The sequence below is a fragment of the Moschus berezovskii genome, chromosome 25 (assembly GCF_049115385.1).
Source record: "Moschus berezovskii isolate FMDL1 chromosome 25, NW_MosBer_1.0, whole genome shotgun sequence".
Classification (NCBI taxonomy): Eukaryota; Metazoa; Chordata; class Mammalia; order Artiodactyla; family Moschidae; genus Moschus; species Moschus berezovskii.
Genome location: NC_142484.1, coordinates 51092173 through 51236351, shown reverse-complemented (window position 1 = coordinate 51236351; position 144179 = coordinate 51092173). Strand labels below are relative to the sequence as shown.

The 144179-nt window shown below is 44.2% G+C and overlaps 1 protein-coding gene and 1 pseudogene across 1 annotated transcript; one reads left to right on the top strand and one right to left on the bottom strand.

The window, feature by feature from the left end:
* Window positions 1-34658: 34658 nt before the first annotated feature.
* LOC148773949 (melatonin receptor type 1B-like) lies at window positions 34659-89396 on the bottom strand. Its single transcript, XM_088832279.1, has 7 exons — window positions 89174-89396; window positions 74277-75162; window positions 73797-74223; window positions 71076-71156; window positions 69561-69756; window positions 47138-47212; window positions 34659-34876 (listed from the first exon to the last, which is right to left on the bottom strand). Exons 1-7 carry the CDS (start codon window positions 89394-89396, stop codon window positions 34659-34661), a joined length of 2106 nt encoding a protein of 701 aa, XP_088688405.1.
* A 6889-nt stretch (window positions 89397-96285) lies between these two features.
* LOC148773948 (elongation factor 1-alpha, oocyte form-like) lies at window positions 96286-139944 on the top strand (annotated as a pseudogene).
* Window positions 139945-144179: the final 4235 nt, after the last annotated feature.

Here is a 144179-nt window from a genome sequence, read left to right as displayed (position 1 = left end):
CTGTGCCTCATGGAGTCTGGAAGGTTGCTGGGCAGCTGCCCTTTCCACTTCATTCTCCCTGACCACATCGTTTCTTATCTGGGATTCTCTCTGCACTTCTGTTCTGGTCTCCTCTCAGCACACAGCTTTCTTTACTGTCCTGTAAATTCAGCCTTAATGTGGCTTGGTGCACCATGGTGCTGACCCCAGCTTGACAAGACAGTACAGTTCCAGTACAACTCCATTACTTCAGACCACCCTTCCTGTGCTGGTTAGTTTAGTTAGTTAACTAGTTAGTCAGAGCAAGCAGCTGTGTGATCAGGGTGGAGTCCCTTGGCATAAAGGGCCGGTCCTGTGGCCACTTTGGCTCATTCCTTTAGTATGGTCTGTGGGGATGAGGTGGTCGTGCATATTGGGGACACATTTACATTAAAAACTAATTTCTTATTTCCCTGAAATTAAAATTTAACTGGTTGACCTATATTTTTATTTTCTAAGTCTGGCAACCCTTTAGGGGGCACTCTGAGGGAGTCTACCATAGGGACTAAGGAAACAATACTTTTTCAAGAGCACTTTTTGTCTTTCAGTCAAGGGCAAATGTCAGCTTTGCTATATGAAACAAGTTTGAATCCTACAATCTTCTGAATGCAAGTTTCAAAATGGGCATAATTATCTTATTAAAGAAAAATCATTAGGTAAGATAATTACTTACATTGTTCCAAAATAAAATGTGAAATAGAGTGAAAAATAAAGCTAATATAGTGGGTGGCACATTTAACCGTACGAGTTCTAGGGGCCAGATTGAAGAACTCCCAGGTAAAGTAAGTTAGGCTCCTGACAAATGGTGGAGACTCAGTAAGTTTTGGTTCTTTTGCAGGTTTCACCTTTCTCCTGCTTTAACCTACCCTTTTATAGTGAACAATTCTCATTACTGTGTCATGAACACTCAGCATTTTTTTCTGGGAGTTGCTAATCATTAATTTGAGAAATACCAATTAATTGTAAAGTTCATTTGATAATGCATATGTGGACTAATGACAATCATTTTTTTAAAATATGGATAATAATTACAAATAAAATGTAAGAACTGTTAAGGTAAAGGGATGGTGAAGGTTTTCTTTCCTTATAATTTCATTTATAGTTAGTAAAATGTTTTATGTGCAGCAAATTTGAATTACAAAATACATTTCTGGGGGCATTGTATACAAGTGTACTCTATAAGTGTCCCCCCCAAAAAAAGCTCCATGTGCTCTGGTTGTTTAGTGACCTACTTGGGGAAAGGCTTGCAGTAGTTTCTGCCAGTCACAGGCAATTAGTTTGATGGATACAAATGAAGAAATTGGTAAGCAATGCCATTATTTACCAAAAAAATAATAATAAAAAAGATCTGGCAGCCCAAAGACCTGGAGCTGGAACAAGGGACATGAAGAGATGATTCCTGAGGCGGTTTATAAAAATCTGAGAAAACCCAAGGCTCAAGTTGAGGAACCTTGCCTTTCCATCTCTGGGATTGTTACGAGAAGGTCAGGGGTTTGACCAGATATGAGGAGCCTCTGGTTCCAGGGCCTCGAACAACAACAGAACTTGCTCCGTCTTCAGGTTGTGACAAGAATAAATGAGCTGATATAGGTAATGTTAAAAACAGGCAGGCATGTAGTAATCCCCGCATAAGCATCAGCTATTATTATGATACCTCTGTTTCTCATGTCAACCTCATTTTCTGGTGAGATTTTTTTTTTTTCTACATGACAGGAAACATAGGTACTCATTAGCTTTTAGATTTTATGGTATTATTTTCTTCGCTGGAAGGAGTTTGTCTCAATTTTCTAATTTCAGTTAAAAATTTCACAGCTGTGGGAACTTCCCTTGGGGTCCAGTGGTTAAGAATCCGCCCTGCAATGCTGGGGACATTGATTTGACTACTTGTTGGGGAACGAAGATCCCGCATGCAGAGGAGCAACTAAGCACAGGCGCTGCAACTACTGAAGTCTGTGGGCCACAACTAGACTTCATGTGCTGCAGGGACAGGGCCTGAACAATGCAACGAAGAGCCCGTGTGACACAATGAGGTTACCGCAGGCAGGAAGACCAGAGGCAGGCTCCCACAAAAAAATGCCATAGACGTAAGGGTAAATGAGAAGCAATGCAAGCCTTCAGGGTTGAACACCAGGTCCAAATCAACTGGATGAGAAAGATGCCTTAATCTATGGAGCTACATTAAGATGAGGAGGCCTTATAAATAGCTGAGAAAAGAAGAGAAGCAAAAGGCAAAGGAGAAAAGGAAAGATACAAGCATCTGAATGCAGAGTTCCAAAGAACAGCAAGGAGAGATAAGAAAGCCTTCCTCAGTGATCAAAGCAAAGAAATAGAGGAAAACAATAGAATGGGAAAGACTAGAGATCTCTTCAAGAAAATTAGAGATACCAAGGGAACATTTCATGCAAAGATGGGCTCGATAAAGGACAGAAGTGGTATGGGCCTAACAGAAGAAGATAGTTAGAAGAGGTGGTAAGAATACACAGAAAACTGTAACAAAAAGTCCTAATGACCCAGATAGCCAGACATCCTGGAATGTGAAGTCAAGTGGGCCTTAGGAAGCATCACTACGAACAAAGCTAGTGGAGGTGATGGAATTTCAGTTAAGGTATTTAAAATCCTAAAAGATGATGCTGTGATGCTGCACTCAATATGCCAGCAAATTTGGAAAACTCAGCAGTGGCCTCAGGACTGGGATTTTCATTCCAATCCCAAAGAAGGGCAATGACAAAGAATGTTCAAACTACCACACAATTGTGCTCATTTCACATGCTAGCAAGGTAGTGCTCAAAATCCTACATGTTAGGCTTCAACAGTACATGAACTGAGAGCTTCCAGATGTACAAGCTGGATTTAGAAAAGGCAGAGGAACCAGAGATCAAATTGCCAACATCCGTTCAATCATAGAAAAAGCAAGAGTATTCCAGTAAAACATCCACTTCTGATTCACTGACTACACTAAAGCCTTTGACTGTGTGGATCACAACAAACTGTGGAAAATTCTTCAAGAGATGGGAATACCAGACCACCTCACATGTCTCCTGAAAAACCTTTATGCAGATCAAGAAGCAACAGTTAGAACGGGCAGACTGATTCCAAATTGGGAAATGAGTACGTCAAGGGTGTATATTGTCACTCTGCTTATTTAACTTATATGCAGAGTACATCATGTGAAATACCAGGCTGGATGAAGCACAAGCTGGAATCAAGATTGCTGGGAGAGATATCAACAACCTCAGATATGCAGATGACACCACCCTTATGGCAGAAAGTGAAGAAGAACTAAAGAGCCTCTTGATGAAAGTGAAAGAGGAGAGTGAAAAAGCTGCCTTAAAACTCAACATCAAGAAAACCAAGACCATGGCATCTGGTCCCATCACTTCCTGGAAAATGGATCGGAAACAATGGAAACAGTGAAAGATTTTATTTTCTTGGGCTCCAAAATCACTGCAAATGGTGACTGCCGTCATGAAATTAAAAGACACTTGCTCCTTGGAAGAAAAAGCTATGACAAACCTAGACAGTATATTAAAAAGCAGAGACATCACTTTGCCAACAAAGGACCAGATAGTCAATGCTATGGGTTTTTTTTTTTTTTTTGGTAGTCATGTAAAGATGTGAGAGTTGTACCGTAAAGTAGGTTGAGTGCTGAAGAATTGATGCTTTTGAACTGTGGTGTTGGAGAAGACTTTTGAGAGTCCCTTGGACACCAAGGAAATCAAGCCAGTCCATCCTAAAGGGAATCAACCCTGAATATTCACTGGAATGACTGATGCTGAAGCTCCAATACTTTGGCATCCTGATGTGAAGAGCCGACTCATTTGAAAAGACCCTGATGCTGGGAAAGATTGGAGGTGAGAGGAGAAGGGGACGACAGAGGATGAGATAGTTGGATGGCATCACCTACTCAATGGACATGAATTTGAGCAAAGTCCTGGAGATAGTGAAGGACAGGGAAGCCTGGGTGCTGTAGTCGCAAAGAGTCAGACACGACTGAGTGACTGAAAAACTACAACATTAAGATGATCCTGATTATTAGCAAAAGCAAATAAAAGTTCTCTCTGGAGGAAGACAAAATAATCATTGACTTTTAAACATTACTCTGAGTAATTCTTTCATATACTATGTCTGGCATATAATCAATGATAAACAAGCATTTGAGGACATGAAACAATTAGAACAAACATCAGCATAAATAATAGAAAACAGAGACAGACAGGTGAAGGACAGGGAAGCCTGACCTGCGGTAGTCCATGGGGTCTCAAAGAGTTGGACACAGCTGAGTGTTGGAACAACAAGGCATAACTCCAGACACTTGAATTATTTGATACAGACTTTAAAACGAATGCTTATTATGTTTATAAAGATAAAGGGCAAGTTTGGAAATTTCAGCCAACTGTTGGAAACTATTAAAAAAGTGACACGTACATTTTCAAAGGATTTCTACATCAAGGAAGGGTGACATAACTAGCAGCAGACCAGCATCCCACTTAGAACAAAGAGAAAATTTGGATACAATTCAAAAGTCTTTTCTTTAAGGCAGTGGAGCGCAGCTGAAGCAATGGCCATTAGTGGGCCTAAGACTCAAAAGAGGGAAGGATCTTGGAGAGGTGAGTTGACTGCTGCAGCCACATTTTCCTAAAGGCATTTGTCAATTCTGAGTGTCGTAAGGAGGCTGAGAGTCTGGTGAAAAGCCTGATGCAAAGCTTGGGAAAGATGTTTCAGCAGAACAAGGAAATTAGCAAAACTTTTGGCAGAGATTTTGGGGGCAGGGGGTCAAGCACACAGCTGGTTTATTCCTCTGGACATTTCCTGAATACTAGGGATGAATGGGGTAGAATGTTAAAAATTTTAGTGAGAAAACTTTGAAAAGGGCAGTGGAGTTGCCTCAACAATCTTTTGAGGCAAGGTTAGAGCTTGAGGACCACTGGGGAAACAGATCCTGTAACTACATGACGTTCTTAGTTATAAACCCAGGATTGCCAAACGCAGATATTCCTAGTTGGATTAAATTGATAAAACAATAACGCCATCTATCAAGTTGTTGTTGAGTTGCTAAGTCATGTAAAACTCTTTTTGAGACCCCGTGGACTGTAGCCCACCAGGCCCCTCTGTCCATGAGATTTCCCAGGCAAGAATACTGGAGTGGGTTGCCATGCTCTTCTCCAGGGGATCTTCCCGACCCAGGGATTGAACCTGTGTCTCATGTCTCCTGCATTGGCAGGCGACTTCTTTATCACTAGTGCTACCTGTTAAGCCTGAAGTTTTCATTGTTTGTGTTCAGTCGCTGAGTCTTACTCTTTGCAGCCCCATGAACTGTGGCACACTGTGCTTTCCTGTCCTTCACTATCTCCTGGAGTTTGCTTAAACTCATGTTCATTGAGTCAGTGATGCCATCCAACCATCTCATCCTCTGTCGTCCCCTTTTCCTCCTGCCTTCAATCTTTTCAGCATCGGGGTCTTTTCCAATGATTCAGCTCTTCACATCAGGTGGCCAAAGTATTAGAGCTTCAACTTCAGCATCAGTCCTTCCAATGAATAGTCAGGGATTTTTTATTTCCTTTAGGATTGACTGCTTAAACACAGTTTTGCACGTAATGCCTGGCAATAAATAAAAGTTATTAGGCATGCCAAAGACAGAACCCTTTGACTAAAATCAAGAGAAAATAGTTATAGAAGACCCACAGGTGATCCAAATAAAAGAGCTAGCTGACAAGGATTTAACAAGAAACATGATTAATATGTTTTTTAAATAGAGGGGAAAATAAAATAAATGAAAAGGTGTAAACTTTCATTAGAGCTTTGGAATATAAAATAATTCAATTAAAATTCTAGAACTGAAAAAATATAAAAGAACTAAATAAAAATTTGAATGTTAACATACAATAGCAAAAATCAATAAATCAGAGTTTATGTTTAACAAAAGATTAGACACAGCTGAATAGAAAACTAAAGTACTGGAAGATAGGCTAGAAGAAATTATACAAAATGGAACATGGGGAAAGAAAAGGATGAAAAATACAAAAAAAGAGAAAGAGAGGAGGTAGTCAGAAGGTGTATTATGTGCTTAAATGGATTTCCAGAAGGAAAGGAGAGAAAGAACGGGCAGATGCCATGTGTGAACTGATAATGGCTGAGAATATCTCAATTCGTCAAACAGATGAATGATTTTTCAATTCGGAGATAATGAAAAAGTTCTGCAAACCCCAAGTATGATAAATAAAAATAAACCCACACTTAGATACCTCAAAATACAGCCAGTAAAATCAAAGATAAAAAATAAAAATTTTAAAATAGGTAGAAAAGATTACCTTCAGTTGAGTTCAGTCACTTAGTTGTATCTGACTCTTTGCGACCCCATGGACTGCAGCACCCCAGGCCTCCCTGTCCATCACCAACTCCTAGAGTTTACCCAAACTCATATCCATTACATCTCTGATGTCATCCAATTATCTCATCCCTTTCTCCTCCAACTTTCAATCTTTCCTAGCACCAGGGTCTTTTCAAATGAGTCAGTTCTTCACATCAAGTGGCCAAAGTATTGAAGTTTCAACTTCAGTCCTTCCAATGAGTATTCAGGACTGATTTCCTTTAGGATGAACTGGTTGGATCTCCTTGCAGTCCAAGAGACTCTCAAGAGTCTTCTGCAACACCACAGTTCAAAACCATCAATTCTTCGGTGTTCAGCTTTCTTTATAGTCCAACTCTCACAGCCGTACATGACTACTGGAGAAACCACAGCTTTGACTAGACTGACTTTTGTTGGCAAAGTAATGTCTCTGCTTTTTAATGTGCTGTCTAGTTTGAACTATTACACTGACAGCTGACTTCTCAATGAAGATTGAATATCAAACTATAGAATTTTGCAGAAAGAGAAGAGCTATCATCTAGAATCCTATAGCTAACAAAATGTTCCTTCAAGAGCAGAACTGACAGTGCAATTAAGGCATTTCAGATATGCAAAATTGAAAGAATTAATCACAAGCAGCCTCTGAAAGCAAAAAGAATATTATCCCTGCAGGAAGTTTACAAATATTGGAATAAATAATGAGCAATAGAAGAAGGCAAATGTATCAGTAAAATTAAATAAATATTTCTTCCTCAAGCTAATAATGATAATATATTGTGACATGTATCCATATGTCCGGAGAAGGGGAACACAGAAAGGGACAGAAGGAAAGAGAATGAATGAATGTTTATACATAAATATATAAAAATTGGGAGAGGATAAAGAGAGTTAAATTATTTGAAGCTCCTTTATTGCAGAAGCAGATAAAATAATATTTGTTTTTGACAATTCTAGAATTAATGTTAATAATATAGCTCCTAAGAGGCTAGTAAAGAATATGTTACTTCTACATGGGCGTAAGGAAACAAAAGAAAAGAAATGATCGTCAAAAAGAACCCAAAAAAAGGCAAAAAAAGAACAGAAAAGAGATACAGAAAAGGCAGCATAATAGGAAGTACATAAAATGCACATATTTACAAATATATAGCAGATAGGTATACATTCAAATATATCAAATATTTAATGTAAACATCCTCATTTCATAAACAGGCAAAATAATTCAGAAGTTAAAACAAACAAAATCCAAGCACAAGCTGCTTATAAGTGACATACCTTAAGTAAATTGGTATAGTTGACTGCAAAATGACAGAAAAAAATGCAGTTATAGCAGTATTAGAAAAGAGAGACTTTAAGGATGAAACCATTACCAAAGATAAGAGGTGCCTCATAATTATAGAAGTTTCAACTAACCAGGATATATAGCAATTTTAAGTTTGTCTGAATTAAATAACATAAACTCAAAATATATAAAGCAAACCCTGACAGAACTATAAGGAGAAATCAGCAAATTAATAATTATGATGAGAGATTTAACGTATCTCTCTCAGTAACAGCTAGAATAAAGACACTAAATCATGAAAGCTATAGAGAATTTGAATAACATGATAAATTTGATTTAATGAACGTATCTAGAACATGGCTTATCATTCTCATGATCAGACCTTCTCAGTTCAGTTCAGTTCAGTTCAGTCGCTCAGTTGTGTCCGACCCTTTGCGACCCCATGAATCACAGCATGCCAGGCCTCCCTGTCCATCACCAACTCCTGGAGTTCACTCAAACTCACCTCCATCAAGTCGGTGATGCCATCCAGCCATCTCATCCTCTGTCGTCCCCGTCTCCTCCCACCCCCAATTCCCTCCCAGCATCAGACTCTTTTCCAGTGAGTTAACTCGTCGCATGAGGTGGCCAAAGTATTGCAGTTTCAGTTTTAGCATCAGTCCTTCCAATGAACACCCAGGATTGATCTCCTTTAGAATGGACTGGTTGGATCTCCTTGCAGTCCAAGGGACTCTCAAGAGTCTTCTCCAGCACCACAGTTCAAAAGCATCAATTCTTCGGCACTCAGCTTTCTTCACAGTCCAACTCTCACATCCATACATGACCACGGGAAAAACCATAGCCTTGACTAGATGGACCTTGGTTGGCAAGGTAATGTCTTCATACTTCAGTATACTTCAGTATATTTGCCTTGAGAACCCCATGAACAGTATCAAAAGGCAAAATGATAGGATACTGAATGAGAAATTCCCCAGGTCGGTAGGTACCCAGTATGCTACTGGAGATCAGTGGAGAAATAACTCCAGAAAGAATGAAGGGATGGAGCCAAAGTGAAACAAATACCCAGTTGTGGATGTGACTGGTGATAGAAGCAAAGTCCGATGCTGTAAAGAGCAATATTGCATAGGAACCTGGAATGTTAGGTCCATGAATCAAGGCAAATTGGAAGTGGTCAAACAGGAGATGGCAAGAGTGAACGTAGACATTCCAGGAATCAGTGAACTAAAATGGACTGGAATGGGTGAATTTAACTCAGATGACCATTATATCTACTACTGTGGGCAGGAATCCCTTAGAAGAAATGGAGTAGCCATCATGGTCAACAAAAGAGTCCGAAATGCAGTACTTGGATTCAATCTTAAAAACGACAGAATGATTTCTGTTGGTTTCCAAGGCAAAACATTCAATATTACAGTAATCCAAGTCTATGCCCCAACCAGTAATGCTGAAGAAGCCAAAGTTGAACGGTTCTATGAAGACCTACAAGACCTTTTAGAACTAACACCCAGAAAAGATGTCCTTTTCATTATAGGGGACTAGAATGCAAAAGTAGGAAGTCAAGAAACACCTGGAGTAACAGGCAAATTTGGTCTTGGAGCACGGAATGAAGCAGGACAAAGGCTATTAGAGTTTTGCCAAGAGAACGCACTGGTCATAGCAAACACCCTCTTCCAACAACACAAGAGAAGACTACACATGGACATCACCAGATGGTCAACACCGAAATCAGATTGATTATATTCTTTACAGCCAAAGATGGAGAAGCTCTATACAGTTAGCAAAAACAAGACCAGGAGCTGACTGTGGCTCAGATCATGAACTGCTTATTACCAAATTCAGACTGAAATTGAAGAAAGTAGGGAAAACTACTAGACCATTCAGATATGACCTAAATCAGACCTTCTAGTGGGTCATAAATCAAGGTGCAAAACAAACTTCAAAAAGTGGAAATCATCCATTATATTTTCTGGTCCCAATGCAATTAAGCTAGGAATCAATAATAAAATATAAACAGAAAAACTTCTTATATCCTGAAGTGAGTAAATATATTTCTAAATTTTTAAGAAAATGTCAAGGGGTAAGTTAGAAATGTAGGACCTTGGATTATAGCTTAAAGCAATGTTTAGAGAGAAATATTTGTTCTTAAATGCATGTATTTGAAAAGAAGTAAAGCTGAAGATTAATGAGCTCAGGATTGATCTAAAAAAAGTTGGGAAAAAACTTCAAATCAAATCTAAAGAAAGCAGAAAAAAAATGACAAGAACAGAAATTAATGAAAGAGAACAAAAGTAGATTAGAGTAACAAAGCCAAAAAGGTTTACAACAGCCCAGGGGAAAGGAACTAAAATTTACCACATGCCTGCTATGTAATTTACAGTATGCTAGGGTCCTAAAAAATGCTATTTAACTCTTTTTAATAGCTTTATCGAGATAAAATTTACATACTATAAAGTTTATCTGTTTAAAGCCTACAGTTCAGAGGGTTTAGTGTATTCATAGGACTGCTGCTGCTGCTAAGTCGCTTCAGTTGTGTCCGACTCTGTGTGATCCCACAGCCTACCAGGCTCCTCTGTCCATGGATTTTCCAGGCAAGAGTGCTGGAGTGGGGTGCCATTGCCTTCTCCTATTCACAGGACATACAACCATAATTACTTAGAACATTTTGGTTCCCACATAATGAAACTGCACACTCCTAGGCAGTCACTCCCCATTTCTGTCTCTCCCCATCCAGGCCCTTGGCAACCACCATTCTACTTTCCCTCTGTAAGTTTGCTTCTTTCTGACATTTCATACAAATGAAATCTTACAATGTGCTGTTTTTCATGACTGACTCTTTCATGTAGCATAATGTTTTCACGATTCATTCATGTTGCAGTGTGGATTAGTACTTCATTCTTTTTAAGGGGTGAATAATATTCCCTTAAATGAATTACCACATTTTGTTTGTTCTTTCCTCAGTTGAATGGTACATGGTTTGTTTATGCTTTGGAGTTATTACAATAGTGCTGTGAACATTTATGTATAGGTTTTCTGTGGATGCATGTTTGATTTCTTGGGTTGTAAGAGTTCTTTATGTATCCTGGATAGAAGTTCCTTATGACATACATGGTTTGCGAGATTTTTCTCCATTCTGTGGGCTGTCTTCTCACTTTCTTGACAGTATTATTTTCAAAACAAAAGTTCCAAATTTTGATAGAATCTTAACAATTTTCTAGTTAGCAGCTACATTTAGATTTATGACCCTTTTTAAAGTTTATTTTTGTGTATAATTTAATGTTTACAATAGCTCTGTAAGATGAGTACCATTCTATTAATTTTATATGAAAAATAACTGTGATTCGCAGTCTGAATTATTTCCCCAAGATGAAACGAACATGCGTGGAAACTGGGACTCAAGACTCAAATTTCAAATTAAATCCAGATACAAAATTCACAATGCCGGAAAACCCAACTGGCATTTCTCGCATATGAAATCTCAGTTATTTTTAAAGTTGGCATTTTATTCAAAGGTATTCTCATTTCATGAAATGCTGTTTCATTAGGTGTTTAAATTGGGAAAAAAAAAACAATTTGGTAAACATCTTCTGGGGCTGAAGTTCATTAAAAGGACTTGTACTATAAGGTAAAAATACATGTAAGAAGATCAACTAGACTCCCCAGAGCGTGGTTAATGAGTCTCATAAATCACATCCCACTACATTCTATTTCTTAGTTAAATGCTACATAAACTATTAAAATGCAGCATCTCTACTGTATAGGTAACAATAGCACTGGTATCAAAGGACAGTAAAAAGGAGTCTCAAGCCAGCTGCCTCATAGCGTCAAAGAGCTGATGTTTCCTTTAGGTGATGAAGACTCAAAGGGTACAGAAATGAAAGATAATTACCAGGAGAAAAAAGGAAAATAAGCCAGGGAGGAGGGAGCCATCATTATTTTTGAAGGCAAATGATCTAAACAATGCTTGTTTACGAAACTGTCTGAAATGAGTCTAATAAGCTGCCTACTTAAGAGTACTTTTTGCTGGAAAGTTTCAAAGCCCATACAAAATAGATGGAAAGAGGAGAGAAACAGAGAGACAGAAAGAGAGAGACACGCACGAGTGATGAAAGTTTTCTTCTACATAGAAAATCTGACGATTAAACAACTTGCTCCCTGATTTGGAGGTGGCCTAGAACTCAACTTTCCTGTGGCTCTCCCAAGAGATAAGTTAAGTACTCGAAACTGCTTCACTGGGAGAAGAAATTGACCAGCACTGGAAGAAGCAGGCCAACTAAGATGTGCTGACATGACAAGTGTATTAGCAAGAACTTTAAGGAGAATTCTGATTTTGGCTTATTGTCTTAGTCTTCTAGCAATATACCATGGACTAGGTGGCTTAAACAACAGATATTTATTTCTCACAGCTCTGAAGGCTGTGCAGTCCAAGATTAAGGCCCCAGTGGCGCTGGTTCCTTGTGGGAGCTCCTTCCTGGTGTGCACACTGGGTGTCTTCTTGCTGTGTCCTTTCACATCCAGGAGAGAAATCATCTCTCTGCAGTCTCTTCTTCAAAGGGCACAATCTCGTTCATAAGGGCTCCTCCTTCTTGACCTATCACCTCCCCAAAGCCCCTCCTCAAAATAGGATCACACTGCAAATTAGGACTTCAACATATGAATTTGGGGGAGACACAAACATTGTCTACAGCACTTACTAATACATAAACTACATAGTATAAGAATGACAAATTACCAAGAATTTAATGAACTTCATGCACGCACCATACAGCACTGGCCAGAGCTGGCGTCTCACAAAACAAAGTTAGCAAAACAAGACCAGGAGCTGACAGTGGCTCAGATCATGAACTCCTTATTGCCAAATTCAGACTTAAATTGAAGAAAGTAGGGAAAACCACTAGACAATTCAGATATGACCTAAATCAAATCCCTTATGATTATACAGTGGAAGTAAGAAATAGATTTAAGGGACTAGATCTGATAGATAGAGTGCCTGATGAACTCTGGATGGAGGTTCGTGACATTGTACAGGAGACAGGGACCAAGACCATCCCCATGGAAAAGAAATGCAAAAAAGCAAAATGGCTGTCTGAGGAGGCCTTACAAATAGCTGTGAAAAGAAGAGAAGTGAAAAGCAAAGGAGAAAAGGAAAGATATAAGCATCTGAATGCAGAGTTCCAAAGAATAGCAAGGAGAGATAAGAAAGCCTTCCTCAGCAATCAGTGCAAAGAAACAGAGGAAAACAACAGAATAGGAAAAACAAGAGATGTCTTCAGGAAAATTAGAGATACCAAGGGAACATTTCATGCAAAGATGGGCTCAATAAAGGACAGAAATGGTATGGACCTAACAGAAGCAGAAGATATTAAGAAGAGGTGGCAAGAATACACAGAAGAACTGTACAAAAAAGATCTTCACAACCAAGATAATCACGATGGTGTGATCACTCACCTGGAACCAGACATCTTGGAATGTGAAGTCAAGGGGGCATTAGAAAGCATCACTACGAACAAAGCTAGTGGAAGTGATGGAATTCCAGTGGAGCAATTTCAAATTCTGAAAGATGATGCTGTGAAAGTGCTGCACTCAATATGCCAGAAAATTTGGAAAACTCAGCAGTGGCCACAGGACTGGAAAGGATCAGTCTTCATTCCAATCCCAAAGAAAGGCAATGCCAAAGAATGCTCAAACTACCGCACAATTGCACTCATCTCACACACTAGTAAAGTCATGCTCAACATTCTCCAAGCCAGGCTTCAGCAATATGTGAACCGTGAACTTCCAGATATTCAAGCGGGTTTTAGAAAAGGCAGAGGCACCGGAGATCAAATTGCCAACATCTGCTGGATCACGGAGAAAGCAAGAGAGTTCCAGAAAAAAACATCTATTTCTGCTTCATTGACTATGCCAAAGCCTTTGACTGTGTGGATCACAATAAACTGTGGAAAATTCTGAAAGAGATGGGAATACCAGACCACCTGACCTGCCTCTTGAGAAACCTGTATGCAGGTCAGGAAGAAACAGTTAGAACTGGACATGGAACAACAGACTGGTTCCAAATAGGGAAAGGAGTACATCAAGGCTGTATATTGTCACCCTGCTTATTTAACTTCTATGCAGAGTACATCATGAGGAACGCTGGGCTGGAAGAAGCACAAGCTGGAATCAAGATTGCTGGGAGAAATATCAATAACCTCAGATATGCAGATGACACCATCCTTATGGCAGAAAGCGAAGAGGAACTCAAAAGCCTCTTGATGAAAGTGAAAGAGGAGAGTGAAAAGGTTGGCTTGAAGCTCAACATTCAGAAAACAAAGATCATGGCATCTGGTCCCATCACTTCATGGGAAATAGATGGGAAAACAGTGGAAACAGTGTCAGACTATTTTTTTGGGCTCCAAAATCACTGCGGATGCTGATTGCAGCCACGAAATTAAAAGACACTTACTCCTTGGAAGGAAAGTTATGACCAACCTAGATAGTATATTAAAAAGCAGAGACATTTCTTTGCCAACAAAGGTCCGTCTAGTCAAGGCTATGGTTTTTCCAGTGGATATGTATGGATGTGAGAGTTGGACTGTGAAGAAAGCTGTTTGCTGAAGAATTGATGCTTTTGAACTGTGGTGTTGGAGAAGACTCTTGAGAGTCCCTTGGACTGCAAGGAGATCCAAACAGTCCATTCTAAAGGAGATCAATCCTGGGTGTTCATTGGAAGGACTGATGCTAAAGCTGAAACTCCAATACTTTGGCCACCTCATCTGACGAGTTGACTCACTGGAAAAGACTCTGATGCTGAGAAGAATTAGGGGTGGGAGGAAACAGGGACGACAGAGAATGAGATGGCTGGATGGCATTACTGACTTGATGGACATGAGTTTGAGTGAACTCCGGGAGTTGGTGATGGACAGGGAGGCCTGGTGTGTTATGATTTGTGGGGTCACAAAGAGTCGGACATGACTGAGTGACTGAACTGAACTAAACTGACAGCACTGGCAGTCAGGAACGGTTTTGTTGTTGTTGCTGTTTTAGTAATATGCACCCTGATCTTCAAATAAAATCTTCTAATCATTCTCAGAACTCCCAGCATGAGAGGTAAATAAATACATATCAAGTCTCATCTTAGTGGAGAAAATAGCCCAAAACTTCAAATGGTTCTGTCTCCTACACTCCCATCCAAGATCTCTTTAGAAAAACATTGTGAAAGCAATGGCAGCCGCAGTCTAATAAACTTTCCTTATTTTTTTACAATATTCAAAATATTTGAAATGGTGGAATTAATAGATGGCAGGCATTTTGCTTTTAAGACTTTAAGGCCTGGCTTTACAAAAACAAAGCAGAGAACTAGCAATTGTACATCAGCTACTCAAATTTTCTAAAAAGCAACTAAACTATTATGTGTTGAGTTGTGTCCCAGCAAAAATATGCTGAAGTCCTAACCTTCAGTACCTTAGAATGTAACTTTGTTGGGAAGTAGAGCTTTGAATAGGTTGTTGTTCAGTCACTAAGTCATGTCCTACTCTGTGACCCCATGGACTGCAGCATGCCAGGCTGCCCTGTCCTTAACCATCTCCCAGAGTTTGCTCAAACTCATGTCCATTGAGTCAGTGATGTCACCCAACCATCTCATCCTCTGCTGCCCACTTCTCCTGCTTTCAATATTTCCCAGAATCAAGGCCTTTTCCAATGAGTCAGCTCTTCACAACAGATGGCCAAAGTATTAGAGCTTCAGCATCAGTCCTTCCAATGAATATTTAGGGTTGATTTCCTTCAGACTTGTTTGATCTCCTTGCAGTCCAAGGGACTCTCAAGAGTCCCCTAACACTACAATTTGAAAGCATCAATTATTCAGTGCTCAGACTTCTTTATGGTCCAGCTCTTATCCGTACATGACTACTAGAAAAACCGTAGCTTTGACTATACAGATATTTGTTGGCAATCAAACTAAAATGAAATTTTTAAGGTCAGCACTAATCCAATAAGACTGGGTCCTTATAAAAAAGAAAAGGAAATTTGGTCACAGAGACATATATGAGTAGAAGAAAGACAACGTGAAGACACAGGAAGAGCACCATCTGTGAGGCAGGGACAGCTGAGGCTACCAGGAAATGGGAGAAGCACACAAGGCACACCCTGCCCTCAGGGCCCACTGGAGGAACCGACAAGCTCAAATCCTGATTTCAGGCTTCTAACCCCCAGATCTGTGAGGCATAAATGTCTGCTAGTCAAGCCACCTAGTGCCTGGCACTTTGCTATGGCACTCTAGGAGACTAATGCACAAACAAAGCTTGAAATCTCAGAATCTGGGCAACACTGGCTAAGCAGACTCGAAAGAAAAATAAGATCCTCCTTTTCCCAGAGAAGGCAGGCAATCCACATCAGTGAAGTCCCTCCCATGTACCCGGCACTGGAAAGGGTATGGTTTTAACTCATCTTCACCTCTAAATTCTCATAGCAGCACTAAGACATTGGTTATAGGAAACATATGCAGTACACTCTGACATATCTTAATGATATTTTTCTGCATCTATTTCCTCAGGCAAGGGGAACAAAAGCAAAAACAAACAAGTGGGACTTAAAAGCTTTTGCAAAGAGAAGGAAACGATGAACAAAGTGAAAAAAACCTATTGAATGGGAGAAAATATTTGCAAATGACATATTTGTTATTGGGTTAAAGTCCAAGATATATAAACAGCTCATACAACTCAATATAAAAAAAAATCCAATAAAAAATGAGTCGAGGAACTTGAATAGACATTTTTTCCAAAGAAGGCAAACAGATGGACAATAGGCACAAGAAAAGATGCTCAGCATCACTAATCATCAGGGAAGGCAAATTCAAACCACGATGAGATATCACCCCACACCTGTCAGAATGGCTAGACAACAAATAAGAAATGTTGGTAAGGATGTGGAGAAAAGTAAATCCTCGTCACTGTTAGTAGGAATGTAAATTGGCACAGCTGCTATGGAAAACAGTGTGGCGGTTCCTCAAAAAACTAAAACTAGGACTAGCATCAGTTCAGTTCAGTTCAGTTCAGTCGCTCAGTCGTGTCTGACTCTCCGCGACCCCATGAATCACAGCACGCCAGGCCTCCCTGTCCATCACCAACTCCCGGAGCTCACTTAAACTCATGTCCATAGAGTTGGTGATGCCATCCAGGCATCTCATTCTCTGTTGTCCCCTTCTCCTCCTGCCCCCAATCCCTCCCAGCATCAGAGTCTTTTCCAGTGAGTCAAGTCTTCGCATGAGGTGACTAGCATATTATCCAGCAATTCCACTCCTGGGTATATATACAAAATAAATAAATAAATAAAACAACCAAAAGCACCAATTCAGAAAGAATATGGATCTAAGTGTTCACAGAAGCATAATTTACAATAGCCAAGATATGAAAGCAATCCAAGTTCCCATCAACACAGATGGATAGATAAAGATGTGGTATATATATGTGTGTGTGTATATATACATATATATATATGAATAACAGTTTGCTATTTACAACAGCATGAATGAAGCTGGAGGATATTATGTTTAGGGAAATAAGTCAGACAGGGAAAGACAAATACTGGATGTTTTACACTCATATATGGAGTCTAAAATATAAAACAAATGAATGAATATAACAAAACAGAAACAGACCCACAGATGCAGGGAAACAGTAGTTACCAGTGGGGATAGGGTAGGGGGCTGGGCAAGATAGGGGAAGGGGATTAAATGAAGAAGATACAAGGATATATTATACAGCACAAGGCATATAGCTAATGTCTTATAGTGACTTTAAAAGGAGTATAATCTATAAAAATATTGAATCAGACCACCTGACCTGCCTCCTGAGGAGCCTGTATGCAGGTCAAGAAGCAACAGTTAGACCCAGACATGAAACAACGGACTGGTTCAAAATTGGGAAAGGAGTATGTCAAGGCTGTATATTGTTACCCTGCTTATTTAACTTATACACAGAGTACATCATGAGGAATGCTGGGCTGGAGGAAGCACAAGCTGGAATCGAGATTGCTGGTAGAAATATCAATAACCTCAGATATACAGATGATACCACTCTAATGGCAGAAAGCAATGAGGAACTAAAGAGTTTCTTGCCAAGGGTAAAAGAGGAGAGTGAAAAAGCTGGCTTAAAACTCAACATTCAAAAAACTAAGATCATGGCATCCAGCCCCATCACTTCATGGCAAATAGATGGGGAAACAATGGAAATGGTGACAGACTTTATTTTCTTGGGTTTCAAAATCACTGTGGATGCTGATTGCAGCCATGAAATTAAAATTCACTTGTGCCTTGGAAGAAAAGCTATGACCAACCTAGACAGCATATTAAAAAGCAGAGACATTACTGTGCCAACAAAGACCTGTCTAGTAGGAGCTACGGTTTTTCCAATAGTCATGTAAGGATGTGAGAGTTGGATCATAAAGAAAGCTGAGTGCTAAAGAATTGATGCTTTTCAATTGTGGTGCTGGAAAAAACTCTGGAGAGTCCCGAGGACAGCAAGGAGATCAACCCAGTCAATCCTAAAAGAAATCAACCCTGAATTTTTATTGAAAGTACTGATGACCCATTCAGCATGGCTGAAGCTCCAATACTTTGGCTGCTTGATGTGAAGAGCCAACTCATTGGAAAAGACTCTGATGCTGGGAAAGATTGTGGGCAGAAGGAGAAGAGGGCGACAGAGGATGAGATGGTTGGATGGCATCACTGACTCAATGGACATGAGTTTGAGCAAACTCCAGGAGATAGCGGAGGACAGGGAAGCCTGGCGTGCTGCAGTCCATGGGGTTGCAAAGAGTTGGACACAACTGAGAAACTGCACAACAAAAATCAGATATATTTTAATTAAAAGCAAACATGAATTGTGCTGTTTTAGATTATTTTATGATTGCCAGAGGTATCTTAATATCTATTTTGAACCAGTGCAGGCAGAAGATGACAGAATGACTGTTATCTAAAACACCAGAACTATTTTGATTTTCTTATGGTGTTAAAGAATGTTGAATTTAGTTTTAGACAGGAGATGAAAGGGACAGAGAAAAGAAAGTCAAATTCATTTTAAGTTCAGTTACATGTAAAATGACTCATGATATATTCACCTTATATTAATGACTTTCTACAATTATTAAAACATGCTTTTTAAATCTTGACATCTAGACACACATTGGTAAAAGCAGATTTTCTTAATAAGATTTTTAACATCATGAGAGTTTTTCGGGACCAGGAGGAAAGCATCACAGGGAAGTGTTGCTTTGACAGAGGAGGTGATATAATCAGTTTTGTCCTACTCAGGATCAACAAGGGGACTGTGGATCTCTGGCTTTCCTCCAGTTACTTTGTCAGCACTGAATAACCTTTAGAACATAGCATCTGTACAAACTAAGTTCTTTCAGGAGTATTTTCTTTTATATTTTTCTTTCTTAAAGTTGATGGACATTCGTTTAGATTACATATTTCCTTCCTCGAAGAGAGGACTTACTTTACTGTGTTTTTTATTTTATGGACTTCTTACAGAAATAGTGAGATAAGTGTTCACAAATTTCTTAGCATAATGGCTGGCAATGAGAAAACAATAAATCTTACTCGAATTCTCTGGAAACCAGAATGTTAACTTTCTCTGAGAAGGAACATAAAGACCATTCCACGTTAGCAGCCTGTACCTTTTAGTATCTTGGAGAAATGTCTCCTTCTACTTCTCCACCCTTCTGACTATAAGCTTTAACAATTCTTTTGTTTCTTTAGGTCAGCTATGTCAAAGCCCTTAGATATTTTCAAACTTGAATTCCATAGTCTTATTTTCAAAGAGCGAGCAGTGAATTAAGGAACACAGAAGAGGGTCAGAGGATGCTTGAAACAGTTTGTGACACTTTGGTCCTCAAAAACAGCAATGTTTCTGATTCATTCCTGAGTTTAGAAAACAAGTACTATTTATTGACATCGGTGCCATTTGTCCCCTAGAAAGAAACACATAAAAACCTTGAAACTCAGCTCTGTAGGGAGCAATCCAGCCATCTAATTTCATCATTTCTGGAGAAGTTTGCAGTGCTGTTTCCTGGATGAAAAACATGAAGGAACCGATGGCATAAAAGAGAAGTTCCACAGAAAATAAGATTAATTTCTATTATTTTAAGTCAGCCCTTCAAAAAAGACTGTAGTCACCTTAAATTATTGTGTAATCTTAAGCAAATTATGTATGCATGAAAATCTGTATTTATACTGCATCTATTTCTACCCCCAATTTTAAAGTATCTTAAAGAACTTTCCAAAGAATGATACAATTAGAATAGAAAAAAATATAATGATGGAGGAAAAAGACTATTACTAATGATCATGGAAATAGTATGGTTACTGTAATTAGCAAAGTTTTGTTCTAAACTGTGAAAAAGGGGGAGTCTCCTTATCAGAAAAAAAAGACACATGGCAAGACTGTTAAATTGAAACCTGGATGAAACATGGACCCACTCATGACTGCACGTGCTTTCTACGGCATCTTCTCTTCCAGTGGAAGGTCACAGGAAGCCTCCTGATGCTGACTCCCAGGCAACCCTGTTCAGCATGGCCAAAGACTGAAATCAAAATGTGTAGCTGCTCAATGCAATTGCTCACACAACAGATTTATTTTGTTCCCGGCTGGCAATAGTGGTAAAGAATCCGCTCACCAATGCAGGAGATGTTAAAAGATGCGGGTTTGATCCCTGGGTCTGGAAGATCCTCTGGAGGAGGAAATGGCAACCCACTTCAGTATGCTTGCATGGAAAATTCCATGGACAGAGGAGCCTGGTCGGCTAGAGTCCATAGGGTCACAAAGAGTCAGACACAACTGAAGTACTTAAGATGTACAAACGCATTTAGTTGACAGGTGTTTTTGTTTCTTTGGTTAAAGTGAATTGACCAACCAATCTGATACAATCAAAACCAGCTGGCATCATTTTGGCTGAAACATCTGGTTGCAAGGAACAGGAACATTACTTCTCTGAATAGTCTTATACCCTACCAAGCAAACAAAGATTTTTTTTCCCCTCATGAAAAGGAATCTGAAGCTGCACAGCGGATGGGTTTGGTAGCTCCCTGGAGAATTCCATGGAGAGAGGAGCCTGGAGGGCTACAGTCCACAGGGTTGCAAAGAGTTGAGCCCGACTGAGCAATTAACATATACACATGGGAAAAGAAGAAATGTTACGGGGGTAATGACAAGACTTGTGGGGAAACCTTGGTTAATCCACCAAGAAGCCCTCATTCTTCAGAGCAGCAAGGTCTCTGTGGGGAGGTCTGAGCAGCTGTTGGAGCAGTGAGGGGCCCTGACGGGACTGCAGTCACTGCGGGGCTGCTGGGACCCCGTGACTCAAGTTGAAGGAACTGGAGTCACCCCTCAGGAAGGTGCTGTCTATGTAAATCTCAGGTTCTCCTGCATTTGATTGCTACTCCTCTAGGGAGCTTATGGAAACCCTTGGGAGCAGGTAACATGGAAATGCCTCGACATAATTTCGGATGTTTTAGGTATCAGGTTAGCCTTTTGAATCAAGTTGAGGATTATTACAGAAACTGTGTGACTGAATCCCTCGGAGAGTCTGGAGGCATAGCTCGGAACCTGGAAAAGTTATTAAAGCTGCAATGCTGGGGATATAAGCATGAAGCATGCTTTCTCCATGATTAGAACTCATTAATGTTCATATCTGTCACTTAAGGGAAAAAGCATTTGTTAATCAAAACGGATTTATCATCCTATCCTTGGTTCCCCATCAATTTCTTTTTTTGAAGAAATCCCTTAGTGTGCTGATCCAAAATTCCCCCAAGGAAATCCCATTCTCCTGTTTCAATTTAATTTCCTACCAATGGTTTATTGCTGTATTAAGTGTACCTTTTTAAAAAAGTTCATTTCATACAGATTCTGTTGTCTCTCCAGTGATTTTGCCTATTACCTGCAGATTCAGAGGCCCCACAAGAAACATAGAATAACATCAGATGATAAATCTTCATTGTTGCTTGTACCAGAGTCTCTATTTTATTTCTCTTCATAATATCAAAAATAAGATTAAATATGTTAACATTCTTAATAAATATCACAATTCCCAGGAGCCACAATCAAAACTCTGAATATACATGCTAATCTCCTGAGTTACATAAAATAAATATATTCAGCTCTGCCCTTGGTCTCTGAGGGTATTTAGCAATGAATCGTGATAAATATTGGGGAGACTCTGTCTTGCTTAGGGTCCAGTCAAGACACAGAAACCACACCAGTTATTTCACAATGCTGCTGTTCGTTGTTTTAGTTGCTCAGTCGTGTCCAACTGTTTTGCGACCCCATGGACTGTAGCCCACCAGCCTCCTCTGTCCATGGGATTCTCCAGGCACGAATACTAGAGTAAGTTGCCATTTCCTTCTCCAGGGGATTTTCCCAGCCTAGGGATCAAACCCTGTCTTCTGCATTAACAGGCAGATTCTTTACTGTTGAGCCACTAGGGAAGCCCTATTTCACAATAGAGACAGTTTAATGTAAGGATTGCTAGTTGGGCATGAACAACTGTTAAGTAGGTAACTGAAAAGCCAGAAGGAAAGTAGCACAGAGGCAACAAATGCAGGAAGCAGCTGCTGCCCTGGGCTGGGGGGCAAAGGGAAGAGGCGGAGATGATTAAAATTCAGACGCCTGAAGAGAGCCCCTGCCGAGGAGGAACTTAGATCTCCCAGGAGGGGCTACGGCACAGCTGGTTCTGGATTTCTGGAATTAGCAGAGGGGCCCAAAGGGCCTGAGATCCACACGTCTGACGAGAGGGCGCCAGCTGACTGGTACTAGAGGCTTTGAGGTGTTAAAAAAGTCTGGCTCACTGAGTGCTGGAAAACTACTGCTTTTTTTTTTACCAGTGCCGAGGGGAAAAAAATCAACACATGGCTGAGGGGCTGCTGGCAGGAACAGAAACCAAGCAGGGCAGAATGGTGGTTTTAAGGACCTGTTCTGATTGGCTATGTGCGTGCTCACCAAGTTGCTTCAGTCGTGTCCGACTCTGTGCAACCCTATAGACCACAGACCGCCAGGCTCCTCGGTCTATGGGATTCTCCAGGCAAGAATACTGGAGTGCGTTGCCGTGCCCTCCTCCAGGGAATCTTCCCAACCAAGGGATTGAACCTGTGTCTCTTACCTCTCCTGTATTGGCAGGCAGGTTTTACCACTTAGTACCACCTGGGAAAACCCTAACTGGTTCTGGTGGTGGTGGTTTAGTCACTGGTTGTGTCCAACTCTTGTGACTCCATGGACTGTAGCCTGCCAGGTTCCTCTGCCCATGGGCTTCTCCAGGCAAGAATATTGGAGTGGGTTGCCATTCCCTTCTCCTGACTGGCTATAACCCAATACAAAATTTTAAAGTTTTTTTTTTTTTTTTAATAAGTATCTGCTCTGGGTCTGGAGGACTGTTTTTGCATCTCAGCCCCCATCACTTTCCAGCTCTGTGACCTGGGCAAGTTAGCCTCAGTTTTCCCATGCATACAGTGGGGCTAGGATACTTCATGCGATATTCGTTACCTAAGGATCAAGAGTGACAGACTGTGGAAAGCCCTTGGCAAAGTACTCAGTGCAGAAATGCCTAATGCACTCCTGCTGCTGTTGCTACTAATACATGTATGAGAGTTTAAATCAATGCTTCTCAGTCCCAGGTGACTCTGTCCCCCAAAAGACATCCAGCTGTGCCTGGAACTATTTTTTAACTAACTGGCTCCACTGGTCTCCGTAACCGCCTGCTGGCGCTCTGCAGCTGCAGCGAGTGGCGGCTGCTCTCTAGTCGCGGTGCCGGAGCGGGGGCTGCTCCTGTGGGTCATGGGCTCCAGGGTGTGCGGCTTCAGTTGTGGCAACACACGGGCTCAGTGGTTGCAGCACACGAGGCTCAGTAGTTGTCACACACGGTCTTAGCCCACAGCATGCGGGATCCTAGCTCCCCGACCAGGGACTGAACCCATGTCCCCTGTGCTGGCAGGCAGATTCTTAACCAGTGGAACACCCGGGACATCCTGGAAATATTTTTGATCATTATGACTTGGACGCAGTGCTCTGGTATGTAGTGAACAGAGGCTGAAGAGCTGCTAAACATCATAGGGCGCACAGGACAACAAAGGATCATCTAGCCCCAGATGTCAACAAAGCTGAGGTTAAGAAACCCTGGTTTAAACAAAAAAAAAAAAAGAAAAAAGTGTTTTAAGAACCTTGAAAGAACAGTACTTCAGAGGGAGGGGAGCTCAGCCAAGGCTACAGTAGTCTGGCCACATTGAGAAGGAGGACTCGGAAGAAAAATGGATTTGGTAATGAACATACGAAGGAGGGCACCTCAGATGGGCCATGACACAAGCAAAGGCTGCAGGGGGCACCTTGCCTTCTTCTCCGCCTTTAGCACCAGTTTGCACATCCAGACCCTCACAAAGGTGCTGTAAATCACAGACTCAGAATTGATGTGCCAAATGTAAGTCTCCATTCAGATTGTTTTTCTAACAGAAATCTCACACAACCACTTGTAATCATTATAGCAAAGGTGTCCATTCAGAACACGTCCCTGGTTTAGCTGTCCTGCCAATCAGCATTTCACATAACCAGAGCAGCAGTCAGAAATATGTCAGATGAGAAGAGATGAGAAGGAGGCCCTGGAAATGCAGCTACCTTTTAGAGTCCTGCCTTCTAAAATCATTTCTCCTCTAGCATTTCAGGGACCCTCCTGAGCAATGGCCTTCACAGGAAGCTGACCACTCTGGCTAAACCACAGTTTGGCAAATCAGCTGGGCTTTGGACCACACACTCAACCTCATGCAAATAACCTTACACAATTACTATGAAAAAGACACTGATTCAGTCTCGCTTATTAATTTTTGCTTTTGTTGACTTTGCTTTTGGTGTCAAATTAAAAAACCATCACTAATATCTATCCTCATGGGCTCACCTCCTATATTTTCTTCTAGGAGTTTTATTGTTTCAGGTCTTACATTCAAGCCTTTAATTCATTCTGAGTTGAGTTTATCTGTATCCCATGTTCATTGCTGCATAATTCACAGTAACCAAGATATGGAGACAATCTAAGTGTCCATCAGTGAATGAACGGATAAAGACGTGAGAGGCAGAGTCTGGAATGGCGCTTCCCATAGGTTGGGTGTAATGGGGAGACATCGGTCAAAGAAAGCAAATTTTCAGCTATAAGATGAATAAGTTCCAGGGCTCTAATGTACAGTATGGTTATTATAGCTTACAGTCCTTCTTATATACTTGAAAGTTCCTAAGAGAGTTGATCTTAGATGTTCTCACTACAAAATATAAACAGTAATAATCTGATGGGTTGGAGGTGTTAGCTAATCATTTTACATATATGCTGTGTGCTGTGCTTAGTTGCTCGGTCATGTCTGACTCTTTGCGATCCCATGGACTATAGCCCGCCAGGCTCCTCTGTCCATGGGGATTCTCCAGGCAAGAATACTGGAGTGGGTTGCCATGCTCTCCTCCAGGGGATCTTCCCAACTCAGGGTTCAAACCCAGGTCTCCCACATTGCAGGCAGATTCTTTATCATCTGAGTCACCAGGGATGCCCAAGAACACTGGAGTGGGTAACTAACCCTTCCCCAGGGGATCTTCCCAATCCAGGAATCGAACTAGGGTCTCCTGCATTGCAGGCAGATTCTTTACCAGCTGAGCTATTAGGGAAGCCCTTTACATACATAAGAATATATAATCAGTTTGCTGTATATAAGTGCTGTGCTGTGCTTACTTGCTCGGTCATGTCTGACTCTTTGCGACCCCATGAACTGTAGCCCATCAGGTTCCTCTGTCCATGGAATTCTCCAGGCAAGAATACTGGAGTGGGTAGCCTTTCCCTCCTCCAGGGGATCTTCCCAACCCAGAGATCGAACCCAGGTCTCCTGCATTGCAGGTGGATTCTTCACCATCTGAGCCACCAGAGAAGCCTGCAGTATATAAGAACAGAATGTGATATTTCAGTCATATAAAGCTGGAGGAAGGAAAGACCCTGATCACAGTCAAGGCTGTACCATAAATGAGTTGCCTGACAGTTGTCAGGTTTTAGAAGAATGAAGACAACATTCAAGGAAGAAATGGGGTTGAGGATCTATCTCTGCTGCCGATGAACCATGTGACCCTCCTTGACTAAGTCCATGTACATCTCTGTGCCTTAGGTTTCCTTACACTGAGAATAAAATCACTGGGAAAAGGCTGCTGCTACTGCTGCTAAGTCACCTCAGTCGTGTCCGACTCTGTGTGACCCCATAGATGGAAGCCCACCAGGCTCCCACCTCCCTGGGATTCTCCAGGCAAGAACACTGGAGTGGGTTGCCATTTCCAGCTTGGGTTAATTCACGGTGTGCATTTTTAAGGCTTTATCTTGCTTTTTTTCCCCCAGAATCTAAAATTCCAAGGTCTTCTTTACCAAAGTTAGGAAACACAACATAGTGGTTGGTTGGTTGATTTGATCCTGCCTTTCCAGCTACGGTGGAGATTCATGAGGACATGAGTTCGTGTCTTCATCCTCAGCAGGTAGAGTGGTTCCTGACTCCTAGTCAGCACTCGCTGAATATTTGCTGAATGTTGAAAGATCTCAGGTCTGCCATGGTTTACGGATAGAGCTAGAAAAACATAGGGAGAGGAAGAGACAGAACAACAGGTGATTTCCTAGAGAGAGGAGAGAAGAAGGAAAGAGAGTCTTATTGGACTTGAGCTGAGTCTTGTAGAACGGGAAGGAGTTTGCATGGGAAGGAGTTGGCATGGGAAGGAGTGAGGGAGAGGATTTTGTATATAGAGGGGGAAGCGTGCTAAGTCACTTCCGTCATGTCCGACTCTGTGCGACCCTATCTGTGGGTTGTAGCCTGCTGGCTCCTCTGTCCATGGGATTCTCCAGGCAAGAATATTGGAGTGAGTTGCCATGACATCCTCCAGGGATCTTTCTGACCCAGGGGTTGAACCTGTGTCTTTTATGTCTCCTGCAGTGGCAGGTGGGTTCTTTACCACTAGTGCCATCTGGAAAGCCCTGTATACAGAGTCTTAGATAGGCAAAGGCCTGGGGAGCATAAAAGATCAAAATTCTTTTCAAAAGCTGCGCGTTTGCCATAGCTTAGATCTGGGCATAAGATACAGCGGAGCAAAGCTCAGAAGACAACCTGAGAGCAGGGCAAATGAGAGACGCGTGTGCCTGCTGGCTCCTCCTCAAGGAGCAGACAGCGGTGGAAGAGTCTAAGGTGACAGCCTGGGGTGTGACAGCGCTTTCACTGACAGCAAGTGGGCTGCACGACAGGTGGGGAGTGTGGGCGGGCATCGCGCCTGTCTGCAGCTGCGCGGGGGATGGCAGAGAGCAGGGAAAGACCTCTTCACCGCATCCGACCTTCTGAATCAGGCTGGGTGGGTTAAACTAACCATTCACCAGAGGTTTCTCTGCTTTACAAAACAGTAAATAAAGTTCTCATAACCTTCAAGACTAGAAGCACCTTGTAGATTATTTGGTACATTTAGCTGAACTCAAGTGAGATATTGGTTGGTATCTCCATTACTTAGAGTTTCCTTTTGTAATGTGTTGACTGGTTTTGGATGAGTCTTAATAACAGGTGGGTTTCTGTATTTAGGTTGTATTATATAAATTTCCGTGGAAATTTCGATAAGACAGCTTCTTTATCATCATCACCAAATTGTCTGACCAGATGTATGTGTTGTATAAACGTTATATGTGTATAATTGTTCTGAACATCAAACTGACAGTGCAAATTTCTCTAGTAGGCTCATTTCTGGGAAAATAATATTTGCAATATAATCATTTCTTATCAGCATTTACCATATTACTGAAGGGACTCAAGTAAACACAATGAATACGTTTTCCTGTTTCATTGTGTTCAGATGGGCCATGCCCTTTCAGACAAAGGGATACATGTTCTTTATTCAATCTCTATGTTTTTCTTGTCCTTTTGTAATTTATTCAATCTCTATGTTTTTCTTGTCCTTTTGTAAACCCTCTCTTGTTATTTTTAAGTTCTCCTTGCCCTCCCTTTTTGGAGAAGGAAATGGCAACCCACTCCAGTGTTCTTGCCTGGAGAATCCCAGGGACAGGGGAGCCTGGTGGGCTGCTGTCTATGGGGTCGCACAGAGTCGGACACGACTTAGCAGCAGCAGCAGCAGCAGCCCTCCCTTTACCACTTAAGTTGTTTTTCTCTTTCCTTATAGATCTGTATTCACATCAAGAGGGGAGGGTTGGTCATTAGAGTCCAGACATCCCTCATGCTATTGGATCTATCTTGTGCTTTATGTCTGAGGAGAGGCACACACGATCTTCTTCTTCCAGGGCTTTCTTTCTGGGCTCTTTGTAGTGTTTTTTATAATAAAGATGGAAAGACCCTTTGTGTTTAGAACGCTTGCTCTTCCCTGAATCACAGGATCACAGGAAAGACACAAAGAGCAGCACTGAATGGACGACAGTGCGTATTATACCTTAGCACTTAGCTACCTCATGACTCTCTTTTAAACAGGCCTGTAATTACTTTCAGCTGCTGCTAATGAGCTTCAACCATGGGGAGAAATCACCTCCCTAAGTAAACATACTGAAAACAACATTTGCTCACCTTTTCAGTGGAGACAGTATATTGGCAGGTTTATTGGCAGTGGATAACCATGTTGAACTTTCCTCAGACTGACCATGGCCACCCTACATTTTGGCTTTTGTTTTTCCATGAGTTTTCTCTTTTCAGGGCTCAGAGCACAGCCTAAATGCAATCTCGTTTAATTTCACTGAGTTGGCTAAAATCTGGAGAAGTTTCCGCTGAAAGAATAATTTTTCCCCCTGGTGTGCATCTCCAGCTCACATGTTCAGAATGATTAGTGCCAACTCTTAACCACTTTGGTGAAGCATATAAAGAGTTATAAAAATAGCGTTTGCTCTCCCTCCTTCACTTCACTCCTTAAGAATTTACTGAGCATTCACTAAATGTGTTACGACATTTACTAAACGTGTTACTGTTATTGCTGAAAAATTTTCACTGACGCTCCATTGCTTATAGAATAAAATCCAAAATTCTCAGTCTAGTGTTGTAGACGCATCTGAGATGGTTCCACGCATCTTCCCAAAGTTCCTACAAACACACACACGGACACATGTGAGCCTCCAAACGTGAATACTATGCCTTCTTTTAGACGTTTGCTTATTCTCTACTACCTAGAATCCTCCTCTCAGCCCTATAGCATGAATCCTTACCACCCTTCAGGGACATCTACTATAAGGAAGCTATGCTATCCTGGTAAATATTTCACAATCAACACTCCAGAAAACAAAATAAACCAAAAACCCCCACTGAACCTAACAAATAAATAAGCAAATAAAATACATTTGCTGATTTCCATTGAGTAGATATTCCTATTCTGGCTAATTTCAATGTGATGTCACTATATGCAGAGCTAGGAAGAGATGAGCAGTAGCACATTACTGTATCACCAGATACAATAAAACTGTCACCAGATACAATAAAACTGAATAGCCTCAAGAGTACAGATAATGGTAAAAGTGAAGTAATTAAGGAGTTTTGTATTTACCACTTTTGTTTTCAATATATTTAATTGCAACTTTAACTTAATTTTTAATAATGATTGTATTTAACAACTGGAAACTTGCCGCTTGTCTCTTGCGAGCTGGGTAGAGCCAGGTCCAGCACTCTTCTGCAGGGACCCTACCATACTTCTCAGCCCACAGAGGTCTCCCTCCACACGCACTCACCTTCTGTATAACTATCTGATCATTTATTCAAGCAACCATTTATTGAATGCCTACTATGCACCAGAGAGATGCTGGGAAAGACTGAGGGCAGGAGAAGGGGACGACAGAGGATGGCGTCACCAACTCAATGAACATGAGTTTGAGCAAGCTCCGGGAGATGGTGAAGGACAGGGAGGCCTGGTGTGCTGTAGTCCACGGGGTCGCAAAGGGTCAGACACAACTGAGCGACTGAACAGCAACAGTAAACTAATACACCAGGCAAAGACATTACCTATAATCTGTGTTCCATCAACTTTTCACATAGGTATTTCTTCTTTCCTTGAAGACTAGAGCCATGTATCCCCAAAGTATCTGTCACACAGTGGGGCTCTTACCAGGATCGTCCTTGCAGGGGTTTAATTGGGCTCGATGGCAGCAGAAGAGTGGCTGGCGGCCTTAACAGAAAGAGAAGGAGCTGAGAACCTCAGTGTCTTTGTTCCATGAAAAGCAGCTCCCAGGCATTGAGATCAGCCTTGGCAGCACGCTCGTGCTGTAGGAATGCTGGACCGTCTTATATGTGCATTGAATTTGAGACGCCACCTTTTCCCACAGTCAACTGCCTGCCAGGTAGGCAGAGTGGGTATTATCAGTGCCATTCTTCAGCAGAGAATGGCCCAGCAAGGGAGCAGAGACCAGTTTAAGGCAAGTCTGGAGCAAAGTTACGAGACTGAACTCAGATTTCCCTTCTTCCTGCTGTTCAGGGTTCTGAAGTAAAAACTTTCTAAAACAACCGTCCTCAATACATCTTATTTTCTATATGACAACTGCACCCCAGCTGGGAAACTAATGCTTCATGCTTTTGCAAAGATGATGAACATAATCACCAAAAAACATTGTGGAAATAGCTTCATTTTTGTTTATTTATCTGTTGTTTAGGTTTTTTGCTTATTTTTTAAATTAGTCTTCAATGATTTTTTCTTTTATTATTATTATTTAATTTTATTTTTTATTATATTGATTGGTTTTGCCATACATTGACATGAATCCACCCCGGGTGTACATGAGTTCCCCTTCCTGAACCCCCCCTCCCACCTCCCTCCTCCCCTTATCCTCCCTCTGGGTCATCCCCGTGCACCAGCCCTGAGCATCCTGTATCATTTTTTTAAAGATTTATTTATTTCTCGGTACAAAGGCTGATTCCTCAAGGGAACTCCAGGATCAAAAAAAAAAAAAAATCAGACTAAAAGTATCTTCAAGAGTGTAAGGCCAAGACTTCCCCAGAGAACAAATAGCACATAATAAACCTAGGAAGAAAAAAAGCAATCTTGGTACCAAAGTCAGAAGTAACAAGTTTGTGTTATGTATTATTCAGAAAAGACATTCCCTCTCATGACCTGGAGTGTCATTTCACTTTACTAGGCTGGGGATTGATCATTTTAATAATGGACTCATGGTTCCCAGAGGCAGGAACACTTACTGCATTTGTAAATAAAACCAAACTTCCTTTCTTTTAGAAATGACTGAAATGTAGGCTTTGAGTTCCAACGAGGCAGTTAGTATAATTTGCTCATAGTATTTTTCTCCAAGGACAAACCTCGAATACATATTCTGACCTTTCTTCTAGCTCATAGTTTCTACAGACTCTTCAAAGACTAGAGGCAATTATCTAGCATAATTTGCTTTTTCATCTTTGTTTCTTCATATAGGATGCAATCCCCAAGCACCTGAAGAGCTTACAAGTACCTCTTTGCCCTTCTAATCAAGTCTTCCAAGTGTCAGTGGTCCATTTCACAGGAAAGGGTTCCTAGCTACCTGCAAGTCACAATTGGAAATTTTCTGAACACAAGACTGGTTGGAGCAGACTTCCCTGGTGGTCCAGGCATTAAAAATCTTCCCACCAATTCAGGGACACAGGATTCCTGATCCGGGGAGATTCTACATGTCCCAGGGTAGCTAAGCCTGTGTGCTACAACTATTGAGCCCCCACACCTAGAGCCCATGCTCTGTAATAAGAGAATCTACCAAAATGAGAAGCCCATGCATTGCGAATACAGAGTAGCCTCCTGCTCACTGCAACTAGAGAAAGCCCACAGGCAGCGACAAAGACCCAATGCAACCAAAAACAAATAAACAAAATAAATTTTTAAAAAGCACTTTAAAAACAAGTAAAACAAACAAAAAAAAATTTTTTTTACCCTTAAAAAAATTGTTAGACAATTTTATGAAAGAATTGATTGGTGCATTTGCTTTTTTTTTTTTTCTTAGTGTTGTTTTTATCTCTTATTTATTTTTTAAAAGTCATGTTAAATTAAGTTTTATTGACTTACACCCAGATGCACCCTAAGAGCAAACTTAATTTGTAAATGTCTGCTCTCTTCCAGTCTATTATTTGTATCTTTAACGTGCTATTTCTCTTTTTTTCCTTTTTTTCCCATTTTCCCCCATTTGTATTATGGTAAAATACTCATAGGGCTTCCCTGGTGGCTCAGATGGTAAAGAATCTGCCTCCATGCAGGAGACTGGGGTTCCATCCCTGGGTTGGAAAGGTCCCCTGCAGAAGGATGGCTACCCACTCTAGTATTCTTCCCTGGACAGAGGAGCCTGCGGGGCTATAGCCTATGGGGTCGCAAAGAGTCGGACATGACTAACACAAGACACACATAACATAAAATTTATCACATTGATCATTTTTTAAGTGTACAGTTCAGTGGTATTACGTACATTCATATTGTGCAACCACTGCCATCCATTTATCTACATCTGTGTATTTTTATATTTTAAAAATATATTTATACATTTTCATATTTTTAGAAATAATCTCTTAATTATCAAGTCACAACTGCGATCCATATAACAATACACATACTTCATAGGAGCGAAAGCTCTGCTGTCGGATGGGGAGAAAGTGGACTGAAGAAGGAACTGGAGTTCCCTTGGAGGCGGAGGAGTGTTTAAGGAGGGGATAACAAAAGAATGAGAAGGTCATAAATTGTCTTCAGGTAGGGAGAGAATGCAGTTTCAGACAACACAGAGACAAAATTACCAGACAAAGTGAAAGTGGGCCCGAGATGAAGTAGAAATAGAACAGAGGCAAAAAGTCACAGAATTGAGGAAGTCAGGCAGCAAGTTGAAGAGATAAAAAATATGCTGTCCTGGCTGCTTCTGGTGAGTCACAGAGGTGCCCGCTTGTGCAAAGAAGCCCTTCCAAGGGTCCAGACTCAAGCTCCATCAAAGGGCGTGTGTACCTACTGGCGTGTGGGATGCAAGAGCCAGTCGCATCCGAAACCTGTGGCCTTAAATCAGCAAGCAAGCGATGCTCAGATCGCTGGTCCTACCAAGGGATGCCTCAGCTGTCCTTGGTGGCTGAGGTCTGCCCTGAGTCTCCAGGAAGATGCAAGGTCTGATGGAATCTTGATAAAAATGGCTCAGAGTTATGAAGAATTCATGGTCATGGATGACAGAGGATGAGATGGTTGGATGGCATCACCGACTCGATGGACATGGGTTTGGGTGGACTCCGGGAGTTGGTGATGGACAGGGAGGCCTGGCGTGCTGCGGTTCATGGGGTCGCAAAGAGTCGGCCGCGACTGAACTGACGCAATCAAAGCATAGGCTTCCTTATGTTACATAGTGATTCCTGTAGCTGTAGCAAGTGCACCTCGTCTGAGGAGTCAGGGACCTTGCTCAGAAGAAATGACAGCTGGGCTGATATCTGAAGGAAGAGTGGGCGCTGAGCACCCCTGATGGTGAACACTCGCACTGTTTCTAGACTGGGGAAAATGAGAGTTCCAGTTGCTTTATATTCTCACCAAAACTCGGAATTCTCAGGCTTTTAAAAAGGTTTTAGTTAATATGGTCACTGTGTTGTTGTAAATCACAATATTTAATTTACATTTCTCAGAAAAGTCATGAGGCTGAGTCCCTTCATGATTATCAGTCATTTGGATGTCCTCTTTTTAGAAGAGCTAGGTCTTTGTCCTTTTTCAAAAATACTGAGTTCTTTGTCTTTTCCTTATTGACTCATGGGAATACTTTCTTTATTCTGAATGAGTTTTTTATTGCAAATATCTTCTCCCAATAAATGGATTGCCTTTTCATTTTAATGGTATTTATTTTTTAAGGAATAGAATTTCTTAATTTTAAAAAATTATGTTAATAAATCTTTTCTTTTATGCTTAGCACTCTGATGTATTATTTAAGAAAAATTTTTCTACTCCAAGGTCATGAAGATATTTACTTCCAAAATTTTCCTTGTATTTAGGACTATGATTCATATGAAATTAATTTTGCGTATAGTGTGAAGAATGGATCAACTTTCTTTTTTTAGAAAAATAAGAATATGTAATTTCTCCAAAAACATCTATTTAAAAGACCATTCATTCTCTCTGAGTTGCAGTAATGCCTTTATTATAAAGTGACTAAGTATAGATTTGATTTTGAAGTCTCTATTCCATTTCATTGGTTTGTCTATCTTTACGATTGTTTTGATTTTTTATAGTTTTAAAATAAGCTTTGAAACTGGTAGTTAAGTCCTTTATCTTTGTTTTTCTTTAAAGAATTCTTGGCAATTCTAGATCCTTGCATTCCCATAAATATTTAAAAATCAACATTTAAATTTCCAGTGAAAATCCTGCTGGGATTTTGACTGAGATTGTTGAATCAGTCAAAATGTTAAGATAATTAACATCTTAAAAATATCAGACTGTCCAATCCCTTAATACAGTTTATCTCTCCACTAATTTAGAAATGGAGATTTCTACCAGTATTGTTCAATAGTTTACTGTACAGTGGTAGTGCATATTTTTTGTTAGATTTACTTAATCATTTGGTGGTGTTTGATGCTATTGTGAAAGATATTTTCATTTTCCAATTGCTAATTGCTAGCACATAGAAAAACATTTTGCAGCTGTTCATTGCTAGTACACAGTTGATTGCTAGTTCATTGCTGCTGCTGCTGCTTAAGTCACTTCAGTCATGTCTGACTCTGTGCGACCCCATAGATGGCAGCCCACCAGGCTCCCCTGTCCCTGGGATTCTCCAGGCAAGAACACTGGAGCACATGCTATAAAAACATTTCAGCATGTTTGATGACTACGCTAAAATCAGTATCTAATTTTAATCATTCAATTAATAAGTTGCTTATTTTGGATATTTTATTTTATTTTATGCTGCAAAAAGCTTTATTGTTTCCATTTGGTCCAAGGCTTGAGAGAGGGCTCCAGGGTATTAAAAAGCTGCCAAGTTGCTGCAGTGAGGGGCTTCAGGCAGCCCTGATGTTAGGTGGGTTCTTCAAAGGTCACTGGTCTCCAGAAGCTCCTAGTCGTGCTTGAGGGTGAGCCTTTCGAAGAGATACTCACCCAACCCAGCCTGGGGACCAGCCAGCCTGCGGAGGTTGGTCAGGTGGTCACCCATCTTCTTGACGAGTTTCACTTTCTCATCTAGGAAGTGGTTCTCCAGGAAGTCACAGATGTGGGGGTCTCTGAGGGCAGAAGCCAGGCCATGCAGATCCAACAGGGCTTGATTCAGGTTCTTCTCTACAAGAAGATATTTTGTAGATGTTTTGGATATTTTAATAAACAATCATTCGATTTGTGAATATGAAACTTTTACATCTTGCTTTCCGGTATTTACCTGTCGCATTTGTTTCCCTTGCTTTATCCCACTGGTTAGGACTCCAGGTTGATGCTGAATAGACAAGCTTGTCTTTTCCTCACTGCCATCGTGCGGATGCAACTGTGCCTCCTGAGACAGGAGTTTTCAGGGGAAACAAACCATCTTTGTAAAAAGAAGATGAGAACCGGAAGCTTGAGCAATGTCCAAGAGGACTGATATTGGCTTGGGATTAATATGGCTTCACGGAACTTCAGTGATGACTGGCACAAGGATGGGGAAGAAGTGTCCCAGGCGTATTTTGAAAGGCTGTATCTGTTTTGAAAGAATGTTGATGTTTTTAGACCTCACATAAGGACAGTTATGAAGTATGACTGTGAGTGTGTTGAGGAATGTTAAAAGACTATGTTCAGAGAGAAACTTGCCCAAAAGTGCCTGAGACTTCTACAGAGTTTAAGAGGAAACTTAGAAGAGAACTTTTTAAGAAGTGAAAAACTCAGACAAACAATACTTACTGTTACCTTTTCAAGCTTTACAGAATTCCCATGGAAAACCATACCATCTCTCAATAGATTTTTCTCAGAATGTTTTACACATACACACTCAAATAGTGACAGACTTTTAAATACATGTTAAACACAGTAAATGCATAACTCAATGAATGAACCAAGTTCCAGGCACCTCTTTGAGAAAGTGTACACATATATGCACTTGGGAGAAAAGCATCTGTGATAGGTACAACCTCCAGGAATATCTGATCCCCCTGCTTGAAATATAAATGCATGTATATATATATATATATATATTTCAAGCAGTATATATATATGTGTGTGTGTGTTTATATATACATATATAGTAATGATAAAGGTTTAGCTGCACTGAGTATCCATTTTTCCTGTCTTGTATAATTAGAACAGAGGAGGTTCTGTGGCCTAGATAATAACTCCATCTCTTAATTAAATGTGGGTCTGGCTGATCAGCCAAAGCAATTTGCCATGCTTAAGGGAACTTTATTGAGGTTTCACTTAATAATAGTGACCATATATGACTAAGTCAGTCTGTTGAAGCACTGCTGGGGAGCGTGACACAAATATCAATTTCTTTCATTTTTAATTTGTTAAGAATCTTAAAGTATTGAGATTTGATACAGCTATTAAAAACTCGAAGGTTGCACCTTTTTAAAAAAGTGAAATTTTAAGTAAACTTAAAGGTAAAATACATTCTAGGAATCAGTGAATTAAAATGGACTGGAATGGGTGAATTTAACTCAGATGACCATTATATCTACTACTGTGGGCAGGAAACCCTTAGAAGAAATGGAGTAGCCATCATGGTCAACAAAAGAGTCCGAATGCAGTATTTGGATGCAATCTTAAAAATGACAGAATGATTTCTGTTCGTTTCCAAGGCAAACCATTCAATATTACAGTAATCCAGGCCTATGCCCCAACCAGTAATGCTGAAGAAGCTGAAGTTATTTGGTTCTATGAAGACCTACAAGACCTTTTAGAACTAACACCCAAAAAAGATGTCCTTTTCATTATAGGGGATTGGAATGTAAAAATAGGAAGTCAAGAAACACTTGGAGTAACAGGCAAATTTGGCCTTGGAATACGGAATGAAGCAGGGCAAAGGCTAATAGAGTTTTGCCAAGAGAATGCACTGGTCATAGCAAAACCCCTCTTTCAACAACACAAAAGAAGACTCTACACATGCATATCACCAGATGGACAACACCGAAATCAGATTGATTTATTCTTTGCAGCCAAAGATGGAGAAGCTCTATACAGTTAGCAAAAACAAGACCAGGAGCTGACAGTGGCTCAGATCATGAACTCCTTATCACCAAATTCAGACTGAAATTGAAGAAAGTAGGGAAAACCACTAAACCATTCAGATATGACCTAAATCAAATCCCTTATGATTATACAGTGGAAGTGAGAAATAGATTTAAGGGACTAGATCTGATAGAGTGACTGATGAACTCTGGACAGAAGTTCGTGACATTGTACAGGAGACAGGGTTCAAGACCATCCCCATGGAAAAGAAATGCAAAAAAGCAAAATGGCTGTCTGGGGAGGCCTTACAAATAGCTGTGAAAAGAAGAGAAGCGAAAAGCAAAGGAGAAAAGGAAAGATATAAGCATCTGAATACAGAGTTCCAAAGAATAGCAAGGAGAGATAAGAAAGCCTTCCTCAGCAATCAATGCAAAGAAATAGAGGAAAACAACAGAATAGGAAAGACTAGAGATCTCTTCAAGAAAATTAGAGCTATCAAGGGAACATTTCATGCAAAGATGGGCTCAATAAAGGACAGAAATGGAATGGACCTAACAGAAGCAGAAGATATTAAGAAGAGGTGGCAAGAATACACAGAAGAACTGTACAAAAAAGATCTTCATGACCAAGATATTCACGATGGTGTGATCACTGATCTAGAGCCAGACATCTTGGAATGTGAAGTCAAGTGGGCCTTAGAAAGCATCACTACGAACAAAGCTAGTGGAGGTGATGGAATTCCAGTTGAGCTATTTCAAATCCTGAAAGATGATGCTGTGAAAGTGCTGCACTCAATATGCCAGCAAATTTGGAAAACTCAGCAGTGGCCACAGGACTGGAAAAGGTCAGTCTTCATTCCAATCCCAAGGAAAGGCAATGGCAAAGAATACCCAAACTACCGCACAATTGCACTCATCTCAGATGCTAGTAAAGTCATGTTCAAAATTCTCCAAGCCAGGCTTCAGCAATACATGAACCGTGAACTCCCAGATATTCAAGCTGGTTTTAGAAAAGGCAGAGGAACCAGAGATCAAATTGCCAACATATGCTGGATCATGGAAAAAGCAAGAAAAAGGGTACAGATGAATCTATTTGTAGGGCAGTAATAAAGACACAGACATGATGAATGGACACAGGTGGAAGGGGATGGTGGGATGAACTGGGAGAGTAGCATTGACATATACGCACCTGCTGCTGTTCAGTTGCTACGTCGTGTCCAACTCTTTGGGACCCTGTGGGCTGCGGCATGCCAGGCCTCCTTGTCCCTCATCATTTCCGAGTTCCCCCAAGCTCATGCCCATTGAATCAGTGTTGTCATCCAACCATCTCATCATCTGTTGTCCCCTTTTCTTCCTGCCTTCAGTCTTTCCCAGCATCAGGGTCTTTTCCAGTGACTCAGCTCTTTGCCTCAGGTGGCCAAAGTATTGGAGCTTCAACTTCAGCATCAGTCCTTCCGATGAATATTCAAAGTTGATTTCCTTTAGGATTGACTGGGTTGATCTCCTTGCAGTCCAAGGGACTCTCAAGCATCTTTTCCAGCACCACAATTTGAATGCATCAATTCTTTTAATTTCAGCCTTCTTTATGGTACAACTCTCACATCTGTACACGAACTACAGAAAAACCATAGCTTTGACTACAGGGACCTTTGTCAGCAAAGTGACATCTTTGCTCTTTAATATGCTGTCAGCATGGGTAAAATAGTTAGCTAGGGGAAAGCTGCTGGATAGCATAGGGAGCTCAGCCCTGTGCTCTGTGACAACCTAGAGGGGTAGGATGGAAGGTGGGAGGGAAGCTTACGAGGGAGGGATGTATGTGCACAGAGCTGACTTACTTTGTTATACAGCAGAAACTAACACAAAGATTTAAGGAAAGAATGCGCCAAATAAAATCTCTCAGTTCAGTTCAGTCACTCAGTCATGTTGTCTCTTTGTGACCCCATGGACTGCAGCACGCCAGGCCTTCCTGTCCATCACCAACTCCAGGAGTTTACCCAGACTCATGTCCATTGAGTCGGTGATGCCATCCAACCATCTCATCCTCTGTCGTCCCCTTCTCCTCCCACCTTCAATCTTTCCCATCTTCAGGGTCTTTTCCAATGGATCACTTCTTTGCATCAGGTTGCCACAGGGAAAATAAAATTGTGCAGCAGAACTGCCCTGAAAAGGAGAGGAATTCAACCCCTCCTTCCTCCAATGATGCCAGTTCTGCTCTGGAACTCAACCGTGGGGCTGCCCTTCAAAGCTGAATGATTCTGCCAGAGTCCTCACCAGCGGGGCCTCCCACATGAGGCCAACTTCCTCAGGCTGCTCACTTCTAAACTGAAATCTCATGTGGGTCAATCTGGTGAGCGGAGCCTATGTCAGGTAAATATGTCCCGTGTGCAAAGGACGCTGTGGAACAGAGATTCCTGGGTCCTCTTACTTGAAAAATAGGAAATATCTTGAAAAAAAAATCTAATAAAATGAATTCAAGAACTAATAGAGAAATTAATAAATGTTACTAAAATAAAACAGACCTAAATAAATTGAGTAGTACATCATGATCACAGATTCAAAGATTCGGTATTGCTGCATGTAAATTTTACCCCAAATTTATGTAGAGATTTTTGTAATTCCAATAAAATTTCTAATATTTTTGAGTATTCAGCAAGATGATTCTAAGATTTTTATAAAAATTGCAAGAATGAGGTAGAGAATTTGTTCTACCAGAAGGTGTCTCATTTAAAAACTACAGTAATTTTAAAAATGTAGTGTAGTTCAGGGAATAAACAATCAATGAAACAAAGTGGAGAGCCCTGGAATCAATTTATTAATATAAAGAATCTATTAATATAATATAGGCAGAGAAACCTGGCAGAAGAGGCAGTGCAGATTAAGGGAGCAAGGTCAGTCTTTACAGAGCAGGGAAGAACCAATCTGACTTCACACTGGATCTGCATCTTGTGCTTTAACCTGTGTATTCTACTGCTTTTGCTACAAGTTAATCACTAAGAGCATGTCGTATATGGTTTAAAGTATACATAACAGCCTGTCTCCTGGACCTTGCCTCCAGTGCCTGATTTGAAGCTAAGATACCTTTGTTTAGCCCACAAGAAACATTCCGACCAGGCTTGCCTGTAAATGGCTGCAGGAAAGAAGAGACACACTCCCTTCAGTTTGGTTGGAACCAGGAAATATTTGCAACAACTTATTCTGAAAGAGATGGGAATACCAGACCACCTGACTTGCCTCTTGAGGAACCTGTATGCAGGTCAGGAAGCAACAGTCAGAACTGTGCATGGAACAATAGACTGGTTCCAAATAGGAAAAGGAGTACGTCAAGGTTGTATATTGTCACCCTGCTTATTTAACTTATATGCAGAGTACATCATGAGGAACGCTGGGCTGGAAGAAGCACAAGCTGGAATCAAGATTGCTGGGAGAAATATCAATAACCTCAGATATGCAGATGACACCACCCTTATGGCAAAGTGAAGAGGAACTAAAAAGCCTCTCGATGAAAGTGAAAGAGGAGAGTGAAAAGGTTGGCTTGAAGCTCAACATTCAGAAAACAAAGGTCATGGCATCTGGTCCCATCACTTCATGGGAAATAGATGGGAAAACAGTGGAAACAGTGTCAGACTTTATTTTTTGGGCTCCAAAATCACTGCGGATGCTGATTGCAGCCATGAAATTAAAAGCCGCTTACTCCTTGGAAGGAAAGTTATGATAAACCTAGATAGTATATAAAAAGCAGAGACATTACTTTGCCAACAAAGGTCCATCTAGTCAAGGCTATGGTTTTTCCAGTGGTCATGTATGGATGTGAGAGTTGGACTGTGAAGAAAGCTGAGTGCCGAAGAATTGATGCTTTTGAACTGTGGTGCTGGAGAAGACTCTTGAGAGTCCCTTGGACTGCAAGGAGATCCAACCAGTCCATTCTAAAGGAGATCAATCCTGGGTGTTCATTGCAAGGACTGATGCTGTAGCTGAAACTCCAATACTTTGGCCACCTCATGCGACGAGTTGACTCACTGGAAAAGACTCTGATGCTGGGAAAGGTTGGGGGTGGGAGGAGAAGGGGACAACAGAGAATGAGATGGCTGGATGGCATCACCGACTCGATGGACATGAGTTTGAGTGAACTCCGGGAGTTGGTGATGGACAGCGAGGCCTGGCGTGGGGTCCCAAAGAGTCCGACACGACTGAGCAACTGAACTGAACTGAACCGCCTTTTAAACTTTACTCCCTAACCCCTTCTTTGTTCTATTAAAAAAACAAACCAGCAGCCAAACCTGAGCAAGATGGTTCTCTCAGGCATTAGTTTACCTTCTTCTTGGTTTGCTGGATTTCTGAAAAAGTCACCATTGCTTGTCCCAATAACTTGTTTCTTGGTTTATAGCCAGTTGTGGAGTGAGCAGTATGAACTTGGACTCAGTAACTTTTACAAGAAGTGATTCTGAGACAATTCTATATTAATATGGATAAAAATGGAATTACATTCCTCCCTTGTATCATACAGAAAGTCAATTCCATGTGAAGGTGAGATTATAAACAATAGAGAATGATTCTTTCAAAAGGTAAAAGTTTAAAAAAGAAAAAAGTAGTGACAGAGGAAAAGTTTGACACATTGGATCATATTAAATTAAGAACTTTTGTACATCAAAAAAGTCATAAAGTGGATAAAAAGACAAGTCAAAGAATAAAAAGGCATTCATGTCACATAAAATCAACAAAATACTAGAATCTGGAATATATGACAAACTCCTAAAATCAGTAAGTAAAGGGAAAAAATAACCCCATAGAAAAATAGACAAAAGTTTTGAACAGGTACTTTTGGAAAGAAGAGACCTGAGTGCACAATAAGCATATGAAATAGTGTTAAACATATCTGTCATCAGGAAAATCCAACTTAGGAACAAAACACTGCATATCCTCTGGACTGGCAACATGTAAAACGTCTTGCACTACCTAACGGTGGCCAGGAGAGGGAGTATGAATGGGTACCACCGCTTTGAAAAACAAGGCAGTGTTAGTGAACGTGAAGATGCCCCACTCCTGGTGACATTCTCTTGCAACACGTGTGTACATGTGCACCAGGGTACACGGCTGTTCATGCCATAAACAAAACACACACACATGAATGATTCCTTTACATCAAATTCAAAGACAGGCAAAACTGTTTATTTAGGTTCTATACATTGGTCATAAACTGATAAAGAAAAGCATGAAAATGATTATGACCCAGTTCGGAGCAGTGATTAATTTGTTGGGTGGAGAGGTTTGTGATGAAGTACAAGGAGGCTTCTGGAATAAATACTGACAGTATTATCTTTCTTAACTAGAGTGGAAGGTATACGAGTTTTTACTTTATAATTCGGGCTTTCATGATGGCTCAATGGGTAAAGAATTCGGCTGCAATGCAGGAAACACAAGAAACACAGGTTCAATCCCTGGGTTGAGAAGGTTCCCTGGAGGAGGAAGTGGCAACCCACTCCAGTAGGCTTGCCAGTAAAACTCCATGGACAGAGGAGCCTGGTGGGCTACAGTCCAAAGGGTCACAAACAGTCAGACAAGACTGAGTGACTGAGCATACATAGAGCCTCCAGTGACTACAGGGGCAGATACATGAGTTTTTGCTTTATAATTACCACTAAACCATCTTTACATCCTCTAGTTTATGCAGTTTCCATATGTTCAGTTCAGTCGCTCAGTCGTGTCTGACTCTTTGCGACCCCATGAATCACAGCACGCCAGGCCTCCCTGTCCATCACCAACTCAGTAGACATGGTAAAGTTTCATGTGTGCAATGCTATATCTCAGCTTCTGTATGTACTACAGCATGTTCGCCACCAACAGTTCAGTTTCTGTCCATCACCATTCGGCTGATCCCCTTTACCATTTCTTTATCCCTCCACTCCCTTCCTCTCTGGTTACCACGGCCCTGTTCTCTGTATCTATGTATCTGTTTTTGTTCAGTTGGTTTGTTCATGTTTTTTTGTTTACATTTTGGTTTTGTTTATATTTCGTGTATGAGTGAAATTATATGGCATTTGTTTCTTAAGTGAGACCTTTACTGCCTAATCCCCGATGGTGCTACTTTTTCATTGTGCTCCTGTGATCACAAAAAGGCAAATATTCCCTGACTTTCTCATTTGCTGAGAATCTAACAGTTGGATTCTCCAAATACTTACTTCAGCAAAATTATTTTCCCTATGAAATATCATAGTAACATAGTTTCTTTTAATGTTTTCAAAGTCTGGTTTAAGTTTGAGCTTATCCTTGAATTCAAGAGTCAAATTCAAATTCATCAAATGACTGCATATGCCATGCATACAATCCTTTTCAGTATGATAAGTCTATCCCTTTTTATCTCCTAGGAAGTATCTCCCTTGATTTTAAGCTGTGTTGGAAACCTCAGGAATCACTTATAAATGTTGAAAGTACTAGAAACCAGAGTTGAATTAATTCCTTTTTTTATAAAGAGGAAGAAAGTGGATTTTGCAAGCCTCTGTCTGAAAGGTCAATTTGAAGCCAGATTCTGGGAGGGGTTGACTGTGAACTATATATATTTGCTTTGGGCACTCTTAATAAAAGAGGATATGAATTTTTTTAGAACTCAATAGTAAACAATGCTTTTATTCCTTTTGAGTAACTAGCATGAACTTTTTTTTCAATTTTGATGAGAATTATACAGTGTACTGATGAGAATTATTCAGTGGTAAAGAACCCACCTGCCAATGTAAGAGCCACAGGAGATTCGAGTTGGACCCCTGGGTCGGGAAGATCCCCTGGAGAAGGAAATGGCAACCTGCTCCACAATATTCTTGCCAGGATAATCCCATGGACAGAGGAGCCTGGCTACAGTCCACAGGGTCACAAAGAGTCGGACACGACTGAGCGACTAATTATGCATGCGCACATGTAGTGTACTGTCTCAAATTTTGCTGCCATCTCCTAGGAGTCAGTTTTCAGTTCAGTTCAGTTCAGTTCAGCCGCTTAGTCGTGTCTGACTCTTTGCGACCCCATGGACTGCAGCATGCCAGGCTTCCCTGTCCATCACCAACTCTCGGAGCTTATGCAAACTAACATCCATTGAGTTGGTGATACCATCCAACCATCTCATCCTCTGTCGTCCCCTTCTCCTCCCACCTTCAATCTTTCCCAGCATCAGGTCTTTTTAAATGAATCAGTTCTTTGCATCAGGTGGCCAAAGTGTTGGAGTTTCAGCTTCAGCATCAGTCCTTCCAGTGAATATTCAGGCCTCACTAAACAGTCCATGGAATTCTCTAGGACAGAATACTGGAGTAGCCTTTCCCTTCTCCAGGGGATCTTCCCAACCCAGGGATCAAACCCAGGTCTCCCACATTGCAGGCAGATTCTTTACCAGTTGAGCCACAAGGGAAACCCAGGAGCCAGTTTTTGGCTCTATGATATCAACTATGAAAACATTTACAGTCTGCACAATTGGATTCTATTTTCTGTCTTTGGTCAGCCTTTCTATTCTGATTTAAAACTCCTTGGTCCTGTTTTATCATTCTTATTTGTGCTCTGTCATACTGTATGTTTTCTGTATAAGACACTTCTAAATCCTTAGTAAAACAAGATAAAAGCAGTAGGAAAAGAAGAGAATGAGAAAGGAAGCCAGGGAAAATATGAATCTGGTAGAGAAAACCATGACCATACATTCCAGCATGGCTTCTTTGAGCAACAAATCTTGGTGGGCAAATCAAATTTCCTTTCTTAATAATAAAGATTTAAATTGAACAAATAGATAAGGAAGGTATCATGGAAATCCGGACAAGAGTTGGAAAAGAAATTCCAGACACAGAGCATTTCAGAAGGGAGAGAGTTTATTAAGAACAAAGAGCAGAGACAATAAGTGCGCTGCCTCCTGGCAGGCCAGTGAGAGTCAGATTAGAACAGCAGATGGCTCAAAGGAGACCTGATCTTTTGCTGGGTTAGTAGCCAATTTTTATAGCCTCAAGACAAAGAAAATTCCTGCTGGAAGGATGGCATTAGGTGATTGGTTAGGGCGCTATCGGGTGAGCAAAACTGGGCAATTTTGCGTAATTTGGGGTCAGGAGGCTGGCTGGTAGGGACCGGGGGGATTTGGGCAACAGTTCCAATGGGACTCAGTCAGTTCCAGAGGTGACCTTGGTTCTGGGCTCTGCCTCGTGGCCTTGGTGCAAGGACTTGCACCCGTGAGCCTGGGAAAGGACTCCACAGAAGGTAGGGAGCACAGGTACCTCTGTTTGGGCAAGGCCTTACCTGAGGTGTCATGAGACCCTTCTGGTCGGCATGGAGAATTCTAACAGCAAAGCTCCAGGGAAATTTAGAATGTTTGCCTGTCAGTCAAGAAGGTGACCCAGAGGGAATCTGAGAGTGGCAGGGCTTATGCATGGACCCAGGCTGTGGCCACAGGCTTAGTATCTTCACCAGTGACTTGCGTAAAGACCTAAATAGCATCCTCATCAAAGTTGCTAATGCAGTAGATTATAATCAGACGAGACCTGGAACACAGTATATCAAAACCGAACAAGGCACAGACCGGGATGGAAAAACGCTGACTTCAAATTCTGCCTCTGCCCACATTTTAGAGTGTCATCATGGGCAAGTCACTGATAAGCCTTCATTTCACAGCCTTTAGGTTAATAATACTTACCCTTAGGTTTGTTATAAACATTAAAGGCAATATATACAGCACCTGGCATAGAGTAGCTACTCAATAAATGTAGAATATATTTGATTGCATAATTAAGATCAGAAAACATTAGGCAGGCTGGAGAGATGAATCATATCTAATAAAATAAGACAGCTTTATTTTATAGTTCAGATTTGGTTAAAAAGAATAAATAAGTAAATATACCAAAACAACTTGCCAAATTTCAGGGAGAGAAAGCCATGGGCATAGCTCTCTCTACAAACCTCTCTGCCCTGGGTTCTAACCAGTTCACTTTGTGCAAATCTTTTGGCCAAAGCAGATCTTGTAAAGAAACTGGTAGTTTTCAGTCAAAAAACAAACATCCCATATGTCCGTTCTGTGACCCGGCACTGCCCCAGCAACACGAGCTGGTGGTTATCCTCCCCTAGGAGTCTCTGCCTGGCAGCCTCCTAGCCGTGGACCCCATGGATCTCACTGCAGTCACTCACAGCCCCCAGGGCAGCACGTGGAAAGGATTCGCTTAACTGCCTTTCCTTTATTCTCGTTTTCCTCAGTTCTTCTTGTCACTGCTTTGAGCACGTCCCAGGAAAGCTCTGGTTCTCCTTAGAATACAGAGGTAGAACTTATTCTTGGTGAGGGCCAGAGAGACACTGGGTTAATATTTTATCTGGAAAGTTTTATGATGGCTCCCAATCCATAAAAAGTGAAAAGAGTCTCTTGAACTCTTATGCCTAAAGAGGCAGGAGAGTGAGGCATTTCCCACAAACCCCCTTCCCTGGCTCTGAGGAGAATTTGGCCTCTATTTTTTGACTCCATTTGTTCAGCAGAATTGGTGAGTAGCTACCACGTGTCAGGCACCACAGTAGCCATGTAAAAGTTGTTGATGGAAATAATTAACAGTCTGTAATAAGAACTGAAAATGGTTTTATTTGAGCCCAACTGAAGATTGTGGCCTTGGAGACACAGATTCAAGAAGCAATTGAATTGTGTTCCACCAGACTGAAAAATAAGGGAGGCAGAACCCACAAAATGACACAAGTTGTCAGGAATTAGGGCTGAGGCTGGTGAGAAGTAAGGGTGCCTGTCAAACAAGGATTGGTTGGGGTCCAAAATGGCACAGTTCCAAGCAGAGACCTTGAAACCATAAGGCTGTCACCGGCATTTGCTAACAGATACTGCTTTGAGAATGGCTGGCTGGTGGTATTCTTGAGTTCGACATAGTTCAAAAAATTCATGTTCTTAATGATGCAGGAATGTATCTGAAACTATGGCCACCTAGCTCCATTTTAAATGCCTGAACCACAGTTACTCCATTCTTACTTTGTAAATGCATTCCACTCTAATAGTTAAAGCAGATGTACAGCATATATTTAATGGGCCACAAACAGACTGTTCTGATTGGCTTAAAGTTCAAGTTAAGTCATGTATAAGCCAGAATGACTTCCTCATAATTCAATATGTGAATGCTTTTTCCATCAAAATGAATAACGCTGTCTCCTGTGGTCCGGTAACTGGCCATGCCCGATCATGCCAGTGGTCACAGATACCCCACATAAAAGCAGTAAGCCTGTCCCGCAATCCTGGCTCAACTCCTCCAAGCTCACTGAACCTCAGCCCCCTGTGACAGTCAGTTCTCTGAAATCCCCTACCTGCTTGCTCTCATCTGATTTATATACGAGTCCTAGTCTCTGACTGTCGTCTTGACTCTGACCCAGGAGCCCACCCGAGGCTGCATCTAGTGACTGCCTCTGCGCCCCACACCCTGTCCCACAGGCAAGGGGAGCGCAGGGCCAGGCTGCTGCGGGCTAGCCAACAGCCTGCCCGTGTCATCTCCACCTAGGAAGGAGGAAAGCGCAAGCCTCAGTGGGCCTATCAACCTGCATGGCCCCCCTGACCCGCCTGCCCATCCCACAGCCAGCACAGCTTGAAGACCCTCACAGACCCCCACGTGCAGAGCAGGGGCCTCTCTGAATTCCCCCTGGGAAACAATCTATGCAAATGTACATATATTTAATACTGCTGTTCACAATGCTCCCAGAAGCTGGAAGGGATGGCAAACCCATTGGATCCCCGCTTGCCTTTAGCTATTGCCTGAGAGATGACAAGCCAGCACCTGCTTAAAAGGCAGCCTGGCCTCGACTCTTGACATCCCACAGCTGGGCTGTGCAGCTAAGTAATGGTCCACACAGCTGGGCTCCCGGCTTCCAGGTGGCTTCCACCTCGAGCAAGTCTCCGCAGCATATGCTCATGCTAGAATCAAGGAGCCTTTCATAGGAACTCAAACTGTGACTGCATTTTACAGCCAGGAACTTTCCTTTTCTGCCATTAATCTATATCATCAAAAATAAGAGTACTGGGAAGTCCCTGGCAGTCTAGTGTTAAGACTCTGTACTGCTGTTGCAGGGGGTGCTGGTTTGATCCCTGGTAAGCTGTGTGGTACAGCCAAAAAAGAAAATTAAATGAAACTATACCTTTATAAAAAATAGGAGTGCTATTCTCCAGACTTAGAGGAGCTGGAATGTTTCTATTAAGGGAAATTGCACGGTGTGGCTAGAAGAACTCTGGACTAAGCGGAGAAAATTAAAGTTTATTGAGTACCTACTATTTTCCAGTACTCTACTCTTCACCACAATTCAATTTGCTAAATATTTTTTATTTCCATTCTACTGATAAGGAAACTTTAAGACTCAGAAAAACAAGACTTTGGATAACTTGCCCGTACTACGTGGTTGATAAGTGGCAAGATCAAGATTTGCACCCAGGTCTATCTGAAAAGCTCAGCCACCTTCTCCCCCACCAGCCTCCTTCAAGCAGGATCACTGGGGGCCCATCTTGGATGGTGGCGATCGCACAGGACACGGACCAGCCCCCTTCACTCCCTTGCTGAGCTCAGTGTCTCCTGTCTCAAAGCGGAATAGATGACCTCACAGTACTTGTGATAATCAAACGTGAAGGCATCTTAACAACTCAAGCCCTCAGGCCTGGATTCCACCCATGAGTTCGGAGCCATTGACGCCTGAGAATCTGCAGGTGCCCCCACTGGCTGGGACCTCAGGCCACAATTTAGAATAGAAAGGTGAGTTCCTCAGGGGATAGGCAGTGAAGGGTACTTCGGAAGCTGCAGGTGCCCAGGCCACCTGCCCCCGGACCTGTGTCTACCTGAGGACTGGAAGGCTGTTACTCAGAGGCCCTTTCATCTCAGCTCCTGGGTGAAACCTAGTGGGATCCAGGTATGGGTATGAGCCTTAAGGACAAAGGGCTTTTGTTGTTCTTTTTTTCTCTCTCTCTTTCTGAGTAAGAAGGAAAGAGGGTCCTGTAGTCTTTGGAAGAGCGCAGTAGCAGCAGTGAAGGCCCCCAGTGCTGACGAGGGCAGGGGCAAGACCAGGAGGAGCCTCCTGCTTCCTGAACAGGGATCACAGTCATTCCAAGAGAGGGCACACCAGAAAGAGGGCCTTCCAGGAGCAGATACAGAGAATGTGAGTTGCGGGGAGCTGGAGGAACCCCGATAGGGACTCTCAGAAGATGAGCCTTGAGACAGCAGCACCTGCGGCAAGGGCCCAGGAGTGACTATAGGTCACCTTTGCATTGGACTGTCCAGATTAAAGACAGAAATGAAATTCACCTTGTGACGGTTGGTTAGGATAGAGCCGTATATTAAATTTTCAGGGAAACAGTGGCTCTTTCTAACCTCTCCAAGATTCACATCATCTGTATAATTCATGCTCTCTACATGAAAGGGGTTAATCTGACTTTTCTTGGGAGGGTACCAGCCAATTTACATAGAAGTATATGAAACCCAAATGAAACAGCACCTCCATCATTTTGAATCAATGATAACCTCCTCCTTGTAACTATGTAAGTGCATATTCATGGAAGAAAATTAAAATATGCAGACTGTGAAAAGAGGGAAAAAATAACCCATCCTCCTATGACCCAGAGATGACCCCTTGGGGGAATCTCTTGAGGAATTACCCTTCTACATGTATTTCTACACATATATTCTCTAGAAATAAGGCCATGTTATCTCTGCTGATTTGCCATGTGACTTTCATTCACTCAACTATAGGTTTTTAAAATATCAATAACTATTCATCTTCAACATTATTTTTGATGGTGGTATAGTATTCCATACTATTGTATCCAATTGTAACTTGATAATTCTTCTGTTGGTTGAATGTTTAGATAGTTGAGAATTGGATTTTTAAATTCTGGGGGGGGGGTCATATTTTAAAAAGATGTAAAATATATAAAATAGCACAAACATATCCATGTGAAATTGCATTTTGACTACTATAAAACAGATAATGATAAAAATTCCTGTAATTAAATCTGTGTGCTTATATTTAATTTCATCACTAGGATAAATTCTTGGAAGTTAACTCAAACTGTGTGCACATTTCCTCCCAATTTTTTACTTTTAAAATATTCAAATGTAGAGAAAAAGCAGAACAATACAATAAGCATAAATGGTAGTCTGCCAGGCTCCTCTGCCCATGGGATTTTCCAGGCAAGAATAATGGAGTAGTTTGCCATTTCCTACTCCAGGGGATCTTCCCAACCCAGGGATAGAACCCCAGTTTCTTATATTTTCCGCATGGACAGGAGGGTTCTTTACCACTAGCGCCACCTGGTATTAAATACATGACATTTCACCCTACCTACTCCAGTTAGTATCTCCTAAGTACAATAGTCATTAACCCATTTAACCACAACACCATGATCACACCCCAAAGTTTTGACATTGATTCAGAAATGTTTTGGGGTTTCCCCGGTGGCTCAGATGGTAAAGAATCTGCCTCCAATGCAGGAGACCCGGGTTCAATCCTTGGGTTGGGAAGATCCCCTGGAGAACAGAATGGCAACCCACTCCAGTATGCTTGCCTGGGAAATCCCATGGACAGAGGAACCTGGTGGCCTATAGTCCATGCTGTTCCAAAGAATCAGACATGATGATGATGGAGCAACTTATACTTTCACTTTTTTACAGAAATGTTACCCAAGTTTCCCCAATTATCCTTCAAATATCTGTTAGCTGTCACCCGCCACCTTCATCAGTTCAGTTCAGTCTCTCAGTCGTGTACGACTCTTTGCGACCTCATGAATCACAGAACACCAGGCCTCCCTGTCCATCACCAACTTCCGGAGTTCACTCAAAACTTGAGTTCACCCAAACTCATGTCCATCGAGTTGGTGATGCAATCCAGCCATCTCATTCTCTGTCGTCCCCTTCTCCTCCTGCCCCCAATCCTTCCCAGCATCAGAGTCTTTTCCAGTGAGTCAACTCGTCACATGAGGTGGCCAAAGTATTGGAGTTTAAGATTTAGCATCAGTCCTTCCAATGAACACCCAGGATTGATCTCCTTTAGAATGAACTGGTTGGACCTCCTTGCAGTCCAAGGGACTCTCAAGAGTTTTCTCCAGCACCACAGTTCAAAAGCATCAATTCTTCGGCGATCAGCTTTCTTCACAGTCCAACTCTCACATCCATACATGACCACTGGAAAAACCATAGCCTTGACTAGACGGACCTTTGTTGGCAAAGTAATGTCTCTGCTTTTTAATATACTATCTAGATTGGTTATAACTTTCCTTCCAAGGAGTAAGTGTCTTTTAATTTCATGGCTGCAGTCAGCATCCACAGTGATTTTGGAGCCCCAAAAAATAAGTCTGACACTGTTTCCACTGTTTCCCCATCTATTTCCCATGAAGTGATGGGACCAGATGCCATGATCTTTGTTTTCTGAATGTTGAGCTTCAAGCCAACCTTTTCACTCTCCTCTTTCACTTTCATCAAGAGGCTTTTTAGTTCCTCTTCACTTTCTGCCATAAAGGTGGTGTCATTTGCATATCTGAGGTTATTGATATTTCTCCCAGCAGTCTTGATTCCAGCTTGTGCTTCTTCCAGCCCAGCCTTCCTCATTATGTACTCTGCATATATTTCATGGCCAGGATTAAATGAAAACTTATGCATTACCTTTGGGTGTCATGTTCTTTTCATCCCCTTTAATTTTGGATCATTCTTTTGCCTTTTATTTTCTTTCACAATGTATTAGTTATCTACCAAAGTAGAGCAGCTATCTACCTCTCAAAACTTAGCAGCTTAACTCTAAACAGATGTTAACTCACATTTTTCTGTGGGTTAGGAATTGGAGAATGGTTTAACTGTGCAATTCCAGCTTGGGGTGGGTCATAAGGTTGCAGTCACAGGCCACCTAAGGAAGCAGCCATCTGAAGGCTTGCTTGAGGCTGGAGGTCACTTCCAAGGTAGCTTACTCATATGGTGGACAAGATAGAACTTGGCTGTCGGCAAGAGGTCTCAGTTCCTTACCACATGGACTTCTCCATAGGACTATTTATGTGTCCTTCTCATGACTTGATGATTAGCTTCCTCCAGAGAAACTGAGCCAAGAAGATACAAGGCAGACAGAAGTCAATGTGTTTGAAGATCTAGCTCTGGGAGCCATACACAGTAAATTCTGCAATACCCTATTATTTACACAAGTCAGCCCTTGCCGATGTGGGAGGGGACTATTCAAAGGCATGAATACCTAACAGCTAGGATTATTAGAGGACATCTTGGATGGTGGCTATCACACATGACATTGTCATTTTGAAAAGTCCAGGCCAGCTCTCTTGTAGAATATCACATATTCTGGATTTACCTGATTTTCTCCTAACTAGATAATGTACATGTCTTATTATATCACATCAGGAGGTACATAGTGCCGTGTGTTCTCTTATTGATCATGCTAAGTTTAGCTATGTAGTTAAGGCAGTGTATGTGACATGCACTCCATGTTTTTGAGTCACTGGTTACTTCTTGACAAAGCATCTTCTCTTGGAAAAGCATCGAAATCACACATGCCAATGTCTGGGGTGATTTCTCTGCCAAAAAATTGGAAAGTTCCCTTGTGCTTTGGTTGCCAAACCAAACTTGGGTCTGCTTACCCAAGCAGGACAGCAATGCCAATCTACTGACACCAGATTGTGGTGAAGGGAAGCTCAACATTCATACACAACACCAATGAGAGTATGGGCGGCAAGAAGGCCTGGACTCCCACAAAGTCTCTTCAGAAGGACTATTAAAGGTGAGGTGAGGGAGGGGGCACAAGTTGCCTGATCAACTCATGGGCGATGTTCTAGTTGGCTGGTGATGAGATCATCACGGGGTGTCTGGGGACTCTCAGTCATCAGCCTCTGGTTCCAGCTGCTCTGGGGTCTGTGTGCTGGTGGGCAGCAGTTCACTTCTTCCACCTGACGGAAGTTTTCAGTATATGCTCAGGATACTATCTATAGCCCATGAGGAGGAACTAAAGGTTCTTGATTTTGTTAGCTAAACAATTATCATTTTCTCTTGCTTGATGACTTTCCTTAGGTTCTGAATTTTCTCACTTCTCTGATTGAATTTGCTCTTTGGAACTCTGCAACTTGGGGAAGGCCTAGCAGGCTAAAGTTTTCCTACAAACAAGAGGCAGGGTTCAGAGGTGGGGGAGGGAACGTCTATCCCCAGGAAGGCCCTACAGGGTGCTGCTCTGTTTCATTGTTATACTACCAGTCTTTCAGCAGCAACCAGTTGTGTGTGTTTTGGTGGGAGTGGAGTGTTTGATATTGATATCGATGGACATTCTGAAGAATGCCATTTTGATAGGGAAGAGGTGAAGGGATATACCTCACCTCACACCTCACACAGGGAGTGAGGTCTGTCTTATTTTACTTTGTATTCTGTTTGCTTTACACAGTGTTAGACAAATATAGTATCAGGCATTTAATAAACATGTGCTGAATAAATACAAAAACAAACAAAAATGGAAAAAAACTAGGAGAAGCAGAGACAGTTTCTAATTTACAAACATGTAGAACCAAAATATTACTCTCTACCAAAATAAATGACCAAGTCTCTGGGATTCTCAGCCCCTCCATGCCCATCTTAGGGTGGTTTTAGGGCTTCTGTCCCCACTGTCCTCAGGCCCTGCCACCACAAGGTGTCTGGCTTCTCTGACGTCTCCATGCTTCCTTAGAAAGCACATTGCATTCTAATCCCACTTTTCCTTTTCTTTATCATGATGATAAAACACTTGCCTGGCGTCTTCTGTCTTGCTCGACCTCTTAGTCACTCCAGGAAGGAAGTAAAGTACCGAGTAATGATGTTTTCCTAATGGTGAGAGCCATGGTAAATGGAATTGTCTGAGCTAATCCAAATGCACTTCTGTATTCAGAATTACCCTTTCACATTCGATTCCATTTTCAATTCATTTTCTCTGTGCCATGTTGATCTATGAGACCTCCCCCTGAGCTGCATAAAACTGTAGTAAGGTGTCCCACAGTGAAGAAAATAATTAAAACAATAAGTCTCAGTTTGTAACTATCTTTTTTCTATTATAGAAAAAGAATGTGGAAAAGCACCAGGTACCATGGAGTTAAATGCCCCCTCTTCAAGCCTACCTCAGTCCATTCTAAGCTGGATCAGTGGAAAATGACTTTCTCCAACATGTTCTTCCTCTGACCCATTCATATAAATGCAAGAACTGAGAAGCCAGAACACAGCAGAAAGAAGAAAGGAAAACGGAATGAAGGACGGAGGGAGAGGGGTTGATCGTGCCTACCAGGGCCAGGCACAGTCACACAAACTGCCTCACACGAGAGATGTGGGCTAAAGGGTATTCATGAATTGCTCGAGGTCACAGGTAGGCAGGAAGTGTCAGGTGGAATTCCAAAGCTAAGTTCTCTCTGCTGCCAAGGCCAGTGCCCTGCACATCACACCACCACACTATTATGCCTTTTTTCATAAATTAGGATAAAAAGTCCTTCACCTCCAACATTTTTTGGCTTATCTTCCATACCTCCACCCAACAGTCATACACACCGCAAATTTGAGTCTTATTAGACGATCCTTAAACACATCATAAAAGACTCTTACTCCTTGGAAGGAAAGTTATGACCAACCTAGATAGCATATTAAAAAGCAGAGACATTACTTTGCCAACCAAGGTCCGTCTAGTCAAGGCTATGGTTTTTCCCGTGGTCATGTATGGATGTGAGAGTTGGACTGTGAAGAAAGCTGATCGCCGAAGAATTGATGCTTTTGAACTGTGGTGCTGGAGAAGACTCTTGAGAGTCCCTTGGACTGCAAGGAGATCCAACCAGTCCATTCTAGAGGAGATCAATCCTGGGTGTTCATTGGAAGGACTGATGCTGTAGCTGAAACTCCAATACTTTGGCCACCTCATGCGATGAGTTGACTCACTGGAAAAGACTCTGATGCTGGGAGGAATTGGGGGCGGTAGGAGACGGGGACGACAGAGAATGAGATGGCTGAACGGCATCACCGACTCGATGGACATGAGTTTGAGTGAACTCCGGGAGTTGGTGATGGACAGGGAGGCCTGGCGTGCTGTGATTCATGGGGTAGCAAAGAGTCGGACACGACTGAGCGACTGAATTGAACTGAACTGAACTGAAACACATCATGTACTTTAAAGTTATCAAAGGGTGAGCATATCCAAAGGAAATGAAATGTGGCTCACAAAGACATATCTGGATTCCCATGTTCATTACAGCATTATTCACAATAGCCAAGATTTTCAAACAAGCTAAATGTCTGTTGACAGATGAATGGATAAAGAAAATGTGATATATATGCATAATGGAATATTATCTAGCTTTTAAAAGAAGGAAGTCCTGCCATTTGCAACAGCAGGAATGAATCCGGAAGGCATTATCTTAAGTGAAGTAAGCCAGACATGGAAAGGCAATATTTCATGATTTTACTCACATGTGATTAACTTAATTGTCAGATTCATAGACCCAGAGAGCAGAATGGTGGTTACCAGGGACTGCAGGGAAGAAGCAATGGAGAGATGTTGGTCTAAGGGTGCAAAATTTTAGTTATGCAAGATGACTAAGTTCTGGAGATTTAAGATACAGCACGGTACAATAGTTAACAATACTGTATTGTATACTTGAGATTTGCTGGGAGAGTACATCTTAAGTGTTCTCACTGCAATAATAAAAATAGTAACCATGTGAGATGACAGGTATGTTATTTAGGATTGTGTGTGACTATTATATTTTATCTATGTCAAAACATCAAGTTGTACACCTTAAATATATACAATTTTATCTGCCAGTTGCACTTCATTAAAACTAAAGAAATTTTATGATATTTGACAGCTGGTATGGTTACATTCAAAAAGTATATGGACTACGTGGGAGAAGGCGTGGGTTGGATGATATGAAAGAATAGCACTGAAACACGTATCACGTAAAATAGATGACTAGTGCAAGTCCCATGCATGAAGTAGGGCACTCAAAGCCAGTGCTCTGGGACAACCCAGAGGGCTGGGGTGGGGAGGAAGGTGGGAGGGAGGTTCAGGTTGGGGGAATACATGCGCACCTGTGGTTGATTCATGTCAATGTATGGCAAAACCCACCACAGTATTGTAAAGTAAGTATCCTTCAATTAAAATAAATAATTTAAAAAAAATTTATATGGACATCCCTGGTGGTCCAGTGGTTAAGAATCTGCCTGCCAATGGAGGGGACATGGGTTCGATAACTGCTGGGGAAGATCCCACATGCCACAGAGCAACTAAGCCCATGCACCACACGTAATGAGTCTGTGCACCCTAGAGCCTGTGCTCTGCAACAAAAGAAGCCACCACAGTCAGAAGCCTGCACGCCACAACTGGAGAGCAGCCCCACTCTCCATAACCAGAGAAAACCCTCACACAGCAATGATGACCCAGTGCAGCCAAAACAAACAACTTACTTTTTTTTTTTTTTATCAGTTAAAAGTATTTTTATTGAAAAAGCACAAATGCAAAGAAATGAACAGAGGAAAATTTATGCGTCGAACCTGGACTGGTCACTTATGATAATATAGATGCTACAATTCCATTCTCCCCAATCATTCCACCTTCACCCTCTCCCACAGAGTCCCAAAGACTGTTCTAAATGCCTATGTCTCTTTTGCAGTCTCTTACTTTTTAAAAGTATGCCATGAACATCTTCCTATCCACTTCTGTATCATGCCTCCCAATTGCCCTCCTCTCATTCATTATATATATGTGTCTTGTTCATTTTCAGAGATATCTTATGCATGACTGACTGATTAAGAAAGGTTGTTGCTGAGCCATGAAAGACGCTGGGATTCTTGGCCTCTGGAGGAGAGGAATGTGACAAGGCTTGATTGCTCAGAGATTTTTGTGTAATAAAGTTTTATTAAAGTATAAAAGAGATGAAGACTGCTTCTAGAAGACATCAGAAGAGGGCAGAAACAGTGCCCCCTTGCTAGCCTTAAGCAGTATGTTATATTCCTATCAGTGGGCTGCTAATTAGGGAAAGGAAATGTCTCAAAACTCAGAGTGGCACCAGGACCCTCACCCACAACATGCATTTTGAGATAACATTGGCAGAAGGTGAGTCATCCCGGGCCATAAAATGATTGACATAGATCTTGAAGAAAGGCAAGTTTCTAAGCAAATACATAGTCTCCTTAACATAGCTTAAGAAAACATTTGCATGAGTAAAACATATTGGTTTGTCGTCAGTTTTGAGTCTTAGGCAGAACGACTTGAAGAAAGAGTCTAGGGTAGTTCATTAACATAGCTTAAGAAAAAATATACAAAATAACCATACAAAAAAGATCTTCTTAACCCAGATAACCACGATGGTGTGATCACTCACCTAGAGCCAGACATCCTAGAATTCGAAGTCAAGTGTGCCTTAAGAAGCGTCACTATGCACAAAGCTAGTTGAGCTATTTCAAATCTTAAAAGATGATGCTGGGAAAGTGCTACATTCAATATGCCAGCAAATTTGGGAAACTCAGCAGTGGTCACAGGACTGAGAAAGGTCAGTTTTCATTCTAATCCCAAAGAAAACGATGCCAAAGAATGCTCAAACTACCGCACAATTGCACTGACCTCACATGCTAGCAATGTAATGCTCAAAATTCTCCAAGTCAGGCTTCAACGTGAACTGCTGAACTTCCAGATTTTCAAGCTGGATTTAGAAAAGGCAGAGGAACAAGAGACTAAATTGCCAACATCCATTGGATCATAGAAAAAGCAAGAGAGTTCCAGAAAAATATCTACTTCTGCTTTAGTGACTATTCCGAAGCCTTTGACTGCATGGATCACAACAAACTGTTGAAAATTTGTTAAGAGATGGGAGTACCAGAACAGTGACCTGCCTCTTGAGAAACTTGCATGCAGGTCAAGAAGCAACAGTTAGGACTGGGCATGGAACAACAGACTGGTCCAAATCAGAAAAGGAGTACGTCAAAGCTGTATATTGTCACCCGGCTTATTTAACTTTTATGCAGGGTTCAGTTCAGTTCAGTTGCTCAGTTGTGTCCGACTCTTTGCGACCCCATGAATCACAGCACACCAGGCCTCCCTGTCCATCACCAGCTCCCGGAATTCACTCAAACTCATGTCCATCAAGTCGGTGATGCCATCCAGCTATCTCATTCTCTGTCGGCCCCGTCTCCTCCAACCCCCAATCCCTCCTAGCATCAGACTCTTTTCCAGTGAGTCAACTCGTCGCATGAGGGGGCCAAAGTATTGGAGTTTCAGCTTTAGCATCAGTCCTTCCAATGAACACCCAGGATCGATCTCTTTAGAATGGACTGGTTGGCTCTCCTTGCAGTCCAAGGAACTCTCAAGAATCTTCTCCAGCACCACAGTTCAAAAGCATCAATTCTTCGGCGATCAGCTTTCTTCACAGTCCAACTCTCACATCCATACATGACCATGGGAAAAACCATAGCCTTGACTAGACGGACCTTTGTTGGCAAAGTAATGTCTCTGCTTTTTAATATGCTATCTAGGTTGGTCATAACTTTCCTTCCAAGGAGTAAGCGTCTTTTAATTTCATGGCTGCAATCAGCATCCGCAGTGATTTTGGAGCCGGGCTGGATGAAGCACTGTTGCAGCCATGCGCTCTGGGAAACAGACTCACTCAGAAGGACAATGCAGATAGTGGACGGCAGTTTATTACACCAGCGGGCCCAAGGCAGAGTCTCCTTTTAGCCAAGGACCCTGACCAGTTTTTGTGAAAACCTTATATATTCTAAGTATATATAAGTTTCAACCTTATATATTCTAAGTATACGAATTTTCAAACTTATATATTGTATATATATATGTATATATACATATATGTATATATTATATATTTCAATCTTATATACGTGACGAATTTTCAACCTTATATATTCTAAGTATACATGCCACCTCCCCAAATTCCCTGAAACTAGTCTGAACAAAGGAAAAGAAAGATATAATCAAAGTTAATCGTGATTCATATGCCTTAAGCCTAGGTAGTTAACAGTGGACAATTATCAATAGGCCTGTGGTCATACCCCAATAAGCATAATAGAATTTATGATTCTATTCGGTTACACAGATAATTAGGGTATTCTTTTAGGCATCGGAGAGTCTAGGTGCGAGCCCTGAGGCTCTTCCATCAGAGGGGTCTGGTTTTCCAGTTGGTATGTCATTTCAATAGATACGGGGCACATAGCTCAAAGTCCACAGTCTGGCCCATAATGGAGTCCTGTTTTCAAGATGGAGCCTGTTCTGTCTGTTTTCTCCTTCAGCACAAGCTGGAATCAAGATTGCTGGGAGAAATATCAATCACCTCAGATATGCAGATGACACCACCCTTATGGCAGAAAGCAAAGAAGAACTAAAGAGCCTCTTGATGAAAGTGAAAGAGGAGAGTGAAAAAGTTGGTTTAAAACTCAACACTCAGAAAACTAAGATCATGGCATCTGGTCCCATCACTTCATGGCAAATAGATGGGGAAACAATGGAAACAGTGAGAGACTTTATTTTCTTGGGCTCCAAAATCACTACAGATGGTGACTGCAGCCATGAAATTAAAAGACACTTGCTTATTGGAAGAAAAGTTATGACCAACATAGACAGCATATTAAAAAGCAGAGACATTACTTTGCCAAGAAAGGTTCATCTAGTTAAAGCTATGGTTTTTCCAGTGATCATGTATGGATGTGAGATTTGGACTATAAAGAAAGCTGAGCACCGAAGAACTGATGCTTTTGAACTGTGGTGTTGGAGAAGACTCTTGAGAGTCCCTTGGACAGCAAGGAGATCCTACCAGTCCATCCTAAAGGAAATCAGTCTTGGATATTCATTGGAAGGACTGATGCTGAAGTTGAAACTCCAATATTTTGGCCACTTGATGCGAAGAGCTGACTAATTTGAAAAGACCTTGATGCTGAGAAAGATTGAAGGCAGGACGAAAAGGGGATGACAGAGGATGAGATGATTGGATGACATCATTGACTCAATGGACATTTGAGTAAGCTCCAGGAGTTGGTGATGGACAGGGAAGCCTGGTATGCTGCAGTCCATGGAGTTGCCAAGAGTTGGACACAACTGAGCGACTGAACTGAACTGAACTGAAGAAAAATGCATTGGTTAGCTCAAGATTTGAGAAAAGTTAAGTTTAGGTGGAACCAGGTGTTGTCATGGAAACACAGAATTTTAAAAGAAACCTCCTTTTAAATTTGTATAGAGAAGGGAAAAAAATCTGACACCTGCAGTTTGTTTCTTCCTGTTGCTTAAGAGAGAGATAAAAAATGTCTGACACTTGCGGCCTATTTCCTCAGTTTGGAGACCCCTACTCTTCCTGCCTGTTACCCTCTCAATTATTTCTATTTATTCTTTATTTTATTCTGTCCACTTCATTCACACAAATAGTCATCTTCCTTACCTGCTATTCTAAACCTTGTACTTTTCTTTTGTAAAATGTCTTGGAGATAGTTCCATGTCGAATTACAAGGAGCCTTGTCATTTTTTTATGGCACCATACTATTGCACTGATGTTTCTTTTCCCAATGTCCTGAGACATACATTTAAGGTGTTTCCAATCTTTGACTACTCCAAGGTACGAATCAGTTTTAATAAGGTGGATGAAATTGGAGCCTATTATACAGAGTGAAGTAAGCCAGAAAGAAAAACATCAATACAGTATACTAACGCATGTATATGGAATTTAGAAAAATGGTAACCTTAACCCTGTATACGAGACTGCAAAAGAGACATAGGTATATAGAACAGTCTTTGGGACTCTTTGGGAGAGGGTGAAGGTGGGATGATTGGGGATAACGGCATTGTAGCATGTATATTATCATATGTGACCAGTCCAGGTTCGACGCATGATACAAGATGCTTGGGGCTGGTGCACGGGGACGACCTGGAGGGAGGATATGGGGAAGAGGGAGGCGGGAGGGGGGTTCAAGAAAGGGAACACATGTACACCCGGGGTGGATTTGTGTCAATGTATGGCAAAACCAACCAATATATTAATGTAAGGTAATTTGCCTCCAATAAAATAAATTAAAAAATAAATAAAACAGAGGTTGGCAAAATAAATAAATAAATAAATAAACCTAGTGTGTTTTGCATAAGGATGAATGTGTCTCTAGCACAACTTCCTAAAAGAGGAATTGCTAGATCACACCGAGGTGCATTTGCAATCATGAGCGATCTGAAAGGTTGTCCTCAGTAGGGCTCAGGCCAATTTACACTCGAACAGCACATGACGGGGCTTGTTTCCTGCCCACACAGGATCACATACACTTTCAGCCTTTGACCATCTGATAAGTAAAAAAAAATCAGACGATATGTTTCAGGCATCCATGCCTTTGCCTTTACTTTTGGCCTCTCACCCAGGTCCCTCTGACCTGTGACCTATCTACTCTGAGCACTGCCAGTCTCTATAATTCCCACCAACATGTAACTCCTGTATCTGGTCGTCCTTTTCGTTATTGAACCTCCCACATTACTTGGTTAGACATCTATCTCCCTGACTTAATTTCTCTAAGGCAGGAACTTTGACTTAATCACCTTGATGTCCTCAGCACCCGACACCAGGCCTAGAAGATATACACTTGTTTAATGAATATTAAAAATACTTAAATTGCATATGAGTTGGTGACACCATTATTAACAGCACACTAGGTTTTTGTAGTTTGAGGTAACTTCTCCTCTCTCATGCACGTGATACTCTGTCCCTGGAGCCACTCTGCATCAGGAGCCTCCCCTGCTTTGCCCCTGAGTACCCATTCTGGGTAGGCTTCCCTGGTAGCTCGACTGGTTAAGAATCTGCCTGCAATTCAGGAGACCCTGGTTCAATTCTTGGGTCGGGAAGATCCCCTGGAGAAGGGATAGGCCACCCACTCTGTTATTCTTGGGCTTCCTTGGTGGCTCAGATGGTAAAGAATCTGCCTGCATTGCAGGAGTTCTGGGTTGGGAAGATACCCTGCAGAAGGGCATGGCAACCTACTCCAGTATTCCTACCTGGAGAATCCCCAAGGACAGAGAAGCCTGGTGGGCTACAATCCATGGGATCACAAAGAGTCGGACACCACTGAGTGACTAAGCACAAGAACAGATTCTGTGCAGAGATCAAGGAGATAGTGACTGGGAAAGAATTGTAGACTCCATCATCAGATATGACGCCATCCTTCCAGGAAAAGGTCTGGGTTTGACTTCTGAAAGCAAAGTTGGAAAAATGCCATATGTTTTCTGCGGCATGTGTGCCAGACTTAAAGGGAACACATCTGATCCAAGGGGGCTTCCCAAGTGGCACTAGTGGTAAAGAACCCACCTGCCAATGCAGGAGACACAAGGACTGCAGGTTCGATCCCGAGGGCAGGAAGATCCCCTGGAAGAGGGCACAGCAACCCACTCCAGTATTCTTGCCTGGAGAATCCCATGGACAGAGGAGCCTGGAGGGCAACAGTCTATAGGGTCACACAGATTCGGACACGACTGAAGTGACTTAGCACGCATGCACACATCCTATCCACGACTTAACTGGAAAGGGGTTAGCTTTACTATTTCAGCCATGGAAACTTTCTCCCAACTTTCCTTGCAAATATTCATTGCTTAAATAAAAGGTTATATTATTGCTAAGTAAAACAAGCCTGATTTCTTTGAAATGAAAGCATGGAGCTAGTTTGTACATTAAATATGAATTTGAGCTTCATGAGAACCACTCCTGACTACTTTGAAAAGGAAATGAATGTGACTTTATCATTGGCTCTGCCCATTTTTCTCATGTATGCAATGTGTCATCCTCCTAGTCTACCTCTACGCTGATTAAATGAAGAGAAATGATGATGTATCACATCTACTTACCTTAATTTCATTGTTTCTCATCATGGGCAATTTATATGAGAACTGACATTAATTAATTCTACCTTCATCTGTCATTTAGTTCAACATTTAATCTAGTCCCGTGCATCAGATAAAAATGTAGTATTCTAAATGCTGAAGTTTTTACCTTGAGTGAAAAAGGAGGTCATTAATCTAAGTCAGCACTGGCGTCTCGTCCTTTTGCCTGCCACTCCATCAACCATAAGTAGATACTGGCTTCAGGAAAGTTCAGGAAACAGAGCTGTCAAGATGGATGTACTTAATGTGGAGGTGTGTGTTACTGAGACCAGACTCTCAATTCTTAATGACCCTCACAATGAGAAGTCTATTCTGAGGAATGCTATCAGAAATTCTATCAGCCTTCATGTTGAGTCAATACTATTTCTAGCATTTCACCATTATTGTGGATTTCTTTTTAGAGCCACAACAAAGATCAAACACATTCTGATGTGCCTCTTTGAAGAGCCAACCATGAGGCTAAGGCCCGCAGCACTTTCCCGTTGCCCACGATCCCTCTCTCCAGTCTTCTTATCCGGAGCTCAGCACACCTGGCCCTCCTGTGAGGACTTGCTTCTCCACCCTCCCCACCACTGCTCAGCGGCCATGCTCTAAGTGAGCAGATCACTCATCTCTGTTCTGAAGCTGGGTCTGCTCTTCCTTCACAGGTCCATGGCTGCGGCCCTGTCATTCCCCCAGACTCAAGTCTGTGTGTCCTCCAAAGGTTCTTATTGTCTCTTATCATCTCCCTTCGTTCCATCCTAAGGGCTGAGGCCCATCCTTCGCTCCTGAGGCTTGTGGTTAAGCCTCTGATCCTGATGCCAAGCACATTCCAGTCCACACTCCTAGCCAGCCACCTGGGGTTCAGGATACCCTGTACCTCTCTGGGGACCATGGACTGTGGTTGTTCGCCTCGAACCGTCACCGTTCGCCGTTCTCCCTGAATACCTGACTCCAGGTGTTGGATGTATTAATGCTTCTTCCCAGCCCTGTCAGTGCAACAATACCCTCTTCATCCCAGCCCTTCACTGGCAAAGGCAGGCCAAGAGAGCTCATCCAGACCCTGCTCTCCGTCCTCTTCTGCTGTGGCTAAGCCATCCTCGCCCACTGAGCTCACGACAGATGGCAAGAGTCCTAGTGATGCAGTACACTTAAAAACATGTTTTAATCTTTAATTGTCACTAAATAAGACATCTTCCCTTGAACAAAAACAATATAAGGGGGCTTCCCTGGTGGTCCAGTGACTGGGACTCCGTGCTCCCAATGCAGCAGGCCCTGCTGGACCCCCAGTCAGGAAACCAGATCCCACACGCTGCCATTAAGAGTCTGCAGGCTGCGACTAGAGATCCCGTGGGCCACAGCTTAGATGCAGTGCAGCCAAGAAAGAAGAAACAATAAATAAATAAAGTGAAAAATGAGAGACTCTCTTCTTCACCCACAGTCCATCCCTTTTCCCAAAGGTGAAAATTTGGAAAACTCACCTCCAGACTTCTACTGTGTACATACATCTTACTGAAACGGAGCAGCTCCATATGGTCCTCGCCCCCCACTGTGTCCTCCATGTGCCTTTTGCCTGGGGAAAACTTTAGTCAAAGAATAAGTTTGATCAGAGAAGTGAGAAATGCGGAAACAAAGGAAAACAGCCAAAGGAGACTAATAATAATGCAGTCATTAAGCACAGTTAAGGAATTTAGTTCTTTCTCAAGGGTGATAGATAATATTCTGAGCCACATCCTGTGAGCTGTCTTATAGGTACCAAAATACCAGGTGGAAGAGTTAACTACCTGATGATCAGACTGTACCCAGCACATGAGCCACCACAATTCTGAGAATGGACCCCAAAGAAATGGGAACAAGTGCACCCCGGAACTCAAGATCTTGTACCTAGATCAAGATGATGCTGGTCAGACCACCGATGTCAGTTGAAGATGACTGCTAGGGATGGAGGTGCTGTTTCTGCATGTAACCTCCCCCCCACAACTCTGCGAAACCTCTCACCCCTGCTTGTTGGGGTGGGGGAGTCAGCCTTGGGACAGATGTCTGCCACCCACGCCCCAGTTGCCAACATCTGAAATAAAGCAGACATTCCTTTCTACCAACCTGGCCTGCTTATGGGCTTTTGAGCAGCGAGCAGCCAGAACCCCCACATGTGCCTTTCGGTAGCATTATAAGGAGATGAACACACACAAAGAAGACTTAATTTAAGGGGAAATGACATCATACTATACACTATTATCTTCAATTTGATCTTTTTTCATTAAGCTTGATATTGGTATAACAGATACAATTCCCTGTTGATATGTATACCTACTTTTGCACAACAGCATCGTATTCCATAGTTTATATGAACTGTTGCCTATTTAACCATAATTCTGTTGATACATACTTAAACTGAATACAGATTTTCAGCACTACAGATAATGAGGTGAACTACATCCTCACACAAAATACTATAAACAGTTTCACAAGTTACACAGCTAGGTGTGTACATTTAAGTGAGAAGGAGTCGATGGAGCAGCTGGGAAGGCAGGTGGAGAGAAAGGTGAGGGAAAAAATCTTGCAGAGCTTGTGATCTTCATAAACGTGGACAGACCAAGAGGGATTTCCGTAGAAGAATGAAACAACCAGTACATTTTGGAAAATCACTTTGGTTGGATTATGGAAGAGAGATGAGAAGAGAGCGAGATTAGAGCCACAGCAGGATTTGGAAGGTTGTTAACATCCAAGCTATTGTGGTAAGTGTATGCACGGGGGAGGGGTAGTTCATACCACGTGACAGGTTACATAGCTCTTCAAGCGACATTAATATAAAAGATTCATCTTTTTAAAACACAGACTAGGGCTTCCCTAGTGGCTCAGTGGTAAAGAATCTGCCTGCCAATGCAGGAGACACGGTTCCATCCCTGGTTCAGGAAGATCCCACAAGCTGTGTAGCTACTGAACCCCTGCGCCACAAGTGTTGTGCCTGTGCCCTGGAGCCTGGGAGCCACAGATACTGAGCCCTCCTGCTGCAACTACTGAAGCTCGAGTTCCCACAGCCCCCTTTCTGCAACAGGAGGGGCCACCACAATGAGAAGCCCACATGGAGAGTGGGCCCCGCTCCCCCAAACCAGAGAAAAGTCCTTGCAACAACAAAGACCCAGCACAGCCAAAAATAAACTTTAAAAAAAGGCAGAATAACTCACATATACACTGCCAGCACACTGATTTTTGTTGGCAATGAAATGAAGCAGTCAACAGAGTATGCACATAAAAAGGAAACTGGGCAATAAAAGTTGCCTACAAATAAATTGTAAAGATTTTTCTGAGTCACTAAAATAAAGGAGATTTAATCCCGGGCTACATTTTAAATTCCAACAACCTAATCTGGGAGACCTGGCTGAAATTCTGAGAGGAGACATCACCTTTTTGAGGTCTAAAATATAACTTTAGGCCCAACCAGTTCTAAACAATTACCTTGGCTATGGTAGGGGAATAATTAGTTGGGTAGGCAGTACCCATCAAGGGCTCTTGAAAAGGACTCCAATCAGATGTGTGTAGGAGGTGGTCCCTACTTAAGTAACAAGAGTCTGGAAGCAAATATACTTAGAAAATAGTTCATTTCCACTTGGCCTCCAGGGTACAACCCACTGTCTGTCTGCATTTTCTTACGGACTGAGAAAGAACAAATGCATTTCCTTTTGTCTTAGAAATGTTCACCTTCGTCTTTACCCAAATTTGTATTTCATACTCATTTAATATCAATTCATCAGTTAATATTTGGAGAGAATGAAAGAAACACCCCTGAACTGGTCCTTACCTCTAGCTGGAGAGTTTGGTAACTCACAAGTAGACATCATCCATCTCCAGAGATTGAAAGCTGATGGGAGGAGAATTAGACTGGGAATCTGAGGCTAAGCCCGATGGGGGTCACTGGGCAGGCTTGCTTCTTCTCTCGCTCCTGATGCCAGCACTGCCCCTTGTCACAGGATGTGGTTGTTATGGTGACGGTGTAGAGAGGAGGAGAAGGAGTAGTGGGCACCCTCAGACAGCAGCGAAATGCGGCAGGAGCGAGGGGCATGTCTGCTTCCACTCCTCTAACCTGGCTCGAGTCCGAAGATGCCCACAGCCTGCTGAGGACACGACGAGGCTAAAAAGGCCCGGCAGCGGCTCCTTTGTGTCCCCGTCCCCAGCATGCAGGCCCCGTGGTGTCGGATCCTCCCACGCACTTTGGTGATTTTTCTCTCAGGGTTTCTACACCTTCCTATGCTATCTTGCTTCCATCACAACTGTGTCAGCTCCACCAGTCCTCGTCTGTTTAGCCCAATCTTTCCTAGGATACAGGGGAGCTACGCACAGCAAGGACCGTGTCCAGATGCTGGTGCTGTGCTGTCACCTGTTTTCCTCCAGCAGCTCATCCCAGGCTGAGTTCTACTCAGGTAGGATCCCCGCCCCATCCACAGGCACCCACCAAGTGCCTGGGCCGCATTTCTAAGTGGCTTTATAATAGGGGGAGTGAAAAGTGAAAGTGAAACTGTTAGTCCCTAAGTCATGTCTGACTCTTTGTGACCCCATGGACTGTAGCCCACCAGGCTCCTCTGTCCATGGGATTCTCCAGGCAAGAACACTGGCGTGGGTTGCCATGCCCTTCTCCAGTGGACCTTCCTGACCCAGGGAATAAAACTAGGTCTCCCGCATTGCAGGCAGATTCTTGACCATCTCAGCCATAATAAGGGGAAGAAATAGGTAAATATCTCAACACACCAAACCAAAGGTACTAAAGACAGAAATAAGAAGGATAGCTTAACAACAGGAAAGAACAACCCCAGAACACCTAAGCTGATATGTTTTGATGTGTGACCCTCAAGTGTGTATTTGTGTGTAAAGATTACAAAAGAGACTACAAAGAATCAATGACTTTGAAAAGAACCAGAAAAAGTCGATTTTGTAAAGCCAAATGCAATTTAGAACTTTAACAGAGATCTGACTTTTAGACTTTTGCCTAAAGTGAAAAAAAAAAAATAAGGATTTTATATTCCCTTTGACTTGTTCTACTTAAAACTTTTGGAAATCTTTAAAAGCACTTTTAGAATGAGGTTGTTGTGCCCTGGTCATGTGCAGGGCCCAATGCTGGCATCTTCAACTGAAATATAAGTGGCACCAAAAACAGCACTAAATCAAATTCTGATGCTTTATTTTTACATAATGATTCAGTACAAATTATTTTATTTCCTTTGTGATTTTTCTTTGACCCATGGATTTTAAGACATATGTAGCTAACTCGCCATTAAGGAATGCATAAAAAAGGGTTAATATGGTGGTCTGAGACCACCATCCGTAGAAAGGTCTGTGAGGTTGGTCCTTGGCTCCCACCTGTACACTTGGATTTTTCTCACCATTTGATAACAGAAAGAGGGACTCTTTGTACCAAAATTATTTATACAAATAGTGTTTCTCGTGATGAACACCAGCTTCCTTTTGGGGAATCCAGAATTTTGATCCATGCTAAGCACAGGGTGGCTATATGCCTGAGCCCCAGTAAAAACCCTGAACACCTAGGTTCAGGCAAAGTTCCCTGGGAGACAACACTTCACGAGTCTCATAATCATTTGCTGCTGGAGTGATTGCTTCCTGTGTGGCTCCACTAGAAGAGGACTCTTCGGAGATGGCACTTGTCTTTCTCCAGATTTCTTCCACACCCCCCTTTCCTGTGCCAATTTTGTTCTGTTTCCTTTACTCCACTCTGTCCAGGCACCTGTTAAGCCTTACAGATAAACTTTTCATCTCTGTTATCACATTTTTATTTCAACATTCCCATTTTTAAACACAATTTTCATTTATGTGCTAAAAGTCCCTTTACACACACATTATCCACCTTTTCTACCACATCTTGACCCATGATTTTCCAGTTATTTAATTTTTTATTGGTATATAGTTGCTTTACAATGTCATGCTAATTTCTGCTGTACAACAAAGTGAATCAGTCACTCGTATACATAAATCTCCTCTTCCTTGGATTTCCTTCCCATTTAGGTCACAGAGCATTAAGTAGAGTTCCCCATCGTATACAGTCAGTGCTCTTTAGCCTTCTGTTTTTACATGGTATGTATAGTTTCTATTTTATACCTAGTCTGTAGTATATATATAGGCTTCCCAGGTAGCGCTAGTGGTAAAGAACCTGCCTGCCAGTCCAGGAGACATAAAAGACACAGGTTCGATCCCTGGGTCAGGAAGATCCCCTGGAGGAGGGCATGGCAACCCACTCCAGCATTCTCGCCTAGAGAATCCCCATGGACAGAGGAGCCTGGAGGGCTACAGTTCATAGGATTGCAAAGAGTCAGACACCGCTGAAGCAACTTAACACACACGCATGCACACAGTGTATACATGCCAATCCCAATCTCCCAATTCATTGCACCTCACTTTCCCTGCTTGGTATCCATGTATTTGTCTCTCTAGTCCTGCTCTTCAAATAAATTCATCTGTACCACTTTTATAGATTCCACATCTAATGCATTAATATATGTTTTTCTCTTTCTGACTTACTCAACTCCACATAACATCTGTATTTTTTCAGGTATTGTAAAGTCCTTACTTTCTAGTTCCAACATTTGCACCATCTCTAGTTCCCCTTCTGTGATGACTCTGTTCTTGTCCAGGGGTTCAATCTCCGTTCCTTTTTGAGTGTCTCCTATTTTTTATTTCTTGGTATGCTAGCTATTTTGTGAAAAGAGCAGTTAAAATCGAAATAAAACCCAACGATGCTCAGAGAAGGGCCCACCTGTTCGGCCAGGCTTCCAGGGCACACCTGCACGCGGTGGGGGCTGCCTCACTCGAACCCCTAGTTTCCCAAGTCTAGTCTTGCATCTTTCCTTAGATTCTGCTCAACACCGGCCTCAAGCATTTTGAAGGTAGGATCAGGGTTTTCTTGGGATGAAGACACCTGCTCTGTGGTACCTCCTCATGCCAGTCCCAGCAAACTAACACAAATGGGAGCGAAGGTATCAAAGTGGTACCTTTGACCAGGTTGTCCAGCATCAAAAAGGCAGAGGGTGAACAAAGTTCCCACACTATTGCAGCAAAATCATAATGATCTTTATTTAAAATCAGAGTCCACAGCGAGAAGCCATCCCACGTGAGTATGTACATGCCTGATGCCCTGGGTTTTCCCATATCCCTCCATTCTCTCAGCTCCTGGATCATCACCAAAACCTGTGGGGAAAAAAAAAAAAGGTCCCAGTTAGTGGACTGTCAGCGCTGAACCCTGGCAAGCCAGGTGACATCTGTGGGCCCAGCAAGCTGAAGCGAGCTTTTATTCCTTCAATCATATTTATTGAGCCTGAGCTGTGTCACACACTCAACCCAGAACGAAATGATACAGGATAAGAGGAGAAGGTGGGGAACATCCCATTGCCTTCACATCAGGAGTGACTAGCCAAGCCCTGTAGTTGGTGCCTGAGAGGAGGAGGCAGGGGGAGCAGAAAGCAAGCACATGCCAGGCCCGGTCAGCGCAGGCTCTGCTCAGAGCCGGGGAAAGTGTCTGCAGCCCTGGGAGAGGCCTTAGAGTTCCTGTGTGTCTCTGTCTGAGGTCTGGACTGGGAGGCCTTCCCGGGCGGGACTCTCCACACTGGGCAGTTGAATCCCAACCTTTCAGTCACAAAACCTGGAACACCTACATTTTGAGCAGTCTGGTTAAAGGCCACCAGGGTCAGCATCAGATTCCCAGACCGTTCCCAAGACCTGCACAGTCAAAATCTGTTTAACAACCTTCCAGGTCAAACCAACCAACCAACCAAAAAAAACAAAAAACAAACCAAGAGCCCCAGGCTCCACACCTAGCTTTGAACTCAACAAGCTCTGTGAGCTTGGGAAATAACATCACTACTTAAAAATCTCTTCTTTACAAGCATGGGTAATATCTTTTCAAGGAGTTTTAAGAATTAAACAAGATAACACACACCCAGCACTTGGAGCCCCCAAGTTTCCAGGTGACCCAGTGACTAGGCTCAGTGTGTTAGTTGCTCAGTCATGTCCGACTCTTTGCGACCCCATGGACTATAGCCCGCCAGACTCCTCTGTTCACGGGATTCTCCAGACAAGAATCCTGGAGTGGGTTTCCATGCCCTCCTCCAGCGGATCCTCCCGACCCAGAGATCAAACCCACATCTCCCGTGTCTCCTGCATTGGCAGCTGGTTCTTTACCACCAGCACCACCTGGGAAGCCCTCTATCAGCAACAGTGACGACTAAATGTCCCTAAATGTTAGAAATGTCAAACGTTTAAATATGCTTACCAAACGTTCAGGAATAAAGTCCCAATGCTGCTAAGTTTTGGGGGACAATCCCTGAGAATACACAGGCTGAGGAAGGCCCTGGGGAAGAGGTGCCCCCACGGCCACACACACCTTCCCATCCTGTTCCCTCCACCCCGTCTTCACGGGCCACTGTTTCTCTCCTTCCAGGTTACCCTTCACTCTCCACAGTTAGAACGATGATGAGGGAATGATGACCGAGTGCCAGTCACGTCCTCACTCTTGGGCTGTCATCCCAGAAACCCCTCACACAGCCCTGAGGGGGCAGGCGGTGGCACGGTCTCCGTTTACAGGGGAGCAACTGAGGAAAACGGAGGGAAGGGGTCTGCCAATCACACAAGCAGTCACATAGCTTGAACAGGGTGAGACCAGGAAAGGATGCTGGGCAGGCTCTACTCCAGACGCCTGAGGGGTGTGTGTATGTGTGCGTGCGTGCGCAGTATGTCTGTAGTGTGGTCTGAGTGGTGTCTACACTGTATATGGGCTGTGTGTGTGTGTAGTATGTCTGTAGTGTGGTGTGAGTGGTGTCTACACTGTATATAGGGTGTGTGTGTGTTTAGTATGTCTGTAGTGTGGTCTGAGTGGTGTCTACACTGTATATGGGCTGTGTGTGTGTAGTATGTCTGTAGTGTGGTGTGAGTGGTGTCTACACTGTATATAGGGTGTGTGTGTGTGTGTAGTATGTCTGTAGTGTGGTGTGAGTGGTGTCTACACTGTATATAGGGTGTGTGTGTGTGTGTAGTATGTCTGTAGTGTGGTGTGAGTGGTGTCTACACTGTATATAGGGTGTGTGTGTGTGTGTAGTATGTTTGTAGTGTGGTGTGAGTGGTGTCTACACTGTATATACGGTGTGTGTGTATAGTATGTCTGTAGTGTGGTGTGAGTGGTGTCTACACTGTATATGGGGTGTGCGTATGTGTAGTATGTCTGTAGTGTGGTGTGAGTGGTGTCTACAGTGTATATAGGGGTGTGTGTGTAGTATGTCTGTAGTGTGGTGTGAGGGGCGTATGCAGTGTATATAGGGCTGTGTGTATGTGTGTGTGGTATGTCTGCAGGGTGGTGTGAATGGGGTGTACAGTGTATATAGGGGTGTGTGTATGGAGAAGGAAATGGCAACCCACTCCAGTGTTCTTGCCTGGAGAATCCCAGGGACGGGGGAGCCTGGTGGGCTGCCGTCTATGGGGTCACAGAGAGTCGGACACGACTGAAGTGACTTAGCAGCAGCAGCAGCAGTGTGTGGTATATCTTCAGGGTGGTGTGAGTGGGGTGTACAGTGTGTATAGGGGTGTGTGGGTGTGTGTGGTATGTCTGCAGGGTGGTGTGAGTGGGGTGTACAGTGTTTATAGGGGTGTGTGTGTGTGGTATATCTACAGGGTGGTGTGAGTGGGGTGTACAGTGTTTATAGGGGTGTGTGTGTGTGGTATATCTGCAGGGTGGTGTGAGTGGGGTGTACAGTGTTTATAGGGGTGTGTGTATGTGGTATATCTGCAGGGTGGTGTGAGTGGGGTGTACAGTGTTTATAGGGGTGTGTGTGTGTGGTATATCTGCAGGGTGGTGTGAGTGGGGTGTACAGTGTTTATAGGGGTGTGTGTGTGTGGTATATCTGCAGGGTGGTGTGAGTGGGGTGTACAGTGTTTATAGGGGTGTGTGTGTGTGGTATATCTGCAGGGTGGTGTGAGTGGGGTGTACAGTGTATATAGGGCTGTGTGTGTGTGTGTGGTATATCTGCAGGGTGGTGTGAGTGGGTGTACAGTGTGTATAGGGCTGTGTGTGTGTGTGTGGTATATCTGCAGGGTGGTGTGAGTGGGGCGTACAGTGTGTATAGGGGTGTGTGTGTGTGTGTGGTATATCTGCAGGGTGGTGTGAGTGGGGTGTACAGTGTGTATAGGGGTGTGTGTGTGTGGTATATCTGCAGGGTGGTGTGAGTGGGGTATACAGGGTATATAGGGCTGTATGTGTGTGTGTGGTATGTCTGTAGTGTGGTGTGAGTGGTGTACACAGGGTATATAGGGCTCTGTGTGTGTGTGTGTGGTATGTATACAGTGTATATAAGGGTGTGTGTGTGTGGTATATCTGCAGGGTGGTGTGAGTGGGGTGTACAGTGTGTATAGGGGTGTGTGTGTGTGTGGTATATCTGCAGGGTGGTGTGAGTGGGGTGTACAGTGTGTATAGGGGTGTGTGTGTGTGCTATATCTGCAGGGTGGTGTGAGTGGGGTGTACAGGGTATATAGGGCTGTATGTGTGTGTGTGTGGTATGTCTGTAGTGTGGTGTGAGTGGTGTGTACAGGGTATATAGGGCTCTGTGTGTGTGTGTGTGTGTGTGGTATGTCTGTAGTGTGGTGTGAGTGATGTATACAGTGTATATAGGGGTGTGTGTGTGTGGTATATCTGCAGGGTGGTGTGAGTGGGGTGTACAGTGTGTATAGGGGTGTGTGTGTGTGTGGTATATCTGCAGGGTGGTGTGAGTGGTGTGTACAGTGTGTATAGGGGTGTGTGTGTGTGCTATATCTGCAGGGTGGTGTGAGTGGGGTATACAGGGTATATAGGGCTGTATGTGTGTGTGTGTGGTATGTCTGTAGTGTGGTGTGAGTGGTGTGTACAGGGTATATAGGGCTCTGTGTGTGTGTGTGTGTGTGTGTGGTATGTCTGTAGTGTGGTGTGAGTGATGTATACAGTGTATATAGGGGTGTGTGTGTGTGGTATATCTGCAGGGTGGTGTGAGTGGGTGTACAGTGTGTATAGGGGTGTGTGTGTAGTATGTCTGTAGTGTGGTGTATAGTGTGCATAGGGGTGTGTGTGTAGTATGTCTGTAGTGTGGTGTACAGTGTGTATAGGGGGGTGTGTGTGTGTGGTATGTCTGTAGTGTGGTGTGAGTGGGGTGTGCAGTGTATATAAGGGTGTGTGTGATGTGGTGTGTGTGGGTCTGTGCACACACACACACGTGTGTGTAGGGAAGATCCTGGGAGGGGTGAGGTGCAGGACGCTGTCCTTTGAGCAGCGCCCGCAGAGTGGCCCCCGGTCCAGCCCTGCAGAGCTTCCCCTTCTGGCCTCGCTCACAAAGGAGCCCTGGACCCCTGCAGCCCCTCAGGGGAAGGTGCGAAAGCAGCAGGAAGCCCGAGCAGGAGGGCAGCGGTGGGGAGGAGGCCACCTCTTGCACCCCAGGCCTTTCTGCCTTCAGCTCCTTCCTCGCCCCTCCGGGACCAGGTCCCGGCGCACCCGGACTGTGGGCGGGCCGGGCCCGATGTGCTCGCCGGGACGCAGCCTCCAGGACCTTCAGGGGTCCCTGACCGCCTGACCCCAGGGTGCTGAGGGGCTTCTCGGCCACAGGGTGAAGGGCCAGCAGCCGCGCGCTGTCCTCTGGCTGGCGGCTGACCTCCCCAGAGGAGTGGATTCTCTCCCATCATTTCCTGAGTGCGTCGACGGCCGGGCATCAGGTGGGAGATTATCTGCCTGCACAGGGGCGCGGGCGCTATCAGCGGGGGTAGGCTGGCTGCCCGGGCCCTCAGCCTGGCTGCCCCTGGAAGAGTCCTGCAGGCAGCGCCGCGGGTTCCACAGGGCAGAGAGGATCTTCTTGTATTCCCTGCGGAAGTTCTGGTTCAGGAGCCCGTAGACGATGGCATTCAGGCAGCTGTTGAAATAGGCCAGGAAGTAGCTAGAGACGAACAGCCCCTCTGGGACCCGGGGAGCCACTTCTTCGGGGTCAATGGCCACGGCGAGGCCGATGCAGTTCAGCGGCGCCCAGCAGATGGCGAAGATCACAAAGACCACGAACATGCTCAGAAAGCTCCGCACGCGCCCGGACCCCGGGCGCGGCCCGCTCTCCTCCTTGACCTTCCTGCGGGCACGCAGCACCAGCAGCCAGATGTGCAGGTAGCAGAAGCACACGACGGCCACGGGCAGCAGGAAGTGCACAAGCACCACGGCCGCCGTGTACCCGGCGCTGGCCGTCTGCGCGAAGGTGCACGAGTAGACGCGCGGGTCGTACTCCAGGGACCCCACGAAGAAGTTGGGCAGCAGCACCAGCAGGGTGAGCAGCCAGACGAGGCCGACGTAGAGCGCGGCGTGCCGGCGGCGGCAGAGGCGGTGGTAGGTCACGCTGCGGCAGACGTAGCAGTAGCGGTCGACGGCGATGGCGGTGATGTTGAAGACGGAGCCCACCACGCTCAGGCCCATCACGAAGGCGCTGGCCTTGCAGTGCGCCTCCCCCAGGGCCCAGCCATCGTGGAAGATGGCCACGAGGGTCAGCGGGTAGGGGTACAAGGCTACGGCCAGGTCAGCGAACGCCAGACTCACCAAGAACAGGTTACCTGGAGCAGGAAACAGGCAGAGTCAGGATGAGACCCCCGATCTCCATCCTCTACAATATTATAGCCACTGACCCTCCCAGGGGGACTCTCCTAGGACACCGATGCGCCACCGCCACTAGGCATCTGGGGGGACCCTGCAGAGGCTGAGGTGACCACCTCAGGGGTCCAAAGCACCTGGCCGATGGAAAGGACCCAAAGGCACAGCGATCAGAAATGCCAGGCTGTGGTCTGATCCCAAGGGGGTTGGGAAAAGGGGACTCAGAGCCACTCAGCTGGGAGTGCCCCCAAGTCAGACCCTCAGGTAAAGCAGATTCTGTAACTCTAGCCACAGACAGATCCACAAAGTAGAGAAAGTCCTCCCTGTCCAGATACACATTGTCACCTCACCTCAGAGAAGACTCCTGGGGAAGCTGGAAGACTCACAAGCAGGCTTCTTAAAATGCCTATTTTAACCTCAGATGCTTGAGGTCACCTCACTCAGAAACAACTGAAAAGACATTTGTTAGTTTCCTGGGAGTTCTCAGGACCCAACTGTTCCTGAGTCCAGAGCTATGTTAGGATCTGAGAGAAAAGTGTTAGTCACTCAGTTGTGTCCGACTCTTTGCAACCCCACGGACTGTAGCCCTCCAGGCTCCTCTGTCCATGGAATTCTCCAGGCACGGATACTGGAGTGGGTTGCCAAGCCTGTTCCAGGGGATTTTCCTGACCCAGGAATCAAACCCAGGTCTCCTGCATTGCAGGCAGATTCTTTGCCATCTGAGCCACCAGAGAAGGGTCTGAGGGAAACAGGGTATAACTGAATAGAAAGGAGCTCATTTGGACATTTGGAAGTGCTTCCAGGCAGTGAGCTTCCCTGTCTCTTGAGATTTTCAAGTAAAGGTTGGATGGTGGAGGAAAACCCTGCCTGAGGGTAAACTGTGAGATTCCTTCCTGTTCTACTATCTCAGGAATCTGTTTAGTTAATGGGAGAAAATCCCCCTCAAATTCTTTCACGCTGGTACTAGAGACAAGAAATGCACATCTCAGGACCTGCTTGGGGTGTGGGGGAATCTCCTGCTTTTTCATTTAATTCTCAGCCTTGTTCTCTGTCTCCACTGGTAGATTTCAGTTTCTGATTCCACTGTGCATATATGCATGCTAAGTCGCCTCAGTCGTGTCCGACTCTGTGTGACCCCATGGACTGTAACCCACCAGGCTCCTCTGTCCATGGGATTCTCCAGGCACGAATACTGGAGTGGGTTGTCATGCCCTCAACCAGGGGTTCTTCCTGACTCGGGGATTGAACCAGTGTCTCTTATGTATCCCGCACCGGCAGGCAGGTTCTTTACCTCTAGCACCACTTAAGAAGCCCTTCTGACTACTACTTAGACCTTACTTGGTCTCAGAGAGCGAGGGATTACCTCTTTCAAATTTGTTGCCAGATGACTCAGGAATGATTATAGTTGATTTACAATATTGTATTAGTTTCAGGCATACAACATAGTGATTCAGTATTTTTATAGATTATACTCCATTTAAGGTTATTATGTCAGAGTTGGACTGTGAATAAAGCTGAGCACTGAAGAATTGATGCTTTTGAACTGTGGTGTTGGAGAAGACTCTTGAGAGTCCCTTGGACTGCAAGGAGATCCAACCAGTCCATTCTAAAGGAGATCAGTCCTGGGTGTTCATTGGAAGGACTGATGCTAAAGCTGAAACTCCAATACTTGGCCACCTCATTGGAAGAGTTGACTCACTGGAAAAGACTCTGATGCTGGGAGGGATTGGGGGCATGAGGATAAGGGGACGACAGAGAATAAGATGGTTGGATGGCATCACCGACTCGATGGACATGAGTTTGAGTGAACTCCAGGAGTTGGTGACGGACAGGGAGGCCTGTTATGCTGCAGTCCATGGGGTCGCAAAGAGTTGGACACGACTGAGTGACTGAACTGAACTGAACTGATTGACAGTCTATTGAATCTGAGAAAACATTTGCAAATGGTATGTCCGATAAGGGGTTAATATCCAAAATGCAAATAGCTCATAAAAAATATCAAAGAAAAAAATAACCTCATCAAAAAATAAGCAGAAGACCTAAATAGATGTTTTTTCAAGGAAGACACATAGACGGCCAACAGGCTTATGAGAAGATGCTCAGCATCAGTAATCATCAGAGAAATACAAATCAAAACCACAGTGAGACATCACCTGACACTGATCAGAATGGCTGTGACCCAAAAGAACACAATAATAAATGTGGGTGAGGATGTAGCAAAAAGGGAATAGAACCTTAATACACTGTTGTTGGGAATGTAAATTGATGCCGCCATTGTGGAACACAGTATAGAGACGCCTCAAAAAAAAAAAAAAAAGAAAGAAATTAACTATTGTTCTGACATTTGGAAGAGGTCACTGGAAGCTGGAGTGACCTGGGGTAATCTCAGTGCTGTGACTTTTTAACTTGACCGAGTCAGTCCCTGAACTTCTTTTCTCTGTGAGTTGCTTCGTCGGATCCGTTCTTTATTTTTAGAGCCCTCTTTCCCTCTCCTCAGACATACATGGCATGGCTATTTCTGTGAAGAAAATCCCTTCTTTCCAACGTGGGGATGCTGGCCTCCGCAGGGCCCACGGCCTCCTGACAGGGTGGCAAAGGAGCTTCCGGCTCTTGCAATCACGGGTGGACAAAGGCACGAGCGGCTGGGAGCAGGTGCGGCTCAGCCCACTGTTTCTCAGGAGGCAAGTCAAGCTCTGCGGTGTTAACGTGGCCCAGCCCAGAATAATGCCCCAGAGGTGGCAAACAGCTTGTAAACAGTGCGTAGAACACATTCAGCTCCACGTGGAAAGTGATTCAATTACTCTTCCCCATTACTCCGGCTGTTCCTAAAAGGCTGAAATCAACCAGTTCCTGCTGTAGATCCATCTGCCCAGACATCCTATCGTCTCCAGACTTCCTTGACAATATTCCAAATTAGAGGAATAAAATTCTTGCCATGTTTCCCATCTGTAAGAAGCCAGGTCCTGTCTAGATGAGAGTCAAGGGGAGGCTGAACTCTCCATCCCCATTTTCCGCAGACAGGTGAGAAATCAAGCAGGACACACAGTGCTGCTCATCACCCCAGGCACAGGCCTCTAATGACCATTTATCTCCCAAGCCTTGGCATTACTTATTTCCATCAGCCTCCATCAGACAGGGCATATTAGTGGAGACAGACCTTCACAACAGGGTTTTGTATTAATATGGATGGAACTCCTCCCAGTATTCATACACAAAGCACATCCCTCCACATACACAGCCTCCACAGTCCCCTCCCTCTCAGCCTACTTTCCCTTTTTCAGGAAATCTAGTCCTCAGTGGGGATGTGTTAACCCAGGAGAGAGCCAGCAGATGTTGAGCTATCTGGTCTTTATCAGAATTCTGCCCTGTGCCCACTCTATTTTCTAAGAAGAATCTGTTGGTTTTAAATTTTCTCTGCTCTTTGAGCTAAAAGCAGCAATGCAGAAATAGATAGTCATGGACTCATTTGCTCAACAAATACTGCTGAGTATTTACTGGGTACTGGCTGTGACTGTGGGCTTCCTGGTGGCTCAGCCACATGCTCTGACTATGTTGGGGCTGAGGGTAGTGTGGGAAGCAAGAACGATCCATCTTCTCCTCTTACAAACCTCATGGCCTCATACAGGTGACAAGGAAATGAAAGTGAGATGTGATGGGACTCCCCTGGTGATCTAGTGGTCACCATGCAGAGCGGCCAGGTTTGATCCTGGTCAGGGAACTAGATTGTGCATGCTGTAAATAAAAAAATCCTGCATGCGGCAACTAATGACCCCACACGCCACGACAAAGGCCAGGCGTGCTGCAACTAAGGCCTGGCGCAGCCACATAAATGAATACATTTTCTAGTGAGATGCTGCGAGTATTATGATGGGGAAGTTAACACTATCATCTCTGTAATCCTTTCCAACAAGGTTAAACTTCCCGCGTCTGGCAGTCTTCCTCCATCGTTCACTTACCCAAACGTGTGCTGTGTCCACTGAGCACCTATCATGCTTGGGTAGGGCACAGTGATGGCTGAAAGACATGCCCCTGCCATTGAGATGCCCACAGTGCTGTTGGGGAAAGAGACACAGAAACTGCCTTTCTGTGTAGGGAGAGCTGGGCAGGAGACCAGCATGAGGGGGTGAGAACACTGGGGAAGAGTTGAGTTATCCTGGGCTGAGAGCAGTGGGCAGTGGGGTGGGGATAGGGCTGGTCAAGCACGACCAGCCAAGGGATCAGCCAAAAATCACAAAGGCCCTTCTTTCAGGCCTGCCTCCATCCCAGGATGGCTATTTACCTCAAATGGGATTTTACATGGGAAAGGATTTAAGAAATAATAATAATCTTCAAACAAATGTGAGGTATTTTTATTAGTTATATTCAGGGATAGGCATTTGAAATAACTGAATTGGTAATTTATTAAAAATGAGACTTCTTCACAAATACTAAAGAAATGTCCTTTCATATTAACGTAAGCTCCTACTTGGGCTTCCCTGGTGGCTCAGTGTTAAAGAACCCGCCTACCAGTGCAGGACACCCAGGTTTGATCCCTGGGCTGGGAAGACTCCCTCAAAGAGGGCATGGCAACCCACTCTAGTATTCTTGCCTGGGAAAATCCGATGGACAAAGGAGCCTGGCAGGCTACAGTCCACGGGGTCAAAAAAAAAGTCAGATACAACTTAGCGACTGAACAACAAACAGAGCTCCTAATTAATCCCCAAATTCTTTGAGGGTGGACATTGTTTTCTTCCAAAATCACATTATTTATGAAAATGTGGGTAAATCATACAAGGGCTCAGTTGAAATCTAACATAATTTTAACTTACACTTAGCAAGCAAATAGTGTATGCAAAAATAAGATGAGATATTTTAACCACTTAGAATATATTTAAAAGCACAAGAATCAACTTAAATAAGTAACTAAAATGCTTATTGCTTTGCTGTACTCAGTCAGACAGTCGTGTCTGACTCTGTGTGACCCCACGGACTGTAGCCCACCAGCCTCCTCTGTCCATGGAATTCTCCAAGCAAGAACACTGGAGTGGGTTGCCATTTCCTTCTTCAGGGGATCTTCCTAACCCAGGGATCAGGATCAAACCTGCATCTCCTGCTTGGGAGGTGGATTCTTTACCACTCAGCCACCTGGAAAGTTCTATAAGATGCTTACCACAAAATGTTATACCATAATCATAAAAGCATTGCTTGGAAACTCTTATGGAAGCATTTTATTACTTTAATTACACTTCGTTCTAACAAGAAGGCTTCCCTGGTGGCTCGGATGGTAAAGAATCTGCCTACGATGTGGGAGACCCGGGTTCAACCCCTGAGTTGGAAAGATCCTCTGGAGAAGGGAATGGCAACCCACTCCAGTACTCTTGCCTGGAGAATCCCATGGACAGAAGAGTCTGGTGGGCTACGGTCCATGGGGTCACAAAGAGTCAGATGTGACAGAGCCACTAACACACAAAACAATAAGAAAACAATTGGCATGCACCTTACTGTTTATAACATGCGTTCACACTACCTGACTCAATTGTGTTTCACAGGAATCCTTTCAGGCTGATTGTATGATGGATCAGCTGATTCCATTTTACAGATCAAGACATTAGCACCCAGAATACGTGAACAGAGAAAGAGGGGAGGAAAAAACAACAAGAAGAGACACAAGAGGAAATCAGGAGAAAGAAATGTCAAAGGGATTAAGGGTGTAGAGGTTTAGGTCATCACGAGTCTGAGAAAATGCAAAACAGTGCCCTCTCACCTGCCAGCTAGGAGACCAGCAGGGATGTGAGCGAGGGCGAGCCTGCTGAGTGCTGGAGGGAAGCCACCCTCCTGATGTGCTTTCCCTTCAAAAGAAGGAGAGGAATGAACTGGTGCTTGGAAAGGGCTATCCTTTGAGAGACTGCGGAAGACTTTTTTCTTTTTTAAATGAGAGAGGCTTCTATTCTATCTGACACATAATAAGCACACAGTAGTGTTTCTTTTTATTTACAATGATGCGCTGATTTACAGCGTTGTGTTGATTTCTGCTGTACAGCAAAGTGATTGAGTTATACATGTATACACTTACTTTTCTTATATTCCTCTTCATTATGGCTTAATCGTAGGATACTGAGCATAGTTCTCTGCGCTATACAGGAAGGCCTTGTTGTTTATCCATTCTATATATAATAGTTTGCATCTGCTAAGCCTACATATAACAATCTTCAGTTCAGTTCAGTTCAGTCGCTCAGTCGTGTCTGACTCTTTGCGACCCCATGAATCACAGCACGCCAGGCCTCCCTGTCCATCATCAGCTCCCGGAGTTCACTCAAACTCATGTCCATCGAGTCGGTGATGCCATCCAGCCATCTCATTCTCCATTGTCCCCTTCTCCTCCTGCCCCCAATCCCTCCCAGCATCAGAGTCTTTTCCAGTGAGTCAACTCTTCCAATGAGGTGGCCAAAGTATTGGAGTTTCAGCTTTAGCATCAGTCCTTCCAATGAACACCCAGGACTGATCTCCTTTAGGATGGACTGGTTGGATCTCCTTGCAGTCCAAGGGACTCTCAAGAGTCTTCTCCAACACCACAGTTTGAAAGCATCAATTCTTCGGCGATCAGCTTTCTTCACAGTCCAACTCTCACATCCATACATGACCACTGGAAAAACCATAGCCTTGACTAGACAGACCTTTGTTGGCAAAGTAATGTCTCTGCTTTTTAATATTCTATCTAGGTTGGTCATAACTTTCCTTCCAAGGAGTAAGTGTCTTTTAATTTCCTGGCTGCAATCAGCATCCACAGTGATTTTGGAGCCCCCCAAAATAAAGTCTGACACTGTTTCCACTGTTTCTCCATCTATTTCCCATGAAGTGATAGGACCAGATGTCATGATCTTAGTTTTCTGAATGTTGAGCTTTAAGCCAACTTTTTCACTCTCCTCTTTCATTTTCATCAAGAAGCTTTTTGGTTCCTCTTCACTTTCTGCCATAAGGGTGGTGTCATCTGCATATCTGAGGTTATTGATACTTCTCCCAGCAATCTTGATTCCAGCTTGTGCTTCTTCCAGCCCAGCGTTCCTCATGATGTACTCTGCATAGAAGTTAAATAAGCAGGGTGACAATAAACAGCCTTGACCCACTCCTTTTCCTATTTGGAACCAGTCTGTTGTTCCATGTCCAGTGCTAACTGTTGCTTCCTGACCTGCATACAGGTTTCTCAAGAGGCAGGTCAGGGGGTCTGGTATTCCCATCTGTTTCAGAATGTTCCACAGTTTATTGTGATCCACACAGTCAAAGACTTCGGCATAGTCAATAAAGCCAAATAGATGCTTTCTGGAACTCTCTTGCTTTTTCCATGATTCAGCAGATGTTGGCAATTTGATCTCTGGTTCCTCTGCCTTTTCTAAAACCTGTTGAACATCTGGAAGTTCACAGTTCACGTATTGCTGAAGTCTGGCTTGGAGAATGTTGAGCATGACTTTACTAGCGTGTGAGATGAGTGCAATTGTGTGGTTGTTTGAGCATTCTTTGGCATTGCTTTCTTTGGGATTGGGATGAAAACTGCCCTTTTCTAGTCCTGTGGCCACTGCTGAGTTTTCCGAATTTGCTGGCATATTGAGTGCAGCACTTTCACAGCATCATCTTTCAGGATTTGTAATAGCTCAACTGGAATTCCATCAGCTCCACCAGCTTTGTTTGTAGTGATGCTTTCTAAGGCCCACTTGACTTCACATTCCAGGATGTCTGGCTCTAGGTGAGTGATCACACCATCGTGATTATCTTGGTCGTGAAGATCTTTTTTGTATAGTTCTTCTGTGCATTCTTGCCTCCTCTTCTTAATATCTTCTGCTTCTGTTAGGTCCATACAAACTTCTGTATTTTATTGTGTCCATCTTTGCATGAAATGTTCCCTTGGTATCTCTAATTTTCTTGAAGAGATCTCTAGTCTTTCCCTTTCTATTGTTTTCCTCTATTTCTTTGCATTGATCGCTGAGGAAGGCTTTCTTATCTCTCCTTGCTATTCTTTGGAACTCTGTATTCAGATGCTTATATCTTTCCTTTTCTCCTTTGCTTTTCGCTTCTCTTCTTTTCACAGCTATTTTTAAGGCTTCCCTAGACAGCCATTTTGCTTTTTTGCATTTCTTTTCCATGGGCATAATCTTGACCCCTGTCTCCTGTACGATGTCATGAACTTCCATCCATAGTTCATCAGGCACTCTATCAGATCTAGTCCCTTAAATATATTTCTCCCTTCCACTGTAAGGAATTTGATTTAGGTCACATCTGAATGGTCTAGTGGTTTTCCTACTTTCTTCAATTTAAGTCTGAATTTGGCAATAAGGAGTTCATGATCTGAGCCACAGTCAGATCCTGGATTTGTTTTTGCTAACTGTATAGAGCTTCTCCATCTTTGGCTGCAAAGAATATAATCAATCTGATTTTGGTGTTGACCATCTGGTGATGTCCATGTGTAAAGTCTTCTCTTGTGTTGTTGGAAGAGGCTGTTTGCTATGACCAGTGCATTTTCTAGTTAATTGTAAATTGACTATATTCAAATAGTTGGAGAAGACTCTTGAGAGTCCTTTGGACTGAAAGGAGATCAAACCAGTCCATTCCAAAATAAACCAGTCCTGAATATTCATTGGAAGGACTGATGTTGAAGCTGAAACTCCAATACTTCGGCCACCTGATGTGAAGAGCTGACTTTGGAGAAGACCCTGATGCTGGGAAAGATTGAAGGCAGGAGGAGAAGGAGACGACAGAGCATGAGGTGGTTGGATGGCATCACCAATGCGATGGACATGGGTTTGAGCAAACTGTGGGAGATAGTGAAGGACAGAGAAGCCTGGAGTGTTGCAGTCCATGGGGGCACAAAGAGCCAGACACACCTTAGTGACTGAACAACAACAACACACACCGATAAAAATTTTAAAAACTCCCTAAGGAGCCACTGGGGTACAATTTTAGGGAGCCTGTTGGCCACACAGGAACAAAAGGGGTCAGTGCACTCTAGAGAAGGTGCCAGTCAGCTTTTGAGGACAAGAATGAGATGTACTCTGGGCTTTTAGTGCTCACGGCAATTCAGTTCCCTGAGATCCGTACTGATGGCGTGAGTGATGCTGAGTATACCTCACCTCATGAAGCAAAATTAATACCTTCTGTCTTACTGCTTTCTTGGTATTTTGTCCATTTCAATTTGTTTCAGCAGACCTAGATTAAGTTTCAGAAATGGAAAAAAAGTCTCTGCTCTCAATGATTTCACAGTCTGGTGGGGAGAGAAAAAACTCAGAGCAGTACTGCAAGGGACGTGCTGTGTGGGCTGGGCGGGGTCGTGGGGGGAGACAGTAACCACACCTTTTATGATATTAACTATAAGGCCAACAACCGGCAGGAGGGCTGAGGAAGGGGGTTGAGCTAGTGTCTTGGGAGAAGACAGTCTACCTCTATGTTGGCAACTTTTTTTCCTAGTCAAATTTGATTTTGAGGTCTGCAAAAAGAAAGTGCAAGTGGCTCAGATGTGTCCAACTCTTTGTGACCCCATGGACTATAGAGTCCATGGAATTCTCCAGGCCAGAATACTGCAGTAGATAGCATTTTCCTTCTCCAGGGGATCTTCCCAACCCAGGGATCAAACCAGGGTCTCCTGCATTGCAGGCAAATTCTTTACCATCTGAGCCACTTGGGAAGCCCAAGAATACTGGAGAGAGTAGCCTATCCCTTCTCTAGCAGATCTTCCTGACCCAGGAATCGAACCTGGGTCTCTTGCATTGCAGGCAGATTCTTTACCAACTGAGCGACCAGGGAAGCCCTTGAGGTCTGCAGCTGGTGTGCAATTCTTACAGCCTGAAGGAGCCTCCATTTTTGGCTGAGCCTTACAGCATATGGGATCTTCCCTGACCAGGGATCGAACCCGAGCTCAGGGTTTTACACCACTTACCACCAGGGTAATAAGGGATTTGAGGGAGATATTCTCTAATCAAAAAGAGGCAGGGGAGCTTCCGGAGATGAAGAAAGAGCATCAGAGAACACAGGCTGGGAGGGAGTGATAGCAGCTCCTGTCTCTGTGAGCCGGAGCAGAGAGCCGGGGCTGTGACCCTGGGGAGTCCTGCCAGCCCTGCAGGCTTGTGCCAGGGGCGCTGGGGCTGGGCCCCATCCTGTAGATGCAAGAAGTGGTCCCTGGACGCAGGGGTGCATCTGGCCTTGGTGACAGGGAGGGTGGAGGGGCGGGGAAGGCTGCCTGGGGACCACGGACATGGCTTGTTTAGGGGATAAGAGTGTGAACTGGGGCATGTAGAGATACTATGAGACCAAAATCAGGAGGACTTGGGGAACGAAGGAACCAGTGATGACTCTCAGGGATCGGGTGTCTCGAAGTTGAAGAGAGGAAGGAGGTTCAAGAACTAGCATCAGATGAGCCGAGGGAATGGAAGGTCCCGGGAGGGAGCGGCCCCCAGCAGCACACAGCACAGGACATCTCCCAGGAAGGCAGACCCAGGGGGCTCAGGGAAATGGGGAGCAATGAGTGATTAATGGATATAAACCGTTTCAGTCAGCCGTCTGCTGAAAAGGAGAAAGGAGTCATCAAGTTAGGACACACAAGACCAAGGAAAGATTACTTTTCCTTTTAATCAAAGGATCCCCAGTGTGTGGGGGTGGGGAGAGGGGCTAAAGGGAAAGAGACAGAAATTGAAAACACAGCAGAGAGAAGGAACATGATGGAGGAAGGTTCTGTAAAAGCGGTATAGGAAAAGAGAAAATACAGGGGTGGATGTTGGCGAGGCCTGGACAGGGGACGGACGGCAGGGGTGGGCACAGGGAGAAGTCCCCAGGCACTCCAGGAGAGCCTGGGGTGCGGAGGGTCCCCAGGGAGCACACGCGGGGAAGCAGAGGCGCCGCCCGCGTCGCGCCATGCGTAAGGCTCCCAGAAACGCGGCAGGGAGCGAAACACACTCCTGGCCTTACGGTCTAAGTGCTAAGCCGCGCAGTGCTCTGCATCTGCTTCCCACCCTCCTTCGCTTCCCGTCTGCCTTGCTCTAGGGCCATCTCTGAGCAAGTTAGCCCAAGGCATGAGCACAGAAGTTGCAGACAATCTAACCATCCACACTGCTATGGAGCATCGCTGTTATTAACGACAAGAATCTGCCAGACAGAGAAATTGAGTTTATCACGGTCAAGTAGAGGATAATGACACCTGCTGAGAACGCGGCTGTGGCTTTAATGTGCGCTCCCTGCCTGAGATATTGGAAATATACATGTTCTCATTATTACAGCCCTATTTTCTTAATACCGATGAATTAAAGAACTAGACTCAGCTACTGAAAGGTCCAAGATAAATGTTTCTTAAAGTAACTCCAAACTCTTCAGTAAGAGGAAAAACTGAGGAATAGTAGTGAAAGTGAAAGTCGCTCAGTTGTGTCAACTCTTTTAAATTGTATATGAAAATTATATATATATATGTGTGTGTGTGTGTGTGCATGTTAATTGCTCAGTGATGTCTGACTCTTTGTGATCCCATGGACTCTAACCTGCCAGGCTCCTTTGTCTATGGAATTCTGTAGGCAATAATACTGGAATGGGTGTCCTTTCCCTTTTCCAGGGGATGTTCCCAACTCAGGGATCAAACCCAGGTCTCCCACATTGCAGGTGAATTCTTTACCAGCTGAACTACCAGGGAAGCTGATGAGTAGTAGAAGGGGTGCTAACTATTCAAAGTGCTGTAGGTGTTGGGGCATCTTTTGAAATCTCAGTGTGCAAAATGATTTTTCATGACTATCATCAATAAAGCCAAGGGTCAAATAAAAACTGGTTAAGTGGCATGACTGGGGCAGGAAAATGTCAAAAATGGGAAGACCCCCTGAAAGGAATTGCTACCCACTCCAGTATTCTGGCCTGGAGAATTCCATGGACTGTATAGTCCGTGGGGTTGCAAAGAGTCAGACACGACTGAGTGACTGTCACTTTCACGCACAGATATGATATTGAATTCTTTTCTATGGTGCTGGGCTGTAGCAGATTCGCCAACACATAGGAAGGATGAACACAGGGCGTGCCAGTGTTTTAACATGCTCATTACCCACCCCAGCCATGCTCTCAAATCAATAAGGTCTCTGTGAACTTCACTAGGAGAGCGGAAGAGCCCAGCCCGCCTGTGGATGGAGGAGGGGAGAAGAAGCTTGCCTCCTTCAGGCAAAGGAAACAGCACCCCACCCAAGGGAGGAAGCCCACAAAGGCTCCTCTAAACACCTGGTTAATCTGGGAGAGAAGCCCTGCTTCCCTGGGCAGGAAATGAATCCTTGTGGCTGCTACAAAAGACAATATGATCAAAATGATTTTAACCTGCTCTTTCCTAATAGATAAGCCTCTATTCCAAGGACCCAACAATATTTTGAAAAAGTCATTGCAGATAATAAAAGTCACCACTACTGAAATGACAGAGTTAGAAAGCTTAACTTTTCCTTTCCTTCCAGTTTTATTGAGATGTAATTGAGACCCAGCACTGTATATTTAAGGAGCAAAGCAAGGTGATTTGGTTTACATATACCATGAAATGATTACCACAATAAGTTTAGTGAACATCCATCATCTCAAATAGATGCAAAAAGAAAGAGGAAAAAATTTCTTTGTGATGAGAACTCTTAGGATATACTCTCAACAATTTTCATATGACATACAGCAGTGTTATATTTATCATGCTGTACACTGCATCCCGAGTACTTATTTATCTTAGAAGTGGTCATCTGTGCCTTTGGACTGCCTTCATTCAGTTTCCTCTGCCCTCAACTCTTGCCTCTGGGTCTACAAATCTGACCTCTTTTGTTTGTTTTTGAAGTATAACTGACCTATAACAATGTTAGTTGCTAGTGTACAACACAGGGATTCAATACTTCTATACATTTCAAAATGATCCCTATAAATCTAGTTACCATCTGTCACCATACAATTACTTCAAATGTGGTTTCCAGTATTACAGATAGAAGCTCACGTTTTTATTTTGTTTGTTCTTTAGATAAAAAATCTTGGGAGTTACAGGGTCACATAAAGTGTTTATAACAATGTACTAGAAATAGCCTTTCTGAATGGTCTGCCTCCTTAGAAAAGCATGATTAAGTTATCTAATTGGCTTTCTGCTATCTTTTCATTTTAATTCACTCTAACATTTGAGTTGCCCCTAAGGCCCAAATAGGGAAACGACAAATGGACAAACGGGTCACTGATCTTCTCTGAAAGCTAGAATGGTCGGCATGCTCTGATGACCCTCGGGGTCAGAGTTCAGAGACTCACTCCCTCTGGTTTTGTTCCCCGACACACCTACATATGAGAAAGTTGAAATAAGAGTGTATTGAAAGGCGGAAATAGCCCCAGGATAGCAACACTATTTTACCAAATTATTATTTTAATCTTCGTTTAGTCCTACGAATTTCCTGTCTTCATTAAAGACGGGGGTTCTTTGAAAACAATGCAGTTCCAACCAAGTAGAGGCTGTCAACGGCTGCCTTTGCACTCTTGTTTGTAACCAAGATGAGGAGCTAAGTATCGGGCCAAAACTCTCTAAAGCGTTTCCACTAATTTACTCACTGTCTCAGTAATTAGTCCCTAAGCACGTGCTGCGTGAACCATAGTGCTTGGCCGGGGAGGGAGGTGTTGAAGATGAGATTCCTGTGGCCAGGTAGGGGCACCATCCAGACCCGCAAAAATTGGAGCGCCTTGGAGAGCTTTGACTTCCAGACGCTCGCATTTTCACAGCTCCCTGCTCTGCCAAAAAGTGCGCGAGAAAAACTACCCGATTCACGCCGGCACTAATGCGCCAAGTGCTTCCCAGTGCGTTTGCAAGAGCCACACGTCGGGGAAAGGCAGCAAACTCGACCAAATTTTGCGTTCCAGACCGAACCCGGGGATTTGTTGAGAGGAGGGAAGGCGGCGCGGGGAGCGGAGGACAGACGCGGCAGCCGACTGCGCGGTCAGGCTCAGACCAGAGACCCGGCGGCGGGCGGCGGCGGGCGCGGCGCTCACCTGCGTTCCGGAGCTTGCGGTTGCCAAGCACCGAGAGGATGACCAGGAGGTTGCCCACGATGTCCACGGCGGTGGTGACGACGAGCACCGCGGCCAGCGCGGGCGCCACCCAGGGAGGCCGGGGCGCCCCGGAGGGCCGCGCGCCGCCCGCGCCAGTCCAGCGGGGGCTCTCGGCCCGGCCGCCCGCCTCGCAGCAGTCGGCGGAGGAGCGGTTCTCCGGCATCCCGGACGCTCGGGCGCCGCGCCCGCCGCCGAGCACCCCGTCTCTCCGCAGGCGGGGCGCCCCTTCCCCTGCCCGGCCCCGCGCACCGGGGAGGCGGTCAGTGCGGAGAGACCTGGACGAGATGATTAATTAAGCGTGGGTAGGGAGCTGAGAAAAACGTAGGACTGAGAGGAGCATTTGGGGTGCAGGCGCTGCTGAAAGAAGCGCGCCTCCGCTTGGCTCGCTCGGGAGCAGGTGCGACGGCGCGCCGCCCGGAGCCCAGCACGTGCCCGGCCCGGTTCCAGCCTCAGCGCCTGAGCGCACCGCCCAAGAAGCTGGGTGTCCAGGGACACCCAGATTTTCAGACTGGAAAAGGCGCTGTTCGTCAGGACTTGCTGATTGGCTGTCAGAAGAGCACTGCCCCTCCAAAGCGAATACATAACTCCAGGCGCTGCGGAGAGATCAGGCAGGCAGCTGAAGGGGAAAGAAGCCTCTGTGCCGTTTATTTGCCGTTTACCTGAGAAGTATTGGCGATGCCTCTGCCCTGTCCTCTTTATAAAACCGCGACAATACTTATGAACATCTTTTTAAACATAATAATACTTAAAGAGATGTATGGTCAATAGTGGAGGTTATTATAAGGTGTTTGTGGAAGAGATTAGAACAAAAAGAGGAGAGCAGTATGATTATAGGAAAGAAGAAACGCAGATGCCCTTTATGTAAACTGTTTGAGCACTTAATCTTATAATAACAATTGCTCGTCCCTCTCCAAGGTAATTTTATGCCAGGCACGGTCTTACCCACTTTTTACATCACTAGAATCAAAACGACTGATAATCTATTTGGCAAAGAAGTAAAGTACCTGCTTTGATGAGAATGAAACATGGTATAGTCACTTGAAAGTGTTGTTTGGTAGTTTTTTATACAATTAGACATATTCCATTTTTTGACCAGCAATGAAATGAAGATGAAACATATGTCCACAAAAAGATCTGTGCAAGAATTGTCCAGAGCACGGTTCTTCATAGTAGCCCAGACCTGGAAACAGCCCAAAGGTCCCTCAAGAGAAGAATGGGTAAAACAATTGTGTTAATTGTCAGTGCGACTCGTCAGTAAAAGTTACTGATACACGACAACATGGGTTAATCTAAACGGTATTATATCGAGCAAAAGAAGCAAGATATAAAAGCATACATTCTTTATGATTCCAATTGTATGAGGTCCCAAAATAGGGAAATTCATCTACGGTGATGACTATCAGAACAATGGCTGCCCAGTGCGGGGTGAAGATTGACTGGAACAGATCATGGAATAAACTTCTGGGATGTTACTGGTATGTGTGTTACTAACGTACATTTTACTCTCCCACTCTGCACACACAAAAAACAGAAACACAAGAAGAACGGAGGGAGGGACTCTAACGGTGTGATGATGCAGGAGAAGATGATAGTTAAAGCAATAAATGCCTTGAGAGGTGAGCGCATCTGAGCCCAAGGAAGGCAGATTATTGTTGGTAGAGAGAGGCTTTCCCTGCTACAGGGGAAATGAAGCATAAGCCAGTGCAAATTTGGATGCGTTTCTAGATCAGCATGAGATGCGGGAGTTCCTCTCTGGCTGCCATGTTCTCAGGGAGCTCCGGGCTACCTCATTAGCTGGGATTCAGGGTGAAAGAGTGTGGGAGACGATGGCAGGAGGCCTGACATGTCACTGCAGAAAACAGGAACTTTAAGAAAACACAGCGGGTGTGTCGGGAGACAGAAACCTCCGGGTGCAGCTTAAGAGGACGGCTCGAAATGAAGCTCGTCAGCCTTGTCGGAGGTTCTGTAGCAGCAACTGGGAGCTGCTCGGGGTGGACAAAGAGAAGGCAGAGTGAAGCTCACCCAGAATGTCAATTTGCCAGTGAGGAGCAGCGCACAGAAGGAAGTTTGGGGGCATGATGGACCCCAGGAAGACCTTAAATCGGAGAGGATGAAAAACAAAGGGGGCTGGTGGTCATCAGAAAGGGGCGGGAGTCAGGGATGGGAGGAGGTGGATCTAAAGGGTTTCGGTGGGTGAATTTGAAAAACATAGTTTGTGATATTGGGAAAGTGACTTGCTTGACACTGAGGTTTCTGAGAATTGTGGATTCTATTGATGTGAGGGTTCTGAGAGTGACGATGGGGGTGGGTTGCTGGAGGAAGCTTGTTGAAACTGAGAAGGTCAAGGACTCGAGATGTCACAGGCTGAATATGATGGCGATGAGAGAAAAGGAAGCCCATGATTTTGTTGTGAATCCCCAATAAATGAGGAGTAGTGAGTGACAGGGGTGAGGGGAAGACACAGCTGGATGGCAGGAGTCTCCAGGGGCATGAAATAAACTAAGTTCTCTCTCTTTATTTTTTAATTGCTTATTTGCATGTTCCAGGTCTTAGTTTCAACACACGGGATCTTTGATCTTCATTGCGGTATGCGAACTCTTTAAGTTGCAGCATGCAGTATCTGTTTCCTGACCAAGGGAACTCTCTGCATTGGGAGTTGCAGTCTTAGCCACTGGACCACCAGGAAGTCCCCAGGGGCATTTTCATAGAAGGGACAGCCATGCTTTCCCTGTTCTTGCAAGTGCACATGTAACAAACAAAAAGTAACATTTCTCTGACTGTCAGTGGCCCCCGGAGCAATTAGTTAAGTATAACATGTGTCACTCCAGCTCAGAAACACTGCTGCTGCTAAGTCACTTCAGTCGTGTCCAACTCTGTGCGACCCCATGGACTGCAGCCTACCAGGCTCCTCCGTCAGTGGGATTTTCCAGGCAAGAGTACTGGAGCGGGTTGCCATTGTCTTCTCCTCAGAAACACTAATAACACACAATTGGTTGATTGTGTTTGAAACACAAGGTATTTCCCCAGGGTTGCCCTGTAGTGGGATCATGTACATATCCACAACAGATATCTCAAGACCTTTGGACATTAAGAATTGGGGTGCATGCATGCATGCAAAATCGCTTCAGTCATGTCCTACTCTTTGCAACCTTCTGGACAGTAGCCCACCAGGCTCCTCTGTCCATGGGATTCTCCAGGCGAGAATACTAGAGTGGGCTGCCATGCTCTCCTCTAGGGATCTTCTCAGTGGGGGAACTTGAAGCCTAAGATGGTCATGCTGTCTCCTGGCAAAACTGCCCAGGCCATGCCTTAAAAGTTCAGAAAAATTCTATAGCCACTTTGAAAGACAGTTTGCCTATTTCTTACAAAACTACAAAACATTCTTACCACATGATCCATCAGTTGCACTCCTTAGTTTTTCTCCAAAGTTGAAAACTTATCTCCACACAAAAACTTGAACATGGATGTTTATAGAAACTTTACTTATAATTTTCAAAAGTTGGAAACTACTTTCAATAGGTAAATGGGTGAATTGTGGTACACTCATACAACGAAATATCGTTTAGCACTAAAAAGAAGTGAGATATAAAGTCATGAAAAGACATGGAAGCATATTACTAGATGAAAGAAGCCAATCTGATAAAGCTATATATGCTTCTAAGTATATTCTAGAAAAGGCAAAACTATGGAAACAGTAAACAGAGCAGTGGTTGCCAGGGGTTAGGGGAGAAAGAGATGACGAGGCAGAGTACAGAGGACGTTTAGGGCAGCGAGTCTACTCTGTGTGAGATAATGGTGGGCACACATCATTACATTTGTTCAAACCCATGGGACGCATGATACCGAGAGCAAGCTCGAATGCAAACGATGGACTTTGGGTGATTCATACATCTTCAAGCGAAACAGAATCCACCCTACTATCAACAAGGCAAACTAAAACAAACCTAGGGGGAAAGTTATGATGACGGGGAGGCTGGAGTTATGACATCCAAGGTGATGGGGATTTCAGAGAGTATCACATTCAAAGAACTGAGAAGACATTCTAGAAGAAGTAAGCTCAGACAGTCATCTCAACTCTGGGCTTGATGCCACGCGTAGTGGAATCTGCTGAGGGGTTTGCAGACATCTGCATCCCGCCCCGCTTTTGCAGACTTCCCTTCCACTGCAGAGAGGATGTCTGCCTGGAGAGCAGTTCCCATGTTGATGACCAAGTGTGGAACGGCGGGGATTGCTGCTGGTCCCCCAGGCCAAGCCCTTTTAAAAGAAGAGGGTTCTTTCCCAAGAGGTGAGACTGATAGTGGCTGCCCACAGTGAGGAAAATTCAAATCCCGGAGACAGGAAGGGAGAGACGCAGAGGAGAGAGTTCACCGTTCTTGGCTGGTTTCTTTAAAAAGTAAATTGACATTTTGAATGCCTGTGGAGGATCCTAGGATTCCAAAAATGAGTGGAACTGGCCTTCTTCACACCAGACCCCAAGTCCAAATGCAGATAGAAACATGCTCACAGAGGTTATCTTCTCACACCCCAACAATAATACCTCTCACTCTGGATAATACTTGAAAGCTTCCCAAATCGCTTTTACTAAGGCCATCTCAGACTTCCTTTCATCAGCTCTGTGAAGCCTGGGAGGCAGGCGTGATTGGTCCAGCTGGAAAAGAAAGGAACAGGCTCTCAAGACAAATAACACGCCAAGGTTTGTGGCTGATTAATGGCCAAGATGAGTCTGTAACCCAGCTGTCTGACAAAATTCAGTTCTTTTATTGAATGCATAATGGCTTTTACTTTCCTAGTATGAGATATGTAAAGCATGTAATAAAAATTTCTTCAGCTAAACAGTCTGCAACATGGTTGAAAGAACCACTTGCCTGTTTACTGATAGTGCAAGAAATAATCGTAGCAGCCACAACTAGTATTGAGTCCTTTCTATGTGCTAGGAAACATTTTAATCCTCACATCTCTGTGAGATGGATACGGTTACTGTGTCCTTTGAAGAAACTGAGATTCCTCTAGTGGATCTCGGAGCTAGGATGATTCCAAACTCTGGCAGTTTGGCTCTTGCGTCAGGAAATGTTGAAACCTCTGGTTCTTGTCTGGTGATCCAGTGGTAAAGAATTCGTCTGCCAGTGTCGGGGACATGGGTTGGATCCCTGGTCCAGGAAGATTCTATATGCCTAGAAGCAAGTAAGTCCATGCGCCGCAACTACCACAGAGCCAGCACTGTAGACCCCGCGCGCCCTAGAGCCTTGCTCTGCAGCAAGAGAACCCACTGCAATGAGAAACCCATGCACTGCATCTGGAGAGTAGCCCCTGCACTCTCAACTAGAGAAAGCCTGCATGCAGCAAGGAAGACCCAGCAGAGCGCAAATAAACAAATGTTTGCTGTTGTTTAGTTGCTAAGTTGTGTCCGACTCTTTTGGGACCCCGTGGACTGTAGCCTGCCAGGCAAGATTTCCCAGGCAAAAACACTGGAGTGGGTTGCCATCCTTCTCCAGTGTGTGAAAGTGAAGTCGCTCAGTCGTGTCCGATTCGTAGTGACCCCATGGACTGCAGCCCACCAGGCTCCTCTGTTCATGGGATTTTCCAGGTAAGAGTACTGGAGTGGGTTGCCATTGCCTTATCCCAGCCACCAGGGAAGCCCAATAAATAATTTTTTTAATCTTTAAAAATAAAATAAAACCTCTGGACACTTACCACCTCAAGAAAACGCAAGATTGACAATGTTGGGCATGTTGAAACCTGGAAGAAAAAGGTTGTGTATGTTTTGTAAAAGGGGGTTTTTATAAAGATTGCTTAGAGGGTATACCACAGCTTGGCATTGTGAAGCTGCCCTAATCTTTTCCTGAAGTGAAGAATAGTCTGGAAAGAGGGGTATTTTACAACAGAAGAGCAAAAACAAGACAAAACAACAACGACAACAGAAAACTCACATCTGGGCAGTCTTCCTCCTGTTACCCAGCACTGGCCCCGGGGCGGAGAGCAGCACAGTGACCCGGGGACCCAGCTGGGCCAGGGTTACCAGAAGGTGAATCCTCTCCGCTGCTGGTTGCATGATCTTTACCTTCTCTGACTTTTTCTTTCCCTCAGGGAAAACATCCGCTTGAGACCTAGTGTCATGGTGATTTCAGATTTGAATCAAATTAACAGTTCAAGCAGAAGGGGCTGACCCTTGCCTCGGAATCCAGCGAACTCCAGGTCAGTGTTTCTCTATGATTCTGCCCTGTCTGGAATGTGTTATTTAGTGTGTGGAATGAGTTATTTAGTGGGTTATTTGGGCTTCCCTGGTGCCTCAGATGGTAAAGAATTTGCCTGCAATGCGGGAGACCTAGGTTCAATCCCTGGGTTGGGAAGATCCCCTGGAGGAGGGAAAGGCTACCCATTCCAGTATTCTTGTCTGGGAAATCCCATGGACAGAGGAGTCTGGCAGGTTACAGTCCATGAGATCACAAAGAGTCAGACATGACTGAGCAACTAACATGCACACACACACACATGCACAAACACACACACACACACATAATTTATATATACAATTTAAATTGTTTAATTTTTTATTTATTGGAAAAAAATTTTATAGTTTACAGTTTACCAGAACAGTATATTTTCCTAGTAAAAATAAATTGAAGCAGAAAATCATAAGCAGAAAGATTCAAGTGAAAGTGTTACACTATGGCTGGGATACTTTTTATTTCTATGGAAGGAAATTTATTTTGGAATCTTAATGCTTTCTATTAAAACCTGGTGAAAGACTTCCCTGGTGATCCAGTGGTTAAGACATCAAGCTTCCAATGTAAGGGACACAGGTTCAATCCCTGGTGGGGAAGTTCCTCATGCCATGGGATGCAGTCAAAAAAATTCCCAAAAGTTATGAAAACTGGGGACAAGGGGACTCATTCACAGGGAAATCAGTCAAGGGACAAGCTATTAGGGAATTGAGGTCCCCAAGCTGTGAGGGAAGTATGGTCCAGGAGCCAATGTGGATTCCATCTCTGGGGACAGAGGGCTGGAGCCCCAGCTTGGGCAGGTATGTGGCCAGTGTCCTGTCTCTTGGGGGTATGGCTATTTTAGGAGAATACCCAGTGTCTCTGCAGAGGTGCTGTCGGCAGACCAGGCGTCTTCCCCAGAGGCTGGCTGTTAGCCCCGAGGGTCTCAGTGCTGTGCCTTTGCCTCCAAGGCCAGTGAGTGGGACACTCAGCCTGGGGCAGAATTGTATTGTTATTGCTCTTTAAATTGCATAAGTTTTTATTCAAATATATCCTTCTAGGTACATAGAAGTACAGGTCTCAGAAGAAAGTTTCCACCCCCTCCCAGTCCCTTTAAACATATTCAGAATACACATGCCAGCTGTCTCATGGATGCCTCCCCAAGCTTTCTCAGGCATCTGTATGCTACTTTGGACATTTCTGCTGCTTACTGTCTCTCCATTAATACTCACCAATTAATTCTGTTGGTTCCATGGGGACAGAATTTGAAACACCAGTGACTCATTCTAGGTTCTCTCTCTGACTGCTTAATGACAGCTATTTTTTTGTCCAACCAAGTTAACTTGCCAAGGCCTGGCCTGTCCCCAAACTAACATCCACAGCCAGCTGAAGCCTTCTTGAATTTATAGAGATTTGAGTCTGCTCTTGTGCTTGCAGAAGCAGCTCATAATGCATGGGAGCGACTATATCTTTGGTGCAAAAATCACCTATATCAGACAAGCCTGGTGGGTCATTAAAGAAGACATGGATGACGCGTGGAAAATTGGTTTGTTTGGAACTAATAGTGCTGTCATCACCCGCACTATTAGTCAGAGGGCAGACAACTGCCAGCCACCACTTGCTAACTTGATTCCCTGTGATCTGTTGTTGAGGACAGGGATGGTTTGATCCAGAAAGTGGCCTGTTGTAAGAGGAGATTGGATTCTTGATCCAGTGCCCAGGAGTATCGTGGGACTAAATGGGCACTTGACGGAAGTTCCTAAGAATTCACTGTCCACTGTTCACCCAGCACATGCCTATGTTGGTCCCCAACTCCACTCTTACACGCAGAATCCTCTGGCATGCAGGATGTACTTTCATCACTGTTGCTGTTCAGTTGCTAAGTTGTGTCTGACTCGTTTAATCTGTGGATTTCAGCATACCAGACTTCCCTGTTCTTCACTATCTCCCACAGTTTGCTCAATTCCTGTTCATTGAGTGGGAGATACCATCCGACCATCTCATCTGCTGTCGTCCCCTTCTCCTCCCACCTTCAATCTCTCCTAGCATGAGGATTTTTTCCAATGAGTTGGCTCTTTGCATGAGGTAGCCAAAGTATTGGAGCTTCAGCTTCAGCATCAGTCCTTCCAATGAATATTCAGGACTGATTTCCTTTAGCATGGACTGGGTGGATCTCCTCGCTGTCCGAGGGACTCTCAAGAGTCTTCTCCAGCATTGCACATTTGAAAACATCAGTTCTTCAGTGCTTAGCAAAATCAGGTTGACTTCTTGTGGGGTCAGTATCTACAGACTTCTCACTGTCACTGTTTATTCTTACACTTCTTCTTTTTCTTCTGAACCCACATCCCCTTGCTAGGGCTGCATCTAATGTTAATAGTCGCTTACAGTAGCTGACTTTATTTTGGGGGGCTCCAAAATCACTGCGGATGCTGATTGCAGCCATAAAATTAAAAGACACTTGCTCCTTGCAAGAAAAGCCATGACAAACCTAGACAGCATATTAAAAAGTAGGGACATTACTTTGCCAACAAAGGTCCGTCTAGTCAAGGCTATGGTTTTTCCCGTGGTCATGTATGGATGTGAGAGTTGGACTGTAAAAAAAGCTGAGCACTGAAGAATTGATGCTTTTGAACTGTGGTGTTAGAGAAGACTCTTGAGAGTCCCTTGGACTGCAAGGAGATCCAACCAGTCCATCCTAAGGGAGATCAATCCTAGGTGTTCATTGGAGGGACTGATGTTGAAGCTGAAACTCCAAAACTTTGGCCACCTGATATGAAGAGCTGACTCATTGGAAAAGACCCTTATGCTGGGAAAGATTGAGGGCAGGAGGAGAAGGGGACAACAGAGGATGAGATGGTTGGATGGCATCACGGACTCAATGGACATGAGTTTGGGTGGACTCTGGGGGTTGGTGATGGACAGGGAGGCCTGGCGTGTGGTGGTTTGTGGAGTCGCAAAGAGTTGGACAGGACTGAGCGACTGAACCAAACTGAACTGAACTGAGCTTATTTAGATACTGTGTTAACACTTCCTAGGCACTGAAAGTGAAAGTGTTAGTTGCTTGGTTGTGTCCGACTCTTGGCAACCCTATTCCTCAGTTCAGTTCAGTTCAGTCGCTCAGTTGTGTCTGACTCTGCGACCCCATGAATCACAGCACACCAGGTCTCCCTGTCCATCACCAACTCCTGGAGTTCACTCAAACTCATATCTAGGCATTGCCAAACAACAGCTCTCTGAAGTGGATAAGTTTGCTGTTCATATTTTACAGATGAGGAAACTGAAGCACAGACATTAACTCATTTTTCCCAGGCCTTAGAGCTAAGAACTGACAGGTCCAGGTGTGTCTGCTTCCAAAGCCTGTTGATCGTGACTGTCTTCCTGGTCAGAAAATACCTCTGAGATGCATGATGTGATAGCTAACCCTGGAGCCAGACCACTAGCTGTGTGACCCTGGACAAACTGTTTAACCTCTCTGTGCCTCAGTTTCCTTGAGTATAAAATATAAAAATCTAAAGTAGATAGAACGTAAAGTCTTAACACGCAGACCCAGAAATGTCATCACTTGACCCTGAGGTCCCGGAGGTCAGTTGGTCTGCCCAGGACTTAGTGGCCCGGCGGGGAGCCAGGCCAGCAGCAACTTCCAGACCTCTCCCCTCTCACCCTGTAAGCGTGCTGAGGCAGGTGGCCCACTCTGGTTGTGAAAGTGTCTTTGAGGGTCCCAGGTGGCTCAGCTGGTAAAGAATCTGACTGCAACGCAGGACACTGCCTGCAGGAGACCTGGGTTCAATTTCTGGGTCTGGAAGAACCCCTCTGGAGAAGGAAACGGCAATCCCCTCCGGTATTCTTTCCTGGAGAATCCCGTGGACGGAGGAGCCTGGTGGGCTATAGTCCATGGGGCCGTAGAAAATCGGACACGACTGAGGATCTGCACCCACGTCCTCAGAATCCAACCTGGTAAGTGTCTTGCGTGTCAGGCACACACAGATGACTGACTCAATGGAACTAGCTGGCTGGCTCTGGCTCTGAATGTCCAGACCCGGATTCTATAGGCAGGAACAAGCAGAACCAGTGAAGTTAGAAATGCCCACTGCACACATGTAAATGTTTCTAAATTCCAAAGCCTGGAGTGATTATATCTGACCATCTGGTCTCTAAGGAAGTGATAGTGAGCATCTTACCTACAGTTCTTTGACACCCAGAGGGTGAGGGAGCAAGCTTGGAGACTTGACTGAAATAAAACTAACCCACTGTTTTTGATGGCTCAGTCACTCAGTCGTGTCTGACTCTTTGTGACCCCATGAACCACAGCACGCCAGGCCTCCCTGTCCATCACCAACTCCCAGAGTTTACCCAAATCCATGTCCATTGAGTCAGTGATGCCATCCAACCATCTCATCCTCTGTTGTCTCCTTCTCCTCCTGCCCTCAGTCTTTCCCTGCATCAGGGTCTTTTCCAGTGAGTCAGCTCTTTGCATCAGGTGGCCAAAGTATTAAAGTTTCAGCTTCACCATCAGTCCTTACAGTGAACACCCAGGACTGATTTCCTTTAGGATGGACAGGTTGGATCTCCTTGCAGGCCCATGGCAAACATAAAATGGACACATAACCTCTGCATGAAGCCTCTGCTCACCCCTGCCATCCTCATGAGGCACCAGGCACTGTTTACCTCCTTTGCCCTCTGCCCTCATGTCTCCTCTTCTCAGTGGGCCTTCTTATTTGCTACACTAGCCAGTCCTAGAACCTAGATTCTTAATGACATTCCTCCATGGTCAGATATCTCTTTCTGTTTTCAGATCTTGGGTTCTTCCCGTTCTTGGTTGAAAATGCAGGCAGCATGCCTCCGTCCCCTTTAGACGTTACTATTCTTTGTGGCACAGTCTGAGGTCACCCGGACTGGCTGTCTCCTCCTCTGAAAGAAAACACAAATATGGCTATGAACACAGTGAAAAGCACCATAGACTCGTTAAATCTTTTTTAAAGTGATTCATGTCTTTGATTTCTGGCTGCACTGGGTCTTCGCTGCTGCGTGCGGGCTCGCTCTCGATGAGACGAGCCGGGGCTGCTCTCCAGGTGGGCTGCATGGCTTTTTGCCGCGGTGGCTTCTCTGTCGCGGAGCATGGGCTCGAGATGTGGACTCAGGAGTTGTGGCACATGGGCTCAGTTGCCCCTTGGCACCTGGAATCTTCCCAGAGCAGGGATCAAACTCGTGTCCCCCCGCCACTGGCAGGCAGAGTCTTAACCACTGGCTGCCAGGGAAGTCCCATAGATTACTCTTTAATTGTCTTGGGCATGCAGGGGATTATATCCACACCATGCAGCAAAATATGTTAAGGCCCCTTTAAGCTGTGCCCTCTCTTTTCCTGAAGTTGTTTTCCTTCATCGACTGACTCTCTCTGTGGCTGCTTTCCGCCTTGGCCCAGCTTCTCTTCTCCTCTCCAGATCCTCTGGCCATTAGCTCATTCTTAAGCAGAGAAATGAAACCCTCTACTGACCTTACCTGTTGCCCTTATTAACAAAACAGCCTCTCCATGTCTGTCTTCCTGCCCGCTTTCATTCTCCAACTGGAGGAAGGGAGTTCATCCTCCTTCGGAAGGAGAAGGAAAGACATGGAAAAATGTCATCATAATGAGAAAGAGAAGAAGAAGTTGAACATACATCGCATAGCTGTTATGTCTCAGAGACTGTCATTTCTTCAGGGAATGAAACTAGTTTGGCTTGGCCACAGAATTATGGCTCTGAAGGTACTTTGTAAATATTTTAATTAGATGTCAATTGTTGGAAATAATAAGATCTCACACAAAAATACTGACATCTGGCTTCTCTTGACTGGAGACTTGTACTGCCTGGCCTGACTGTAGGCAGAACTTAACTGGGGCTGCCACCCTCACCTGCCCTAAAAGGGGCCTGCTTTCTACAGGGTCCCCTTCTTGGATCACAGCCTTGTTGTGGCGAAGAGGCTTTTGTAACTCGATGAAGCTGTGAGCCTTGCTGTGCCTGGCCACCCAGGACAGATGGGTCAGAGTGAAGGGTTCCGACTGGACTTGGTCCACTGGAGGAGGAGATGATCCCCAGCCCCGTGTTTTTGAAGCAAGAACCCCATGAACAGTATGAAAAGGCAAGAAGGCAGGACACCTGACGATGAGCCCTCCAGGTCAGAAAGTGTCCAAATATGCGGCTGGGAAGAGCAGAGGGTATGACTAATAGCTCCAGAAAGACATGAATTTGGGCAAACTCTGGGAGATAGCAGATGACAGGGGAGAGTTGGGTGCTGCACCCCATGGGGTTGCAAAGAGTCAGACATGACTTAGTGAGTGACAGCAACAACTTCTGTATATTCTGCACATCAAAGTCGAATCAGCTGCCATCCTTCATCTTGCTTGTACTTCTCCCTTATGGTCAGAGAATTAAATTCAGACACAGGTAGATAGAAGACCTTGTGTGCTGTGTGCTCCTGCCCTTACACACTGTTCACGAATCTCCCTGCCTAGTTCCCATAGGCACTTCAGTGTGCTGTGGTTTAGTTGTTAAGTGTCGTCCAGCTCTTTCGCAACCCCATGGACCATAACCCACTAAGCTCCTCTGTTTATGGGATTCTTCAGGCAAGAATACTGGAGTGGGTAGCCATTTCCTTCTCTAGGGAATCTTCCTGACCCAGGGTTTGAACCCAGGTTTCTTGCATTACAGGCAGATTCTTCACTGTCTGAGTCACCAGGGAAGTCAATGTGTGGCAGGCATTCCACAATTCCCAGTGAACTGAATGGCTAAATTAAAGCCGGCAGGAAGCCTTGCCTAATGTCTGGTCTCCTCCTTTACTGCTGCCGCTCAGGAGAGGTAGGCCCTCCTCAGTCCTTCAACAAAATGTTGAGTGCCCTCTTGAGCCAGTTAGTCCAAAATCTTCTGAAACATTCATAGCTATGCAAGCAGGAGAATATCTCAAAAATATCTTAGCAGCAGTGTATCAGTAGACCATGATAGAGAGTTTCCAGTTGCTAAGTTGTTATAAGCCAAGTCTAAGTTAGCTATAACTAGCTCACGGTTTTGTGGGCCAGCCAATTTAGTCCAGAAGCCATTTAATAATCGTTTAAACCACTCAGCTAAAAGCCCCTTTTCTCAAGGAGAATTGGCTGGCAGGGTGGGGGCAGGGAGAAGCAAAGAAGGCACTGAGAAAAACAACAAATAATATTATAGGATATTTGCCTGGATTTTTCAGTACACCCAATTGTACACTTTCAATAATGATAATTTATTATTGAATGAAATGGTTGGGTAGCATCCCTGACTCAATGGAGATGAGTTTGGGCAAACTCCAAGAGGTAGTAAAGGACAGGGAAGCCTGGTTTACTGCAGTCCATGGGGTCACAAAGAGTCAGACACGACTTAGCAACTAAACAACAACAACATTAATTGAATAGTCAAATGTGATCTAATACTTATGCCTTTATAAATTTTCATTGAAATAATTTTAAGCATTAGGGAGAAAATTCATTGTCACACCATCAGTCTAAATTTCCTATATAGTTAAAGATATATGATTTCTTTCCCAATAAAATTGATAGTTCTTGGGAAAAGCCAAAGAATCCTGAGGCTAAGGTGATGGGGTGATGTTAGGACGGGGGAAGTAAGGTATGTATTCCTCAAGTATCCTTGGGAAAATGTTGATTTTATTTCTTACTTGTGCTACCGCTCTCTCTAGTCTACTTCACCGTTATTTTATATGCCATTTGGCTCCCTCCTGGCTTCTAATGAACGCTCACCCTCTCCCTCATTAGATGAGAGCTGTTTGAGGAGCGAGTGTGCCTTCTGTTTCCTTCTTTAGCCTCCTTAGTTCCTCACATGGTACCCAACATGCAATAAGCTGAAAAGTGCTTCTTGAACAAATGAAAATACCTTTTTTGCTGTTGTTCAATTGTAATCATCTCCGACTCTTTACCACCCCATGGACTGCAGCACTCCAGGCTTCCCTGTCCTTCACCATCTACCAGAGCTTGCTCAAATTCATATCCATTGAGTCAGTGATGCCATCCAATCATCTCATCCTCTGTCGTCCCCTTCTCCTCATGCCTTCAATATTTCCCAGCATCAGGGTCTTTCCCAATGAGTTGGCCCTTCGCATCAGGTGGCCAAAGTGTTGGAGTTTCAGCTTCAGCATCAGTCCCTCCAATGAGTATTCAAGACTGATTTCCTTTAGAATGGACTGGATGGATCTCCTTGCAGTCCAAGGGACTCTCAAGAGTCTTCTCCAACACCACATTTCAAAAGCATCAATTCTTCGGTGCTCAGCTTTCCTTATAGTCCAACTCTCACATCTATACATGACTACTGGAAAAACCATAGCTTTGAGTATATGGACCTTTGTAGGCAAAATAATGTCTCTGCTTTTTAATACATTGTCTAGGTTTGTTATAACTTTTCTTCCAAAGAACAAGTGTCTTAATTTCAGGGCTACGGTTATCATTTGCAGTGATTTTTTGGAGCCCAAGAAAATAAAGTCTCTCACTGCTTCCATTGTTTCCCCATCTATTTGCCATGAAGTGGTGGGACCAGATGCCATAATCTTAGTTTTTTGAATGTTGACCTTTAAGCCAGTTTTTCCACTCTCTTCTTTCACTTTCATAATACTTAGCATAAAAACTGAGAAACTCTCCTACTTTCATCACTGTCCCCTCTCACAGCTATGCCTCACTGCTCCCTCCTCAACATGGAGAGAGACTCTGAGTAGGCTGCAGACATTGGGAGTAAGAAGCCAGAACCAAACTCACCTCCAGTTTTTCCCACTTTTGAAGAAAGTGAGACATGGATGAGCATGATTCCATCATGACTGTGATGCTGGTGTGAACTGGGAGTATGGGTTCCCAGGAAGGGGTGGCCAGCTGGACACCAGGGCCCTCACTGCCGTGTGTCCACTGGTTAGGAGCAGCCCAGCTATTTCAATGTATATACACATGCATGCTCAGTCACTCAGTCATGTCTGACTCTGCAACCTCATGGACTGTAACCCGCCAGTCTCCTCTGTCCATGGAATTTTTCTGACAAGAATACTAGTGTGGATTGACATTTTCTCTTCCAAGGGATCACCCCAACCCAGGGATCGAACCCACGTCTCCTTCATCTCCTGCACTGCAGGCAAATTCTTTACTTCTGAGCCACCTGGGAAGACTAGCTATTTTAATGGATGCCATCAAATATCCCCATGCCTTCCTCAAACCAGTCCACTGGCACTTTATTCTTAATGCTTTAAAATGAAGTTACCACTGCCATCCCCAAACCTGCTGGTTCTCTTTCATCTCCTTGTAAGAAGACCTCCTATATGTATCCAATTATTTTCATTCACTGCCACCATCCTATAAGGTATTACTGAATTGAGAGATAAGTGCTGGGTAAAAGGAAAGATAGCTTTATTGAGGAAGCTGGCAATCTTGGGCTCAGATGGTAAAGAATCCGCCTGCAATGTGGGAGACCTGGTTGCGATTCCTGGGTTGGGCAGATCCTCTGGAGAAGGGAAATGCTATCCACTCTAGTATTGTGGCCTGGAGAATTCCATGGACTGTATAGTCCATGGGGTCGCAAAGACTCAGACATGACTGAGCGACTCTTGGGGAAAAGGTAGACTCATGTCCCAAAGAACCTCACTTGAGTTGGCATGACCTGAAAGGCAGACAGTGTCTCTCTGTCTTAATAAAAGAGATTTTATCTCTAAAACAGGTCTCTGAAAAAGTTGTAAGAATTTTTTTACATGTCCCAAAGTGTCCTCACTTTCAAGTTTTGCTCAGAGATAATGTAGGGAAAGGGGAAAAGGACCACTTACTGAGGAGAGGGTTGAGGGGTATGTGATTGGCTCATGGACATTCTTCTGATAGATTGGTGGTGAGGTAACTGGGAGTCAACATTATCAACTCTCTGGTTCTAACTGGTCTGGGGTCTGCTGGCTTGTGGTCAGCATACAGTAAACGTTTTTCACTTGGTGAGAGTTTCCATATCTGCAAAACAGCTCAAAGGATATGACTCAGAATATTATCTTAAGTAACCAAAGGTCCTTGACTTTACTGAATGGTTAAACTATTATGATTTTCTCTTGCTTGACTATTTTCCTTTGTTTTTGCATTTTCTCCCTTCTCTGACTAAATTTATTCTTTGTCACTCGAGAAAGGCCTAGGAGGCTAAAGTCTTTCTGCAAGCAAGAGGGAGATAGAGGACATGGAGGCAGTCTGTGCAGGGGAAGCCCCATTGGGTCCTGCTTGGTGACACAAGGGTAGGATGACAACTGCAAGAGCCCTGATGAGTCAGCCTCTCTGCTCCTACCTTGCCTGCCTCCAACACTTTTCCCATACAGCAGACAAGGCTAGTTTTTAAAATGTAAATCAATTTCCCAGCTCAGAGCCCTCCAATGATTTTCTTTCACACTTGGAATAAACACTCCAGGCTCCTTCCTACGGTTGCAAGATTGGACCTCATTTGCTACCAGTGTCCCCTTCAGCCTCCTGGCCTCATGGTCTCTGCTCTGTCTGCAGCCTCTCTCTGTGAAACAATCCACTTTCACTCTGCCTTTGGTGGCTCCTTCCTGAGAAAGGAAGCACCACCACCACCCCAAGCCCATCACACCACCCTGCTTCATTTTCCTCCTGGCACTTAGGATTAACTGCAGTGATCTACTCCACTTACTTCTCTACTTGTTTATTATCTGCTTCCTCCATGTGGCAAAATATAAACAGCATGTGTGTGTGCTTAGTCGTTCAGTCATGTCCAACTCTTTGCGACCCCATGGACTATATTCCTGCCCAACTCCTCTGTCCATGGGGATTCTCCAGGCAGGAATACTGCAATCCTCCATGGGATCTTCCCAACCCAGGGACTGAACCCAGGTCTCCCGCATTGAGCCACCAGTATACAGATTCTCAAATACAATTCTTTTCTCTCCTTTGGTGAGAAGATCCCTAAAACTGTAGTTATATCCATAAGTTCTTTAATGATGAAATCAGCAACCTCAGAATAGTTCATTTTAGTAAGCAAAAAGATTAAAGAATTATTGCTCACTTTTAAAATGAATCACAATGGTATTGTGGTCATATATCTAAAAGGTCTTGATCTTTTAGAGATACATAAGAGATGCAGGTTTGATCCCTGGGTTGGAAAGATCCCTTGGAGAAGGGAAGGGCACCTCATTCCAGTATTCTTACCTGGAAAATTCCATGGACAGAGGAGCCTGGTGGGCTACCGTCCAAGGAGCCTCAAAGAGTCAGACACAGTTCAGCACACAAGTGATGAATTTGGGATAAGTTGATAATTATGAGTAATGCATGCATGGGTATTCATTATACTAGTTTTTCTATTTTTGTGTATGTTTAGAATTTTTCATAATAAAAAGTAGCAAAAGAAAAAAATTCTTACAACATTTTCAGAGACCTGTTTTAGAGATAAAATCTCTTTTATTAAGACAGAGAGACACTGTCTGCCTTTCAGGTCATGCCAGCTCAAGCTCGCCCTTGCATTGGGCTATGCCTATCTCATTTTAGCAGCTGGCAGAAATCCACAGTGCCTTTCCAGGATGTAAGCCTCTGCAAGAGAACTTATGTGGTGCTCCTGAAAGTACTCCGAGCCTCCAGACCCATGCCTGGGGAAAAACATGTACTCATTAAACACAATTAAACACAGAAAGTACCATTTTCAGACCATGTCATCCTTATCTTCCCAGTCACTCAGACTGCAACTTCCAGGTCGCCAGTGCCCTCCTGCTCTGCACCCCATCTCTCACAGGGGGCCCTCTACTCCAGGCCCAATGCAGTGTCCTTTGTTACTGCTCATGCCCACCGTTGGAACAACACAAACTGGGTTCTTTATTCTAGCCCTTCTCTTCCCTGGAGCACACTTTATTGATTCTTTTTAAATTAATTAATTTATTTTAATTGGAGGCTTATTACTTGACAATATTGTAGTGGTTTTTGCAATACATTGACATGAATCAGCCATGGGTGCACATGTGTTCCACGCCCTGAACCCCCCTCCCTCCCCATCCCATCCCTCTGGGTCATCCCAGTGCACCAGCCCTGAGCACCCTATCTCATGCATCGAACCTGGACTGGTGATCTGTTTCACATATGATAATGTACATGTTTCAATGTATTCTCTCAAATCATCCCACCCTCACTTTCTCCCACAGAGTCCAAAAGACTGTTCCTTACATCTGTGTCTCTTTTTCTGTCTCACATATAGGGTCAACGTTACCATCTTTCTAAATTCCATATATATACGTCAGTATACTGTACTGGTGTTTTTCTTTCTGGCTTACTTCACTCTGTATAATGGGCTCCAGTTTCATCTACCTCATTAGAACTGATTCAAATGCATTCTTTTTAATGGCTGAGTAATACTCCATTGTGTATATGTACCAAAGCTTTCTTATCCATTCACCTACAGATGGGCATCTAGGTTGCTTCCATGTCTTAGTTATTGTAAACAGTGCTGCAATGAATATTGGGGTACATGTGACTCTTTCAATTCTGGTTTCCTTAGTGTGTATGTCCAGCAGTGGAATTGCTGGGTTGTATGGAAGTTCTGACACTGTTTCCACTGTTTTTCCATCTATTTCCCATGAAGTGATGGGACCTGATGCCATGATCTTTGCTTTCTGAATGTTGAGCTTCAAGCCAACCTTTTCACTCTCCTCTTTCACTTTCATCAAGAGGCTTTTGAGTTCCTCTTCACTTTCTGCCATAAGGGTAGTGTCATCTGCATATCTGAGGTTATTGATATTTCTCCCAGCAGTCTTGATTCCAGCTTGTGCTTCTTCCAGCCCAGCATTCCTCATGATGTACTCTGCATATAAGTTAAATAAGCAAGGTGAACAATATACAGCCTTGACGTACTCCTTTTCCTATTTGGAACCAGTCTGCCATCCAGCCATCTCATTCTCTGTCATCCCCTTCTCCTCCCGCCCCCAACCTTTCCCAGCATCAGAGTCTTTTCCAGTGAGTCAACTCGTCACATGAGGTGGCCAAAGTATTGCAGTTTCAGCTTTAGCATCAGTCCTTCCAATGAACACCCAGGATTGATCTCCTTTAGAATGGACTGGTTGGATCTCCTTGCAGTACAAGGGACTCTCAAGAGTTCTCCAACACCACAGTTCAAAAGCATCAATTCTTCGGCGATCAGCTTTCTTCACAGTCCAACTCTCACATCCATACATGACCACGGGAAAAACCACAGCCTTGACTAGCCTCCTAGATGCTTACTAGGAGTAAGCGTCTTTTAATTTCATGGAGTGGAAACAGTGTCAGACTTTATTTTTGGGGGCTCCAAAATCACTGCAGATGCTGATTGCAGCCATGAAATTAAAAGACGCTTACTTCTTGGAAGGAAAGTGATGACCAACCTTGATAGTATATTAAAAAGCAGAGACATTACTTTGCCAACAAAGGTCTGTCTAGTCAGGCTATGGTTTTGTAGTATAGGGTAGGTTGATTCCTCTAGTTCCATTCTTCTTTCTCAAGATGGCTTTGGCTATTCCAGGTTTTTTGCACTTCCATACAAATTGTGAAATTATTATTTCTCTGAAAAATACCATTGGTAGCTTGATAGGGATTGCATTGAATCTACAGATTGCTTTGGGTAGTATACTCATTTTCACTGTATTAATTCTTCCAATCCATGAACACAGTTTATTTCTCCATCTATTTGTGTCCTCTTTGATTTCTTTCAACAGTGTTTTATAGTTTTCTATATATAGGTCTTTTGTTTCTTTAGGTAGACATATTCCTAAGTATTTTATTCTTTTTGTTGTAATGGTGAACGAAATTGTTTCCTTAATTTCTCTTTCTGTTTTCTCATTGCTAGTGTATAGGAATGCAAGGGATTTCTGTGTGCTAATTTTATATCCTGCAACTTTACTGTATTCAATGATTAGCTCTAGTAATTTTCTGGTGGTTTCTTTAGGATTTTCTATGTAGAGGATCATGTCATCTGCAAACAGTGAGAGTTTTGCTTCTTCTTTTCCAATCTGGATTCCTTTTATTTCTTTTTCTTCTCTGATTGCTGTGGCTAAAACTTCCAAAACTATGTTGAATAGTAGTGGTGAGAGTGGGCACCCTTGTCTTGTTCCTGACTTTGGGGGAAATGCTTTCAATATTTCCCCATTGCGGATAATTTTGCTGTGGGTTTATCATATATGGCTTTTATTATGTTGAGGCATATTCCTTCTATTCCTGCTTTCTGGAGGGTTTTTATTATAAATGGGTGTTTAATTTTGTCAAAGGCTTTCTCTGCATCTATTGAGATAATCATATGGTTTTTATCTTTCAATTTGTTAATGTGGTGTATTACATTGATTGATTTGCTAATATTGAAGAATCCTTGCACCCCTGGGATAAAGCCCACTTGGTCATGATGTATGATCTTTAAAATATGTTGTTGGATTATGTTTGCTAAAATTTTTGTTAAGGATTTTTGTATCTACGTTCACCAGTGATATTGGCCTGTAGTTTTCTTTTTTTGTGGCATCTTTGTCTGGCTTTGGTATTAGGGTGATGGTGGCCTCATAGAATGAATTTGGAAGCTTACCTTCCTCTGCAATTTTGTGGAAGAGTTTGAGTAGGATAAGTGTTAGCTCTTCTCTAAATTTTGGTAGAATTCAGCTGTGAAGCCATCTGGTCCTCAGCTTTTGTTTGCTGGAAGATTTCTGATTACAGTTTCGATTTCCGTGCTTGTGATGGGTCTGTTAAGATTTTTTATTTCTTCTTGGTTCAGTTTTGGAAAGTTATATAGGAATTTGTCCATTTCTTCCAAGTTGTCCATTTTATTGGCATATAATTGCTGATAGCAGTCTCTTATACAAAGAATGCTCAAACTACCACACAATTGCACTCATCTCACATGCTAGTAAAGTCATGCTCAACATTCTCCAAGCCAGGCTTCAGCAATATATGAACCGTGAACTCCCAGATGTTCAAGCAGGCTTTAGAAAAGGCAGAGGAACCAGAGATCAAATTGCCAACATCCGCTGGATCATGGAAAAAGCAAGAGAGTTCCAGAAGAGCATCTATTTCTGCTTCATTGACTATGCCAAAGCCTTTGACTGTGCGGATCACAATAAACTGTGGAAAATTCTGAAAGAGATGGGAATACCAGACCACCTGACCTGCCTCTTGAGAAACCTGTATGCAGGTCAGGAAGCAACAGTCAGAACTGTACATGGAACAACCGACTGGTTCCAAATAGGAAAAGGAGTGCGTCAAGGCTGTATATTGTCACCTTGCTTATTAAACTTATATGCAGAGTACATCATGAGGAACGCTGGGCTGGAAGAAGCACAAGCTGGAATCAAGATTGCTGGGAGAAATATCAGTAACCTCAGATATGCAGATGACACCACCCTTATGGCTGAAAGTGAAGAGGAACTCAAAAGCCTCTTGATGAAAGTGAAAGAGGAGAGTGAAAAGGTTGGCTTGAAGCTCAACATTCAGAAAACAAAGATCATGGCATCAGGTCCCATCAGTTCATGGGAAATAGATGGAGAAACAGTGGAAACAGTGTCAGACTTTATTTTTTTGGGCTCCAAAATCACTGCAGATGCTGATTGCAGCCATGAAATTAAAAGACGCTTACTCCTTGGAAGGAAAGTTATGACCAACCTTGATAGTATATTAAAAAGCAGAGACATTACTTTGCCAACCGAGGTCCATCTAGTCAAGGCTATGGTTTTTCCCGTGGTCATGTATGGATGTGAGAGTTGGACTGTGAAGAAAGCTGATCGCCGAAGAATTGATGCTTTTGAACTGTGGTGTTGGAGAAGACTCTTGAGAGTCCCTTGTACCGCAAGGAGATCCAACCAGTCCATTCTAAGGGAGATCGATCCTGGGTGTTCATTGGAGGGACTGATGCTGAAGCTGAAACTGCAATACTTTGCCCACCTCATGCGACAAGTTGACTCACTGGAAAAGACTCTGATGCTGGGAAAGGTTGGGGGCAGGAGGAGAAGGGGACTACCGAGAATGAGATGGCTGGATGGCATCACCGACTCTGTGGACATGAGTTTGAGTGAACTCCAGGAGTTGGTGATAGACAGGGAGGCCTGGCGTGCTGTGATTCATGGGGTCGCGGAGAGTCAGACATGACTGAGCGACTGAACTGAACTGAACTGAACTGAGCAGTCTCTTATGATCCTTTGTATTTCTGTTGTCTGTTGTGATTTCTCCATTTTCATTTCTAATTTTGTTGATTTGGTTCTTCTCCCTTTTTTTCTTGATGAGTCTGGCTAATGGTTTGTCTATTTTATTTATCTTCTCAAAGAACCAGCTTTTAGTTTTGTTGATTTTTGCTATGGTCTCCTTTGTTTCTTCTGCATTTATTTCTGCCCTAATTTTTATGATCTCTTTCCTTCTATTAACCTGGGGTTTTTCATTTTTTCCTTTTCTAGTTGCTTTAGGTGTAGAGTTAAGTTATTTATTTGATTTTTCTCCTGTTTCTTGAGGTAAGCTTGTATTGCTATGAACCATCCCCTTAGCACTTGCTTTTACCAAGTCCTATAGGTTTGGGGTTGTTGTGTTTTCATTTTCATTAGTTTCTATGCATACTTTGATTTCTTCTGTGATTTGCTGGTTATTCAGAAGTGTGTTGTTTAGCCTCCATATGCTTGTATTTTTAATAATTATTTTTTCTCTAGTTGCTATCTAATTTTACCGCATTTTCATCAGAAAAGATGCTTGGAATGATTCAATTTTTTTGAATTTACCAAGGCTAGATTTATGGCCCAGCATGTGATCTATCCTAAAGAATATCCGTGTGCACTTGAGAAAAAGGTGAAATTCATTGTTTTGGGGTGAAATGTCCTATAGATATCAATTAGGTCTAACTGGTCCATTGTATCATTTAAAGTTTGTGCTTCCTTGCTAATTTTCTGTTTAGTTGATCTATCCATAGGTGTGAGTGGGGTATTAAAGTCTCCCACTATTATTGTGTTACTCTTTCATACTTGTTAGCATTTGCCTTACATATTGTGGTGGAGCACACTTTAAATATCAGAAAGTTCTTTCAGAAGCAAGTTGAAAAATCTACTTGGAAAGAGTCAGTGGTTCCCCATTCTGGCCCCTTATTAGTAAAAGCATATCTATATTTTCATAATGTGAAACAAGCATCGACAGGAGAATGTTGGATCCCACCAAAAAACGATACCCCACATGCAAGGGCAAAGGAGAAGCCCCAGCAAGACAGCAGGAGGGGTGAAACTGCATTTAGAATCAAACCCCTCACCCACCAGAGGCGCTGGTGAAATTGCCTTTAGAATCAAACCCCACACCCACCAGAGGGGCTGGTGAAATAGCCTTTAGAATCAAACCCCATACCCAGCGGTGGCGCTAGGAGGGCACAAACAAACCCTGTCTGCACCAGGACCCAGAGACTCCACACAGGCTGAGCCAGAGCTGTGTCTGCGTGTCTCCTGAGGATGTGCGGGTCAGCAGTGGACTGCCACAGGGGCTCTGTGTGCAGCAGACCTGGGTCATACAGCCTGTGGCATAAGCCTTCTTGGAGGAGGTCGCCATTAACCCACCATAGAGCCACCAGAACTTACACAGGACTGGAAACAGACTCTCGGAGGGCACAAACAAAAGCTTGTGTGCACCAGGATCCAGGAGAAAGGAGAAGTGACCCCACAAGAGACTGAGCCAGATTTGCCCGGGAGTGTTCAGAAATCTCCCATGGAGGTGTGGGTTGGCGGTGGCCGGCTGTAGGGTTGGGGGCACTCTGTGCAGCAATGCCTGCTTGGGACCTTTTGAAGGAGGTGGCCATTATCTTCATTACCTCCACCATAGTTTGGCCTCAGATCAAACAACAGGGAGGGAACACAGCCCCACCCATCAACAGAAAATTGAACTAAAGATTTACTGAGCATGACCCTACCCCTTGGAACAAGGCCCAGTTGCCCCCTCAGTCAGTCTCTCCCATCAGGAAGGTTCCATAAGCTGCTTATCCTTCTCCATCAGAGGGCGGACAGACTGAAAACCACAATCACAGAAAACTAACCAATCTGATCACATGGGCCACAGCCTTGTCTAACTCAATGAAACTATCAGCCATGCTGCGTAGGGCCACTCAAGATGGATGGGTCATGGTGGAGAGTTTTGACAAAACGTGGACCACTGGAGAAGGGAATGGTAAACCACTTCAGTATTCTTGTCTTGAGAACCCCATGAACAGTATGAAAAGGCAAAAAGATACAACACCAAAAGAGGAACTCTCCAGGTCAGTAGGTGTCCAATATGCTACTGAAGATAAGTGGAGAAATAACTCCAGAAAGAATGAAGAGATGGAGCCAAAGCAAAAACAACATTGACATTTAAGGAATCAGTGAACTAAAATGGATTGGAATGGGTGAATTTAACTCAGATGACCATTATATCTACTACTATGGGCAAGAATCCCTTAGAAGAAGTTGAGTAGCTATCATAGTCAACAAAAGAGTCCAAAATCCAGTACGTGGATGGAATCTTAAAAACAACAGAATGATCTCTGTTTGTTTCCAAGGCAAACCATTCAATATCATGGTAATCCAAGTCTATGCCCCGACCAGTAATGCTGAAGAAGCTGAAGTTGAATGGTTCTATGAAGACCTACAAGACGTTCTAGAACTAACAGCCAAAAAAGATATCCTTTTCATTATAGGGAACTGGAATATGAAAGTAAGAAGCCAAGAGATACCTGGAGTAACAGGCAAACTTGGTCTTGGAGTACAAGATGAAGCAGGTCAAAGGCTAACAGAATTTTGCCAAGAGAGTGTACTGGTCATAGTAAACACCCTCTTCCAACAACACAAGAGAAGACTCTACACATGGACATCACCAGATGGTCAAATCCTAAATCAGATTGATTACATTCATTGCAGCCAAAGATGGAGAAGCCCTATACAGTCAGCAAAAACAAGACTGAGGCCTGACTGTGGCTCAGATCATGAACTCCTTATTACTAGATTCAGACTGAAATTGAAGAAAGGAGGGAAAACCACTAGACCATTCAGATATGACTTAAATCAAATCCCTTACGATTATACAGTGGAAGTGACAAATAGATTTAAGGGATTAGATTGGATAGACGGAGTGCCAGAAGAACTATGGATGTAGGTTCATGACATTGTACAGGAGGCAGTGATCAAGACCATCCCCAAGAAAAAGAAATGCAAAAAGGCAAAATGGTTGTCTGAGGAGGCCTTACAAATAGTTGAGAAGAGAAGTGAAAGACAAAGGAGTAAAGGAAATATATACCCATTTGAGTGCAGAGTTCCAAAGAATAGCAAGGTGAAGTAAGAAAGACTACCTCAATGATCAATGCAAAGAAATAGAGGAAACAATAGAATGGGAAAGGATCTCTTCAAGAAAATTCGAGATACCAAGGGAACATTTCATGCAAAGATGGGCTCGATAAAGGACAGAAATGGTATGGCCCTAACAGAAGCAGAAGATATTAAGAAGAGGTGGCAAGAATACACAGAAGAACTACACAAAAAAGATCTTCATGACCCAGATAATTATGATGGTGTGATCACTAGCCTAGAGCAAGACATTCTGGAATGTCAAGTCAAGTGGGCCTTAGGAAGCATCACTACGAACAAAGCTAGTGGAGGTGATGAAATTCCAGTGGAGCTATTTCAAATCCTAAAAGACGATGCTGTGAAAGTGCTGCACTCAATACCCAGCACATTTGGAAAACTCAATAGAGGCTACAGGACTGGAAAAGGTCAGTTTTTATTCCAATCCCAAAGAAAGGCAATGCCAAAGAATGCCCAAACTACCACATAATTGCACTTATTTTACATGCTAGCAAAGTAATGCTCAAAATTCTCCAAGCTAGGCTTCAACAGTACATGAACTGTGAACTTCCAGATGTTCAAGCTGGATTTAGAAGAGGTAGAGGAACCAGAGATTAAATTGCCAACATCTGTTGGATCATCAAAAAAGCAATATTCCAGAAAAATATCTACTTATGCTTTATTGACTACTCTAAACCTAGTATGCAGGTCAGGAAGCAATAGTTAGAACTGGACATGGAACAACAGACTGGTTCCAAATAGGAAAAGGAGTACGTCAAGGTTGTATATTGTCACCCTGCTTATTTAACTTATATGCAGAGTACATCATGAGGAATGCTGGGCTGGAAGAAGCACAAGCTGGAATCAAGATTGCTGGGAGAAATATCAATAACCTCAGATATGCAGATGACACCACCCTTATGGCAGAAAGTGAAGAGGAACTCAAAGGCCTATTGATGAAAGTGAAAGAGAAGAGTGAAAAGGTTGGCTTGAAGCTTAACATTCAGAAAACGAAGATCATGGCATCTGGTCCCATCACTTCTTGGGAAATAGATGGGGAAACAGTCGAAACAGTGTCAGACTTTATTTTTTGGGGCTCCAAAATCACTGTGGATGCTGATTGCAGCCATGAAATTAAAAGACGCTTACTCCTTGGAAGGAAAGTTATGACCAGCCTAGATAGCATATTAAAAAGCAGAGACATTACTTTGCCAACCAAGGTCCATCTAGTCAAGGCTATGGTTTTTCCCGTGGTCATGTATGGATGTGAGAGTTGGACTGTGAAGAAAGCTGATTGCCGAAGAATTGATGCTTTTGAACTGTGGTGCTGGAGAAGACTCTTGAGAGTCCCTTGGACTGCAAGGAGATCCAACCAGTCCATTCTAGAAGAGATCAACCCTTGGTGTTGATTGGAAGGACTTATGCTAAAGCTGAAACTCCAATACTTTGGCCACATCATGCGACGAGTTGACTCACTGGAAAAGACTCTGATGCTGGGAGCGATTGGGGGTAGGAGGAGATGGGGACGACAGAGAATGAGGTGGCTGGATGGCATCACCGACTCGATGGACATGAGTTTGAGTGAACTCCGGGAGTTGGTGATGGACAGGGAGGCCTGGCGTGCTGTGGTTCATGGGGTCGTTAAGAGTCGGACACAACTGAGCGACTGAACTGAACTGAAAACCTTTGACTGTGTAGATCACATCAAACTGTGAAAAATATTTCAAGAGATGGGAATACCAGACCACCTGACCTGCCTCCTGAGAAACCTGTATGCAGATAGAAGGAACAGTTAGAACTGGACACGGAACAGTCTGGTTCCAAATAGGGAAAGGAGTATGTCAAGGTTGTATATGGTCACCCTGCTTATTTAACTTATATGCAGAGTACATCATGTGAAATGCCAGGCTGGATGAAGCACAAGCTGGAATCAACATTGCTGGGAGAAATATCAATAACCTCAGATATGCAGATGACACCACCGTTATGGCAGAAAGGGAAGAACTAAAGAACCTTTTGATGAAAGTGAAAGCGGAGAGTGAAAAAGTTGGCTTAAAGCTCAACTTTCAGAAAACTAAGATCTTGGTATACGGTCCCATTACTTCATGGCAAATAGATGGGGAAACAATGGAAACAGTGAGAGACTTTATTTTGGGGGCCTCCAAAATGGTGACTGCAGCCACGAAATTAAAAGACTCTTGCTCCTTGGAAGAAAGGCTATCACCAACATAGACAGCATATTAAAAAGCAGAGACATTACCAACAAAGGTCTGTCTAGTCAAAGCTATGGTTTTTCCGGTAGTCATGTATGGAAGTGAGAGTTGGACTATAAAGAAAAAGCTGAGCTCCAAAGAATTGATGCTTTTGAACTGTGGTGGAGAAGACTCTTGAGAGTCCCTTGGACAGCAAGGAGATCCAACCAGTCCATCCTAAAGGAAATCAGTCCTGAATATTCATTGAAAGGACAGATGCTGAAGCTGAAACTCCAATACTTTGGCTACCTCATGCAAAGAGCTGACTCATTGGAAAAGACCCTGATGCTGGGAAAGATTGAAGGCAGGAGAAGAAGGGGACGACAGAGGATGAGATGGCTGGATGGCATCACTGATGCGATGGACATGAGTTTGAGTAAACTCCGGGAGTTGGTGATGGACAGGTAGGCCTGGCGTGCTGCAGTCCATGGGGTAGCAGAGAGTCAGATGTAATTGAGCGACTGAACTGAACCAACTTACTTTCTTAGAAAGAGATGGAGCATTATTGTGGGCTCTTGTGCCCCCCGGTGGTAGAGAAGGAAAAATACAAGAAGTGGCGTCTAGGAGACTGGAAGGCACGCCCTGTCACTGTGTCCTGGAGCCTACACTGACCCTGCGAGAAACGGTGTCCACAAAGGGTGAGAGCAGCAGACACACAGTGATGCAACAGCCTGCCTGTCGCAGGAGGCGCGAGAGACAGGCTCGATCCCTGGGTGGGCAAGATCCCCCAGAGAAGGAAATAGCCCCCAGCTCCAGTGTCCTTGCCTGGAACGTTTCCTGGACAGACAGCCTGGCCAGCTATGGTCCAGGTGTGCAGAGTCGGACACAGCTGAGCGGCTGAGTACACACGCACTCATGTTAAACAGCTTTGTTCACTTCTAAGCAGTCAGCACTTCTGTTAGTGCAAGCATAACCAGAAGATAAAAAAATACTCCTATTGTATCTGCATCTTTGTCACCAGTATTTTGTAATAAAATGCTGGAGGATCATCTCAAACTTCCCAGTTACTCTACTGGCCAGGAGGACTAGTCTATATCTCTGGGGTGTCTTGCAGGGACGGCAGGGGGAGAGTGGTCCTAAGCTGCAGTAGCCAAAACAAAATTTTTTGAATTTCATAATCTATTATAAAAACACATGTGACTGCTACATTCTAATGCACTAATATATCACTATGTTTAACATAAAAATGATATTTACCTCAAATCTCTGGATAAAATGAATTCTGTAGAAGGATTCACCATCTTTATGCAAAGCATCTTATCCCCCATGATCTTTGGGCCCAAGGGTCCGCAGTGTCAAGGGCAAAGAGGTCATGGTGACCTCATGGGCCCAGACCCTTCTGGTTCCAACCCCGACCCTCCTGTTTTCCCTCCATCTCACACTGGCAGATTAACTTACAGGTCTGAAACCCAGTTTTCTTATCTGTAAAAGCAACATGAATCTCTGAGCTCTGGAGAGAGAGCCAGACCTGTTGAGAATGGTGAAGCATTGTCTACATGGTATTTTACAACTTCCCAAGCATTCCCATGAGTTACCTTATGGGGGAACTCCGGCCACTTGATGTGGAAGAGAGCTAGAAACCTCAGTTTGTGCCTGGAGGGGCTCTGTGCTTATAGTCAAGCGACCTAACCCCTGAGAGCATCCAAGAGCTCCTGACGGGTAAGTTAGGAGGGAAAGACCCGGGATAATGACATTGCAGGTGACTGGGATAACTAAGCGCAACTTATCCCTTCCCCTTCATGAGGGCGTCCCAGGTGGTACTAGTGGTAAAGAACACACTAGCAGAAGAGAATGTGGGTTCCATCCCTGGATTGAGAAGATCCCCTGGAGGAGGGCATGGCAACCCACTCCAGTGTCCTCGCCTTGAGAATCCCATGGACAGAGGAGCCTGGCTACAGTCCCTGGGGTCGTAAAGAGCCGGACATGACTTAGAGACTAAACAACAACAGCACACGCAATAGTGGCTGACTCATGGGACATTAAGGGTTCCAGTAGGTATTTGTGATTGACAGGCCGCAGGGAACAGAGGCTCAGATAGGGTCTCCTCCATCAGCATGCCTTCCTTTCCCGAAGTGGGATATCCAGGATTTAAATCTGGATTATGATTGCAGATCCAGCTGTATTTTCACTGTTCTCCAATAAGGTCTCCTGGGATTGGGGCTGTGCATTTTATATAAATTCCTCAAGTCCCTGGGGTGGGCCCACAGGGATCAGTGCTCACACAGTATTCCCAAATATAATCAGCAAAGCTTCTCAGGCTAATTACTTCTGGTTCAAGAAATAATGCACTATTGTTTCCTGGAGAGGGAGGTGGACAGACAGAAGCCCCTGTCTAGTGGAACTTCTCCCTCGGGCTAGGCAGTCCTCTCAGCTGTCTTAAGCTATGATAGGGAGCCAGCACCACTGTTCTGACATCTAATACCTGCCCAGGCTCAACAGAGTTACAAAAAGTAAAAGCAGAAAAAGATGGTAGATCATTTTCTCCAAATACAAAAGAAAACTGGGGCCCACAGAATTTGGAGCCCTGACCCACACTCCTATGCCTATTGTGATCTATCTGCATCATAACCGGAGCTGTCTTCATCAGGGCTCCACCATGCACACGCCTGCCCCACCGTTACTGCTGTCAGTAGCCCCGCTCAGCCGTTATGTGTACAGATGTTAAGTGTGTGCCCCAACCCCACCTAGTCCCTAAGCTGAGGCAAAGAGAAGTTTCAAAAATGCAGATCTCATCAGATCACACCCCTGCTTAAAATCCTTAATGAGTCCCATGGCTCCTAGCTAAATCCATAGGAAACAAAACCTTCACAAAACAAAATTCCAGTCACACCCTGGAGTATCTCGCCCTTTTCTGCATCTCCCGTCTTTCCCCACATGCTCTCCATCTTTCTCTGCATTCCAGACATGTTAACTTTTTCCATTCTTCCCACCTCAGGGCCTTTGCACATGATGTGTCTTTTGCCTGGAAGATTCTCTGTCGCCCTCCACTTTCTATATCCTCTAGGTCTCAGCTTGTGTAGCTTTCCCAGGAAAACCTCCCACAAACCTATAGACCCTAGGTGATGTCGGACCACTCTCTCCACCTCCTCACAACATCTTGGATTTTTCTTTCATGGCATCATCACAATTGGAGGGAATCATTTAAGTAGCTGTTTAACATTTGCTGACATGCTATGAGTGTGGATGATGCCGCCAGAGTGAGCACCCCTAGGCCTGGGGTGGGTGACACTGTACTATGCAGTCGGAACAGGTGAACTAGAGCTTCTGCACAGGGTGCAGAAGTGATCCGGGGAGGGGCGAGAAGGTGTCAGATCATGGGGGCAGGGTCAAGCTCAGCAGTCACTGCATATTTGGGCACAGAACTCTGAGAATTTCAAGAATTCTAAATTCAAACCAGGATTTCTGGGTTAACTAGAAAGCAAACAAACCATTGTATGTAATGATTTGTTTCTTGATTTATAATCATTAAATGGACACAAGCCATTGGAAAAGACCCTGATGCTGGGAAAGGTTGAAGGTAAAAGGAGAAGAGGGCGGCAGAGGATGAGATGGTTAGATGGCATCACTGACTCAATGGACAAGAATTTGAGCGAACTCTGGGGGACAGTGGAGGACGGGGAGGACTGGCACGCTGCAGTCCCTGGGGTCGCAGGCATTGGACTGAGCACTGAGCAGGAACAACAGTGTGGATTTCAATGTGTATTCTAGCCCAAAGGCTGATGACAGGATTTGTTAAGTGAATAGATTTTATCCCTGGATCTCAGCATTTACCACATGGAGTGACTGGATGAAAAAAAATGTATGTATGGTTCATGCAAATCAATTCCCTCAATAGCAAATGCATTTTATTTATTTATTTAATATTTAAATAAAAGGAAGATCCAACTGCCAAATGTAATCTGTCTACAGAGGGTGAGCTATTTTTCTCGGGGCAGCTCTGACTTGAATGTGTCCTTTCCATGATTCAATAAAAAGTACAATTAATCACAAGAGCTAATGTTTATTGGGCCCTTATGTTCAAGCACTGTTTTAGTCCCTTTATTTGGATTGATTCATTTAATAGTCACAATCCTATGAAATAAGTGTATTGTTATAATCCTCACCTCACAGATGAAAAAAAAATTGAGATTCAGGGAAGTTAAGTGACTTGCCTAAGGTCACACAGCTAGAAAACAGCAAAGCTAGAATTAAGTTCCCAGCATTCTGGGTTGCATATTTTGTAATGTAATTTGTGCAGAAGTCCAAGTCCTTCTGTGCTCCCCCGCCCCTCGCCCCCGCAATAGCCATCTCTGGGAGCTCTTGGAGTCTTAAGTCTGAACACTATGCTCCCTAATGCTGAGTTGCCTTTGCAATCGGTGAGAAATAATAGGGGATTACATTTGGAGTTTAGTTAGCCAGATGACTAATACCACTAATATCCCCATCCCTGGGAAGAATTCCACCTAATTTTTACATTCAGTCTCCTCCTGCAGCCTTACGGGAAGGCAGAGACAAAATAAAGAACATCTCATTTATTTTCAATAATGAAGGTTATTGGATTTTCACTTAATAATAAATGACATCAGGGGACCCAGATTGGGGGTTGGGGATCAAAGTTCCCTAAAGGTGAATTTTTTACATGCTGTAAACTTTAATTAGCAAATATATTGACTGCCTGAAAATGCTCTAGTCTGTCTGAGTAGAGATTTATTGTTAGAATGGAAAAACCCAAGTCCCAGAGTGAAAGCAAAGTCCTTTCCTGTTCTCGGGCAGTAGGCTCCAGGGACCCCCAGGGGGCAGTCTAACCGTCAGGGATGCAGAGGCAGAAGTAGGATGGGGGACAGCAGGGAGGAAAGCCTGGAGGTGGACGCAGAGTGTGGAGCCTCCAGAGTATTAACTTCCCAGCTACATGTTTTCAAAAGATGCTCACGTTCTTTGTTGCGTGTGGGCGGGGTGAAAGGGAGACTGCTACTATGGTCATGCTCGGTATCAAATTGCTATATGCCCTATCCCGGGAGACATTCAGCAGCCCCTGCTGTAGGAAGCGTTCAGGTAGTGTCAATATTAATCAGCAATTAATAAATATTTTTGCATGACAAGAATATTTTTATTTTAATGTTATTCTCTGTAGCATTATTCATAACAGCAAAAAATGAAAACACCTTTTGAACTCTGTAACTGGTGCTCAGTGAATCTCAATTCTCTTTTCCTCTTCCATTCTCATCTTGATCTTCACTTCCAAACTGACAAACCTGTATTTCACGGGGCCCTTATGAGAATAAAATGAAACAAACACTTCTCTGCTCAACACAACTGCCATTCACTAGTAACCGCGATTTATTGAAATGAAGTAATTGGAAGGACTGATGCTAAAGCTGAAACTGCAATACTTTGGCCACCTCATGCGACGAGTTGACTCACTGGAAAAGACTCTGACGCTGGGAAAGGTTGGGGGCGGGAGGAGAAGGGGACGACAGAGAATGAGATGGCTGGATGGCATCACCAACTCTGTGGACATGAGTTTGAGTGAACTCCAGGAGTTGGTGATGGACAGGGAGGCCTGGCGTGCTGTGATTCATGGGGTTGCGGAGAGTCGGACACGACTGAGCGACTGAATTGAACTGAACAGTTGCCAACACACAGTATAAGTTTAACACGTTTGCTAAGCAAAACAAAAATGATCAGAACATGGCTAAACTAAAAGGACGATGCTCCCCCTTTCCAAGCTTCTATGGATGTGTTCCAAATCAGAGTGATGGAAATAAACCAGACTGCACACTTGGGATAGTCCCAGTGATTTCAAAGCAGGTAGCAAAATCCAGGCTTTGGCATCAGTATTCCTGACGTCAAGTCCACACAGTTCTCAGAGGAGAGTTACTTCTGGACCAGAAATTGGCTGCCTTCTCAAATGGTCATTCGGAAGGCATCTTGTTCTGCACCACAAGCCCTGGTTGTCCCGTGACTGAATCTTACCTGCTCCTTGAGACAGTCACCTCGTGTTTCCTCTCTGCTTGCTCTCCCACCCTACCACACAGATGCCACTTCTTTTGATCTCACATAGGAGCCTAGTCGGAGAAGACAATGGCAAGCCACTCCAGTACTCTTGCCTAGAAAATCCCATGGATGGAGGAGCCTGGTGGGCTGCAGTCCGTGGGGTCGCTAAGGGTCGGACACGACTGAGCGACTTCACTTTCCCTTTTCACTTTCACACATTGGAGAAGGAAATGGCAACCCACTCCAGTGTTCTTGCCTGGAGAATCCCAGGGACGGGGGAGCCTGGTGGGCTTCTGTCTGTGGGGTCACACAGAGTCAGACACGACTGAAGTGACTTAGCGGCAGCAGCAGCAGCAGGAGCCTGGTAGGCTGCAGTCCATGAGGTCACTAAGAGTCGGACACGACTGAGCAACTTCACTTTCACTTTTCACTTTCATGCATTGGAGAAGGAAATGGCAACCCATTCCAGTGTTCTTGCCTGGAGAATCCCAGGGACGGGGGAGCCTGGTAGGCGGCCGTCTCTGGGGTCACACAGAGTCGGACACGACTGAAGTGACTCAGCAGCAGCAGCAGCAGCAGCCTTCTTTGGTGGGTAGGTCACATGGGCATGGACTTGGGAAGCCTGAAAGAGCTTCTGGCCTTGTCCTGATCCTGCTTATGCAACTGGCCCTCAGCAAGCCAGCGGCCTCTCTGTGCTGTCTCTATCTGCAAGACAGTAATGATCTGGGGCTTTCCTGGCCGTCCAGTGGCTAAGACTCCACTAGGCATGGGTTTGATCCCTGGTCAGAGAAGTCAGATTCCGCATGCTACATGCCACATGCCATGCACAGTGCTGCCAAAAACAACACACACAGTAATAGTCTGGTCATTGTGTGATTGTTATGTTTGAGAATCTCTTTCCTGAAATGTTCACTGAACCCTCCTGTTTCCTCGCCTCCAGTTAGAATTACCCTAGTTGCGTGTTATCGCTCTGTTAAAGCACTATTGATGCCTTGGTTTCATCTTTCCTTCCCGCATCCCTGGATCTCAGTCTCCTTATTGCCTGTGATGCTCAAGAATGTTTGATGAGTGAATGAATGAACGGGAAAACAGTAGAAAGTACAATGCTCGAAAGCAGTCAGACTCATCTATAAGAGTCCAGGTAGTTAACAGTTCAAGATTTGTGGGCCTGTTGCAACCACAAGAACGAAACAGCCTTTTGATGAAAGTGAAAGAGGAGAGTGAAAAAGTTGGCTTTAAACTCAACATTCCGAAAACTAAGATCATGGCATCCGGTCCCATCACTTCATGGCAAATAGATGGGGAAACAATGGAAACAGTGAGAGACTTTATTTTGGGGGGCTCCAAAATCACTGCAGATGGTGACTGGAGCCATGAAATTAAAAGACGCTTGCTCCTTGGAAGGGACGTTATGACCAACTTAGGTATTATATTAAAAAGCAGAGACATTACTTTGCCAACCAAGGTCCGTCTAGTCAAGGCTATGGTTTTTCCCGTGGTCATGTATGGATGTGAGAGTTGGACTGTGAAGAAAGCTGAGCACCGAAGAATTGATGCTTTTGAACTGTGGTGTTGGAGAAGACTCTTGAGAGTCCCTTGGACTGCAAGGAGATCCAACCAGTCCATTCTAAAGGAGATCAGTCCCGAATATTCATTGGAAGGACCAATGCTGAAGCTGAAACTCCAAAACTTTGGCCTCTGATGCAAAGAACTGACTCAATGGAAAAGAACCTGACGTTGGGCAAGATTGAAGGCAGGAATAGAAGGGGACGACAGAGGATGAGATGGTTGGATGGCATCACCGACTCAATGGACGTGAGTTTGAGTAAACTCTGGGAGTTGGTAATGGACAGGGAAGCCTGGCATGCTGCAGTCCATGGGGTCTCAGAGTCGGACATGACTGGGCAACTGAACCGAACTGGCTGAACTGCAACCACTCACTCAGCTGGTATGTCCCAAAACAGCCACTGACACAGGTAAATGAATGGATGTGGCTGTGTTCCAATTAAATTTTATCTATGGACACTGAAGTTGAATGTCATCTGATTTTTACATACCATGAATTATCATTTTTTCTTTCATTTTAAAATGTAAAAGTCATTCTTTGCACATGCGCACACAGAAAGTCGATGCAGGCCAGATTTGGCTCACAGGCCCTAGTTTGCCAGACTCTGCTCTAAAGAAATAGTGGGTGTGTGCTCAGTTGCTAAGTCGTTTCCCATTCTTTGTGACCCTGTGGACTATAGCCTGCCAGGCTCCTCTGTCCAAGGGATTTCCCAGGCAATAATACTGGAGTGGGTTGCCATTCCTTCTCCAGGTGATCTTCCTGACCCAGAGATTGAAACTGGGCCTCCTGCATTGCAGGAAGCTGTAACCCTGGGCCACCAAGAAGACCAAAGCAATAGCAGATATGTTTTTCCAGGTGATGCTGGGACTGCCCACGGGTGCCTCTCCTTTCACATGAATAAATCCTGAGATCCACCAAATATGTGACACCAGGCTGTGTCTCCCCACCATCAGCAGGGAGACTCCTCCTGTCACCTGCTGCCCTATCAACCTGAAGGTCTGACCAGCTGCCTTCCCTACACTCTGTCCCCTCAAATGATCTATGATTCTCCTACTCCTGGGGTGCCCAGACTGGTTTTCAGTACACAGCTCATCTTCCCAGCAGTGAGCTCTGTCCACATCTGCAGAGCAAGGGTTATCCTTTGGACATGCAATTTGGTTAAGAATTGGGGTGAATTTGCCTCTATCCTTTCTCATTCATTGTGCAATTACACTGATTTAAATTATAACACATTTTGTTCATTGAACATGTTGTTGTTGTTGAGTCACTAAATCATATGGGACCCCATGGAATGAAGCACACTACTATGTCCTCAATCAGCACTGTGTTCTGGGACTTTTCAAGTCTACCTCATTTATAAAATGATTTCAAAGTAGCATTGACGTCTGCATCACCAATATGGGCTTCTTTCTCTTTCAAGACCTGTTTAACAGAGGGAGGTTGGTAGGAACCAGCATTAGAAGTATAAAAGATTTGTTGAGAAGGGAGGCATAATAAAACCATCAGTTATTGAGAGTTTAATACATACCAGGTGCCAGTCTACAGATTCTCCCATGAAAGGATCAAAGCAAACATAAGAGGGCAGATAATATCATTATTTCAAACTGAGGCTTAAGAAAGTTTAACTGGTTGAAAGTCATTTATCTAGGAAGTAGGAGAGTGAGGTTTTGCCCAAGTGATCTGACTCCAGAGCCTCTTCCTTTTAACAATTTTGTCCCAGAATTGTTAAAGTCATAAGTGTATTTCATCATTTTCCACCGTCAGTATAAAGTTTTGGCTAAGTCTCCTCTTCTTCCTTTAGTTTATTTTTATATTGTTACATCACTCCATATTCTTTTATGAATTCCTTTTTCTTCCACCATCACCATCATTTCCCTCTCTTTTTTTTAAATTTTTTTTTTTCCCAGAATGAACGTGGGATCCTAGGCTTCCCAGGTGGCTCAGAGACTCAGGAGATGCAAGTTTGATGCCTCGGTTGGAAAGATCCCTTGGAGTGGGAAATAGCAACCCACTCCAATATTCTTGCCTGGGAAATTCCATGGACAGAGGAGCCTGGTGAGCTACAGTCACGGAACCACCTTGAAGGGATCGTTTCAGTGTCCCAGTTATAGTCATTCTATATTATATCCTATGTACACAGTTTAGTAATAAGCATGTGTCCTATATGTACATATGGTATATGGAGTGTTCAGAAGTCTGAGGATTTAAGGTTTGGCGTCATCTCTTGTGATTGTTAAGTGCCAAAGATAAACAAGAATGTGATTTGTTTCTTTATAAGAAATATGACCTCCATGGGAACTGCTCTTTTGCCCTATTTTTCTATGCTCTAAACCACTGTTTTCCAAACTATATTCCTCAGTACATTAGTTCCATGAGTGGTTAATAGTATATCTCTTAAAAAGGTTCCCCAATCAAATACCTGCAGTGAACTCTACCACGAGTTTTTGCCCTCATAGGAAACAGGGTTCCCATAGAATCTAAGGCATGGACTGCTCTGTTCTTACCTCTAAAGAGGCTGCTGCCTCATCCTATGCTAATGAGGACACCATTCTCCCGAGATTACAATGTTATCGGCTTCTCAGGTACTTAAAACGTACAGATTATTGTTCAGCTGGGGCTACTTCTCCAGGACATTAACTTCACCAATTACGAGTGCATTTTCTCATCGTTTCTTCTTGCTCAGTTTCATTTTCTGAGGGTTAGAAAGCTAGCTTTCCTCCACATTGAGACAATAGCCTCCACTCACCTGCCTAAACCTTACCGCCCCTTCAGTTTTCACTCCTGTTCTGCCCAGTCTCTTGACCACTTCAGTGCTTCCCCGGAGGTGGAAACCTTGACCTTTTAATGACCATCCCCCTCCTCACTCTCATCCTCTGCATGAAGGCTACAGATGCTTATGGCCTTGTGAAAATAATTCCTCATTCATTCTTTCAGCTGTTAAAAATTAAGGACCTACTATGGGCTGGGCGTTGTTGTAGGATCTGGTTGAAAGGCTCAGTAAATGAATGGGTTTCCTCCGCTGGGATTTGGGAAGCTCTGTTAAGTAATGCATGGCTAGGTAAGTATATTTATCTTTTAGGAAGAAAAGTGCTCTGTAAATCAGGGAACTATTATAATATTTACATATTGGTACCATGAAAAATGATTTAAGCAGTTTTCACTGTATTAAGACTCCTGATAATTTGCATTTATATAAGCACATTATTGGCACAAATTTGTCCCTCTGAGTAGCTCCACATAAAGTGGTTTTGCTTTAATTATCTCTCACAAAGCAACTATAAAATGATTGTAAAACAATTTGCAAGTATGTGTGTTATCCATAAATGCTAAATAACAGTTAAATTATAAACACTATGCAGTGAAATCTGACATTTCTCAGGATAATATTTCAGTTGCTCACCTGACGTACTGTCAACTCTGGAGCAATAACATCTGGATTAGGATAGATGTGTAGCTGGAGAGGTAAGGAAGAGTGTGCACTTACCTTAGGAGCATCCCAAAGGAAGGAGAACCTTCTTTTACCCTCTAATTTTTTTTCTGTACCTTCCTAACCCTCAGTGGACCACATGAAATGATTTCCAAAGCAAACCAAAGTAGTCATATAACATGTATGTATTCAAGGGCTAACACCATGAGTTCAGATATATAAGGTGTTTTAAATATTAACTGATGAATGGATACAATAGACATCTGAACACTTCCTTTGATCCTTCATTAGTGGACTCAATACAAGTCACTGTAAATGACATTTTGGAGACAGCAATGAATAAGTTCATCAAGATCCCTGAGCACCCATCCAAAAAAAAAAAAAAAAAAACAAAACCCAGAAGCTCCTGATGATATTTACATAGTCACTTTTCTCCTCCAGGGCTTTGAAGGTAACACTTTTGCCAGCAGTGCAGAAGTAAGTTTAGAGTTCTCAGTCTCTAATCACTCTGAGCAAACTCTGTGGGTCCTTTCTGGAGCTTACAGTTTCATTTCCAACCCAGTATCTGATTCTCCGAAGGACCAGTGGAGGGAAAGGACAGGATGGTCATCAGTCCTATTCCACAGGTGAAGAAACTGTGATTCAGTGTGGTTTATGCAATGGTTTATGCAAATTCACACAGGGATAAATGAGAGACAGAACCTGAACTTAGATTCTAAAATCAAGGGAGGGAAGGGTGCTACAAATACGGGACATCCACAAAACAGTTTCCCCTGTATCATATGCTTTATGGGCTTCCCTGGTGGCTCAGCGGTGAGGAACCTGCCTGCAACTCCAGAGACACGGTTTGATCTCTGGGTTGCGAAGATCCCCTGGAGAAGAAAATGCCAGCCCACTCCAGTATTCTTGCCTGGGAAATCCATGGACGGAGGAACCTGGCGGGCTAAAGGTCCATGAGGCTGCAAAAGAGCCAGACATGATTTAGGGACTAAATAACAACAACACACACTTCACAGTGAAAAAGTGACAACTGGAAATATGTAATTCCCCATTGCTACATGAATGCATGAATGAATCAGCAGTTCTATGCTGGATTCCTGTGCTGACTTCTCAGACTTGCTGTCTTCAAATAGAAACCCTTTGGGACGTTTAATTTTGTGCCCTTTGCATCCTTCTTCCAACCACCACCCCAGCACCACCTATTTCACATCAGCCTATTTCCTTCTCTGTCCCTGATGAAATACAGATGAAAAAAGCCCCTCCTGTGCCCCAGTTCGGAGAAGGCAAGCCACTCCAGTACTATTGCCTAGAAAATCCCATGGATGGAGGAGCCTGGTAGGCTGCAGTCCGTGGGGTCGCTAAGGGTCGGACACGACTGAGCGACTTCACTTTCCCTTTTCACTTTCACACATTGGAGAAGGAAATGGCAACCCACTCCAGTGTTCTTGCCTGGAGAATCCCAGGGACGGGGGAGCCTGGTGGGCTTCCGTCTATGGGGTCACACAGAGTCGGACATGACTGAAGTGACTTAGCAGCAGTGCCCCAGTTATTTCCCTGGGACACTGCTCTGAGACAGATATGGGACTGGAGAAGGAGCAGCCTTGACAGTTTCAATCTCCATCCTATGCTCTTTTTTTTTTAATTGTTATATATTTATTTATAATTTTAATTGGAGGCTAATTACTTTACAATATTGTATTGGTTTTGCCATACATTGACATGAGTCAGCCATGGGTGTACATGTGATCCCCATCCTGACCCTCCCTCCCACCTCCCTCCTGATACCATCCCTCTGGGTCATCCCAGTGCACTGGCCCTGAGCGCCCTGTTTCATGCATCGAACCTGAACTGGTGATCTTTTTCACATATGATAATATACACGTTTCAATGCTATTCTCTCAAACCATCCCACCCTCACCTTCTCCCACAGAGTCCAAAAGACTGTTCTTTACATCTGTGTCTCTTTTGCTGTCTCACATATAGGGTCATCATTATCATCTTTCTAAATTCCATATATATGCATTAGTATACTGTATTGGTATTTTTCTTTCTGGCTTACTTCGCTTTATATAATAGGCTCCAGTTTCATTCATCTCATTAGAACTGATTCAAATGCATTATTTTTAATAGCTGAGTAATATTCCATTGTGTATATGTACCACAGCTTTCTTATCCATCCATCTGCCAACGGACATCTAGGTTGCTTCCATGTCCTGGCCATTGTAAACAGTGCTGCGATGAACATTGGGGTACACATGTCTCTTTCAATTCTGGTTGCCTTGGTATGTATGTTCAGCAGTGGGATTGCTGGGTCGTATGGCAGCTCTACTTCCAATATTTTAAGGAATCTCCACACTGTTCTCCATCTTGTGCTCTTTAAATTCTTACAGAGATGGGGATACCAGCCCACCTTACCTGCCTCCTAAAAAACCTGCACGTAGGCCAAGAGCAAGAGTTAGAACCAAACATGGAGCAATAGACTGGTTCAAAATTGGGAAAGGAGTATGTCAAGGCTGTACATTGTCACCCTGCTTATTTAACTTATATGCAGAGTACATCATGAGAAATGCCAGGCTGGATGAAGCACAAGCTGGAATCAAGAGTGCCGGGAGAAATATCAATAACCTTAGATATGCAGATGACACCACCCTTATGGCAGAAAGTGAAGAACTAAAGAGCCTCTTGATGAAAGTGAAAGAGGAGAGTGAAAAATTTGCCTTAAAACTCAACATTCAGAAAACTAAGACCAAGGAATCCAGTCCCATGACTTTATGGCAAATAGATGGGGAAACAGTGACAGACTTTATTTTCTTGGGCTCCAAAATCACTGCAGACAGTGTCTGCAGCCATGAAGTTAAAAGACACTTGCTACTTGGAAGAAAAGTTATGACAAACCTAGACAGCATATTAAAAAGCAGAGATGTTACTTCATTGATAAAGGTCCATCTAGAAGGAAATGGCAACCCACTCCAGTGTTCTTGCCTGGAGAATCCCAGGGACGGGGGAGCCTGGTGGGCTTCTGTCTGTGGGGTCACACAGAGTCGGACATGACTGAAGTGACTTAGCAACAGCAGCAGCAGCAGTCAAAGCTACGGTTTTTCCAATAGTGATGTTTGGATGTGAGATTTGGACAATAAAGAAAACTGGACATTGAAGAATTGATGCTTTTGAACTGTGGTGTTCAAAAGAGAAGACTCTTGAGAGTCCCTTGGATTGCGAAGAGATCAAACCAGTCTATCCTAAACGAAATCAATCCTGAATATTCATTGGAAGGACTGATGCTGAAGCTGAAGCTCCAATACTTTGGCCACCTGTTGTGAAGAGCTGACTCATTTGAAAAGACCCTGATGCTGGGAAAGATTGAAGGTAGGAGGAGAAAGGGGCGTCAGAGGATGAGATGGTTGGATGGTATCACCGACTCGGTGGACAAGAGTTTGAGCAAGTTCTGGGAGTTGGTGATGGACCGGGAAGCCTGGTGTGCTGCAGTCCATGGGGTCACAAAGAGTCGGACACGACTGAGCTACTGAGCAACAGCGACAGTCCTGTGCCCTGCCTGCCTCTGGGCTGAAGTTTAGAGCTCACATGTGTTGGATTTACACTGCTATCTGGCTTATGGTACAAAGTGAGGGGAGATTGGTAGCCTTCAAATTAACGGCAGTCTCGGCAGAGAGATGTCACCCCTAGAGCCCTGCGAAAGAAAAGCAATTACATGAATAAGTATTACCAGGGTCTTCCTTTGTCGGACAAATGTTCAGTAGCGGCACTTGTGATCAAGTCAATCAGCAAGGTCTACTGAAGGCTTGTGCTTCCACTACTTGTGCACAGATCTCCACACGGTGAGACCTTAACTGTGTGGTTGTGAGTGTGTCGTTCTTGCCACCCAAGACTGGAATGTGTCAAATCAGCTGGCCTGGGAATTCCTAGAGGTGCAGGTCCTTCTTGAATCATGTCTGACACTAAATGTTTGTGGATTCAAATCAGACTGAAAAGGACTTGCCTGAGACTCAGTTTCCACATCTAAGATGAGGAACGGCACCAGAATGATGCCCAGGGGACTTCCAGGAGGTAACATGTCTTGGCTATCACACGTATGTTGTTTTTAGAAAGGAACTCATTTGGGGGGCTTCCCTGGTGCTCCAGTACTTAAGAATCTGTCTGCCAGTGTAGGGGACACAGGTTTGATCCCTGGTTTGGAAAGATCATGCCACAGGGCACAAGGCAACTAATCGCATGTGACACAACTTCCGAGCCCGTGTGCTGCAACTACTAAAGCTGGTTCAGCTGGAACGAGTGCTCTGAATGAGGGGAGCCGCCAAGAGGAGAAGCCCGCTTGTTGCAACTGGAGAAAGTCCGCGGCAGCGAAGACCCAGTGCGGTGAACACTAAATGAATAAAAAGAAAGAAGTCCTAGAAAAAGAGAAAGGAACATGTCTGGATTAAAATTCCACCCCTGCCCCTGCCTACACGTTGGTTGTGTGGTTTGGACAATTCATTTTACCTCTCAGCCATCTGTGAAATGGGAGTTAGGCAAAAGCAGCTTTGAGGCGGAGATGTAGAAAGACGACGTGCTCCAGAAATATCTGTTGAATGAACGATGCTCAGAGTTCAGAGGGAAAGCTTTCCGTGTTAATAGGGCATGACTGTCCCTTTCCGCTAAAGCTGTCAAGCTCTGGAACATAAAGAAAAGGACCTTCTCCCCTTGTCTCCATTCTCCATCTAAGCAAGAATTATTTGAGTGGAAAATCACTAACTTAGAGTCTCTCCAACATTCGGTGCTTTGTCTCCTCCAGGGCAGGACCCCAGCTCCTGGGTTGTGGGGTGGGTGAGTCTGGTGTTGCCTCCCCCTCGTGCTGTTGAGGCAGGGACAGCAGACATCCCAGGCGGCCACATGCTTCAAGACCACCGCAGAAAAGGTGCTCTATGAGCATCTGGGCAAAGAAGTAACTCCGTCCTACTTAGGATTTGATTTCCTATGTTTGCAGGTCTGCAAACTGGATATCTCCTTGTTCAGGTGACCAGACCCTGGGAAACTCAGGTTTCCCTGCTTCTCATGGACACGCTTGAAATGGGACTAAACTAAGTCAAAACAATTCTTTTTTCAATTTTTAAACATTTTAATCAAAGTAGAGTTTGACTTTCAGTGTTGTGTGCATTGCTGCTGTACAGCAGAGTGATTCAGTTATACACGTGTGTATATTCTCTTTTATCTTCCTTTTCACTATGGTTTATCACAGGCTATTGTATACAGCTCCTTGCGCTATAGAGGAGGACCATGTAGCTCAACCATTCTATATATGCTAGTTTGCATCTCCTAACCCCAAACTCCCCCTTCATCCCCCCCACTTCTCCAGCTCGGCAACCTCAAGTGTGTTCTCTGCATCTGTGTGTCTGCTTTTGTTTTGTAGATAAGTGCATCTGTGTCATATTTCAGACTCCACATTTCAGTGATGTCACACATGTCTTTCTCTGTGTGACTAAATTTAAGGTGTTGAAACTTTACATTCAAAGTTCCCCATCACTAACTCTAGTTTGTTTCATTTTGTGGCTTTCTTCTAAAGTATACTGATAATAACACAGAACAGATAAACAAAAGGTCCTACTGTATAGCACAGGGGATTATATTCAATATCCTGTGATAAACTATAAGGGAAAAGAACATGAAAAAGAATGTGTATACAGGCATTTCTGAATCATTTTGCTGTACAGTAGAAATTAACACAACACTGTAAATCAACTTTGCTGCTGTTCAGTCGCTAAGTCTTGTCTGACTCTTTGCAATCCCATGGACTGTAACATGCCAGGCTCCTCTGTTCTCCACTATTTCCCAGAATTTGCTCAAATTCATGTCCATTGAGTTGGTGATGCTATCTAAACTTCTCATCCTCCGCCAACCCCTTCTCCTTTTGCCTTCAATCTTTCCCAGCATCAGGGTCTTCCCATTGAGTTGGCTCTTTGCATCAGGTGGCTAAAGTACTAAATTTCAATAAAACAAAACAAAAATATATATATATATACTGATACTGTTGTGCAGACTCAGTTTATGCCTGCAATGGAGTCTGTCTCTAGAAACTTGAATAAAATGGGGTGATCTCATAGCTACACCTCTGCTCACTAACTATAAAGACCAAGGGGTTTTGGTTAATAGGTAAACCAATTAATAGACATACTTAGTTCATATACCAACATTGGCCACATAGTCTAGCTTTCTTTAGGAATCAGTCCTCCCTGGAGTAACTTTTCACTACAAAGTCACCCCTTCTTGTATTTATGCAGTTGCCCAACAAGCATATCTTGACCATATAACTTCATTTGTCTCATTGCATTGAGCTTGTCATTCTAAATGATTTTATTTCATCCTAACTCATCTGAAGCCTGCATTACAGTCACTATAGATTCATTCTAATTCTTAACCGTCTCATTCCAGAAACCCTGATGACTTTATGTTTATACATTGTAAATACTATTTCTAATAAAATGATAATGAATTTCCAGGGCCCTTCAAATTTGTAAATAATGGGAATATTTTTCCAGCAACAGCCAATTACACTAGCTGGGAAAGTCATTCTATCAGGAACACTTACCCTTCAGCTGATTTCAATGTCAGAAAACCTCTTCATTCTGATTATTCCTGCAGTTCGGAGTCAGCCAAGACTACAGAGATACTATGTAAATGGCTTAAATGGAAGAAGTATAACAATAATAATTCTTAATGAGGAGACAGTCTGGCTCAGCAGAAGGCTGGAAACCTGGAGATGGAGGAGTATCCTCCTGTTTCTTCACTAATGTGTCTGTGACCTTGGGCAAATCGTTTGGTCTGTATGTAAGCACTTGGCTCTCAGCGAGCAGAGTCTGGCAACACAAGGCAGGGAGAGGAAGACAGGACCAGAGGAGACACTGGTTATGGATCACTTGCCACATGCCGGGCACTGCGCGGGATGACTGAGTTCACTGCTCAGGAAAGCAGGAGGAAAGAATTACCTCCATGTTACAGATGGGATGGAAGCTCAGAGCCAGTCAATTCCCACAGCCAGGAAGCAGAGGAGGCAGAATGTAGACTCAGGTCTACCTGGTTCTGTGGCGAAATTCCTTTACACACCTGACTTGCCTTTGTGCTATTTCAAAGAGGCTCAAACAAGACAGGTTATCTCATCTAACTAGCAAGACTCATAGCAAGACTCATAGTAAGACTAGGGAACTTCAGATCCAGATCAGGGAGTGAGCAGCTCAATTGCTCTGGATGGAAGGACTGGAGACTCAGGAAGGGGTCTAGACTCCAACCCTTGCAGTGGTCCCCAACATTTTTGGCACCAGGGACTGGCCTGGTGGAAGGCAGTTTTTCTACAGATGGAACTGGGAGTGTCGTGGGGGATGGATCGGGCGGCATAGCAAGGGGCAGGGAGCGACGGGCCCTGGGGAGCAGTGGGTGAAGCATGACCCGTGGGCCACCTGCTGCTCGCCTCCTGCTGTGCAGCCTGATTACTATCAGACTGAGGACTGATGCTGGTCCATGGCCCAGGGGCTGGGGACCCCTGCATTAGAGTTAACTGTAGGGTCCTCTGGTGCTGTATCAAAGGCTTGAGCTTGACTTTGGGATGAGAGAGAAGATGCTGACAAAGGCATGTGTTCCCCATCTTGATGGCAAGTGCCTCTGTTGGCACTTTTGGTCCCCCCTCCACTTCTGAATCCCCCTCTATTTATGTGGAACACGCGTCAGCTGCACCCCCTGGCTGAAACGTATCCCCTTCTTCCAGGACTCCTGCGGTGGCCTCCTAAGGGTCTTTCTGATTCCAGCCTCAGCCTCTTGAAGCCTCTCCTCACTGAAGGAACAGTAATTTCCCCCCTGAGGACAATAAAGAGTAATCAAGAGATTCAAGCCAGGGGATTACATAATTAGACTTACAGTTTAGGAAAATTAAACTCTGAGCAATTAATGCATAATGATCTTCCCCTTTTACCTCTTTAGCCACTGTTTCCTTCCACCCATTCCCTCCAGGCAAACTGAGTCCAGAACTGTCCTTAATGGATTATTCTGCCTGACAAGCCCCTCTGCCTGTGCCCATGCCCGTGGTCTTGCTGAAACATCTCTATGAAGCAGTCCTCCTCACCCCACCCACTTGGGAAGCCCCCCAAAGACCTTCACTCACAGCCCTCACAACTCACTCATTACTTTGAAACGGCTTCTTTGTCTCCCTTCCAGAGTGTGAGCCCCTCAGAGACCAGGGCTGCACCACTCCCACCTCAGTCACAGCTCCCAGGGCTCCACTAGATGTTAGTAGCCACAGTCCAGCCTTGAAGCAGGCGCCACTCCCCCCACCCCCCAGCAGTCCTGGACTGCTGACTGGAAGGAGCCGCAGAAGGACCCCTGACTCTCAGGGAGCCTGAGAGCTCTCCCCAACAAAGTCTCGCCATGACCGCTTCCTGATTCCGAGTCCTCAGCCCCTGGCGGTATCCAGCACTATACTTCCCAGTGCACTGCACGAATGAATGAAAGGCCACAGCCTTTACAGCACCTTAGTCTTGGGAAGTCACATGCAACGTCTGATGCCAGGCAGAATTCATTCTTATCTTTCTTCTTATTTTTTTCTTAGTTCCCAAATCTTCCCTTCCCCAACTCCACCCACACACTCACTTACCCATGCTTTCTTCATCCCAATATCAAATCAGTCAGAGAAGAAGTCTGAAAAATTGGCTTTGGGGGTAGGGAGTGGCATTCCCTACCCAGCTCTGCTGTCAGATTTGGGTGGAACCCGAGGCAGGCCCAGGGCTGGGCTTCTAAAAGCAGGAGGTAAGACAGCCACTCACTACTGTCACATATTCACTGCTGCAGCTCCTGCTGGGTGGCCTGTTCCCGCTTCTCTGAAGGTGGGCGCTGGCAAGGGGCAGAGGACCACCTTCAGGCTGTGGGATGGCAGGGCTTCTAATATATGGGGTGGACTGGTGCCGGGGTGGGGAGGCGGGTCTTGGGTGGGGAATTGGAAGGATGGAGAAATGTGGGGCAGTGGCTGAGCCCCCACATGTTCTAGGGAAGGCCCGCATAGGAGAAAGGAGGGAGGGGCCATGACCGCTTGGAAATCCCAGCTATAACCCTGGGACCGTGACCCTTGCCAGCCTGGCAAGTCCTTTACTTTCCAGATGGTGCCACCGTGTCCCAAGCTCTGAGCTAGGCCACGGCGTGGGGAGCGGGTGCTGGGGCGGAGCAGGGGGAGAGGAGTAGCGAGAGGTGGGCTGCCTGCCAGGACATCAGGGCCTCACCCTCTCCCCACCCTCCCCTCCCGTGCTCCAGTCTAGTTGACTGAAGGAAGCAACCACCGCAGTGGGCAAGGAGAAGACGCACATCAGTATCGTGGTCATCGGCCACGTGGACTCTGGCAAGTCCACCACCACCGGGCACCTCACCTACAAGTGTGGGGGGATTGACAAGAGGACCATTGAGAAGTTTGAGAAGGAGGCAGCTGAGGTGAGCCACCCGCCCGCGGGGTTGGCTCTAGAAGTGGCGGGGGCTGGGGATGGCGGTCCGCTTCTGGCTGGGTCTGCTGGCAGAGCGTGGAAGCAGGGCACGCTGTGAGGTCTTGGAGCGGCGGCTGAATCTCCCATCAATGCGCTCCTCACTCCTTACCCGTCCCCAGATGGGTAAGGGCTCCTTCAAGTACGCCTGGGTGCTGGACAAACTGAAGGCAGAGAGAGCGCGTGGCGTCACCATCGACATCTCCCTGTGGAAGTTTGAGACCAGCAAGCACTACATCACCATCATCGATGACCCGGGCCACAGGGACTTCATCAAGAACATGATCACCGGCACCTCCCAGGTAAAGCAGCCCTTGTGCCCAGGTCCTTCCCTTTCTAACTAGGGCGGATGGTAGGGGAGGTGGCTGGCAGAGGGAGGGGAGGAAACTCAGGCTTTATTTCCTCGGGGAGGAAGGGCATCATAAGCCTTAGAAGGTATCCGCGCGGACTTTCAGTTCTGACCAATCAGAAGACAGACTCTAATGCGGTCCAGACACCATCCTCCTTTCGGGCTGGGTCAGGGACTGGGTTTTCTGACACCCAGACAAGTAGATCACCATGTGGGGCTCCTGAGGAAGGAACTGAAAGCTTATGTATGGGGCTGAGTAACAGTTTCAGTGGGAGGCAGGACCTCTGTGCACAGCAGCAGCCGGGGGATGAAGGCATTGTCGGTTTCTGGGGAGCGTCCCGCCCGCAAGGGGCCGGGGATTGCCCGAAGCTCTAGCCAGCCTCCCAGCACATCCGGCGCCCCCTCTCCTAACCAACCTCTTGCCCCCACGATGTCTGCCTCCCGCAGGCCGACTGCACCCTGTTCATTGTGGGTGGCGGTGTGGGCAAGTTCGAGGCGAGCATCTCTAAGAACGGGCAGACCCTCCAGCACACCCTGCTCGCCTACACCTTGGGTGTGAAGCAGCTGATCGTGGCGGTCAACAAGATGGACTCGACCGAGCTGGCCTACAGCACCGCACGCTTCCAGGAGATCACCAAGGAAGTGAGCGCCTACATCAAAAAGATCAGCTACAACCTGGCCACCGTGGCCTTTGTGCCCTTCTCGGGCTGGCACGGAGAGAACATGCTGGAGCCCAGAACCAACGTGAGTGCAGGCTGGGTCCATGGGCCGCCGGGCGGGGGAGCAGAACGGGTCTTGGTCCTGGGGTGGGCATGCAGGGAGCCACTCCCTGGCCTTGCCTCCTCATTTACCGCATCCCTGTTCCCGCAGATGCCTTGGTTCAAGGGCTGGAAGGTTGAGCGGAAGGAGGGAAATGCCACCGGGGTGACCCTATTGGAAGCTCTGTACTCCATCGTCTCCCCCACTCACCCATCAACAAGCCCCTGAGGCTTCCGCTACAAGACGTGTATAAGATCGGAGGTGAGGGGCCAAGGCTGGGCCGGCTGAGGGGAGACACCAGTGCAGGAGGAGGTCCGCTGTCTGACTTGCTGGGCTTCAGATCCTGACCTGTGAGCAGTGCCAAACCCCCAGCGTTTCCAGTTTATCTGATATGCAGAGGAAACAGCCAGTCCTTGAGTTTGGCACTTCCTGCCAGCTCTGTAGGTGACCTTGGCCCTTGATCCCCAGGAAGCCAGCTCTTACCGGGCAGGGCTGGAGTGGTTCTAACCACCTGCCCTTCTTCTGCGCAGGCATCGGCACGGTGCCCCTGGGCCGAGTGGAGATCAGCTTCCTGAAGGCTGGCATGGTGGTCACCTTTGCCCCCAGTGGCCTCACCACTGAGGTCAAGTCTGTGGAAATGCACCACGAGGCCCAGTCGGAGGCCCTGCCCAGGGACAACGTGGCCTTCAACATGAAGGACATGTCTGTGAAGGACATCCGTCGAGGCAACATGGTTGGAAACAGCAAAAACGACCCCCGGATGGAGACAGGCAGCTTTGTGGCCAAGGAGAGCCACCCAGGAGGCCAAAGCCCTTGGTGCATGGTGGTGGTGGAGACTGCCTCTTAGAAATCAGCCCCGGTTTTGGTGGAGGCCCCAAGCGGCTCGAGGTTTGGCCCTGGATCTTGGGTCCCAGCAGTGATCCTCTTCCTCTCCCCCCGCCCAGGTGATCGTCCTGAATCATCCAGGACAGATCCACGCTGGCTATTCTCCAGTGCTGGACTGTCACACAGCCCACATCTCTTGTAGGTTTGCTGAACTGAGGGAAAATATTGACCGCCACTCGGGCAAGAAGCTAGAAGACAACCCCAAGGCCCTGAAGTTGGGCGATGAAGCCATCATGCAGATGGTCCCCGGAAAGGCCATGTGTGTGGAGACCATCTCCAAGTACCCGCCCCTAGGTGAGCTGGGGTGGATGGCTTCTGAATCCTGGGAGGGAAAGCACCTCTGACTGAGACCAAGGAGCCGTGCCTTCTGTGTCTGTTTTCAGAAATCTCACTCTTTTCCTTCCTCCTGTCCTCCAGGACGTTTTACCGTGCAGGACATGAGGCAAACCGTGGCCGTTGGTGTCATCAAGGCCGTGGAGAAGAAGAGGCTGCAGCCAAGGTCACTGTAAGGTCGGACCTCAGTGGCCATTTGCCTTCTCTTCCCCGGTGGACATCTTGGCTTCTTCTTTTCCTCTTCATTTCCCGCTGGCGGGAAAGAGTCCCGCCAGACCGTTGAAGAGCCTCTGACGAAATAGCTTTGAACAGAAATCAACCCTCCCTCCTAGACCTCCGGAGCAACCAACCTGGTCTCCTCACCTCGACTAACTGACCTATGAGAGACCACCACTCCAAATCTTGCCTAAAGTTATGTAAGTTGCTCTCTGCCTTTGTTCCGCGCAAACTTCCCCGACCTCGCTCTGTTAGGTCCGGGGATCCAGCCCGGAGGTGCCTAACCAGTAAAGCCTGTTACATTATTTGGCGTCTGGGTTCTTTTATTTAACGTCATGGGCTGTTTCGACCTTACAGTCACCAAGTCAGCGGTGAAGGCCAGCAAGAAATGAAGTGCATCCTTCTCCCATGCCATTTTCTCGGCAGCCTCCACTGTATGAGATACTTCTATGACTGAATAAAATTAGTAGTAAAACTTCTAGCTGATTTGGTTTCCTCCAAGAAGGAAAGGGTGAGGTCAGTGAGGAAATTCTGGGTAAAGAACCAATTTAAGGGCCATAGGCTTGGAAGTGTTTTATGCCGTGGGTAGTTAACACACCATTCAGGTCTTAACAGCCTTCTTCTGTTTCCCACAAGGAAGAATTGTTTGGGGATGTGATGAAGTCGAGTCAATAGCATAAGGCGAGATCCCAGGGCTAATAGGTGAGTCCAACACTACCATGTCCAAAGGCTGAGTTTTGCCAAGAGAATACACTGGTCATAACAACCACCATCTTCTAACAACACAAGAGAAGACTCTACACACGGGCATCACTAGATGGTCAATACTGAAATCAGATTGATTATACTCTTTGCAGCCAAAGATGGAGAAGCTCTATACAGTCAGTAAAAACAAGACCAGGAGCTGACTGTGGCTCAGATCATGAACTCCTTACTGCCAAATTCAAAAAGTAGTGAAAACCACTAGACCATTCAGGTATGACCTAAATCAAATCACTTGCAGTTACAGTGGAAGGGAGAAATAGATTCAAGGGATTAGATCTGATAGACAAAGACTATGGATGGAGGTTCGTGACATTGTACAGGAGGTAGTGATCAAGACCGTCCCCAAGAAAAAGAAATGCAAAAAGGCAAAATGGTTGTCTGAGTAGGCCTTACAAATAACTGAGAAAAGAGAAGCTAAAGGCAAAGCAGAAACGGAAAGATATACGCATTTGAATGCAGAGTTCCAAAGAATAGAAAGGTGAAATAAGAAAGCCTACCTCAGTGATCAATGCAAATAAACAGAGGAAAACAATAGAATGGGAAAGACTAGAGATCTCTGAAAGAAAATTAGAGATACTAAGGGAATACTTTATGCAAAGATGGGCACAATAAAGAACAGAAATTGTATGGACCTAACAGAAGCAGAAGAGATTAAAGGTGGCAAGAATACACAGTAGAACTATACAAAAAAGATCTTCATGACCCAGATATCCCGGAATGTGAAGGCAAGTGGGTCTTAGTATGCATCACTATGAACAAAGCTAGTGGAGGTGATGGAATTAGAGGTGAGATATATCAGATCTTAAAAGATGATGCTGTGAAAGTGTTGCACTCAATATGCCAGCAAATTTGGGAAACTCAGCAATGGCCACAGGACTGGAAAAGGTCAGTTTTCACTCCAATCCCAAAGAAAGGCAATACCAAAGAATGCTCAAACTACCACACAATTGCACTCATCTCACACGCTAACAAAGTCATGCTCAAAATTCTCCAAGCTAGGCTTCAGCAATACGTGAACTATGAAATTCCAGATGTTCAAGCTGGTTTTAGAAAAGGCAGAGGAACCAGAGATCAAATTGCCAACATCCGTTGGATCATTGAAAAAGCAAGAAAGTTTCAGAAAAACATCTGCTTTATTGACTATGCCAAAGCCTTTGACTGTGTGGGTCACATCAATCTGTGGAAAATTCTGAAAGAGATGGGAATGCCAGACCACCTGATCTGCTCCTGAGAAATCTGTATGCAGATCAAGAAGCAAAAGTTAGAACTGGACATGGAACAACAGACTGGTTCCAAATAGGAAAAGGAGTATGTCAAGGCTGTATATTGTCACCCTGCTTATTTAACTTATATTCAGAGTACATCATGTGAAATGCCAGACTGGATGAAGGTTGGATGAAGCACAAGCTGGAATCAAGATTGCCGGGAGAAGTATCAATAACCTCAGATATGCAGATGACACCATCCTTATAGCAGAAAGCGAAAAAGAACTAAAGAAACTCTTGATGAAAGTGAAAGAGGAGAGTGAAAAAGTTGGCTTAAAACTCAACATTCAGAAAACTAAGATCATGGCATCTGGTCTTATCACTTCATGGCAAATAAATGGGGAAACAATGGAAACAGTGACAGACTCTATTTTTTTGGGCTCCAAAATCACTGCAGATGGTGACTGCAGCCATGAAATTAAAAGATGCTTGCTCCTTGGGAAAAAAGTTATGACCAAACTAGATAGCATATTAAAAAGCAGAGACATTACTTTGCCAACAAAAGTCCGTCTAGTCAAGATTATGGTTTTTCCAGTGGTCATGTATCGATGTGAGAGTTGGACTATAAAGAGAGCTGAGTGCCGAAGAATTGATGCTTTTGAACTGTGGTGTTGGAGAAGACTCTTGAGAGTTTCTTGGACTACAAGGAGATCCAATCAGTCCATCCTAAAGGAAATCAGTCCTGAATATTCATTGGAAGGACTGATGTTGAAGCTGAAACTCCAATCCTTTGGTCACCTGATGTAAAGAGCCGACTCATTGGAAAAGACCCTGATGCTGGGAAAGATTGAAGATAGGAGGAGAAGGGGACGACAGAGGATGAGATGGTTGGATGGTATCACTGACTCAATGGACATGAATTTAAGTAAGCTCTGGGAGTTGGTGATGGACAGGGAGGCCTGGCGTGCTGAGGTTCGTGGGGTCGTAAAGAGTTGGACACGACTGAGAGACTGAACTGAACTGAACCATGTCCTTGGAATATCAGTGCCCTGAAACAGAAAATGCCAAATTCTCTTAGGCAGAAGGGGTACTATAAATGGATATTTGGGCTTGAGCTGTTAAGTTAGGTTACCATGCCTAGACGGTGGGGAATGAATGGAGCTTTGTAGCCTTTGTTCCCTAATTTTTGTTTTCCATTTTTTTGGATGCAGCAGTGTATCTCATGGAATTTTATAAGCTATATCATATGTTATCATGTGCTGGGAATCAAGTCTTCCGGGTCTGCCTGTAGCATATTCATTCATCCATCAATTTGGCAGATAATTAGTGCCAGATGGTGGTCTGATCCCTCAGACTTTACCTAAAGTGTAGAGACATGTAACTATCAGGTGATAAATGCATAAAAGCAAGTGAGCAGTAAGAGGGTAGAGGGGGAAAGTAGGCCATGAAAACTTTAAAACAGTAAAAATTTTCAGTCATCCCAGCGTGATGGCAACTTGGACCAGGAGGATAGTCATGATGGATTTAAGTGGTGAGAAATTCTGAATATATTTAGAAACTGACAAATATTTAAAAATTGCATTGAGTTATGAGGAAAGGGAGTTGAAGGTGACATCTAGTTTCTTGGCCTGTGGAATTAGAAAGATTGGACTTCTATCATGAGAGGTGGGAGTGGAATTCTAACTAAAAAAGATGCTAGTCTGGAGAGGAGAGAGGTCCAGGCTGAGATAATCAGGGAAGTAATTAAAACATGGAAAGTGGGTCCCTTGCCCAGAAGTATCTGCTTGGAGGTGCTAAGACATGCACATACACCTATCCTTCCTGGAAGTAAATTAATCAGTTGCATAACCACTGCAATCAGTTCTCTACTGGAAAAGTCATTACTCTTCAAACATTGAGAGTGCTATTAAAATGAATCAAAGCCTAATAAGACTCTGGGAGCTCTTTCAGAAGTCAGGTTGGGAATGAGCAGGAAATGATATTCCTAATCACTATGGAAGTTTGATGTTCAAGATTTAGACCAGGTTGGCAGAGACCTTTTTTTTTCCCCCACTGATCAATAACATTACCTGTTCCTGCCTGTCAAGTTGGCTTCCTTTCATGTACAAATCCCCAGGGAAACCCCACACCTAGCACAGACCTAGAAATAATAACAGGATGACATGTCAGAGCTGTCACAGTGCCAGGTATCAAGAAGCTCACCTGTCTCCAGTGCTGGGAAGCTT

Bases quoted from the DNA above. Each gene is read 5' to 3' on its own strand.
- LOC148773949 (XM_088832279.1), bottom strand. From the start codon at position 89,396: ATGCCGGAGAACCGCTCCTCCGCCGACTGCTGCGAGGCGGGCGGCCGG. The intron at 75,163-89,173 runs GTGAGCGCCGCG...TTCCTGCTCCAG, and splicing joins CCGCAAGCTCCGGAACGCAG to GTAACCTGTTCTTGGTGAGT. The intron at 34,877-47,137 runs GTGTGGGGCGCA...ATCTTCTTGTAG, and splicing joins CCCCTTGCCTGTGGGACAGG to AGAAGAACCTGAATCAAGCC.